Genomic DNA, 144,179 nt, shown 5'->3' with positions numbered 1-144,179 from the left:
CCCCAATTAATTTCTGATTATTCAGAGGACAAGACACCCACAGTTCACCTTCCCAGGGAAAGTAAAAACACTACAACCAAATGGAAGGAAAAGATTTGCCTTGGATGTGGTTTCCAGTTCACCATTCCTCCTTGGCCTCTCCTGTTGCCATCATTCTCTTCCTGAAGACATTGAAGTGGACAATGGTTGCTCTTTTGTCATTGAGTTGGGGAGTAGTTTGCTCAAGCACTACAAAGTTTGAGCATTTCCTTACAGTTCCCACCTTGTTAACAAACATGTAAGGGCTTTCTAGGTCTCAAAACTCTCCATTTTCATCATGTATGACTCAATATCACAGCCTTTTAAAACTGGAGTGATTTAAATCACAGTGAAAAATTATTAAAATTTGACTTTTCTTAAATTGAAATTTTCCTTAAGAAATATGTTGTTTTAAAATGTCATACCACCAACATAGAAGACATAAATCATATAATACTTAATATCATCTTATAAGCATCAGTATCAACTAGATATGAAATATGCACTTTTATCTGCTTTGATGTGTTTCTTTCTTCATGTGACTCTTTCCTCCATGTGTATGATACATGCTTATGTGGGATATTACTACACAATAAACCAGTTACAGTGTTTTATTTAATTAAAAAGTCATATAATATTATAAAATTTGAGTAGCAACATTTTAAGGGTTGAAATAAAAGCTACTAAATAGCAGATAAATAAGTTATCAAGGGGCTGGAGATATGGCTCAATAGTTACAAGCACTTGCTGCTCTTGGAGAAGGCCAGCATTTAGTTATCAGTATTCACATGGCACACATACATACACACAAACAATAGTAAAGATATATTGAGAGGTATGTATATTGAAAGAATCTATCACATATTTTACTTTTAAGGGAATATCATAAATTATAACATAAAAGCAATTAAGAGCCAATATAAATCCTAAGTGAACCACAGCAATTACTAATAATTAAGGTTAATTTGACCAAAAAAAATTCTTAAATAATATAACTTCTCTTATTGTAAAAATTTTGAAAATTACAATTCTTATGATTTTTAAACACAGTTCTTTCAAAATTTTATTATAGAGATGCAATTTATGCTGGAAACTGTATTAGGACTTTAAAATATGCTGATATTTTATGAATATTTCTCTTTTAAATCACTATGTTTTCGAAGTCTGGACATGTTTCTACTTTGGCTTTTTATGGAAAATTAGGAAGAAATCAGGAGCTGCCAGTTCTGTTCCAGTTCTCACATGCTCTCCTCTAAACAAATGCTGTGAGTCTTTGAAGAACCCGTGCGGCTGCACACGGAAGATCTTCAGTGTTTTGTGTGGCCGGCAGAGCTGTGCTTTTGGAAAGCTGGAAGATCGACCCATTTTCAGGTTTAATATTTTAAGACTTTCTCTAGTGCCCTTCAAACTAATTCAAAAATATTTACTTTATTAATTCAAGGCAAATGTGCTATCATTGCACCTGGGTTCACAACCTCAGGCTGTACTCATTTTTCTTCAATAAAGCCTTCATCTTACAGTCAAAGCCATTTCCAAATGGGGCAACGTAGGTTTGAGAATAGTTATTGAGCATTTTCTTAAATTAGCACTAATTCGGTGATCTATTTTAGTTTTGAGGAAACTTTTGAAACGCCATGCAGCAAGACTTCACTGCAAACTCTGTCGATTTAAAAAGACATGCTCTAGCTTTTCTTTAGATCATATGAATCTATTTCAAAAGCTACTTCAAAGATGATGCTTTATTTGACAGCTGTATGAAACAAGGACTATTCTTGGGGTTGCAATGACCCTTCTTCCTTAGCCTCCAAGTGCTGGGATTGCATGATGAACACCACACCCAGTTGTATTCACAGTTCCCAAAATATCTATTTTTCCTCAATCATATATTTGTAAAAACAAAATACCTCACTCCAGTCAGAAAATGGCCATCATACAGAAAGCTGACAACAAATTTTAAGAGGAGTTGGACAAAGAGAAATTTTATGTGCTGCTGGGTGAACTGTGAAGAGAGCAGCTTTGGGAAAACAATTTGGAGATTCCATCAAAATAAAAAAAAACTAAAATTATAATTACATTATGAGCTAACTACTTCATACCTGAAGAGTCCTCAAAAAACTAAAATTATAATTACATTATGCCCTAGCTGTTTCAATCTTGCACATACACCCGTAGAACTCCACACCCTACCACAGAGTTACCTGGAATCCCACAGTGACTGCTGCCTTGTTCATTACACCAAGAAATAAAAACAACCAAGATATCCATCAATAGACAAGTGGATAATGGAAATCTGGCACCCATATAAAATGGAATACGATTCAGCTCTATATATAAATGAAATCACAAAATTTGCAGGAAAATGGACAGAGTTGGGAGGTATAATATTAAGTGAGGTCACACAAATTCAAAAAGAAAAAAAAAACAGCATGCTCTCCTTCATATGGAATCCTATTATATTGTGGAGTGGGGGAGGGAGTGTATAAATAAATACACCCGTGGTTACAATATGATATTAAGGAACAGAGAAGGAAGTAAATTTAGGTGACGAGGTAGGATAGATTTAGGTAATAGTTATGTGGATCATGAAAGAGGAGATAGCCAAACATTTTTATGTTTGAATGCTATCATGGGTTTTTTGCGTGGTGGATAAGTGCATAAAATATATCTGAAAAGCAGAAGTGTAAAATCCAGTCTGAAACTCTACAGAACTATCATGCCCACTCTAACTTTAGAGAAGACTGTATCATGAATTCTAATTGTTCCTAATAATAAAAACCCGGAGTCAGATATGGGGTAAATGCTGAAGGGTCAGAGAATTAAATGAGCCAGACACTAGAGAGACCTTTTATCTTTACTGAGTCCTCAGACCAAAAGGGGCAAGATCCTGTCTCCAAGAAACCTCAGACTGAATGGGTTGAGCTCCTGTCTTCTCCCACCTTATATCCTTCTCTCTGCCCAGCCAAATCCCTTCCTGTCTTCACCTCCCAAGTACTGGGATTAAAGGTGTGAGCCACCACCGCCTGGGTCTCTTTCTCTTTTAGACTGGTTTATTCTCCTGTAGCCCGGGGTGACCTCAAACTCAACAGAGATCCATCTGCTTCCCGAGTTCTGGCATTAAAGGTGCATGCACCACTGCCTGGCTTCTATGGCTAACTAGTGGATAGCTCCACATTCTAATCTTCAGGCAAGCTTTATCAAATAGATCACATACAAAATATAACCATAGAAGTTCATTGAGTTTTTATAGATTTGGGGTGTGGCTAATCTTGCTGCATAAAGATTTTTAATTTGCAATTTCTTCAAAATAAAGTTTAATCATAATAATATGATATATATATATATATATATATATATATATATATATATATATCCTAGCAGTAGAGAAAGAAAAAAGTCAATGCATATGTATTTTTACTAGGTAATTGTACTTGTCTGGAGGCAGCTATTTCTGTTGTCCAGGTTTTTTGTTTTTTAAAGAGTATTGTAGTCATGCACAAATCATTTCAGAGAAAGTATGTCCAAGATTTTAATGGCTCTCCTCTCCTTACTGGATTCTCTTACAGAAAGTCTCAATGATTATTTTTTTTACAACTACCTCCAAATAAACTCACCAATTGTATTTACAGATTTCTCTATACTTTAAAAAAGACTCCATGTTAGTAAAATATCAGGTTACATTACCTGGTGAACTCCTTATTTTCTCAAAATCCTTGCTGGTTACTATCTACTCTTAAGTCATAACCTTAACATTGGTCTCTGATAGAAAGGGTTCATTTTCTGCACAGTATTGTGAAAACTTCTGATTTTTCTTTCTGACTTCCTAGTTCATGGCCCATTGTAGAAACACATTGGTTCATTAATGACAGATACAGACTGTGTCCATTTGCTATCCATCTTTAGCTCTAAAGACAGAGGCGTAAAGATACTTGAAACACTAGACTTGCAAAATCAGATGCAATTTAGCAAGCAGCTCGAGGAAAAAGTCATTTGATCCATGACTACATTTTTCTATATTCTTGATCTTATATTACACGCAAAATAAGGACAACACTGTTCTAAATATAAATTTTAATTTGAAGTCTGCACTTCTTGTTCTACTTCGTGTCATCTAAAAATAATAAAAAATATTATGAACCAATTATTTTGCACATACGGTTTATTTCACGCCTTGCCTTGATAAACATGAACCAGGCATTTTCTGGACTTTGTTTTAGTATATTAGTTCTTTGCACAAGAATAGATCAAGGATTTCTGAACTGAATGTGGCTAAATACACAAGGAACAATGCTTTGAAACTTCATCAGACACAGGATTCTAGAAGGAAAAAACATTATTTTTAAGCACAGAAGCTATGGTCATATTTATGATTGAAATTCTGAGGGTTTTTTTTGGGGGGGTCATCCCTAGTCAGACTACACTATGACAATCCCCTCCCCGCCACGAATACCGTAAAGATATATGGAAAGCTTCAAAAGCAAAGGAGGTATTTCCATGGCAAATGTTAACGACAGAGATAAATCATCAGTTAATAAGATGAATGGGCCCAAACCCTTCAGGAAACATGCATGAATACTTGAAATAAATACTTCCATGAAGACTGCATAGGAAACAAATTATTTCTATATAATTTTAGTAAGAATAATGGTCATGTTTTGAATAAATTTCTGATGGTAATAATAAATACACTATTCTTTCATGGATGCAGAAAAAATTAATTTTAGACTTTTATACATTTCTTCAAGGAGGTATGTACAAGAATTTATAGGTTTATAGGTTCATGTGTTTACCTGTGTGTTGTATGCGGCATTTTGATTCAAAATGGATTAAAAATTATTCTTTTATCCAATATTTCCATTTCAAAAGTATTTGAAGATCATATTTGGTCTTATATTATTTTGTCATTTTCTAGAATGGCATAGTTTGTTTTCTTGTTTTCTAATGTTCTTCTAGTCTCAAATTTTTATGAAGTAGTAATAAGAAATTAAACTCCTTAAAATATATAAAGTCTTAGTCTTGTAAGTTTTATAGTTGATTACACAAAATCCATTTGCACCATATTTAATTTTCCCTTCAATTGTTCCCTGAAAATTGATTCTGTTTTTACTTATGTGATATTTTATAAGTCAAATTTCATTTATATTCCTATACCACACCCCACAGGCTATTGTGTAAATATCAGAATGATTTATGATATGATTCACTTAAGGAACTACCGAAACACCTAGGTTTGTTTTTTCCATCAAAAAATATCTGAAATTTCTTTTGTGGATGCCAGAAATACAGGAAAGAAGGAAAGATAGAATTACATGACCTGAGCAAACCTCCTACCATTGAATAAGAAGAGAATGTAAACGGAGTGTTGTTTCTCTACAGTCTAGATGGTTGAGACACATTGATTGAGTCGATGTCAGCCTTCTGTTAATGAAGACACTAAGTTCATGAGAGTGATATAATAGCGTCAAAGCCTCTGGGATATCCAGAACATTTGCCACTCATTTACTTAAGGTAAGTGTGGAAAGGTCAGACGTAGAACTGTATTCTCATGGAAGACTGAAGAGCATCCACATTATATTTTGCTATAGCATGCATCTCCTTGCATCTCCTCTGTACTTAGAAGAGAATCTGTCATACAACAAATAGTTACCAACATCTACTGAAAATAAAATTTTAAAAAAAAGAGAAAAAAATAGTTTCTTTAGGAAATACTTGTCAAGACATTCTGAAAACAGTACTGCCTGTTCAGTCTTTAAGACATTTATCTGATTCTAGGACTTTAAAAAAAAATTCAAAATCAGGATCAACAAGATGGTGTAGGGAGTAGAGGGACCTGCTGCTAAGCCTGAGGACCTGAGTTTGATCCCCAGGACCCATGTGGTGGAAGAAGAGAACTGAATCCTGCAAGTTGTCCTCTTACATGGGCACTCCATCAAATGAACACCCTCCACTCCAACACATGCAGAGCTTCTAAACCATTCAGGCTCCCTCTATATCTTCCTCTTTAGAGTATGTCCTTTTGGAAACAATGAAAAATTAACTACTCACTTCAATGTGTGAGAAAAACGCATTTCAAAGTCTATCAGATTGTCAACATTCTATAATAAAGCCAAACCAATAAGGTATTGTGAAGAATGCATTACATAAATAATAATATCTGCAAATTCAGAATAGATATTTTACATACTCTTGCCTGAGTGAGTTGTTCTATTTTGTTAGTTTGCTTTCCTGTATCCTAGAGAATCTTATTTTAATTCAATGTCAGGAATTAATGCCTGTTTATACACATTTTAATATGCAATGATTTATTAGACTATAAAAATGGAAATCTTATTTGTGGACCAATAACATCCCCTGATTAAAATTAATGAACATTGTGCCAAGGGATTGAAAAAGGGGTTACAATCTGAGCTATAATTTTATGTAAAGAAAGAATGGGTAAACAAACAAGAAGAGGTAGAGAGAGAAACAGAAAATGAAAATAATGTAAAGAGTAAGACAGATATAGAGCAATGTTTTTCATAACTTGGTTTTGTGAAGTAACAAATGTGCATGCCGCTGCAGTATAACATGAAGACAGTCAAACACGGATGCTAAATAGGAGGGCATGAGGGAGGACTAAACGCAGGCAAGATGCAAGTTATGAAAGACAGCATCTAACTTACTATTCTTCTAGCTCTGATTTTGCCACAAGTGTTTGGATTTTGGTTGTAGAAAAGAACATAAAATACATTTGATACTTAACATGCAACATTTTACATGAAGCTCCACAGTCTTCACTCTGAAGGCCAATTCTGTTTATACAGAATTTCTTGACTTGCATAGACTTTGTGTCTGGAATATGTTTATTTATTTACAATGTTTTTTCTTATTGTTATAAAGCTTATATATTTTGAAGTAACTAATGGATATGTAGTAGGTCCTCAGTCAATATTAGTTATTGCTCACTCATTTAAAAAATTATTGTAACTAGATGAAACATCAGAATAAGCACCATTTATGAAAAAAGATACAATGATAGGAAAAGGAAATTTAAGAACATATATATAAATATGTGTGTGTGATAAGTCACACAATCACACACACACACACGCATATGACCAAAAGTACAAAATACATTGTACATTGCAGAGGAAGGCTTTGTGCCTATAGTCCTGGAACTCTGTGATCCAGATGTATCTGGCCTTGTGTCTCCTGCTCCTCTGCCTGCAGTGAACCTTGACAATGGACAGGGTTGTTCAACAGCTGATGCTTCCTGTTTCTGTGATCATGATACTCCACTAAGGTGATTGTGAAGACAAAATAGTTAAACTATTTAAAGCTCATAGACTTTGGAACAAATGGAGTGTGAAGCGATGTCTAAGAACTAACAAACAGTAAATGTTGGTGCCATTAATAACTTTCAAATATAAACCTTTGAAATAAAAGATAAGACAGTTGTCATACAGCCAACAAAGGGACAGATCTATGTCTCTCTTCCTAAACCATGATATTGTTTAATCTCTCTGAAACTAAAGAGCACAAGAAAATGAATCCAGAATTTGAAGTAGACTAACCATATGCTCCTCAATAGATATTTAACTAGTGCAATTAAAAATGCCTCTATTTTCAGTGTGGTCTCTGTATCACAAAGATACTCCTAGAACTGCATGGTGGTATTAAAAGTGGAGTTGGTGACCGCAAGTGTGGTGAGTTGGCTCTTTATGGGAACCTTTGTGTGAGGGCTGAAGTGCCATCTGTCAAGAGTGACTTATAAAAGGAGAGGGTGCCAGATGTCTTCGAAGATCTTGAGCAATTCGGCCCTGTTATGATTTACAAGGTTTCTGATTCTTTAAAATAAAAATTTAGTTACTATCAAACATTGCAAACGACTCCCCAAATAGTGTAAAATAGTCATTTGGTTCAAATCGTAAGTGCATTCGTTGTAAGCAAATGTGTAATGACACAATTTATCTACACCCTTCCTGAGACCTTACCTGCATTGGTAAGAGTCAGCCAACAGGCCGTGCACGGCGAACACGGAAATGAACACAGCAACTGCCTGGAACGCTTTATGTAGACTTAAACTGTTCACTAACCCAGAAACCCCTCCCTCTGTCGAAGGCAATTAAGGTACTATAGAACCATAAAATCATTTTCATGGTGTAGGTACTCAAGGGAAATTCCTCTTACATCAGAGAATCGCTTAATGGTGTTTAGGCTACTTCCAGCAGCCAGCTCCGCTATGCCAGGGCCAAACTATCCCACCTCAGGAGCTGGAAAATGCCAGCATTTAAAATCTACCAGTCAGAAGTGGCTAAGTCGGTGCTGAGAGAGTTTTACCATCTGTTAGCTCTCTTTTTGCCATGAGCCCTATGTACTCACGGAAAGAAAGTTGTGTGTGTGTGTGTGTGTGTGTGTGTGTGTGTGTGTGTGTGTGTGTTCAAAGGCAAACGAGAATGAACTTTCAAATTAAATACCCTCAGAAACAAATTTACCCACTTGAGCATTGCCACTGCCTGGGGCAGCGAAAAACCAAAACAGGATGTTTTTCTGAAAGGAGCGGTCAGTTTTACCTTACTGTCTCATTATAGAGAACCACCACCCACCTGGGAGGTCACTGTCTTGCTCCGGAGGAAGAGCAATTAAGATTCAATTTAGGTCACTTAAATCTCCGAGTTCAAAAGTCCTTCCAGAACGCTAATAGCTCTCAGCGCTCTCTGACAGCTGTATGTACAATTTCTAATTTTTCTCCATGTCCTTCAAAAGTGTCTCCACCCTACAAAGAAAGAGCTCTTTTGTCATCTTGAGAACGGTCTAGAGCTAGCGTTTCATGGGGAGAGATGCTGTGCTGAGGCTTGCAAGGGCTCCTGGTGTGACATTTAACCAACCGGGAGCTTTGAACTAGAAAAGCAGGCTTAAGATCTCTTTGACTCTCTCACCTGGAACACAATCTCTCCCAAAGCCCAGGAAGGACACCTCTGAAGTCCCCTTCCCTGACTAAATCCTTCCAGAAGCCTGCAGTGATCACGAGCCTCCTCTTTAGATGCTCCTCAAATAGTAGCGGTTCCCACAAAAGAGCCTGAAAGTGAAGCCCCACGCCGAATCTCCGGTAACCTTTGTCCCTCCTCGCTGTCTAGTCTTTGGACTCATTCATCCCCACTAAAAATCATTTACTAAAATCGCCTCCAGCCTCTGCCTCCTTTCTGCCCATGAAGAAGGATGTCCACACTTCTCAGTCTCGATGGGTTAATGAGTACCGTGTGTCACCCGTGTGCAGATACTAAACTTTAGTATCTCATCTCCTGTTAGCCTGGCCATTGTCACTGCGTTTCCGAAGACCCAATTAACAACTCATGGGAGAAGAGAGAGAAAACATTTGCTCCAGAGTTCAAAAACCACAACGAGGGCCTTCAGTTCTGTCCAGTGGTTAAATACACCCGCTGCCATGCCTGGCTTGAATTCAACACACCAGACCCTCGAGGTACAGGAAGAGAACGGACATTGGCAAGTTTTCTCCCGATTTCTACAAGTGCACTATGGGATATGCATGCACACATGCGCTCATGAGACAAAACAAGTAGCTAACAACAAATGCAAAAATGCATAAATAAAACATATAAATAAATGCATGAGCAAAAATATTTTAAAACCACGAAAAACAATAAGCAGCCGTATTTGTAAAACCCTTAAAACTTAGGATCTGATTACATTTTGCATAAAAATAGAGAGTATTTAATAGTAATAGTATAGCAATCATTATATTGAAGTAATCAAGATTTTGAACTTTAGGCTATGGTATGGATGGCTTAGTAAAATGTCTGCAAAATATGTTGGGCTAGAACTTTGGTTAATGGGAGCAAGATTCTGGATCTTCCTTGCCTGGAATTCTGCAGTTTGAAAAACTGGTGGTTTTGACATAATACAACCACTAGCAGTAGTAAAAAGTTATTAGAAACATAGATTCAAAGGTAAGGGGAGAATGGAGAGGTGAATTCTATCAAAACATGCCAAAGTGGACTGGAAAAGCCCAAGAGGCCTCAACCTTACATAAAGAACTGAGGAAAGCTGAGAGCAGGAGAGGTGATCTTTTCCAGGAAAAAAACATGCACTCCCTTGATTATCCAGAGTTAAATGTCAGCCCTGAAAACATACATACACATAGCATTATATGGACTGAGCAGGTTATATTTTGGAATATGCATATGTGTATGCAATATATAGGTACATGTATGTCTATAATATATGTGTATATGTAGATGTATGGTATTTATCTGCATGCAAAACAATTAATATAAAAAGAGGCCATGAATCTGAGGGAGAATGAGAAGTGGGATATACGGTAAGGTTTGGAAAAAGGAGAGGGAAGGAAGAAGTTTTGTAATTATACTATAATCTTAAAAATAAAATACGATGAAAACTATTGTTACAAAGAAAGAAAGAAACTGGATGCCAGCATCTTTACCAGCCTGAAGCTGTAGATAACTTAGGGGACAGTAGTGGACTAACCAGAAGTTTATTCAGAGATACTATGAATGGACTACATAAAATTTGACCTAATAAAAAATGATTTAAAAACAAGCAAATAATGAAAACCATGCATTTATGCAAGAAAAGTCACAATAGCCTTTCAGAAAATAAAAGGCAAGACAGTTCACAGCTACCTGAGCAGTGGGTGTTGCTCCGCTGCCCATAGCTCATCAGCACATGGAAAGTCCTATAGAAGAAGCTAGCTGAGCACAGGCCTCACCCCAGTGCTGGGGTTAACCTCTACACACACACACACACACACACACACACACACAGAAAGCAAGAGAGAGAGAGAGAGAGAGAGAGAGAGAGAGAGAGAGAGAGAGAGAGAGAGAGAGAGGAAACTGAGCAAAACATTGCATTTGAATAAACTGTGAGCACACACATCAAGGGAAACCAGATTCTGCTTGCTTGCTCTTGAGTAACACCAAGCAAGCTACTAAAATACCACCAACAAAAGGAAGCGGGTTTTGGGCAGAGGAGGCTCAAACTGTTAATCCCAGCATTTAAGAGGCAGGTAGAGCTTTGTGAGTTCGAGGCCAGCCTGGACTAGAGAATAAGTTCCAGGACAGTTCCAAAGCTACACACAGAAAATGTTTCAAATGCCCACCTCCACCCTACCCCGCCGCTGAAAAAGAGAAGCAGTAATTGGTAGGGCCTACTGATTTGTGTCGAATCCCAATGTCTAAAAAAGACAGGATGATTTGTTAGAGTAAAGGCTCCTTCCTCAGCAAGGTCCTATGTGGTAGCAGTGAAATTTTAAGAGATGGACAGTCCAATGGAAGATTTTAGGTCACTAGGTTTGTGACCATATAGAAATGAAGATTATAGACTTTAAATCCTTCCTTCCTCTCTTTTTTCCTCTCCCTTTGCCCTCTCCTGTGTTCTCCCCATTTCCTTTTTTTTTCTTTGTCTAACCTCAGGCTATAAACCTTAGGGGCAGGGTCTATGTGGAGAGATGGCTCAACAGTTAAGGGTGTTTACTGCTCCTGCAGGAGACTCAGGTTTGGTTCTCAGCATCTAAATGGTGGATCACAATGACCTGAATACCCACTCCCAATGCATCCAGCTCCCTCTTCTGATCCATGTGGGCACCAGGTGCACAAAAATACATACAGGCAAAATACAAAGAAAGAGAGCAACTGAGGAGTACTGAGAGTAGAAGAAACAGTCTCCCCGGGGAAGAGCACACCAACTGTCATCCAGTACCAAAGGATCAGCCCTGAAAAGAGGCATATATAAGTAACACCATACAGACTAAACAGGTTGTATCTAAGAGTATATATATTCATTTAACAACAGTTAATAAAAAAGAAGGCCATGAATTTTTAAAAGAACAAAGGATAGTATATTATATGTGAGGGTTTGGAGGGATAAAAGGGAAGTGGGGGGATGATGTAACTATATTACAACCTCAAAAATAAAAAGTAATAAAAAAGGAAATCCAACTTCAGCAGCAAAGTGAAACCTTATCTCAATAAATAAATAAATGAGCAAAGTATTTCAACCAAAATATTGAAAGATATAAACAAAACAAAAAATGTGAATTACCATATTACTTAGAAATGAAAACCTCTTCCAGCTTTTGGTTGTCTTAGATGTTAAACTTACTAGGCAAAGAATGCGATTGAAATTTTATGAATATAATCACACAAAAATCATAGTAAAAAATTAAGACAACTTAGGTAGCAAGGATTTAAAAGATAGGAGAATTTCAGTAGATGGATAGGATATGTGGAAGTATGATTTGGGGTGACTTTTGTGTAGTTTGGGTTTTCTGAAAAGATCCCTACGTTGAAAACGTGTTCCTGATAAACTGTTGGTATTTGTTGGAACCTTGCAGAGGTGGCGTTTATAGACAATGCTTAGCCCAGTGAGGGTGCCAGCCCTCTGAATTGTGGTGCTCATGAAAGAAGAGTGAGCTATTACAAAAAGAATTACCCTAAGCCCTGGTTATTTTGGCCTTTCTTCTCATCGTGTGATATTTTTGCACTTGTTTTAGTCATTGTGATGTCATCTGCCATGAAGCCCTCAGCAGGAGCCAAAGAGATGAGGCCACCTGTAACCGGACCTTTAGTTTACAGAACGGCTGACAAAATAAGTTTGCTTTCTTTATAAAGCACCCAACATCAAGTATTCTGTTTCGACAACAGAAAATAGACTAGTACATTTAGAAAGGCAACAGTCCACTTGATGGGGTCCAAAAGCACACTTGAAGAAGCAGGAGAAATAAAAAGGATGAAGTCAACGTCAAAAAAAAAAATCATAAACCTACATGGTAGAGAAAAAAAATCACTGAAGAAAATAACAAAGGATTACAAAACACAGAATAGACTCAAACTCACCCATCTAGCCAATGTATTCCTAATGTAAGCTGGGAAAGAGAGGAATATACACAATTAGCAGTTGATTTTTGTCTCAGAAACAATGGATGCTGAAGATCAAATGGTATGTGGGAAAGGATGAGAGAGGAGAACTGTAAAGCATGAGCTCTTTACCCCAAATCCACTATTTTTCATAAAGAAACAATTTCTTTGAATCTGATTAATAGATACAGGTGATAAATATTATTATTTATTCATAGATACTATGAAACTATATAGTTATCCTCCTGGATGTTGGAAGTAGACAAGATTGCTGGGCAAAAATGGGGAACTGGGGGGTGGGGTGGGATGGGGGAAAGGGGAGATGGGGAGAGAAAAGTGAGAAGGGGAGGACGAGGAGAGCGTGGGAAAATGGGATGGTTGAAATAAAGGAAGGGTGGATATGGGAGCAGGGAAGTATATATCTTAATTAAGGGAGCCATTTTAGGGTTGGCAAGACTCTTGACTCTAGAGGGGTTCCCAGGGATTCAGAGAGATGTCCCCAGCTAGGTCCTTGGGCAGCTGAGGAGAGAGAGCCTGAAATGGCCCGATCCTATAGCCATACTAATGAATATCTTGCATATCACCATAGAACCTTCTTCATCTGGCGATGGATGGAGATAGAGACAGAGACCCACATTGGAGCACTGGACTGAGCTCCCAAGGTCCAAATGAGGAGCAGAAGAAGAGAGAACATGAGCAAGGAAGTCAGGACCGCGAGGGGTGCACCCACCCACTGAGATGGTGGAGCTGAGCTCACCAAGGCAAGCTGGACTGGGACTGAAATAGCATGGGATAAAACCGGACTCTCTGAACATGGCGGACAATGAGGACTGCTGAGAAGCCAAGGACAATGGCACTGGGTTTTGATTCTACTGCATGTACTGGCTTTGTGGGAGCCTAGCCTGTTTGGACGCCCACCTTCCTAGTCCTGGATGGAGGGGGGAGGACCTTGGACTTCCCACAGGGCAGGGAACCCTGACTGCTCTTAGGACTGGAGAGGGGAGTGGGGGGAGGGGAAGAGAAAAGGGAGGCGGGGAGGAGGTGGAAATTTTTAATAAAAAAAATAGAAGATAGAATTAGTAATATTGATAACAACCAATGAGTTTGAGGGATTACAGTGACTCAGACACTAGTTAGCCTACAAAACAACTACATGAGGTAGCTGCTCTGTTTTCCCATTTTATAGATGAAAAACATTAATACACAGAAAGACCGGGCAATTTTCCTAAACTTACACAGCTAACAGGTAAGCAATGGTTACAAGATTTTAATAGAGCTGATGGAGACCTGGGTACATAGCCCAGTTACTGTCCTTATTTTGTTAAGTCACTACTAAAGGCTTGTGTATGAGTCAGAGTTCTCTATAGGAACAGACTTTATAAGTCTGTGGAATAGAAACAGACTTATTTGTTCCTACTTTTTCAATATCTAAAACTAGACAGCTGGAGATATAGTTCAATCAAGTCTGCTCCAAATTCCTAAGTACCAGAAATACCACTATACAAGGAATGAATTTTCCTATTGTCAGCTTTTTTTATTATTCGTGCCCTTGGCTGATGAGATCGTGCATACACAGAATGAGGAATGTCATCTCCGTTTCCTAGTCCACCAATTGAGAGGCTGGTTTTTTCCAGAGACCCTCACGGGCACACCCAGAAGCAATAGTTCATCATCTCTCTGGACATCACATACCAGAGCCGTGTTCATATTAAATTGAACCAACCTATAATACAATAGCATTCTAGTCATTGTTGGAAATCTCATAGACCCTAACAGTGTATGAATTAAATCTGGTAGCATCACATACATTTAAATCAGGATAAATATATGTTATAATGTTTGCTCAAAGGCAAACCTACCTAAAGACACAATTCTGAGGATCTCTAATAACTGTGTATGTGTGTGTGTGTGTGTGTGTGTGTATATATATATATATATATATATATATATATATATATGTATGTATAGATCACACACAAGATAAAGGAAATCATATGTAAGAAAAAACAAACCTATCTATATCTTCTATGATATAATAGAAATATTTAAACATGATTACATATAACTTTCAAATTTGGACTATCATATGGAAAAGAAATCAGGACTGTTTGAGCAGTTTCATTGCTAATTTAGGTTATTTTATATAACTTATTTATCATCAATATTACTTTGATAAATTAAAAAAAGAGCATGAGAGTAAAATGAGAGCAACATGAACATTTATCTGATTCTCTGTTTCATTTTATGTTATTTATTTAGTGATACTGTGGTCCAATATAGAGTTTTGCACCTGTTAGGAACGTACTCTACACTTGAGCCACATGGTAGGTCTCCTAATTTTGTTTTAAAGAAGAACAATAATTTTTATTGTGTGCTGAAGGTGCCTTGACTTGGTAATTATTCAAATCTCCATCCTTTATAACTTGATAGATCAAATGACCTTTTAAATTACACTGTCATTTCTGTTGGGGCATTCACTTCAGATTGTCTGGCATATTGATTTATATATCAGTGTGCTTTTTTCTACTGTACAGATTTTAGCACACTTTTTTTTACATTTCATTTGAACTCATAGTTTTGTTTCTTTCCATTGTAACTATGTCTTTTATGCCCCCCAACTACCTGATACCCTTTCTACCAAATACCCGAATCCTTCTAAGATTTCTAGCCTGCACAGTTTGAGTTCTGGTCTTTTTAGGGTAGAAGAAGATACCAAATATTGAGGTCCAGATTCTGTGCATATTAAACAGGAGTTCCACTACTGAGTTTCCAGCCTTAGCCCTCCTTTTCTATCTTTTTGAAATGAAAGGCTCTTCATAAAGTTAAATACACTGAGCAAATGTACAAGCTGAATTAACTGATTAATCCACAGAAACTGTACCAAACCAGCTGAACAGTAAAAATAAATCCAGACATAAGCAGACAAAGTGATTTAATGTTCCTCATCCTGGCCATAATCTTGCTGGCCGTGTTTTTTGTTGTTGCTGCTATGATGATGATTATTATCATTATTGTTGTTGTTATATTTGCTGTGTGTTTGTGTGTGTGCATTTTCACACTCACCATGATACATGTGTGCTGCTCAGGTCAGAGGACAGCATCCAAGAGTCAGTTCTTCCCTTCCATTACGTGAGTTTCAGACACCAGTTCTGGCCTTCTCTCTAATCCAAAAACACCTTTATCCATTGGGCTATCTTGTTGGATGCACCTTTGGCTATTCTTAGTTTGTTTTAACTTTTAGAAATTCATTAGAAGTATACTAGAGTTAATTCTATTTGAAATATGCTTTAAGTGTTCTTTCATAAAGTCAGTTTTGTGTGATAGGTCCTCTTTTATTTTCTAGTTGACTGTCCATTCAAAGTATTTAGCTGATAACTGAAATATGTCATATAGTTTCATAAATACGTACATGTATCTAATTGAAAAATTTCTTAAATAAATAAAGAATAAAAGTTTATTAGTAAAATGTATCCTACTGAAATAACTGTTAAAGAGTATACTTCAACATGAAAAATAATCTCACCCAAAATAAATTTCAAGAAATAATAATGAGCAAAGGAATTAGGACAATAAAATGATAAATATCAGAAAGGCATGTCTTATTTCACAGTGTGTTTCCAAAACCCAGAATTTGAGTTAGAAGTCTAGGTCTTATGCATATTTCTCTTGTAGCACATATAGATCATATGGATAAAGTAGAAAAATGACCATTTTAACTCCTACTCCAGAAAACTACCTTAGAGGAAAAAAAATCAAATTAGAGGACAACAACATTATGTTTTGTGTGGTCCCCATTGCCAGTAAATGCAGAAGCTGTGGGAGGCCCCATAAAGCCAGGAAAAGGAATGCATGGTCAGCTGCATGGGAGCTTCAAGCAAGACATCCAGAATCTCAGGTTGAAATAGCACTGTTAGCTTTGACTATCTGCTAGATAAGGAAAGTACAAAGCCAGGCTGCTGCGGAAGAACTGCTCCACCCTTCTTCCCCTTTCCCACTGACCTCCACCACTCAGTTTTGTCAGGATAAGCCAATAATCAGCAGGGATCTTAAAAAAATAATAAAAAGAATACTTACTTGTAAGAATAATGCTTTTACAAAAACAGATGTAATGTGAGATATAAGGAACCACCAAGAATGTACGGCGATCATAAACTTTTAGGCAGTTCACAAAAAGACGTTGAAATGGATCATTTAAATTTATTATTATCCCAAAGGCTATTTAAAAAAATAAACAACTCTGATAAATGGTTTTAAGATTTCCAGATACAACATAAGTTAAAAGGTAATAAATTTAAAATAGTGCAATCAGTACAAAATAAAATTTGTGAGATACATATAAATATTCCTTCAAATGCTTGTGGGATTAAATCAATATATTTGGGGAATGGAAAACAATGACATGACATTCAACTCTGAATCTAGAGCAGTTAGACTGAGTGAACTCACAAGTAATAAGAAGAGAGCAAAAGTGGAAATTCATAAGGGAGAGTACAAAGTAATAAGAGTTTATTTTGTATGCTTGACCTTTTAAAAGACTAAAGACATTTTTGAAAGTGTTGATTAAAGATAAATTAATGAAAGCCAATAGACATGGTACATGATAAAGAGAATTTGATTACTGATAAAAAGTATGAGTGAATTTTACAACTAACTTCAAGTCAATCATTTTGAATATGTACATGGAAAATAGAAAGGGTGGTTCAATTTGTTTCTGAGAGTACTCAACTATTTCAGTGAGAAATAGTATTCAAGAGAGAATTAAATGTTAACTTTGGTGTGAAAATTCTACACAAAATAGTGCTATATAAAATTTAGATGTATTTCAAGAAAATATCATGACCAAGTGAGCTTCCCAAATAATGCAAATATGATTTTAATTTAGAGTAGCCATTAGTGTAAGATCCATGGACAGAATAAGATGGAAAAATCCTACAACCTTGTAAAAGTGTGCTATCTAGCATTCAATAAAAGTACTCGTTTGTGATTAAAAAAATTTTTTTAACCAAGAACAGAAAAACTTAAAGTAAACAGTGCTTTTAATAGTGAAACTTTAGAAGTGCTCCCAATAAAGTTAGGAAGGATTCTTTGAGGTACTAATTAGACCAGAAAAAAAAATAAGAAAGAAAGAAAGAAAAAAAAAGTTAAGAAAACTGGATTTAACCATGAAATAAAGAGGCACTTCCTTCTCTCAGTGGCTCTATGAATGGTCTTCCACACTCAGTCCATACAAGGACTTTCTATTGAAGGGAATGGATTAGTGTGAGGTTTAAGTACAAAACAAGCAATTGAGATCTATGCTTTGTTCGAAGGATTTCCTATGCCTGGCACTGAAGAGGGGAAAGGGCCCTGTTTGTCATCCTGTTTGAGAGCCAGCTCTTCTTGTTAAAAAACCTTATGAACTCTTTGGGTGATCAAACTCTTTGCAGTAAGAAGTTGGGGAGGGGAACGTAAGTCTCAAACATAAAAGTTCTTCAGTTTTGAAAGATTTCTTATGGTCATTAAATGTTTCAGACAAACACTCGTTATGAACTAATTGGTAGCAAATGTTAATTTGAAGACTTAAGCTGGCTTTGAATTATAGTGGTTTGGTCTCAAGGCTTAAAAACCAAAATAATGAGAAGTTGTGTGAGCATCTTACAAGGCTTCAAAATTCCAATCACCGAACCTTATTGCTCCTCAGATGCAAGCAAGCTCAGAATGGAGAGAACCTTGGAAATCCAGCATTAGGGAAGCTGCATTCAATTCCTTATATCATGAAGATCATTTCTTTTGATCTGGCTCCTGTCTTTCTTCCAGGGTCATTCTCTAGATCTGTCGAGATGTGTTGGTAAAATTCTCCTAATGTTTTGGAATCCTGAGGATTAAAAGCAGGCATTTTCTATAGAGATGATGAGCCATTCTTAGGATTCCTTTACCTTTTCCTGTTGTTCTATGGAAACAAAATTTATGGAGCATGTGGGATGGACTAGGCAAAGTATCTCAGCAATTTTCTTCTTATCTAGAAACTCAGATTCCTCAGGCAGCATGATATTTTTCTTCGACAAACTGTTAGCTAATAATAGTCTCACCTTTTATCAGTCTTGGGGAAGAAAGCAAGCAGGGAGGTCTACCAGGAAGGGCTATGATGGGCTGATGACTCACGTGGGTCTTTACACACATAAAACATCATCGGGATCTTTTATGTTTTCCCCTGAGCCTTTCGTCTGCTACTCTGTCTTCTGTGCTTACTTTCTCCCAGCTCAGGGCTAAAACTCCCTGTCTTCAAAAAGCCATCCTTAAAACAAAGCAAAACAAAACAAATAAGCAAACAAAAACTGAGAGTATTACATTCGTTAAAATTTTCAATTTAAGATTAAAATGGTAGATTGAGATTTTTGAAGAAATGTCATAAATATATTATAAATACATTATGGTGCAATTAGAAAAATTCCATGTTAAATTCTGTCTATAAAACTAAAAATGATTAATTAAGTACAAAAATATCTTATATCTGAAATACAACCAGACCCAAAAATTTGAAATAAGTAATGGGCAATAACTTCCTCTAGATTTTTGCACTGATATCATCAATTTAGACTATGCATTGTCCTTTACAGATCGAACTGGATATGTGAGTTGTAGATGATAATTTCTGTTTCTGTGTGCAAGTCCCATCAAGCCCTTTTTGTGTTTTATCCTTTATTTCTTCCTTATTCCTTCCTTTATTTCAAACTTATCTAAGAGCTAAAAATTACATTCAGAGATGAGTGACCAATTTGAAAAGTACAGAAACATGGAAATATTTATGTAATGCTAAAAAGTCCAGTGACTGAAATGACGGGTACCGCTGGTGGTCCTTAGGCTCACCTAGTGAGTGTTAGTCTTTAGTGTCAGATCCCAAGAGAAGGGGCTACTGCAGCTGCCTTCCCGTTATTTTGCGTTTCATGAACTCTGCCATGTGCTAATTTATAGTTGCAACTGCAATCAAAAATAATCTATTTGTGGGTTTGTTTTTTGTTTTTTATTTTGTTTTTGTTTTTGTTTTTTCTTTTAGCACAATTCTACCTAAAGGCAAAGAAGAGTAAAACTGGTATGGACAATAAATCAGTCTAAATGTAGCACCTGCCACTCACACACACACACACAATTACTGATGTTGATTGAACGGAGTCAGAAAGTGTCAATACCATCATCATCCTTGTCTGTGTTTACTTAGGTTGTACCTTCCCTGGTCCCCAAAGGCCCATGGGTCTCATGTTTGCCAAGGATGGCTGGATTGGAAGTTGACAGAAACCCTTAAGAAAGCCTTAGGCCATTAGGGGAGCTGCCCTTGAGAAGGATCAAAAGCCTTCAGCCCTAGACATTTTTCTTCTTATCCCAGAGAAGGTGAGCGGCTTTCTGCTTAGTTCTTGACATGACATACTACCTGCACAAACCAAACCAAAGAACCAGTTTGCTCATGGACAAAACCTCCCAAATTAGAGTCAAAATGCACTTTCTCTTCATTAGTTGATTGCCTTGGGTATCAGTTATATCTGAATAATACTTCAATTACAGTGCTTGGAGATAAAGGAAGTATGTTTATATTTCTGTCATAGTGGTTTGAGATATCATATCCCTCTTGTTATCGCATAAACACATAACTTTAATTGCTTCCTTAATGAAGAAGCGTATCTTTTAGCTCCTCCCTCTTCTGTATGTTCAGAAATCCGTGGCCTTTTCTACTTTCCCCATTCACAAAGCCTCAGGAAGAGCTTAACATCAACCTAACTATCCAGGACTGTGTGAGCGTATTTGTAGGGACACTGAACACAAGCAGAAGAACAGGAAGGATGCGGTTTGAGGTACAGCTGTGTTTGTGTTTGCTGCCTTGGTAAGTCCCAAGCTGAAGGAAAGGTATTATTTGGGGAAACTGAAAACCCTGTAACTCTTCTTTCCATAGCTTCTTTCTCTTCATCAGTACAAATTCTCTCCCCAAGGAATCCTCTCTTCTCTTAACCATTGTGCCAGTGTGTGTGTGTGTGCGTGTGTGTGTGTGTGTGTATGTGTATGTGTGTATGTGTGTGTGTGTGTGTGTGTGTATTGATATCTCCTTGGGAACAAGAAGAAAACTAATAGGAGCAATCATTTCATTTGGAAATTCTGTAAATCAGTGTAAAACGCCTCCTCCATTTTTGTCATAAACTAGGAACCCACAAATAATTTATTAGAATGTTACCAAACCCCAGTATAGCTTCTCTTTTCCATTTATTCTACAAATATTTCATCCATTCTTTCAACAAGTGTACTTGAAAAGCAGTTGCTTTCATAGAATTGACCACAAAGGGCATTCGCTAGTCCACGTTATTTGCTCAGAACCCTGGGAAACCCGGTAATGCCCGCAACCGTAGATAATGCCGAGCCCTAAGTCATGTTGCTCAGTCTGGGGTGTTTAGACCTGGGACAAAGCTTTGCTCACCAACTGGTACAGTAGGAGATCAGCAACGGCCAACAACAGCAAAGCAGAACAAGTACACAATATGTAGTTATAATGAGTAGTTACAACTCCTTAGTTGTTTACTTCTGGAATTTTCCATCAAGTATTTGCGACTCAAACCAAAAAAAGCAAAACTGGGGAAAGGTACAAACTTTGAAGGCTTGTGCAGGAAGGGTACAAGCCATTAGGAAACATTTGGCATATGTAAAGTATCTAATTTTCTTCTGGTTATATTTTTCCATGGTACTCGTCTGTGTTGAATTTAGCTGCTATTGTGTTCATCAATGATTACTTTTTATAGTCCTCTGGGATTTCTTTCTCTTTACCCTTTGTTAGACTAAATAGTTTGTCATCAACAAGTTCTTCCCCTTCACTACTCTCATGTTTTTAATATATTCAGCTTATTTGATCCCAATTGTCCCCATAGGAACAGCATTATAACATTTTTCCATACTCAGAATTAGTCATTCGCTCTCTCACTCTTCACTCCTTATTTAATAATAAGTATAAAAATGTATAATATGACCTCCATTTTTTACTCTTTTGGCTACCAACCACCATTCAGATTTTTCTTTTAAGGAAATTAATATAAAGCTCACTTTCAACATTACAATACGTTCCCCTCATGAATATTCAGTAGTTTCTATTGTTTTTCCCTTTTAGTGAATCCACCATTGGGGAATCAAGAGGGCAAAGCAGACTCCTTTGCGAACCTGCTGTCCATGTTCTCCTTCTGGGATTAGGCGATCCCTGAGTGATTAACTGCCCTACGCTTTTGATGGGAAACAAAGCAAGCGATCCATTGAGTTCTAGTTGCTAGAGTCTGGAAGGGTGTGGCTCTGAAGAATACTGCCTGCTCTGCTGTCGGGCGGCTCTTTCTGTGCTGTCCTGATTTCAGAATACAGGGTAGGGGAGACACGACAGACACTGTGATAGACACCTCTGGGCGCCCTGTAGTTCAGGATTGTTCTGGACAACTCCATTCTCCTCCTGTAAACAATAGAGTCAGGAGTAAGGGGAAGAGAACTTACTTCGGTAATAATAGTTCTTTTGCTTGTTTTGTGGCATTTACACCCCCCTCCCCCCAGTTTTACTGCTGTTTTGTATTTTTATTCTCGTTGTTCCAAATTGTTTGGTGATGTGTCTCCAACACCAGTAAAGATGCTCTAAGCATCACCATTTGTAAATTAAATGGGTTATAAATGTATACAGTAATTAAGACTTTAAGTTCACACACAAAGCAAAGACCTCAGCAAGGGGATTTGTTATAAATCTGTGTACGAACCTTCACTGAAGGCTGCTCTGCTGTGTTTGTGTAAAGCCAGCTCATCTACTAACTAATCCCGGACGGCAGTATTTGCTTCATGTTGCTTTTAGTTTTCTTGTTTGGTTGAACATCTAGTCAGTCAGCAATTACGCTGAGAGGCCTACATCAGTAGTTACCAAACTCAGGGGGTGGGGCGGGTCATAACGTGTGCCCAAGGCAGGTTTGGCCATAGGCCCTCAACCAGGTAAAAGGAGGCATCCACCTATTCATGGGTATTATGTATTGCAGTGTAAACTGGGTGTACACAGATACGAGACACACTTGGATGGTATGTTCCACAGTTAGCATCAAGATACCATAAATGAAGGTTGTAAATTTTTGAGCATTTAAGCAATCTTGTGTAAATAAAAATATTATGATCAAAAAAAAAAGTGAAACACAGAAAGGAGATTTCCTCAATATGGGAAGGAGGACAAGAGATCCAGGGAACCTCTCAAGTCCACCTTCCTGGCCCTGAAAGCATGTTAACGTTTAAAGGGCTAAGAGTGCGAGACTAAACAGCCCCAGTTCTGCCCACCACTGGCCCAGCATCCTCTAAGCTACAATCTCATCCTGTAAAGTGGCCTGATAGGTTAGAACTGTGTGAAATCTCCCGAGGAGAAAAGTCCCTCCTGTGGCTGGCTGGCACTTTTTCCTTCTCCCAGCAGGAGATTCCTCGGGAAATCCCCATTTCTTTGGAGTCTATTCTTTCAAGGGCCCTGATAGTCAGACTGAGAGGTAAAGGTGTCTCCTTAGAATATCTTCATTTTTGCCAGACCTGTTGCATAGAGGTGGACCAAAGAATGCCATATTCTGCAATGCTAGAATTAGAAAGCATGCCAAGATTCTCAGCTTACAGAACTACTGTAGAATCAAACTGATTGGAAAATGATGAAATCCTGAACCCTCGTGATGTTTATTGCTAGACATAAGAACAGAGTCTCAGTGAGTGGAATGTCTTGCAGAATGGGCCACACCATTTAAATCGTTGTTATTGTTACCATTACTATTTTGTCTGAGTACATACTACTAAATGTATTATGTTAGATGAATATATATATGCTATATATTATATATACATTGTTATATATATATATAAGATACATTGTATCTTACATTGCAAAACTGCCCATGCTGCAACCACTAATGATTTCCAAGGGTATTTTTCAGTTACTGGGACTCACTGCAAGAGCTTTCCGTAGAGGCCACTTCTTTCTTTTACCAACAGTGCTTTTTCTTCCTTTAAAGATGCCTTCTTTTCTGATTGACAAAAGACTCTGGGTTTAGCTACCTAGTTTATAATGACCCTCTTTTGCTTGGAGTGATTCTTAAGCGTCACTGTTTCCTTGATATTTCCCGGACATCTGTCTGTCTCCTCACAGTGCCACTTCCCATCTTGATTGCCACACTTTTTAAACATCACCTCCAACCCGAGCTTTGTACTCCCATAATGTATTGTCTATGTGCTGCATTTAAACACTAAGCTTACACTCTTTGCTTAAACTGTCTCTCCTAGTCTTTTTTCTCTATTTTCAAGCCACTGTCTTTTTATCATTATTATTATTATCTATTTCAACTTCTTTTCTTTTTCCCTTCTAGTGTAGCATAAGCTGTGACTGTGATGGCTGATTTTTGTGATTGAGCCAAACCTACGCTTATCTAAGAAGGGGGACTCTTGATTAAGGCATTATATCTTGAATTGAATGTTGAGAAGTTGAATCTGAAAGGAATATTACTGATTGCTGTCATAGAGACCAGCCCACTGTGTGAGGTGCCACCCCCAGACAGGAAGCATAAGAAGGTAGGTGAACAAGACGGGAAGCAAACCAGTAAGCATTCTTCACTTTTGCCTCCAGGTTCTTGTCTTGAGATCCTGCCCTGACTTCCTTCTGTGATGAACTACAGAGTTCTAACTGAAGGAAATCCTTACCCCTCCAGTTGCTTTGGTTGTAGTGTTTATTTCATCAACAAAAAGCAAACTAGAAAACTACTCAATTCTTCTCTTGAATATCTAAAAATCTGTTCCCTTCTTTGCTCAAGAAAAGCATGTGTCCTTCTTAGAGAACACAAAAACATTCCTCACTGGTCATCTTGATATCAGTTTATTCTCTGTATGTCACTTGCAAAAAAAAATAGCATATGGATAACCATCAAAAACATTCAATATGATAATGTACAAGTAAATAGTTCTTCATCAAAATTTCCAAGATATGTAGTTACTTGGAAGTGTAGTTCCCACAGGTGTAATTTAGTGTGTCATGCGTATATCACAGCAAAGCACCTCTTCTGGCCCCGTGTGGTTGATGTTCAGCTGTATAAGAGCAATTTCTAGAGGGGCCGACACCACTTATAGTAAGTGCATGTAAACAGGAAGTCAAAGGAGGATGTATATATGCATCTATAGACAGACAGCACCCAGAACTGAAGCTGGGGGACAGGTATGGAACAGACGACTCCTTATAATCTTCAAAAGACACTAAGCCTGAACCTATCCTGAGCTTGTTTAACGTACCCAGTTTATGGCCCTTTGTTATAACAGCTTTACAAACTAAAAAAAAAAAAATGATATTTTTTAAAATCCAATTGCCCCCATTTTCTATGGTATCAGATACACATTTCTTACTATGAAGTACAAAACTTTAGTATGGTCTTGGGCCTATATAGCCGCCTCCTTTTTTTACCTGTTCATCTCTTTAACACTTCATTTTCTTATATTTTCATACACGATGGCCTTCTGTATCATTAGTCACTGAGGAGCGTCAATCTGTCCATCCTGATATGTGAATAGCATCTCAATGTCTGTGAATTACTACAAGGCCAGATTAAACCCCCATCTCCCTGTACCATTGCAGTTTCCCACTCCAACCTCTTCGCCATGCTTGTCATTTCACGTTTCAGCCTTCATTGGCCCTCCCTCCCCATTGATGCATCCTTCAAGCACAAAATTCTTTCAGGGGAGAGATTTTAGACTTGTTTATCTGACACTGCTGAGAACTGAATATTCTGGATAGATAAATGAGGCCAGAGAGACTCTTTATTTCTTAGGTTTTTTTTTTTTTTTATTTCTCTCTCTATCCCTTAGGAGGTTTTCTTTTTCAGCAGTTTGCTTAAATACTATATGGATTGCTTTAAAAAATTATTTTTTGGAATTAAAATAATGACATCATTCTGCCCTCTACAGCTCCTTTTCCTTCTTCCAACCCTTCCCATGTACCCTCTTGCTTTTTCTCAAATTCATGGCCTCTATTTTTTAAATTGTTGCTCTATATGTTCTTAAATATATAAATACACATACTCAGTCCATATGTTACTGGTATGTGCATGTTTTCAAAGCTGTCCTCTTGGTCTTAAATAGACATGACTTTTAATTTTCCTACTTTACGTCAAATGGTTACACGTTTGTTATCACTTTGTTTTGCTCAGACATGTTTCTTCAGTTGATATTTATTTACAAGGCTGGAAAAAGAACATGTTATAACATATTTTTAAAGTCCTGTTGGCCACAATTTGCAAACTTCAGAACATTTAATACAGAAAAATCATTAACCAAGGAAATAAAATAAAATAGTTTTACCCTATCAAATGTCTTTCCAACTCAGACCTTCGTTTCAAAGCATAAAACCAAATGTCCTTCACAGCAGTGGACAGTACATGAAGTTTTAAGCGAAATTCAATAACCACAAAATGTTCTTGGCTACACATACATTTCTGTAGAAGACAAGATTGTCTAAGGAAATAGGGGAAAAGAGACAGATTATCACATACAACATTGTATTTCATTGTGTTCAACAAATACTTAGTAAATATATATGAAAATGAATACATACAATTCTGAACATAGATGATGTAATTTTCTTTCAACACAAATTAGATTTATTCATGTCAAAAAAAGTGAACCCCATTTTCTGAAAAAAATAATTGGATCTTCACTGAGTATTGGATTTCAGTGCTTTATAAAGAGTCTAGTCAGGAACATACAGCTTTAAAACAGAAAGTATAGCATGGGTTACCTAACTAAAATCTGATTTTTAAAAATTAGATGCAAGCATCCAGAGGTTCACTAACCAGTCTGAGTTCATTATCTGTGTGCCTGTGTATGAAGTGTTCTTTCTGCTACAGGAGAAATCAGGGTTCCCTCTTGGGGTTCTCAAGCTTATTAATGAAAGAATTAAAATGGACTCAAATGGAAGCCCAAAGACATTTTATTTGAGTTTAAAAGATACCCTTACCCCAGCAAAGGCAGACTGTAAAACCTTAAGAGTTGCCTGGAGGAGCCAAGTAGACCGAAGCTGGCATGGTGTATAGTCATGTGGTAGACAAGCAGCCACATGGTTGGGCGGAGAGCTTTGGAGAAAGACCAAGGAAGGCCAGAGCTGAGGAGATCAAGGGTGGGAAGGAAAGAATGCTTAGGAAAGAGATAAAAGTTAGAGGCAGTAGGACATTTCCTCTTGCAGAGGACCCAGGTTTGGTTCCCAGCCTCCATAAGGTAGTTTCCCAGTCATTCATTGCTCCAGTCTCAATGGATCTGACATACATGATACAGGTAGATACACGGAGGCAAAACATTCATACACCATACACAGAAAAGAAGGCAAATAAATCAAAAACAAAATTAAGTTAAAATATATTTTGAAAGAAAGTTAAGAGTAAAGGAGAAGTTACATTTTTTCTTTGGAATAATACAGAAAAGTGGGCAGACTTGTGAATCTAGATATTTATGCCCTGAAGAGCTACTTCACTAGGGGAGGGGCCCTGGAAGGAAAAGTGCAGTGTCTCATTAATGGAAAATTATCCCACCTTTCTCTTTGTTGTCACTTAGAATGAGTCCACCTTCCTGTGGGTGATTTCTTGGCCAAGTAATTGACCTGGCACAAATGGAGTGTTAGATTTCCTCCCAGACTAGAATTTTTACTCCCTTGACCAGAGGAACTTCGTTTTCTATTCTATCCTTTCTATCCCATCTCCTCGTGCTGAAAGAAAACAAACAACAACAAAGCTAATTATATTCACACTACCTTGTATCATACCAATGACAAGTGTCGTACAAATCTTCTACCTTGCAGGAAATGTCAATCCAAGGTCATGGACTTCGTAAGTCTAAGATTATATTAGCCATAATAAACAGGGAACACATTTTGGTTGGCTCATGTCTCTATAAATATTTATACTTGTTTGAATCACAGCATTTTCCTCTCAATTAATATCTACGTAGAAAGTAGAGGCTGACAAAACATTTAATTGATCCACTTTCCAAAAAATGACCACTGTAGAATCCAAACACAGGAAGATATCACTAAAATTTTGGTAACCTAAACAAATAATACATGCCAATTATTTTATTTAGGGAAAAAGTCTAAATATGCAAAGATTTACCATGCTATAAAAATCTAAATTATATTATTATTGTGTTTCTTTATTAATTTCATGTGTCAGGTATTAATTTCTTTATTTCCTTTATTTTCCTGAGGACACAAACATTTCTATCTCTCACAGGTCATAATAGTACTTCACATGATACATGCTCAATCCATACTTGGATGGTTAGAAAGAATAATGCGAATTGTTAATTAGAACTATTTCTTAACCTAGTCTTATTGTAACTTGACATGCCATGTTTGGTTGATATCCTTGGGAGGCCTGCTTTCTTCTGAAAAGAAACAGAGGAGGAGTAGATAGATCTAGGGGATAAGAGGCCAGGGGAGGGGCTTGGGAAGGGGGGGCAAAAGGAGGGACGGGAAACTACAGTCCGGATGCAATACATGAGAGAAAAATAAAACAAATAAACAAAAATGTTTCTTAGACCTTGTACCCCCAAACAAAATTTGTATATGCTCTTGTTCTAGAGAACCAGTGTATATACACAGTAGCAGAAAGGTCCTTAGGAACTACCGAATGTTTTTATTTCAAAATGCTTTAATAATTTATTTCTTGTATAAAAAAATAAAACATTCACACTAGTTACCCATCTATGCTCTTCATGAGTGACTCTATCCTTCAGGTTTTGCTAGATACAGTAGTTACAACAAACAAGCCCATATCATAGTAGTGTACAAAACAACACTTTTTATCTATCTTACATTTTTTTATTGGTCAGCACTTTATATTGAGAGTTACGTGTTTTATATTCTGTAGGCAGAACAAATCATATAGAGATGTTTAGAGTCAACTATAATAAAAATAAAATGGAATATGATTCCCCCATATAAAGGAAAAGAAGTATCTCTAGTGAAGCTATTCTCAATGATCCCGTACCCTTGACATTACTTTTTCTAGCCCCTAATTTGTGACAAAGATACTGTCACACCGACAAGTCATGGAGAATTGTCAACATGGCTCCAACCTGCCTTCATTTACCTACATCTACTTACTCCCAATATTTTTCACAGCATACATGTGCCTGGAAGTGTACGAAGACCACATTAAAGAAAGAAAAACTTTACTATTCTATAACCATAAACAATCCTCCTTTTATTATTAAGAATGGCGTCAACGTGATTCACAGCGTTAAAATTAGCAATGTGAGCAAGAACAAGATACCTATTGTATGTTTTTTTGAATGTAAGACATCATGTCTTTATCTCAAGTACGTTATTATCATGGCCTGCTTTGGTGCACCATGGAACAAATCAGGAAGTTTCTGATGCTTCACAAACCTCCTATCAAAGAATGGACTTCCAGCGTTGCTCCTTCTGAAGAAAGCTTCACTTTCTCTGATGAATTCTATTGAACCCTCCTTTGTCTAAGCAGAACAACCATGGCTTCTTTTGGTAAAAGGCAAAGACAGTGAGATGCTCTTCTACTCTCAGCTAAACAGGAAATACATGATACACATAAGCTCCTTCTCCAGGGGACTCTCAGCTGTAGCTTATACAGCCAGGGAGTCAGCATGAGGATGATGGTAGAACAACCCGGCTGACATTTTTTTGTCTAAACCCTGGCAGTGGTACTGGCCTCTCCCGAGAATTTATCAGCAAATGAAGGAGATTCTAACCTACATTGAACAACTCTCTGTATTCACATACAACATAGGCATGCCGATATTTCTTTTATATAAGCACAGACAAATTAATCTATCTACAGCGCACTCTGCTTTCTCAAATGGAAAGACAATGCTACACTAGTCAGATACCATTAAAACCACTGGTAGCAGCACACACCTTTAATCCCAGCACCCGGAAGGCAGCAACAGGACGAGCTCACTGAGTTTGAGGCTGGTCTAGTCTACAGAGGTAGTTTGAACAGGAGTTGGGAGAGGTACTTTGGTCTTTGACCTATTTGCATTACAAGAAATCAAAGGCAGACTTGGCGCTTCTTTTTTAAAGTATAATCACATTTTAAACACTAGACTTCTGCCTTCTCTTTAGGATGGCGTTGGTGACTAAATGGACAACACCTCCTGCCATACTGATCAAACATGTAGGTCCCCATTTAGGACAATTTTAAAGCCCTTCCAATTTTGTGAAACCATGGGACTTACACTTTAGAATTTTCCATCCCTAACTACTTCTTGCGCGTCATAGGAAATCTATTCCATTTAAAATAAAGAAAAGATTTTAAATTAAGTCACAAAAGATCCAGAGGACTCTAAATTCAGTCCAGTTCTTCTTTGAAACCACAACTGATGAAAACAGAGGCCTTTGTTAATTTCAGTTTGTGTTACATTCTTAATTTCATTTACATGTAGGTATTTTGTAATTTCCGTTTTCTTTCATGTAAAAAAAAAGAGCTGTATTGCGGATTATGGACATAAAGTTTCACAAATTACACGTATCCGGTATGAACCAGTTTGGACATAGCACCCCCTTTATAAGCAAACAACGTAAGTGTACCTGACGTGATACGGACAGTCCCGAGCTGTCTTCTGTCATCAGCCTCCGTGTATTTCTACACAGTAACTTTTTTCACTGATTCTTTTCTCCTCACAAAAGCTATTTAAAAAAGAAAGGAATAATTACTTCCCACTGGAAATTTAGGTACAATACTTTACTTCTAAAGCCTACTTGTAAGTATTTTAGGTTTGGTTAGTGATCATTTTCTAATTTTGAAACAAAACATTTTCCTGATTTGAAATCACTGAACAAACAAAATATTACTGTATTCTCAATGTAAAATCATTAAACATTTACTGATTTTGATCATGACCCATGTCACCTACTGTACTATGTGGAATTCTTTTTTAAATATCAGAAGGCTTGATTAGGAGTATGTAAAGTTTAACCTCAGAGTTGCTTTATTTATTGGTAAGCAGACACTATATACTTGAGTGTTGACTGATGTTTCTGTCCCACCAGGTCCCACAGCCATTTAGTCCCAAACAAACACACAGAGGTCTACATTAATTATAAACTCATTGGCCTATTAGTTCAGGCTTCTTAATAACACTTATAACTTATATTAGCCCATAATACTTGTCTGTGTTAGCCATGTGGCTTGATACTTTTTTTTTGGCAAGGCAGTCACATCTTGTTTGATCTGTATCTGGTTTTCTCTGTGTCTGGGTGATGAGTACAGACTGAAACTTCCCAGGATTCTCATTGCCCTGCCTCTACTTCCTGTCTGATGGCCCAGCCTATACTTCCTGCCTGGCTACTGGCCCATCAGCGTTTACTTAAAATATAAGTGACAGGGTACAGACCATTTTCCCATAGCATTTGAGAGCTGGAAGATATTTTTATGTTAGGTAAATATTTATTTACACACTAGGTACCTCAAACTGTAAAGAGTTTGGATGCTGAAGTAACACTTGCCTCTTTTTGATTATGTCTAATGTGTGACTCCAGGGCTTGAAAGTCTAAACACTATGGTATCAGTGCTAGGGAGAGAGCAAATGCTGAGAAGGAAAAAAAAATGGAAAAAACCCAAACCTTTTGCAATCTAAAAATTACTCATGTAGATTTCTGAAGGAGACAGGAAAAGTTGCTCTGATACCAGGTCCTCTGATCACACATTGACTTAGTAGCTATAAGGCAACAGATGCCTCAGGAAACACCAAAAGAGCAGAATCACAGGTTTTTATCCCTTGCTTTACTAAAGAAGAAAAACAATCTCTTTGATAACATAGGAAAGCAGCCTAGGCAAGTGTGGGACTGTGAAAGGCATTGAGATGACACAGGGAAGTTGAAGCATGCCACAAAGAAAGAAAATGGGAGGGACAAAATCTGACCCTTTGTTTAAAAAAATAAAACAAACAAAAACATTTTTTTTTTAAATAAAGCATGTAAGTAAGTTACTCTAGCCAGACCTGGTGATGTAGGCTTTTAATCTCAATTATCAGAAAGCTGAGGTTGGAAGATAACACATTCAAGACTTGTTGGGATCTTGTGGCAAGTGCCAGGCCACTCTGGACTAATGAGTGGAATGTCTCCAAACTCTTTTTAAAATAGAATAGAAAGGACTGGGAATGTAGCTTCCTGATAGAGTGCCTGCTTGGTTTCTTTCCTAAGACACACTTTCAGAGTTAGGAAATAGTGAACACCAATTACTGTAACTGCAAAGAAGAAAAACACCTATGTATAGGTTTTAACTGGCCTAATAAATACTTCTTTTCTCGCCAAGTGGACAACTTGGTACTGATGGAGAGTTAACTGGGACCAACCAAATCATTGCCTTGGTACTCTATCTAAAACTAAGTAGCCAGAAAATAAAGGTAGTTTGAGAAGGAAAAAATCAATAATTCCTCTGGTTTATTATCACTCAACAGATGGAATGTGCACTAAGGATATAAACACAAAAAACTTGGTAAACAACTCTAAGAAACTGTAAGTCCTAAGCAAGAAATAAGTTTGTTATAAAGTAGTGTTATTCGTGTTCCTATTTCAGAGTTAGAGCTTTTGTAGATCGAGGATTAGTAAAAGAATGGTCTGCTGAATAAATAGAAGTACAGGACAATGTCTGGTTGCTGCTCCAGGATCTTCCTGCAAGATTGATGAACACCTGGAGTATACAGCACAGAATGACCTGGAAGTCTGCCAGATTTATGCTATAAAGTCCCAATCTTAGGGAGAGAAAGAACATTGTCAGATAAAACTATAAAACTGGATGTAATGAAAGACATCAGCCATTACCATCGACCATGCTATGCAAGCAGTACAGGAAAAAGAGAATTTATAGTTAAAAAAAGAGTAAAGGAGGACTCCGAATTGTGTAATCAGAGCCGAGATCATCAGCAACTTTTGGAGGATAACTCAAGATAGTAAAACACTAAGATTTGTTGCTTGAAACACATGATCATAGCAATGAAAACTTGCACTTTCTTCTAGTAGGAGCTTGAAAGAGTAAATAGATTCTACATGTCATGAAGATATAAGTTTATGTGGAACTCATCAATTCCGCTTTTGATAGCATGAAAGAAAATATCCCAGTGGAGATAAAACGAAGAGAGAGAACAGGGCGAAACAGCAGAGAAAATGTTCTGTAGCTTGCTTATTGAAAGAAGGCCTTGTTCCTGCTCTTAGAACTAACATTAAGCTTGGATCCTGGAATTGTGGCTGGAGATGGCTCTAACATAGGCGGCCAGAGCAAGGTCATCTTGGGAACATTGTTTACCTAAGGAGTTAGAGGCCTTGTGGCTGGAGAAAGAACCTAGATCTTAGTTGAAAGGAAAAGTGCTGAACGGCAGATTTAAAGATCAAGACAAGGCAGGAAACAGGAGCAGTCAGCAACTGGAAGGATTAAGAGGGAGCTAGGAGGTTGTGGAAAAGTTTGCGACAAAGGATTCATGATTAAAGCAGTGGGCAGAGAGCGGCAGAGTGTTTGGATTACCCTTGGAAGCAATGTTTAGTGCACACGAGGTGGCCGTGGGTGGGAAAACTGACAGGTGGCACTGTCAGCAGCTTAGAGGACACCGAGATCCCAAACCTGCAAAGGAAAATAAATACAATGTTGTTGGGAATATTTTGTTGCTTCCCTGTAGTCTGTTAAGGGTCTCATCTGGAACAGGGCTGAACAGTTTAACAAAATCAGGTAAAGCACAGATTTTAGAACAAGATAATTTTACAGGAAGACTGATTCTACAGGATTCTGCTGTGTGAGCCTGAACAAGAGATGAAGCTCTCTATAATTGTTTCGGAACTCTTGTGTGTGAGTATCTCCCAGTGCTGCTCTCACTGTGAGATGAGTAAGAATGAACACGACAACACATTCACCCACTTGAGCCTTGTGCGTTGTAGTTTCTATGGCAATGTTGGTTTCCTTTTAGTCTGAATACATGAACAAAAGCAATTGTAAGTTCTGGATCTGCCTGATAGAAAGTTTTGCTTACCATCAAAATGAGTGTATGAGAATACTCTACTGCGGGTCGAAATAGCTTTTAAAGAAAGGCATCTTATTCTCTCATCTGAAAATGGGAGTTCTCTAGCTCAACACACTTTTAACGTACCTGATTGAGCTAGCCTAGATATAGTTTTGTAACGGGGGCTTAGTAAGCAGAGGCTGAATAAATGAATAAATAGTGAACGAATTGCCAAGTAGTAAAGCTAGAACATGAAGGTTAGGTCATGAAAATCACGTCAGGTTTTTGTAAAAAGAAAGGTGTTTTTCTCTCTCCGTATTTTGACAGTTTCATACATGTGTATAACTCATCTGGATTTCAAATTTAGCTGCCCATCTGGTATTCTATCTAGAAACTCTAAAACTCAGTAAAGAAAAAACGCCGGATTGAAAACTTAAGTGAAATTTATGAGTATTTATCACTATTTACTAGGAATAAGGAAGAAATTCATTTTCTTCCAATTTTATATTTATGGATGTAGGGAAATCACAGTGTGGCTGTTCAACAAAACATAATTCAAAAATTATCTCTCTGAAGGGATAAAGACAAAAGACAGTTGGGTTTTTAAATATTATGCTAGATACAAAGGCATTATAACCTACCTCTGCATGTGTGTACGTGGGTGTATTTTGGGATAAATTTTCAAGCAGCTTTTAAGTGTTTTCTATAATTTGTCCTTCTCACGTTGGAGGTCACAGGGTGTGTGTTTTTGCAACTAGTTTAGGCATGACCTTACACTTTGGATTTCACAGCAGAGTCTGACAGGAACTATTACATATAAGTAATACATTCATACAAAGATAGTCAAATACTATCTTTTCAGAACGTCCAGCAGAATGGCTTCACTTCCTGACACTGAAGACCAGTTAGTTGAGAATTGCTCATACTAAGCCATCCTTGTAAGCAGTTGTCGCTCATATTCGAGATCCAATTTATCAATTAGCAAGAAATATGTTGATATTTATGAAATTGTAAATATCTTTAATGAAACATCAGCTCTTGGGCTACTATTTAGACCATCCATCTTAGTATATAGTAACTCTTCAATTATTTGTGGGATAATTAAATTTTAGCTCAAGTGAAACACAAATAAGGCTATCACTGTTTTTTTCCATCTTTCATATTTTTTACTTCTCATTGGTGTAGATTTCCAGTCTCTCCTACCTTCTCAGTAAGTATTCAACTAGTAGCTTAATGGAAGCCTGGTGCCTGGACTCCTTAACCTGTGGGCATAAAAATGTACCTAAGCTATAGTGCTCTCATGAAGATTAGCTTTATGTGGAGAAGTTCCTTGAAGTGAGAAGTGGTAATCATTCCTTTGGTCATCACCAGAAGCAACATTCATCGTGGGTGACATTTTCACAGTGAAAGTTTCAGGCTGTCATTGTCTCGTTTCTCTGGTTATTCCTTTCGTCAAAGGTCCAGCCTTGAGCTGAAAGAACTACTTTTCACTGTTTTAAAAACAAAATCACCACCCTTTCTGGACTCTAAAACATCTTCTCAAAAAGTAAAGCCTACAACGCTCATTCTTGGTTCTTTGACTTCCTCTCCTCTGGCTTTCTGACAAGCTTCTCCTAAATGTAATTGGTAATACCTTGTTTAACTCTTGGACCCCCAGTTTTTTCCCTGTTTATTCTAAAAGTCCATTGTGATATCATTGTCACAACTGTTTTTAATCAAATTCTGTCCATTGAAAATGGAGAATTACTCTGTATACTGATGTTTACAAGACAAGACAGGACTAGACAACACAGAATACCACGCTTTGTAATATATTCACTATTTAACAGTTATATTAGAATTCCCTATCATTTGTTGCTTAAATAGATTTAACTGGCAGACACACCTGATATGTTTAGCACATAGCTATTTCTTTGAATACTCAATGTAATAAGTAATGTAATACATTTACAGTATCTCTCAGTTCTCTTAGGCCAGAAATGTGTTAATAATAGTTGGCATAAGATTCTGTGATACTGTCTTGTTCTTAATATTTCCAAAATTACCATCCTGAACTATCTTCTATACTTGTTTTGTTTTTATTTTCTATCATGTGTATTTGTGTGTGTGCTCTAGTCTAGTATATAGGGCACAGAAATGCAAAAGTCTGTATATGAAGCTCACAGGACAACCTCGTCTTAGTTCTTGCCATCCTTTTGCTACTGCATGTGCCAATCTAGCCCATCTAGCCGGCCCAATTGCAGAGATTCTCCTATATCCATCTTCTGTCTTACCACAGGAGTGCTTGAATTATAGATCCTGCCTATAAGGGAAAGAAGAAAAGATGGTAGAGGAGAAGGAAAAAATAAAGAAAAAGTAAAAGACAGAAAATGTTAGGTTATTGGGGGAAAAAAGAAAAACCTGTAACTGAATGTCTCTTTTGCCTCTTTTTAATTATTCATGCCCTATGCATTTTGAACCGGTAGTTCTTAACCTTGGTGCTGCAGCATTTTAGAAACATGGACTGGGCTGTCCCAATTCACTCTCCAAAAAAGGAATAGAACATTTTATGATTGGAAACTTGAACTTATGTTTTAAATAAGGTTTGTAAGATATTCTGATGGTCACGTGTGAGATTTGTCCCATTTTTTTCTAATGAAAGCAATTCACAAATCTATTAATGTACTTTTACTTTTTTTTAGCTTCAAAATCCTGAAATGAATTTACACACACAGTAAAGGCCACAGTCACTATCCAGACACCAACACAGGCCAATCTTACTTCTTTATGTTCCAGCAGATCACTTTGTAACTGGAAAGGTGTCCTAGGAAATCCTTGTTCTCTGCTGAAGAACACTGTCGTCATGCTAGGAATCCACCTGTGGTACATTGTACCCTCTGCCTTAGAGTGCCGTACCTGCCAAATGTTTGCTTGTTTTCCTATGAATTCTGCTTGGTGAAAAGAGACAGCCAATATATATGAACCCACTATGTAAATGAGCTTAGTTATTAGTAATGACTTACAATTGTGATGAAAAGGTGTATTCATTTGGATTGTAATAGTCAGTGTTTATTCATATTCTTTAAAAATAACTTACAGCTTAAGGAAATTAGTATATATAATTGTACTTTAGAAATGTTTTCTTAATTCCAAACAGATTGAATATATTTTAAATAATGCTAGACAGAAGACACTCTATTATAGCCTTCAATTATCCATTTTAATATTAATAAAACTAAAAAATGCTAATCTATGTGCATCATGATTAAATAGATAAAGCCTGACATAGTTTGGAGCCAAACGTTCAGAAGAACCTTAGCGGGGGAGCATGCTTTCATATATAAGTTGTACCTCCATCTCTAATAGCTGTGACTGAGTCATATCTTATACATTAAAATATACAGCATAATGATACACTACAATGGAATGTCATCTACTTATTCCTAATATATATTCAAACATATGTAAATAACTAAATTCTGCATGGATCTATTTGCCAGTTTATTAATTATGTATTTTTCTGTTTTGTTTTGAAAGGGTATAATCGCTGTGGAGGCCAAGAGACTGGTGAAGTTCCAGGACCTGATGATAGTACTTAAAGAGACACTTAACCATGAAAGGAAGGCACTGGTTACAAAACAAAGCAGCGTGCAATTAATGACGAGCCAAACAAAATGCCTCAGAATTTCAATGACTTATTCTATATGTATTATCAAACAACAGCAGAAAACGATCCCTTAAGGAATTCCAATGTGCTTTTAGTTTGGAATGAAACACAGTAGATACCACTTTAGCTAACAATAGATCTAGGACCCAGCCCAATATAAAGAACTGTAGCTACAACCATTAGCAACACAAAACAAAGCTCTGTCTGCTATTGTTTGAGCTCAGATGCCCAGCTCTCCAAATTCCTGGACAATTTCAAACTTTCCAAACAAGTTTTCTGTTTGGCCCTTCTCTTTGCACTGAGGTATATGCCTCAGGTGTAAAAGAATTAACATAGTATAACATGGATTACTTGAAGTTACCATCAAAATATGTTTCTGAAAGTTGATAAATACTTCTAATGCCATCACAAACAAGGATGGGCCTTTGAGAATAACGACCACTATCATCAACACCTGAGCGATATAGCAATAATAGTTGGTAGTAACAAGTTACAAGCTTTTCTGTGTTACAACCTTGTATCAACTGTCTAGGGGCATCCTGCTCTTGCAGAGGACCCAAGTTCTGTTCACAGCAGCCAGGACAGAGGGCTCACACCTGCCCATAGCTCCAGCTGTAGGGGATCAAGTACTCGTTGAGGGCTGGAAGGTTTTTTTTTTTTTTTTTCATAGAGTTAACTGCTAAATGACAACAAATGCTCAAATGAAGAAACCATGAGCTTTTTAACTACCCAGGATTTTATATTTTTCACATTAAGTCATTTTATCAATATTCCTCAGTTGCATTAAACTTTAATAAGAAAGGCTTATAATCATATATGCCTAAAAAGTGTATTTTTGCTTAGACAATAGAATTAACAAAAGCAAGTTTGTTTAAGCACAGCTCTGTTAAACTTAATTTACATAATGGACTGGGGATAAACGAGTAACAGACCCAGTCTTTTTTTGGAACACTCAATACTCCTTCCTTCATCATAGAACCATGACTTTTATTGTATTCATTTGAACATTTATTTAATTTGAGGAGGGGATATATATGATCAAAATACATTGTATACACGTATTAAATTCTCAAAGAATAATAAATGAAACAAAGTAGAACACCACTGAAAATGCTTGCCCTGGATAAGCTTAAATTATGTTTAATCTCATATTTTAATTAGGTTCACTTGAAATACTTACATGCAAGATAATGATGTTTTAAATCATAGACTTCCCCCCCCCCCAGTGAAAATATAGTTTCATGGAAATGGATGGCTCATGAGATAGAAGGACGAACTAAAAAATAATAATAAAATGAAATACGTCACTAAGTTGCAATCCACAACCAATTTTATTGCTTCAGTCAACTTAAGCCTAGAAAAGAAAATCTGTGACAATTGTTCAAGGAGCAGAGATGCCCACACAGCACTTAAATTTCAAGGCCTTACTTGAAATTAAGTGTAGTAATTCTTTGGAAGTTGGGGGACTGAAATTGGAGATGGGTTTTGCATGTTTTCAACTTCCGTTATCTCAACAAAATGCAAGAGTTGAACTTAAGTTATTCCTTAAATCTTAAACAATAAAGTATAAATGACATCGTTATTCAAATCAGATAATTATGTAAGTTCTCTGGACATTGCTCCTGGAGAACATTTAAAAAGATATTATGACTACAAAGTCAAAACTATTCTTTCTCATTAAATTTCAAAAATGGTGAACATAGATAGATTGGATGTGTAAATAACTTAGAAACATCAAATAAAAAACTACGATACTATAAACTATAACAGTACATACATATTTGGTAGAAATATTCTTTCAACATATACATTTGAACACAGTTAAACCATTACAATATCCTCTGTCTCCTCTTCTAACCCTCAAGAAGAAGAAAAAAACAAAACAATGAAATTTTTTAATATTCTTCTGAGATCCTTAGAATTGGTGTTTCCTAAATGCTATGCAGATTGGGATGTACTAAGCCTGAACTGGCAAATGCGTTCTCCAACGTTCGCATCTTTACCCTTATCCTCTCTACCCAGAGTCATAGCACGTGTTTGATGGCAGTATTTCACCATCTAGAATTCAGAGATCATTATCTCAAGAGACAGAGAAGAGAATGCTAATTTGTAAAAGGCAGCAGATCAAGAACAGAACGGAACAAGTACTATGGTAAAATCACAAGTAGATACTAGCCCTGACCATGCCAGTCAAATTACTGAAACCAAAACTGCAGTACTAAACCAACATGATGTGTTAGCAGTTAAGCCAGCTGCACTCAGTTCAGTGGCTGCCACATTACCACTCGGCGTCTCCATCACTGTTTCCTACCACTGGTTACACAGTAGATTGACCGCATAAATAAAAGCAAATTGTGCCCCTGAGAGTCCTCCCCCAGAATGTAGATCTGGGGTTGTACTCATGGAATGAATATTTTTTTAACTAGTTCTTTGGGTAATATTACTGTCAAAGTTGAAAATCTCTGATATAAAGAAATAGATGGGAGTATGTCACACGCAAACCCTTTGTTTTCCCTATTAAAGGCTAATTGCTCATGGTAAGGAACAGGCTACTCTTTGGGAGACATATCAAAGGCAATTCCCTCAGCTGTTTTTCAAGTGTTTACACTACTCTGGATCATGCATTTAATTGTGAGAAAATGTTGGGGATACAAGTTCATTTTAGAAGATAACATTTACAATTATATGTCTTAGAGATTTAAAAGAGACAATAGCAGAATCAACACTGTGTGTGTGTGTGTGTGTGTGTGTGTGTGTGTGTGTGTGTGTGTGTGTGTGTGTATCTATTCAGAGAGGGAGATTGGTGACAGCAAGAGCTGGCAAGTTCAAATGCTTCAAGGTAGACCAGCAGGCTGGAGACCTAGGCAAAGAAGTGACATTTTAGATTGAGTCTAATGTCTGTCTGGAGGCAAAATTTCCTCCTTCCCAAGAGACTTTCTTCTTCCTTTTCTTAAATACTTTAGCCAATTGGATTATTGTCAATTACATTAGTAAGAGTTTAATGAGTGTCTATTGATTTAAAGTTTAATCTCACCTTAAAGATACAGAAATATGGGGAAGAATGCCTATTTATTTGTTTCATGTTCTTTGGGTAGTCCAGATGAACAGAAGACACCTAAGGTAGGGATGCTGAGCATTTCCTAGGGTGCTCAGAGCTATTATTCCTGTACTTCATGTAGCAAGTTATATGAAGACTACAGCTACCATAAAGAAGAGGGATTTACAAGGTGAATCTCCTGATCCTCAACTATAGAATGGAGAAGCCCATTACAAAAGTGAAAACATCCAGGCTTATTAAAAAAAAAAAACTACAGGAAACAACTCCCTGTGACCTTTGGGGATGCCATTGACATAAAGGACAATGATTTTGTAAGCAATTCTTATTGATCAACTCACTGAACCTCATCCTTGATGGATCAATCACTACTAACCAGACAATACCTAGAAATAGCATCTTAATGGTTATTCGATGTATCATGTTTATAGAGGGAAGCTATGTTTCTGTAGAAAACATGTAAGAATACCTGAACATAATGGGAACATAGGATGGTAAGGAACACTTCATCTGTGGGGCATCCAGGGAGTTCCCCACTAGAAATTTGGCACAGCAAAATTACCTGAAGTATCATTGGGCTCCTAAAAGTCATCCTCCAGGCTGTGAATTCTTGTAGAGTCCAAGATCTTACTCTGGAACCAACAAGATGAAAGCTCTTGGATTTTTGGTCAAGGTCCTAAGGAAGGATCTGATTTCTTTCTCGCTCTTCTGTGTTGAGGTTCTCAAAAATAAGGAAGACAGAAGCCTGGGTCAGAAGGGTGGCACGAGTTGGTATTGTATTGACAGCAGAGCATGGAGCAACAACTTCTCCTACGCAGAAGACCTCTATTAGAATCCATCTCATCGTCTTAAAAGGGCAGTAAAAATTCTAAGTACCAAAGAATCAAGGTTATGCTGGAAGAACATGGCTTAGGACAGCTTGGTGTTCTGGCTCTAGACGGTGCTAGGCTGGTTCATCATTTTCCTTTTAGGAAATTTCTCCAATACTGGTCTTTGGAATTGAAGTTGTATTACCTTCACAATGTAGGTTTACATTACTGAAATGCTTTCACTTTTTTTTTCTGTCTTATCAGGATTTGAGAAAATATCAGGGGAGTATTCAAGGGGTTAATTTTTGGGTTCCTTTAGTCTTATGAATTAAATCAAACCCCTCTCCTTGAGGCTCAATAATGGACATGGAAGAGCAGTGGGGAAAGATTGTAAGAGCATGAGGTTATGGACGACTCCAGGGAAACAGTGTCTTCCAGACTCGACAGGATCAGTGTACGCGAGAACCCATGGAGAGTGTGAGAAGATGTGCATGGCCTGCTCACGTTCAAGCCAGACAGAATCCAGGCACTGCAAACGGGAAGTGAAAACAAAGTTCTAATCCTAACCAGGAAGCTTTTTGCAATTGATATCTCCTTGGAGGCAGAAAAACAGTTTCTCCAGTGGTGTGTCCCTGAGTATGTCAACCACACTCAAGGGTGGGCCCCATGCCCAGAAATAGGTGGCCAATACAAATTGAACTCTTTCTTTTTTTTAAGAGGGGGCTTTTAGTTACATTTTGGTTGGATTTTTGTTTGTTTGTTTGTTTGTTTGTTTTTATTGTTTTAGATTTTCATTTTCGTTTTGGGGATTTATGTGGGAGAAATGAGAGAGAAGAAGGAGAGAAAAAGAAGTTGAGTAGGTAAGGAGGTGGGAGAGGAAGAAACATGATCAAAATATATTGCATGGAAAAAATAATAATAAAAGATTTTGACTACAAGAAAGAATCCAGTGTTCATAAAACTTGTCTTCAAAACACTTGGTAAGTAATAACATTTGAGACAGTCAGTTAGCAGCAACTCTCCAATCCTCTGCTGAAGGAAAGCTGGAGAATCTGGCCTCAATGGCTGGAGTTTTAAGGCTAAGGCACAAGGTAGAAATACTTCTTGCTTGCATCTATAATGCACGGTGCCAGAGTTTAAATCCCAAGCTGTGTTCCAAAGGGAGATGCCAAAGGTCAGTTTGCAGAAATGTGTCCAAATGTGCTGTCAAATCAAAAAGGCCTGAAAACCAAAGCCAAGACAGCCCTAATCCAGGAAAGCACACAGAGAAACAATGGGTCAGAACTTGGAACTGGGAGGCAGGGAGCAGGATGTCACTCCTTGGGCTGCCATTGTTCTAGGTGAACTAAAAGATAAAACAAGCCAAGATATTTAAAGACCCAGGACAAGGTAGATAGCAAACAAATTGGCTTTTAAAACTGAGGTTGGGTAGAAATTAATTCTGCCAGGGAATTTTTCTAGGAATATAAAATCAGCAATAGCAAATGCAACTTGAGCAGAAAAAGGTGATGGATCTTGGCTCATCTGAACTATATCCTTAATAATTCAGTTTCTAAATACAGCTGAATTTTAGCCGATAATATATTTCCTATAGATTAATAAATTATTGTCAAATTTATATACAATATTATGATTTTAATAAGATACCAATTCAGTAATTTCTTTTTTAAAATAGCCTCATTGTTTGCTACTCAGAAACCTCCCTCCAAAATGGAAACCAGAGTGAAGGTTTAGAAATAAAGTAACAGTATATTTTTCACACATATATACATATATGACATGTATTAAGTCAAGTCAATGGATCAGAACTAGGAGGTAGTGAGCAGCATGTTATCCCTTGGATTGTCATTGTTCTAGGTGAAGCAGAAGATGAAACAAGCTAGGATATTTAAAATAACATTCTTAGATTGGTTTTTCCTGGAATAAACTCAAATATAAGAATCACCGTGCACATGATTTCCAAGAAAAATGTTCCCAGGAAAACACAACAGGGATCCAGAAGCAAGGAAGGAGGGGAATGAACCAAATAAGATGAAATTCAAGACCCTTACTCTGAAACTTGGATACAACATGACTTTGTTAGAGTTCTCTCGAGTACGCACCATACCATAGGGTTGTCCTGCCCTAGCACAGGAGAGATAACTTTCATATTATTGCATTATACTAACCCATCTTTAAAAGCTACCTACAGCAGACCTTCTGACTTTCCTCACAGGCAGGTAAAAGCAGTCCTTTTTGCGTAGAGTCATAAATACAGGTTGATGGAAGCAAAGATGCAACAAATCTTGGATGAGGTCTCTGTGAATCACAAAAGTGTATTATTAAATACCCGGCGAGAAGGCTAATAGTTTGTGGTATATTTTGGGATAATATTATATAATCAAAATCCATTTGGGCATTCATAGGAAAATAATATAGAATGGGTAATTTCTAAACAATGAGGATATATTGATAACACTTCTAGAATCTGGAAGCCCAAGATTGAGTCATCAGTAAGATCAACAAATTTACCTGATTCCTAGATGGTCTCTTGTGGCTGCATGCTTGCAAGAAAAAATGGGCAGTTTCCCTGAGCCTTGTAAGGGCTCTAATCTCATCCATGAGAGTAGAACCTTCATGGTTTGCTTATTCGCATAAAATACATTTAATACTATAATAGTGGGTTTTAGAAACCAACATGGAAACTTTGGAAAGACGCTAACTTCAGTATATGTGATCAAAGAGTCTTTTGTAAGATAACAATGCTGAAGAAAAAAATCTATTATGGGGTCTTGGAGAGATGGTTCAGTGGGTAAGTGTACTGTTGCTCTTGCAAAAGACCTGGATTAAATTCCCAGCACCCACATGACAGCTCACAATTGTCTGTAACTCCAGTCCCAGGGGATCTGACACCTTCTTCTGACAGGCACAAGACACACCTATGATGTACATACATATAAGCATGAGTCTATCACAACAAAAATTAGAAAGAAGATATTTTGTTTCTTAATTGTAAAGAAAACTATCATCCACCTACAACTATAAATGAAAGGGAAGTGCAACAATACATACCAACGATCTCTGATGGCCATTGAGTGTCCTTACAGTTTAAGACCGTAGGAGATGAAAAGAATGCACAGACTCACTGATCCCCACTGGGAAATAGTGACATGAAGTAGATTAAAATAATAATTAAAAAAATTGACACGTATAGTGATAAAGCACATTATTATAAAATGGCACATTAATGAAAAAATCATAAAAACTGTTGACAATTTAAAGCATGGTGTAAAACCTGGAAGACTTTAAAGGGGTATTTCATAGACATAACCTATACAGTGCAATTACGTTTACCAGCATCTATAACCGAATAGATACTTAATGGCTTCTATAACTAAAAGAATTTAAGTAGAAATACAATGAGATCAGGAAATGCTGCTAAATATAATGGCAGATGTATACATAAGATCTAAATACAGAGAATATTTAGGCAAGGGCATTAAAAATAACTTTTCTTCAGGTGAGTATTCAAAAGCAATATGCATTTCTTTTCATAACTAAAACAATGTATGATAAAAGAAAATTATTCCTGCCATGAATCTCGTTCTCTTCTATACTTTCTAATAAATAATTTAAAATTCCTAGTTTTTATTTTAGTATCTCTACCCATATTTTATAAACATTTTTACATAAATAATATATTAAATTTTACTAATTGATATTAAACTATATACCTATGCCCTTATATTTCAGTGTTGGTTTTTTTTAATTGCTAAGCTCTTTCACCCACTGTTAGGACAGAAATATTTCAGTGTTTCATTTCTTCCTTCTCTTAGTACATTTTTCAAAGGAGGGAGAGTTTCATGTATAGCACAAATTGTCCTGAAACCTATGGCCATCTTCCTGTCTTAGCCTTCTACGTGCCAGGAAGGCAGGTATAAACAACCACCCCTGAATGTCAGTGTTTTCTTTCTAAAGGACAAATTCCTAGAAGTTGAGCTTTCTGGAGTAAATGTATAAATTTTTAAATTTAAAATGGTAAAAAGAAAGTTAGACAATAGCCCAGTTTTCTATTTCATTGGAAAAACAGGAGCAACCAGAATCAAGTTATAAAGTTTCCATAAACAAAAATCACCATGCATTTTCCAGAATCCATAAGCACAGGCTCTTGCCCATTGTAATTATCTTTTCTCCCAATCCAATATCTCCACATCTCTAATATACCTCAATATCTGATATACTCAGGAACATTTCAACTTCAGCTTTTTCCTATTCTTGCTAAGTTAGTTCAGTTTTTACATTTCTCCAAGACAAAGCCCAGTGCTGTTCCACCCCTGATTCTTGTACACATACCGCTCATCAGCACACAGTGTCTTGGTATTTTTATGTGTGTCAAGGACACGGACACTCGCCAACACTTTTAATGCTGTCATCCCGCCATTCCTCTTGAATGTGGCTCAATTTGGAAAATACGATCTCTCTGTTATCATGTTTTATTCCCTTCAAGTCTGCCTTTCAATACAATAGCCACGATGATTCCATTTACCTTAAAATGGAGGCTGTCACTTCTGCGAAAAAAATCCCATTAGATTTGCTGACAGGAGACACCGCATGTAATTCACCTTTCCCTGATGTGTGATGATGCCGAAAACATTTTCATGCATTTATTACTCTTTAATACTTTTAATCTTTTCCACAACCATTTAATAATTTGAATCGCTTTGTCTTTTGCTCATTAATACATGGAGCTCTTTTCACACTCAGAGGCAACGATTTTTTCCCCAGATGAATTGCCTAGGTATTCTTGCTCCACATCCGTGGCCAGCTTCTTCATCTCTGTCTCTAGCGTCTTTATCAGCCTCAAATTTTAGTTTGGGAAAAACTAGAAATGATCACTTTTTATAGCTATTATTTATGAACCTAAGAAATAGTTCTTCTTCTGAGCATCATGAGAAAGTCCTTCCATGCTTATTTTACAAAAACATTCCATGATTTGAGCTTTTACATTTTAATCTATGATTCATTGTGAGCTACTTTGTGTGGTCAGAGGTAAGAGTTAAATTTGTGTACAGTCAGTTGAAATATGGTTCTTTGTGCACTACCTACTGGCAACATTTGTAAAGAACTATCATGATCTTTGTCTGATAATACTTAAAACAACTAACTATTGAGGACATTGGGCTTGAACTTTTCTTTGAAGGTAAATATTATCCATTAAATACAGTTCCTTTAATATGAGGACTTCCAAATTTCCTACGAGGGGTAGCATTTCTTTATTTTAATAAATTTTCTCATTATGCCTAAGTTGTAAAACATTTATGTTTATACATAACATATTTATACAAGTTATACTATTGCTAGTTTTTAATGTACAAATCCCCTTTGTTCATTCATAAATTTCACTTTTAGATTCATGCTAAAACTGAAGAGAAAACTGAGTTCCCACACATATCCTATCTCCTCCACATACACCTTTGCCCACTATCATCATCCCACACCAGATAGCTACACCTATAGTCACCAGGCAACCTGTATGGCTGTCTCATCACCCATTCCCAATATCCATATAATGGCTACTTTCAGTGTTTTCTATTCTGTGGGTGTTTACAGATGAATGATGACATGTGATGACCATTGTACTTTTATATACACTAGTTCACAGCCATAAAACTCATCTTCACTCTGCCTATTTAACACCTACATCACTTGCCAAGCCTGGAATACACCGCTCTTTAATGTCTCCATGGTTGTGCCTTGTCTGGAATGTCATATACATGGAATCATGCATGGCCTCCTCCTTTCTGATTGGTTTCATTCAATTACTCATATTCAGTATGTCGTTCTCATGCTCACCACGGTTTATTAGCTCGTTCTGTTTTAACATTGCATTCCAATGGTGCATGTAACAGTATATTTATCCGCTCACCTACTGAAGGACATATTAGTTACTTCCAAGTTTAGGTAATTATGAATAAAGTTGCTATAAATATTTGTGTGGAACTTTTTGAGGGAGCCTCACTTTACTGTTGATTTGGGGAGCTTCCAAGGAGTGATTGCAGGATTATATCCTGGGAGTATTGTTTTCCTTTGTAAGAAACTGTCAACATCTTCCAAGGTGTCTTATTTTCTATTCCTACCAGTGAGCAAAAGACTATCTTTTTTCCCCCACAATGATTGTTCCTCTTGAAAGTAGAGTTATAAAAAGTAATGTGAGTCTACTTCTGAATTATTTATTCTATTATATTGATGTATTTGTCAGCTCTTTACCAATACCATCTCTTTTAATTATAAAATTAGAGGAAATTTAATTTTTTTACTTTACTTGTTGGTTTTGCATCTCTATTAATCACCTTCCTAGACCAGGATGGAGTGGGGAGGACGTTGGACTTTCCACAGAGCAGGGAACCCTGACTGCTCTTCAGACTGGAGAGGGAGGGGGAGAGAAGTGGGGGGAGGGGGAGAGGAGTGGGAGGAGGGGGAAGGAAATGGGAGGCTGGGAGGAGGCAGAAATTTTTTTTCAATAAAAAAAATAAAAAAATAAAGTGGCAAAAAAACAAACTATAGAATGAATCTGAGAATATCTAAAGAACTATTTTACTTATTTATTTATTTATTTGGGTTTTTGAGACAGGGTTTCTCCGTAGCTTTTTGGTTCCTGTCCTGGAACTAGCTCTTGTAGACCAGGCCTGTCTCTGCCTCCCAAGTGCTGGGATTAAAGGCGTGTGCCACCACCGCCCGGCTTTAAAGAACTATTTTAAGGGAGATTTTGATTGGATTGCTTTGAAAATATAGATGAGGGTGACAAGATAATTCAGTCTTCACAACTTTGACTTTTGAATGTTCTCCAACTTAAGTCTGCTTTGCTATTTTTCATTAGAATTTGTAGCTTGAGCTTTCATTGAGTAGATCTCGAATGAGATTTGCACCCAAAATTTTCATTTCTATGGGTAATAATCTAAAGAGAATTGCAGTTTTACTTTCAAATTCTGCTTGTCTATTGTTCCCAGGCAGGGATTTGATGAATTTTGTAGGTTAACATTGTAGCCTACAATTGCAGTCGCCTGTTAGTACATTTGTAAGTTCCTTCATATCTACATAGATGATCATATCATCTGCAAATACAATTTTACTACTTCAATGTCTCTCTCTCTTTTTGTGTGTGTGTGTGTGTAAAATTTTGTTTTACTTTTATCTGAATTCAGACTTCCAGTACAGTGTTTGAAAGCAAAGGTGAAAGAAGACACAAATACCTTTCTAGCCATGCTGGCAAAATTTCAAATTTTTCTAAAGTATGTCACCTGTAGTTGTGTGCAAGACTGATTTTCTCAAGCCCACAGTTCATCTCTATTCCTTGTCTCATTAGAGTGTTTATTTATCACGAGAGGGTTAGGAACTGAGACCAGTGCTGTGTCTGTATCTATTGGTTTGATCATATGTTTTTTTTTTTCTCCATGGCTTTTTTATATGGTTATTATGCTTATCAGTTTAAAATGTTAATTAGCCTTGAAAGTATGGGATTGGTCTTATTTGGTCATTTTGCACAAATTTATTTGTGCATTATTAGGTTCAATTTGAAAACATGAGGATATTTATATCTATGTTAATAAGATATACTGGTCAATAGCTTTCATTGCTTTTAATATCATTACCTGGATTTGTTACGCGATTAGTGATGATATCTAGAATAAGTTATGAAATACCCCTAAATCCATCTTTTGAAGGAGACTGTAGACTACTAGTATGTTATTATTATACTATTATTATTATTATTATTATTAAAGGCTTAATAGATTCAACCATTGAACAAATCTAATCCTGTATTTTAGTTTTGAGATGTTAATAAATAACTATTTATTTAATTTCTTTAATAGATATAGGCCAATTCATATTGTTCTATTTACTTTTGCATGAGTGTGTCACTCTAAGAATTGACTTATTTAATACAGGTTATCAAATTTATGAGGGAAGAATTCTTTTAATGTTCTTTTGTTATTCTTGTGATATTCGTAAGATCTTTAATGATTCTTTTTTGTTTCTGCTGTTAATAGTTTTTCTTCCTTAGCCTTTTAAATGCTTATCAATTTCTTTAGATTTTTCTTTGTTATTATCTTCAGATTTTATTGTTTTCTTTATTGAATTCCTGACTTTGATTTCAACTGTTCTTTTCTGTACTCACTCCGAATCCAACTCTCTTGAGATAGATGACTTTAGATCTTTTTTCTAGTGTGTACACTCAACACTTACAAATATTGTTTTCATTTTTATTATGCACAAGCTATAAAAATGTTATCTCTTTGTGTTATCAGACTTAAAAAATAGCATGACATGAAGGATGAGAATCGAGCTGAAGTCTCCTCTACACATACATGTTTCAGTGGCTAGCCACATAACAGCCTAGAACTTATGGGTGGAAACTGGAATTACCATTATCTGACTCTCTTTTCTGAGAGGATTTTTCATTTCCCAGAAGTCACAGAAGTTGCTGTGTTGTTTTGTTCTTGGAACCCAGAAGTTATGGTTTTTGCATTATAAACTTATCATGCTGCCTGGCCTCTAACTGCCTTTTCCTCAGGCAGTGGGAGAACAAAGGCTTCACCTATGGGAGGCCCTGAGTGTGATTCTCAGACAAGAAAGGCAAAGGGAGAGAAAAATAAGGGCATGGGGGACAGAAGAAAAGAGGAATAAAAGGAGAAAGAGAGAGGGGAATAAGAAAAAATGCAACAATAATTCTGGGATACAATATGCTTAGTCACATTTAATAGATTTAATGTGATTTTTTTAAATATAGCATTTTGGCTACTTAGGGTAATTCTTCTAAGTTATTTTGTTCTCAGAAAAGATATTGGTCTTTAATATTTTGTGTTTAATATTTTAATATTGGTATTTAACATTTTTGCAATGTCTTTTTCACGCTTTGTCTTCATTTCAGGACATAAGTTGGAAAATTCTAACTTCTTCGTCATCATTAGAGGTCATCAGTTACACCAATGGGGACTACGGTTTTCTTCCAGTGAAGTTTTTTATAGCAATTTTCATTTAGTTCATAGATTCAGAACTGTTATTTATACATGTTAAGAAGTTGTTACGCTCATATATGTCAGTCAGTTCTAACTGTGGCCTTTTCTTCTTGCTCTTGCCACAGACTGGCTGGCGTGTTTTTGTCTTTTGGGTATAATGAGTTACGCTATTAAGCCACAGGTTTGAAAGTTGCTTTTTATTATCAAAGCCTTGTTCCCTCTATTTTTAATATGAACAATTACCACTGAGGTAAGTTCAGTTTATAGACCCTTTCCTTTGAGAGCTTCATTCTATTAAGTAACTATTTTAGAAAGCTGTATATTGATTGATTGATTGATTGGTTGGTTGGTTGATTGATTGATTGATTTTAGTGTTCTTCTGCCTTCCTTTCGGGTAGTTGCATCCCTGTGTGAACTCATTTTCCTTTACCTTAATATATCTCAATGATTGCAGCTCCTTTAAGTCTTTCTACGCTCACTAGGATAATGGGGCTACGCTGCTGCTGGTATTTGCTGACTACCCTGTTCTTGAGAAAGGGTCACACATTTTTCCTCTCATTTCTATGTTGGGAGACTTGCAGCCACATTCTGGACATTGTAAGTGGCATGTTGTTTATTCTACTGTAGTCCTCCAGCTTATTAATTGGCTGAGCTCCCACCATCAGCTTTGGATTAGTTCAAATCTCAGCTCGGTCTTTTCTTCTGCAGCCGAGCTCTCCTTCCACACACACACACACACACACACACACACATCTCAGATAACTGTCTGGTGTGTATGGGGAGATACTGGAGAGCTCACGCCCTGGCTGTCTTCTTGCAGGATAGCCCCATACTTCAAGTGTTCTGTATTGTCATTCTGTCATTTTGTGTTATAGAGCAGAAAGCTGTGGTATTTCCTCATAGATTTGCCATGCCACGTGGCCACTAATTGTAGCCCGCCCTCAGGCTTCTCACTTTATAGCCACAAACTCTGCCCAGCTCCTTGGACCACGTCTGCCTATGACAAAGGCTGGCATAAGAAAACAGACATGTCTCTTTATTTATCAGTGGGGTTGCCAGAACCCTTCCCTTATGCCAGACCTGTTGTCATATGTCCACCCTGAGACCAGTCACCAGCAGTGACAAACAATGGTGTGTTATGTTTGGCGTAGTGAGTTCTAGGCATGAGAAGGGAAGTGGGCTTTCCAAATCAGACAGTGACAAGGGAAAAAGCTAGTAATGGGTCTGAGATAGACAGCCAGTGGTATCTGCTGCAGAAACTTCTGCATTGCAGAATTCCAGGAGATGCTTTTCACACAGACTACTACAAGAATTGTGGGCCCCACAATTGCGCGATGTGGTGCTGCTAAAATTAATTAGTAGATAATTTTATGAAAGTTGAGAAATTTCTGAAGTTGATAATTCAGTTTTAATCCCATATAACGATGGAACCACTGACAGAGGGGGCATGAACAGTGTGCTGAGAAATTCTGAAAGTATGTGGCTAAGGATGGAGCTCAGTTGGTGGAGAGCTTGCCAGAACCACATTAACCAGGCATGATGGCACAGTCCTGCAACTCCAGCACCCAGAAGGTAGAAGGAGGAGGATAAGAAGTTCAAGGTCATTCATTCTTGGCTGTTGGTTAGTTCAAGGGCAGCCTGGAATACTTGATACCCTGTCTTTAAAAAAAAAAACCATATTCAATTCTCGAAGAATGTGGATATATGTATACATATATCTGCGATGGTTTGAATGACAATGTCTCCAACAGGCTGGTTATTTGAATATTTAGTCCCCAGTTGGTGGAAAGATTTTGAAAAATTAGAGAGACATAGTTTTGTTGCAAGAAGTGTTTCTGGGCTTGAACTTTGTAGTATCAAAAGCCCGTGCCATTCTCCTTAATATATGTAGCATATATTAATACGGAGTAGTATAAAAGTAAGTTGTCTAAATCTTGAGCTTTTGTGTGTGTGTGTGTGTGTGTGTGTGTGTGTGTGTGTGCATGCGTGTGTTTGTGTATGTACACTGACGGTTGAAACAGGGCATTGTTCATGCTAGATAAGTGTTCTGTTTTTGACCTATACCTTCAGCCCTTATTTTTCCACCAACTCCAATTGATATCTAAGTCTGGTTTCTATCTGTTGGATTGTCTGCTGTTTGCTTTTTGCAGTAGCAGATGTTGAATCTAGGGTCTTGTACATACTATGCATGTACTCTGCCACTGAATATATTTATCCATTTATGTATATGATGATACAAATATATCTGTTTATATAATATGCACACATATAATATGTATTATATATATACATATATTTGATACAGGATCTTGTTAATTTGCACAGCTGACTTTGTTTGTTCTGAAGGTCACATAAGCCTTGAGCTTGTAATGCTCTTGCCATAGTCTATTCCTATTAACTGGAATTACAGAGCAAGGCTACCAGACCCCGATTTAAATTTCACATACTTACAGGACTCAAAGCAGGACTAAATATCTAACTAGATGTCGTTTAAAGATTGCATATGTGTGGGTGTCTCTGTGTGTGTGCATTAGTTTATTGATACTTGGAATAAGAGACATTCCCACAATAAGGTTTTAATGTGAAAAAATAGGAATAAAATAGATCTCATGCTTTTCTTTCTAGCCCATGGCAAGTACAGTTGAAGTAGGAAAGGAAATAAAGAGGCTAAGAAAATTCTGCAATAATCAATTTATAATAGGCTTGATTTCATTGGTTAAAGGCAAGAGTGCCTCTTTCTCGTAAAATTAGCCAAAGGAACTAAGGCCATATTCCCTCTACCAAGAGAAATCTAGTATTATGTCCCAAACCCCACTAACTGCAATGGGAACGTAGAAGGCAGAGTTTATAAAATATTTACTCTCAGACCACCCGTGACTCCACTAACTACAGCGGGAATGTAAGGTAAAGATTTGTATCTGGTAGTGAAGGCAACAGGGAATCACTGAGAAGATTCTTCAGCAGAAATGGGTTGTAAAACTCACAGCTTTGAATTGCTAGATTTAGTTGGGATTTAAGGAACTCATCAAGAACCTTTCAATTTAGAGATGGTTTTCGTACATTCCTGTCACAAAGCATGGTCTTCTAAAGGCATGATTTTCCAAACTAGGAGCAATAAACCCTGAGAAATGTCTAATCCTCACAGGCTCAAGACCCTAATTCTGAAGCGTACCTTTCCTTCCCGCTCAATTTAGAGCCTGGAAAGAGCCTCTGCTCTCCAGGAAGTGGATCCTGTCCTTGGTATGTGGAAAGCTGAAACCCTTTTCTGTTGTCTGCTGTCTGTTAATACACGAAGAAGATTATCACCAACCTGATTGTCTGAGACAATACACTCACCTTTCCCAGACCCACCTTTCTTCAACCTGTAAAGTAGGGGCTGGAGGACAACAGGAAGTCCAGTCTTTACAAACTGGCAGGGTGCAGGCTGCACCTTTGCCTAGGACTGTAAAGTGAAAACGAGCAAAGAGCATGGTCTCCTCTGGGTGGTATCAGTTTCAAAGGAAGTCAATGATTTGTGGAATTCCTAGAAGGACAATGGCCAGCAGCAATTATCTACTCGTGTATTGTATTCTTTGAGATTTTTTCCATGTGGAACACCTTTATGTTTAGATATGACGATTTCTCCATCTTAAAATAGTTGTCTTTAGTGAAAAACAAGATATTCAAACAATAATCCTAAGTGTCCCAGACAAAAGGACATAATTAATTCCAACCCTTATTTTCTATAATAAGCTATAACTATTTGTTATTAAAATACTTTAATTGCAAATATAATTATTTTAAATATTTGTTAAGATTCAAGCTAAGAAAGATTTAGCATTTACATAGTTAACTGGAAAGGGAACTAGTTTTTAATTTTTCTATTCTTTGACATACAGGTATAGGCTAAGTTTTAATTCTTTTCACCCCTATTACCATAGAAAAAAATAATTTTTAATGTGAAGTTTTTAACCACAGTTTTCTGCACAGAAATGCATTTTGTTTACGGATGTAATTTCAACTTTACTAAGCTTCTTTCATTTATATGAAAGTATTTTATCAAACCTGTAACAATCAAATAATAGATTCTTTGAACCTGAAAATTCATTAGCTAAATAAAAAGCTTGGTAGTCCTCAATCTAAATGTGACTCCATACTATTTATTTCAGTAGGGGAAATGTCACGTATCATTACCTTTTTCTACAAAGAATTCAGCACATCCCCAAGCAAACACTAGCTGTTTTACAATGGGCTTTGTGTCAAATTGAACTTCCTTATAATCTCGTATAAAAAAACAAAAACACATTATCCCAGACTGATTACTTGCTGTGGAAGATGTGTATTCCAGTCTTCCTGTTCTGTCTGTTCTGTCCCAACAAAGACAAAAGTGAACTCAGACAACTCACAGGAAGAGACTTTTAAACCGAGCTTAGTTTACTCACAGAGGTGTAGCACAATTGAAGGAGCGACAAGGGGTGATGCTGGCAAGCCAGAAACAAAGAATAAAGCAACTCCTTGAGCTTAAATAACAAGAGAAGAAAATATTATCCTAAGGACTCCATGAAGAGCTAGAGACTTGGAGGAAGGGTTCTTTGAAGAGAAGTGTAAATCTGGAAGGATGCACCTCCGGTGGAAATCCGGACACTGAAACAAAATGGAATATAGGAAGAAATACCATGAGATTTCACGCAGTTGCTTATCTACCAACTGACAAAACCATATGCAAGTCACCTGTCAAAGGAACACTGGAGAAGTACGACTGTCAGTCTAGAGGTAGCTAGAGAAGGGAAGAGAATGGATTCCCAGAGATAATACAAGAAAGCTTAGCACAACAAAGATCGCATTTACTACAACACAACAACTTTTTGGTTATCACTAATTCACAGAATGCACATTATCTGTGTCTAATTCTATGGAATAAGGGAACAACTTGTCAAATTTATAACGGGTGCTAGGGTGTTGGTCAAATTGAATTTGATATGCTGTATGTTTTAATAGTAAGCTCATGGGGCTGGGGAGACGGCTCAGTAGTTTGTAACACCTATTGCTTTTACAGAGGATTTGGGTCAGTTTCCAGAACTCTGATGGCTGCTCACAACTGCCTGTAACTCCATTTCCAGGGCATACACTCTTGGCCTTCATTGCAGCACATGTATACTCAAAGCAGGCACTCTCTCATGCAATACACATCAATAAAGAGTGATAAATAAATCTGACCAAAAATTAGAAAGTACAGAAGACGGTTTAGGGAATTTTTTTTTATCAGAAAACGGTTAACTTAATCATTTAGAACACATATACTATCCATCCACGATTCTGGAAAAAGAAACCAAGGTGAGAACATCAGGGTTAGCTGGTAGAGGTTTTATTCACATCCTAAGCCTGTAGGGGAAATCTAGAGCAAAGCGTTGAGCCATAACCACAGAGGAGATGGTCAAACCTGAATCCTTCATGGAGCCAGTGAGTAGAAGCCACCGTTTTTCTTGGTTCTTTTGTAAAGAAGGACAACATAACTAATTGTCAGGATCCAAATCTCTTCAAATGCTTTCTAGGTCATTTTAGCTTTCCTATTTTCCTATCCCTGATGACAAAGGCAAAAAATACAGGTTCATGCCTATGTACATACGTGCAAACTCTTTAAGAGTTGAATTGCCCTATCTTCTTTGTTAGAGCCAAAACACTAACAATGGACTACTAGCACGTAGTTGGTACTCAGTAAATATCACTTGAGTTTAAAAAACTCAGAAAATGTATGAAAAAAAATGGCTGTAAATTAGTCCGTGTTGATCAATTGAAATTATAAGGAAAATACTGTAATTTCCAAACAAAACATCGACAAGTGTCACACAACTAAGCAATCTAGAGAGCTTGGCTTGGCAAGAGACACAGATCTGCACTGGGACAGCTGGAAGCTCCAAACCCAGCTCTTGGGAGACTTCACAACATCGTCAAGGGAGGCTCTGTCTGCCAGTGGGGTGCAGGGACAAACAGCAGCTCTGTGGAAATATGTTCACTGTGTTTGCTTTCAAGTTGCAGAGTTCGGCTTTCTGGAATTGTGCTGACTTATTGTGAGAATACTTCAAACATGCCAATATAGATATTTCTCTTTCGAAAGATCCTTCAGATTTCAATCTTATCCTTACACATTTTCAGTAGGAGATCATTGGATATTCAAAAATAAGCTAACAGAAAATTCATCTAACTTTCAAACATTAGAAAAAAAGTTTATATGAATGTCTATGCCCTAAAATAGCATACCGTTTCAGGAAAATTTAACAGGATGGCATAAAGAACTTAATAGATTACTTTTCTAAATGATATCAGTTGCTTGGGGGAAGCAACTTAAAAATACTTATTAAATTCCAAATACCTTGTGAATATCCTGAAAATGTGTAGTGTAAGTCACATTTAAATGTGTTCATTGCATTTAAGAGTCTGCTTTACCCAAACCACAAAAACACTTATTTTATTTTGTCTAATCAACTGATAGTTAATAATTCAACACTGGGCTATTTTATTGCTTTTCTCTGGCTAATCAATGGCATCAAAGATATGCTGGTTTTCCATAACTAAAGCCTTCTAAGCTTTCTTATCTCTTCCATTCTGACAACTCAGACATATTAGGGTATGTAGGGTTGATAAGGAGAAAAACAGAGAAAGGAGGAAGGGAAAGAAAACAGGTAGAAGGTGTGGCGAAACCTAGGGTCTCAGGTGAGGTCTGTCGCTGGCACTCCTATCCTACTGCTGAGCGGCTTCGATCATTTTATAATGCAAGAGTCCTCAAAAACCAAAAGTTCGAACAGGAATTTCAATCATACAAACTTTGTGAAGGTCACCATGATACCACAAAAAGAAAATTCCACATCTGACCTCCAAATCAATGTTGCAATCAAAGCAGACACACAATTAAAATAATAAATAAATAAAGTGGTCTGTGTATTCTTGTGTATGAATATGTGAATGGGTGTGTGCCCGTAGTATAGAGTGAGCTGTGCACAGGTCAGGGGAGTTTGTGCTGTTATACCATGCGCTATCTCCCTTATTCCCTTGGCCAGCAAGCACCAGAGCAATACCTATCTTTTCTTGTGTGTACAGGCGCCAAGCTTCCAAACTCTGGTCCTCATGCTTACATGTCAAGTGCTGTTATCCACTGAGCCACCGCCACAATTCCCTAGGATAGCAAATGAACTTTCCTTTAGCACATCTCGATGAAGCATGCTTGAAACAGGAATTTCACTACTGGACTTACATTCAGCCTGTAAGTTACCACTCAGTATATATGCAAATGTGAAAAACCATTCAGCAAATCTGAATCCCAAAGGCCTTCCACCCTTGTTCATTTCAATGAGGCATGCTCAGCGCCCCCTGCCATGCTTCCTGCTGACTGCTGACATTGAAGTGTTGCGCTCCTACCCTGTAAGGTAAGCATGCTTTTTCCTTCCACCTTGAAATCAACAGTTATAAACTATCACTCTGTTCTAACATCACTGTTGTGGCCATCATTTCTAGCTGTAACTTTGGAGGGAAAAAAAAAGCAAGAAAAATAAAAGCCTTCCTTCCAGCATTTTCTATATGTAAATAAGAAAACAGGCTCGTGCTCCTATTGGCTGCATGATGGGCTTTTAAAAAAAAATGAGGCCTGCACATGTTGTAATTGTCAAACAGCCTGGCTGACTTTTGACCTGATTTAGAATTATTTGAAGCAGCTTACTGACACTGCCAATAACATCTCACACAATAGAGCACACATCTTGTAACTGAACCACAGACACTGCGCAGCAACATAAAGAATACAGGAAATACATGTTTCAAATGTAAACTGCTCCAAGAAACTTGCTACTGAAGGGTCTGGAAGAAGCGCCCTCACAGAGCCTCCTTACACGGCCGTGTCACAGTTTCGAAGTCTTTAATGCTTTCTTCTCACGAACTTGCTTCTTTAAAGTCTATAATTTTTCAAGTCATCCCATGTAACAAAAGTTTGCCTACCTTTCTATCAATAAAGATTTAGTCGAATATCACTGGATATGCTTAAGCCATAGAAACAGAGCTTGCCTTCCAAAGGTTGGATGAAAGAGACAGACAGCCTTTTAGAATAGCGAGTACCACTCTAATCTGAAGCTTGTACTGTCCTTTCAATCTGGACAGAGAAACAATTAATAAAGGGACCCATTAAGACCTGATTATTGCAGCTAGAAAAGGAAGGTAGAATTTCAGCCCTTTGAAGTAACTAAGAATGATTCAGGCCTCATTACCGAGATATAATCTACATTCATACATTTATGTTAGTGATTCAAATCTATTGGGAGAGATTGGATTCCGTTAAATAGTGCATCTCTCCTGTGGAACTTTTCTCAGGCTTTCTGGGGCTACCCTGAGAGGTGACTTTACAATACAAAGTGGTGGGGGATTTAGGGATTGGACTGTGCTGGGAAAGAAAGGCAGCACAGAAAGGAAAAAGAAGACGGAGATATAATCTAAAAAGCCATGTCAGCTTCTCCATTGGGCAGTTTGGTAAATGCCCTCCCTGTCATCAACACTGTACAGAGGAGAGGCGAGAGGACCTCAGACTGCTCAGACACCGCACCTGCTGTGGCCAGTTTTAATATGGAAGCTTCGAGAATGGCTCTTTCCTCATTTTAGATAGAATTAAAGTAAAACTTTTAGCTAGAGGATCTGAATAAGCTTCTCTGGAACAAAAAGGTAGTGTGTGTGTGTGTGTGTGTGTGTGTGTGTGTGTAGGAGACACACACACACACACACACACAGAGAGAGAGAGAGAGAGAGAGAGAGAGAGAGAGAGAGAGAGAGGTGTTGGACTGAATGTGTGTCTGGTGTGAATTAAAAAAAGAAAAACCACTCAAGTTGGCATCAGTAGTGTTGGTGCCCAGTGTAAAGAAACCCCAAACTAATTACTTCCTGTGTTTCATAATTTTTCACAAAAGAATCTTCATTGTATGTTTCCATCAAACATATTTTTAAATATAGTTTCAATTAGTTGTCAATTCAAACATTTGAATTCTTCTTTCTATGAGGATGCAACTTAAATTCCCTAAGAAATTGTCTGCTCTCTCTGTCATTTGTCTGTTCAGGTATAAAACTGTGAAATAGGAAATTGAAATTAGCACTGTGGCCTCATTTTTCAATATCCATACTTTAATTAAAGAAGCAAGACTTCTTTGACGCATGCTCTTTATTTGCTTAACTTTTCAATTAATAGCTACAGAAATCTGCTAATTATATTAAAGTTAGAAATCTGCTGTGATGTTCGTCACATTGTTGAAATCTTTTGAATAAGCATTGCAATGAGTTATAAATAATGCAATTAAAATCCCGATTCTGCTACTAAATAGTTCTATTTCAAAGGCGCTGAACACACAGAAAAATATAAGAATATGCATTCAAAGCCATTCTTGAAGTCCCTAAAATGTATTTGGGCAATCATTAACAATGCCTATCTCTAGAACTCTTAAATTTTAATTTTCTTTCTCCAGTTCTCCAGGAAGACTGAAACCGAATGCTCATGACAAGGTTTCTAGCTGGTGTGTGCAAGTTCCTTTTGTAATTTTTTTTCCTGAATCATTGTTGCGGTTGTCTGTCCAGTTCACCTTGAAATGTCTGCATCTTATGCCGCCTCTTAGGTTGAGCTATGTGAAATTGCCACTTTCCTAAATGGAAAGCTCTAAGATATTGACAATTTGTTTGGCTTAGACAGAACACAGATGGCTAACTGCCTCTCACAACAGAGTAATCTATGTTCTCCGGCCACTGGTTCCCTAGTTTAGATATTTTCCTGAAGAAGTGATCCTCTGGGAGTCAGAACTGTATCACACTCAGGTAGGAATGGGTTAGCACAGTATTTCCTTCTCTGTGTGTGTGCCTTTTGATTCTGGGCAATGGCTTCCTGGGCGGCTCCTGACTTCTGTCTGCATCTGGGTTAAGAGCTGGTTTGTGCTAGCTGTGGTAGAGTTACGGGTTGGCGTGTGCATGGGGTGTGAGTGGAAGGTTTGTAGGTAGTGAGGCTGCATTGTAAAATACAGCCCTTCAAACATTACTTTTCCTCCTCTTTAGACGGTAAAATGCAAAGGAAATTACATAGGGAAGAAAACAGGCAGCAGGGGATTTGGTCAAATTGTGTGATAACATCTGCGATTGCAGGAAAGTGCTTAGACTTTGAAGTCCATGCGTGATTCTGTAAAGGACTCATGTTAGCAATTAGAAATCAGTAACTCGGGTCCCTGATTTCATTTACGCCAAGAGAGAGGCAATGTTTAAGGGTGACGATAAATCTCCCTGAGCTTAAAAAGTCAGAGAGGGCCAAAGTGTGAACTTTTTACTTCTGCAACGGAAGCGAGAAATCAATGATTCATTAAAACCCGAGACCTCCTTGGAAGCTGGCAGGAAAGGAGGAAACGAAGCAGCTCGTTAGGTCTCCCTTTCCGACTCTAGCTCCTATCAGTTTATAATCTGCTAATCTTGGGGAGAGTTTGCCCTGAGCATCCCCGCCCCCCCCCCTCCCTTGTGCTCTCTCCCCAGCCTTCTTCCCTTCTTCTGGAACCTGGAGGGGAGAAACGCACAAAAGTCAGGCTCCAAATTCTATTTTCACGGCCAATGGGGGGGGGGGGGGGGAAGAAAGAAAAAGAAAAAAAAACTACACTGGAAAACAAGTGAGCAAGGGGCTCCCAGGAGGGGAGTGGTTCCCGCCGGAGGGCAGCAAAATTCGGAAAGCACGCGGACAGCTCGCGCTGGTGGCCAGCGCAGCTAGCACAGGACGCTGGAGCAGCAATTAGCTGGAGCTGCAGGCTGCGGAGCGGCTGCGCCCACGGAGGCTGTGAGGAACGGACCCGCAGCCCCCAGCTCAGAGCAAAGACATCGCGCACTCCTCTCGCCAGGCTCCCCCCCCCCACCCGGCCCCTTCTCCACCCCCTCCCTTTTCCCTGGCGTTCCCAGCAGCTTAGGGTTTCAGATGTCCCACCGCCGTTTGACCCCCTCCCCCGCCTTCTCCACCCCTGCAAATGAGGTTTGACCAGCAGAGTTAGAGCCCACCTCTGGCTGAAAAGCACTGACATTTAGACTGCAGGCTTCAACCTGTTTACAAGCGGCTTTCCAAGGGCCTTGGAGGTGGAGGGTAGGGCCAAACAAAACACCAGCCGCCAGCCGCCCCCCAAACTAGAAGTGGCTTTCGGGAGACTTCACATCAACAGGCACCACCAAAAAGAGAAAGGAAGGAGAAGAAAACAACAGCGCCTGGGCAGCAGCCTCCAGTTCTGACAACTCCAGAGACACACTTTTTAAGTTGGCCAGCAGGCTGGGACTCTGCAGGGAAGGACCAGAAGGTGCCAACCGCAGAGGGGCGCAGATGTCTTCCTGCACCCCCACCCCACCCACTTTGGGTTTTGTTCACCGTGCTGTCATCTGTTTTTCAGACCTCTTTTGCATCTAACATGGTGAAGAAAGGAGTGAAGAAGAGAACAAAGTAACCCCTGAGTGGGGAGCGGAGAGCGCTGGTGACCGACACCACCAGTTCCTACTGCTGCGGCCACCCACGTCCACTGTTCACCCGGAGACTGGAGAGATACAAGCAGCGGATCTGAGAACGGAGCGAGGACAGGCAGCCGGCCCTTCTGAGGAGTTATGGATGTTGGTGTATTCGCTTCTGGCCAGATCCGTACCCGGAGGGAGCTAACCAGTAGCCACCACCTCCAGCTGTCTCTTTGCCTCGCACCAGGTCTTACCCTTCCAGTATGTTCCTTCTGATGAGACAATTTTCAGTGCCGAGAGTTTCAGTACAATGTGGAAATGGATACTGACACATTGTGCCTCAGCCTTTCCCCACCTGCCGAGCTGCTGTTGCTGCTTCTTGTTGCTCTTCTTGGTGTCTTCCGTCCCTGTCACCTGCCAAGCTCCTGGTCAGGACATGGTGTCACCGGAGGCCACCAACTCCTCTTCCTCCTCCTCCTCTTCCTCCTCCTCCTCGTCCTCCTCCTTGTCCTCTCCTTCCAGTGCGGGGAGGCATGTGCGGAGCTACAATCACCTCCAAGGAGATGTCCGCTGGAGAAAGCTGTTCTCCTTCACCAAGTACTTTCTCAAGATTGAGAAGAACGGAAAGGTCAGCGGTACCAAGAAGGAAAACTGTCCGTACAGTAAGTTACAAATGCGTGCTCCTCTCTTTCCAATTATCCACCCCCACCCCACGCGGGGGGGGGGCCGAATCTGTTCCAGATGTGGCCAGCTAAATATTTATGTCCCCAACCCCTGTAAAATGATGAAGTGGAATACTTTCACACTAAATCAACCCCCTCCCGAGTATACATTGTGCCGCAGGATTCCCTCCACCACACAAGCCTCCTCTACCTATTGCCACCCTATTCTGTGTCTCTCTAGCTTGTCACTCACAGGGCCACTCCCGGTACCCTAGAGTTGTTGCTGCTAGGAGATTCCCCATTCTGTCTCCAACCCCCCCCCCTCCCCGCCCCAATCTCATCCAAAGGTCTCCTTTCCCTCTTTCCTGGAAATGGCTCAAGTAAACACATTTTGTTTCTTTTCGCTGGCAACCTTAAGAGTTTTGGGACAGACTCCTAAAGCTGAAAATAATTATCCACTGTCAATTATAAGGGCTTTATATGATCTTTACGGAAGAAGAGTCACTTCCACAGTCTACCGGCCCCCATCTTTTGCCCCACCACTTCTAGATAGAAGCCAAAAGGGTTTTTTCCCCTAGTTTTGAACTCCCCCCCCCATTTTGGGTCCCTCATTCTGGTTTGAGTGCTTGCAGTCCGTGAAGTTAGCGTTTCGGGCAGCACCACGGCTGTTTGTCTCTTGCCTGCCTTCTCTCTTGGTAACATGATGCTCATGTCTGCATTGTCAATAGCATATGCGCTGCTTTGTGGAGTCTTGTTGTACTGTTTCTTCTGAACCCTCTCATATTGCAGAGGCATAGTACTACAGCATTGTAAACATCTGGGACTGGATTCACACAGACCTCACACAAATTTCATTGTCATTCTTTTATTTTCAAAGCAAAAGCCTAAGTCTGTTTCCAAGGCTGTATCCCATAGGGCGAGGTTTGTCTCCCCAGCACACATTCGGCAGGGGATCCTTGGATCTCTTTCTCTCTTTCTTCCTGTCTCTCTGGCCTTTCTTTCCCTGGTCTGTCTTGCGTTGGGGGAGGGGAGAGCCTGAAAAAGGGGAGGAAAAATGAGAAGGGAAGGGGTGGATACCAAGTCTCTTCTTGAACCAACCCAGGCAAGCCAAATTATGCTGTTGGCTTCCTTTTCTGGTTGCTTTCATGTGCTGAGACTTATTCATATTCTATTGATAGTTCTTTGAAAGGATTCCCAAGGCTATGTAATGGCACACTGAAGACAGTAGACAATGACATTTAAACATCTTTAATGACCACTTGGCTTTATCTCTGCAGTAAATTCCAAGTCACCTTTCAAAGGGAACATTTTGTGTCAGTTCTTTGGGAATTCCAAACATATACTGGCCAGCACGCTGAAATAAGTGAGTAGCCAATTTCAGAATTTTTTTTGACTCGGTCGTCATAAAAATGACAAGTGACCAGAATTCAGTATTTATTTTTCAATAAAGACTAAATGAATTGAGACTTCAATTGTTTTCTTCTTGTGGGACTCACAAAGATCCAACATTCTTTTGTTCCTTTTCAGTTGCTTTCATCTTAGTTGCTCATTAAAATTAGCAATATCTTTTTAAGTATTTGAGTAATCTATATAAGGTTTAGTATTGAAAATATTAGATACCTTATTATTATATATGCAAATATATTTCATTCTGATGCTAAGAAAGTAGCTGAAATAGTATCCTTAATGATAATTTCTCTTCCTTGAAAGTCTCTTGTCACCTGAGTGTGACAGATACTATCCTATAAACAGTCTTTATGGTCTGCTGATCCGAATCTAATAGCTATACCTACTTCTAAAATAAAATCCAGTAGTGATGCTCAGTTAAAGGAAGAAGCCGCCTCCAAACTGGGCTGCGCTGTTTTCTCTTTTATAATTCCCATGGCCCGAATTTCTTTTGTTCATATGGAAAACATGAAGATACTGAGCAAAATGTCCAAGTTTTAACTTTGAGCTTACTTTCCTCTTCTTAACATTTTGATAATAGCTAGGTCTTGCTGTTACAGTGTTAAGTGTTTTTTAAAATGTGATGTAATGATCAACCTGAAGATATTTAGTTTATGATACTCAGATGACTATTTTGTAAAATAATGATCCCTGTGCCATGAACTACTTAGTAAAATGACTCCCAGGGAACACATTGAGTTTTATTTTTACAATATGAACTATCCCAAATGAGAAAATTATGCAACTTTTATTGCACAAACAAGTACAGCAAATTTCCAACCTAACATTAAAAAAATAGACATTATCTCTTTTGTGGAATAAAATATGGTAATTACTAATAGTCCGTTTTGAAATTAAAAGCTAAATATACAATATAAAAAGACTGTTCTAATTAACGGTTTAAAGGAGAAGGATGGTGGTTATATTGCTAAATATTGTCAAACCATAACTAATTTAAGCTTTCCAAGAACATGTGTATCAAAACATAGCAAGTGAAAAGCACAGATTGAAAAGGCCTTAATTTCACATGTGGCCCAGTCATCAGAATGGGGCTATCATTTCCAGCTGGACTGATTCAGCTAAAATACATGGTATCATTTAGATATTGTTTAAATGTTGCATAATTGCACATAAGAAACATTTGCCACACCCACAGGGTAGCCAACCAGTCAGTCCACCAAATAGTAGCCTGTTAACTAGTAAACTATCTAACCTCTGAAGAGTGTCAAAAAAGCCATATTTTGGGACCATTGTCCTAAACAAGATATTACTTAGTATCAATGCACAAAGATGTTATTTTGAGATTTGCGTATTTGAAGACTACTTTTCTTTGTTACTTTTGACCCTGGTATCATTGCTGTTAGAATACCATCACCGTTTACCTAAGAGGTGATATATTTTTGATGCCTTGGATAATTAATCAGTGTTTCACTGGCTCATTGCCAGCAGAATGCTAACAAAAGGGAAGAGTGGAACTCATTCATAAGTATTGCAAAATGATGCTTTTTTAAAACTTCATCCTCCAAAGTTAGCACCTTGTTTGAATAGATCTGAAAGGCTGACATGTGCTAAAGAAATTCTTCTCAAATTAAGTGATCACTAAAGCTTTTTTCTTTAGAAGGGGAGAGCTGGGATGTAGCGGTGTGTGTGTGTGTGTGTGTGTGTGTGTGTGTGTGTGTGTGTGTGTGTGTTGCTCTTTGCTGTTATCTGGAAGTAGAATAAAGAGAGTAGGGGTGAATTATGAAGACTGAGGAAGCTTGAATAATTGAGACTGGCTATAGCATATCTGTCACTAGATATGCACAGGCTCATTTAGGGTTTGTTTTATCATTCCTTACATCTAGAGCTTTGCCCTTGAAACATTACCACTCAGCTCTGCTTCTGACCTCCTAGAAAGGCTGGATACAGCTGTTAGGTCCCCCTGCAAATGGGACTGGTTGACTTATTTCTAGACATGAGGAAAACAGCTGTGAGCTTCTCCCATGGCTGTCACTTGAAGAAAAAGAATAATCTAGTGAAAGGAAAACGTATCCCCAAACGAGAGACAACTGAATGGATGTTCCCAATACAGCATCCCAGAGCTTATGGGCCTTTCTGAGAAAAGATTATGAAACACAGGGAGTATAGAGCACACAAGCCATCTCTTGAAATATGTGTCCCAATTAGTACTCATCATAGTAACATAGCTTTGATTAACTATGAGCATTTTAAAATGTTTAAATTAAGGTGGAAAGATGTAAAGTTTCCAAACACTCAACTGGCAAGTGACAGAAACACATTGCAAATCTAACCCTATCTGGTTATCTCTCCTTGTAGGCTGTAGTGCTCTGCTAAACTGAACAAGAATCCAAGTTTATTAGACCAAGACACTCCCAACCTCCTAAGAACGAATCATTTAAAACTCGTGTTGCCTTTTGCTGTGAACGCTAATAGATTTCAGTCTTAATTGGAAGAGAAGTAAAATGGCTGTGGGAAGAAGATAAAATGTTAGAGATAATCAGTGCAGGTGGTCACATGGTACCAGACAATGGCGGTGTATCATCCAGGTCAAGCCTCTCTCTTGATATTATGTTTGGGAATATAATTGCTTGTGGACACACAGAAAGTACACACACATCAATCTCACTTATGTGAGCAGAGGTCATTAGGAATACATGACTATTTAGGAAAATCCATGAATGTCATTGTATATAGTAATTGTTTACAGCTGAGGGCCAAGTGCTTAATTGTTCCCACGTGCAATAAAATAATTTGATTGGAAATACCTGTGGGAGCTTAGGCTGTTGCAGGAACTTCTAACAGGTGACCCTACAAAGAATGACAGTATAGAGACCTAAAGCTTTGCAGACAGTAATGCTTGCAAAGTGAATCCATAAATCAAAAACATATTTTGCCACATAAAAATGATAGATTGTAATGCTAGACATAGAACTAAAGATTGGCATTATTGTTTTTAATCAAAATTCAGTTTATTATTGAAAAAAAGCTAAAATAAATAGTTGTTGAGGAGTACTGTCTCATAATAAATACTCAAGAGTGTTCTGTAGTGTGAGGGAATTCTATGGCAATTTATGGCTTCCGCTGGTGTCTTATTTACAATTGTGGTTCTTTCTAGAATTTGCTTGCAAAATTTATAACCAGAAGCATTTAATCATCAGCGTCGAGGATTTATGAAGGTGGAAGGCACTGTATTTAATGTTTACATGACACTGTCCTATTACCTTTACTGCATTTCTTCCATGTGGACCCTCCACTTTGATGGCTTTATCATAAATCCATTAAAATGCACAATTTGAGAGTTTCCTCTTCATAAACCTGATTTATAACCACCTACTAGAAGAACCCAACAAACCAGTTGGCAGGAATCGCATGCTGGTAGTGGAGGAGGAGAATTCAGACACCAAACTCTAGGTCTTGGGAATGTCAGTAACCTGGTACCTGAAGGTACAGACCATTCCTTAAAAGCATGTGTTTCCAAAATAATATTTAAACTTACAATTTTTGAAAAAGAAGGGTCCTATTAAATCAAAGTCCATTGTCTGCACATTTTCTTCTACATTGTCGCTAACAGCTTATAACATAAACTCTTACTCTAGTGTGTTTCCTTAGAAATTAAATAACTTGCAATGAACATGAATAGATACTTTAAATTCCTATACAATTACTTTAATGTTCAGAGGCAAACCCCATTTATTATCCAAATGTCTACCTTTCCACAAACTAAAATCCTGGGAAAAGGGCTGACAGCTCATTTAAGATGGAACTAATGTTCCTCACATTTATGAGCTGCCTTATGGATATCTTTCTACATCTTTCCCAAGCCTTAATGTCCATATGCTTATCAAAAATTATAGTGCAAATGATATTTATTATCCTTCCAAAGGAAGAGAATACATGTGGATTCAAAGTGATTTTAATCTACTTTAACATTAATTCTCTGAACTTTGCAATGAATAGTTATCCAGATGACAGTTTTACTGTGACTGGTCCAACATTTGTCAACATTAATAGTTGATGTTTGCTTAATTTAAGTAAAATATTAGCATTTCCCCTGAAGAAGTTGAAATCCTCTTGTAGCTTTGCAGTGAAACCGAATATAGATCTCTGTGCATGCAATTTTCAAACAGTTTTCCAATAAGGTAGGGCTATAAAAAAATCTTAATTTTGTTTCAAGAGTTTTATACAAATGTATCTTAACCCTACAAGGTATATCACAATTACCCAGAATCTTTTATATTTACCACTTGACAACTTTTTCAATTTGCCTTTTTTTTCAGATGTAAGATATTGATGCTTTCTTATCAGCATATTTTTTCCCAATATTACTTTTACCTGTAACCTGTAAGTGGGTGCACCAAAGAACAGCATAAAGGTGCCTCCCAAGTTAGAGGAGAGAAATAGAGCTGAAGCCTAGGATCCACCAGGTACACCTGATACTGGATTGATTGATACAAAATTTTGATGTTATTATCTAGGATATTTTTAAAGTAAGACCTTAATCGTAACATATTTTTTTTATTAATAGAAACATTCACAATATCTACCAGGTCACCCACAAAATAATGGTCGTCAAGGCTCCTTGCCTTTAAATCAGGCTGCTAGTGTTCTTTCTTTGAACGCTGTGTTCTAATTAGAACAATAAATCAAAGAAGACACTCGGAGTAGATTCCCATGTAAGGTGGATAACTGGACAGTGACTTTATGCTGCTGTGAACACGTGCATCCAATTACCCTTTGAGAGATTCATAGTTCTGGCAGTATAGCATTACCTCATTGTATAGTTCACCTAATAATTCTTCTGCAGCAGTCTGGCCACCTTTACCTAGGCCTAACCTGTCAGTATGTGTATTACCAATAATGAGGGACTTTCAGATGCTTGGCATGCTTCCTGCAATGAATGCTGTGATGAATATGTTAATTTACTACCCGACTAAGCCTAATAGAAGGGAATGTCTTGATTAAACTCATTTACCCAAAACTCTAAATAATTAAATTAACTAGACAAACCTAATAATTCCACTATAACTGTGACGTAATTCTGCAGTTTGGGTTAACAGAAAGCTGAAGGACTCATTTAACAGCCATATTATCCCTCAGATAAGTTATTAGTCTCTTTCAGGTACCTTTTAGAATACTCACTGTCTTGATAAGAATAATAGTTGTTTTATTCTTAATCTTTCTTAAAGTCTCCCTCTCATGTTGAGAATAACTTGCCATCTGTAGTACTGCAACTCAAGTCAAGGCTCAATTACATTCTGGTAGTTCTGTTTTGAGACGCCCTACGGCAACTCTATTTTAGAAACATTGTGAACCCTAATTGGTTTATCACCTCTCCTATTATTTTTCTCTTCTATTTTTGTTTGTTTTTAATTTATTTTTTCCAAATGTTTAAAACTACTTCATATCCCTGAAGCCAAATAAATCATCACTTAGCACCCTGGGGCTTCATATGTAAGGCCAGAAGTGCAGACAGACAGTTTGGGATGTTCAACACACAAGAACCTCATCCTTTTAAATTGGACGCACTTTACCGGGACCCCACCACACTGAATCAAAAGCTAATCCTTTTGTACCCCACCCTCCAGGCCAGGTTTTTTAAGCTCTGCCTATACCAAAAGGAGCAAAGCCCTAGAAGGACGTAATTCTATATTTGATTTTCATCTTAAACTCTGAACCCATACCCATTTCTGCTGTTTTGTTCTATGATTTTTTAACTCTGTGTGCATTTGTATAACTCCCTAACTGCTTTGATACCTTTCGTGCCTTCATTTCTTCTCCTAAACTTGTATAAGATAAAACAATGATAATTTAAGAATACATATTTTCCACCTATATTATAAGAGAGGATAAATACTGATTTAGAGCTAATTGATGATCCCAACTTTCAGAATGTTACTAAGATTATCATACTTCATTGTATAGCTTTGGCAAGTATATTTAGCTTTTAAAACAAAATCCATGCCTTTTTAAATTCTGATTATTGGGAAGGGGAATACACACACACACACACACACAATTTGTATTTCTGCTTAACCAAATAAAGACATGTAGATCTCTATTAGCAATATTTTGAAACACAGACAGTAGTTAAGATCTCCAGAAATATGTAATACTACTCATATTCTTTTTCCAAGAAAGCACCTTTGGGGACTACCTGCTAAATTAGAGTTATACGTTTTATAAACAGAATCTGGCTACTTATTTGTATTAAATTTATCTCTTACTATAACAATAACTAAAAATTGAGCTTCTTTTTAATTGTTTCCAAATTTGAAGCTGTGACTTTATCAGTGTAATGAAAGGAACAGTTAATAATCTATAATACGGCCAATGTGGTGACACATGACCTATTTACATCTAAAGGGAGAGCTTTTGTAGCAATATTAGTAACAATACTTATTAGATTTCATGGGTATTTTTAGACGTATCTCTGGAATGATATAATTGCATAGACGTGGAGGGAGTGAGGAAGAAGATAACCAGATTACAATGTAAGAGCCTGTTGAACAAAACTACAGGAGAGCTTTAAATTTATAAAGCAGTCATCCAACTTTTGCCAGAAAGTGCAAAATGTGTAAGGAAAATTCTAGAAACTGAAAGAAAAGAAGAGGAAAAGAGGACTCAGAGCGTGAGGAGGGAGTAGGGAGATTCACGAGAGTGATGAGGACAAGCGCTTTAACTCCCGGGATAGAGCTCAGGCAAATGATCAGCACTGCCCCGCAAAAGGGCTGACCTGACAAGAAAATACAACCCGACTCCTGCCATCAACTGTATGTTTAATTAACTGTAAGGAAAACCTGTGACCTAAGAGGAAGCCCACAGAGGTCATCAACAGTCTGTTTATCAGCAGAAAGAAAACGTAGACCCAAGTCTTGCTAAAGCAACTATATCTTGATGACGGAATGAGAAAAGCATGGTCTTTATTTCAAAGCAATTAAATATGGATATAGGGTGAAAGTGGACTCAGCAGTCACAGGTTTGGGTCCAAAGTGCAAGACAAGAGTGTGCAGCTCTGTGCAAGGTGTCATCAGTAAAGTAAGGTATTAATTGTCCTTTTTTCCTACCTGATGAAGATGAAAGTAGAGAATCCCCTCATTATTTAACTCACTTCATAGAAATATGAACTAATTATTTTGTGTCTGATATTGTGTCAAGTTCTGACAAGGTTCCATGTTTGAAAACGTCGAGTAATGGTTCTGCTCTCATGGAGCTAAAAACGTACTGACAGTGTCAAGCAGACAACTAAGTCAAGACATTGAGAATGCTACAGTGAGCACTAAAAGAGATAAGTAGGTACCAGAACAGAAACCAGGGAAACTCTTCTGATCCTAGTGGTGAGAAAGGGACCTGGAGAGGTGGGCTAAGGGAAGTGCAGGAGACTAGGAGAAGGGACACTGAGACTGGGCTTGACCAAAGGCCACAGAAATGGGAGTTGATACATGGACACAGCATGCTATTCTATGGCATGTATTAAGTCTTCATCAAGCAGATATAGTATTTAAAAAAATGAGTATGATGCTTCCATCTTCTTCAGGGGAAAAAACGAATTATTATTTGTTATAGTAGAAATTAACAATCCTAACATTGAAGAAAGATAATTGAGGCACCATAAGAACTTCCTAAAATTTGATTTGAACTTTGACGTTCATAGTGTTCTGAAGTCTGAGGAAAGAGTAGAGGCTTTCAAAAGACTGTTAACAGTTATTTGAACATAAAAGATGGGTTTAGGATGAGAACGAAGAATGGGGGTTAGAGAATACTAGTCTTCAAGGACTCAAGCTATCGCAAATTTTACAAAAGAAGAAAAACTATTGGCACAAAACAGGTAGCGTGGGGCAATGAAGAGAGATTAGAGGATGGAAGGCAGAAAGAGAAAAGTAACAGGTTCTTCTGGAATTACACATTTTCAGCCACATTGTATGTCACTGTGATGCAGTTTTGTGTACGATTGTCACAGATACTGTGTTGTGGCTTTCACTTGTTGTCCCTCTACTTCAACCTGCTGGGCTCTTCCCTTACAAGTTTTCATTCCAGAGACAAGAGCTCATCACAGGGAGCTGCAAGATGAGAGAACACAATTTATTCTCAGAGCAGAGAAGCAGTAAAGAATGACTAGAGTAGCAAATACTAAGTCAAAGAGAGATCCAACAAGTCATGACGGAAGAATAAATAAGAGTAGAGTTCACTAAAAGCCAACGCTGGAGCATGCGCATTCACAACTATAGGGTCTTCAGGAAGTAGCACAGCAACAGAGTGAGTGGTGCACAGACTACGTGAAACAGAAAACATTGGAACTTGCTGGCACGTTGAGAAGCAAGTGTGAAATAACCCGACATTTTAGGGTCTCAGTTTTTCTGACAAAATATCACTTGAACATGGTTTTGGTTTAAAACTAACTTTCTTCATTTTTAACATCGCCCCCAGTTAATTTGATTTGGGTTTTTTTTGTATTTTTTTAAAGATTTATTTATTTATTATGTATGCAACATTCTCTCTTCATGTATGCCCACACACCAGAGGAGGGCACCAGATCTCATTACAGATGGTTGTGAGCCACCATGTGGTTGCTGGGAATTGAACTCAGGACCTTTGGAAGAGCAGCCAGTGTTCTTAACCTCTGAGCCATCTCTCCAGCCCTTAATTTGATTTGTTTAGGTTCATTTGATGTATATGAGTGTCTGGCTTGCATGCATGCATTCACACCTTGTGCTTTCCTGGTGCCCAAAGAGATCAGAGAAAGGCGTTGGACTTCTTAGAACGGAGTTATGATGAGCCACTATATGGGTGCTAGGAACTGAATGAAACCAGGTCCTCTGCAAGATCAACAAGTGCCCTTAACCACTAAGTCATCTCTCCAGCCCTCTCATTGACTTTGCGAAGTAAAGAAAATCATGGAAAGAAAACTGAGAAACACTGGGGAAAAGCCATTATGTAGTATTATAATTGGCATAATTAAAATACAGTTAGTAGCAAAAAAATTCTAGTTGGATTAAAACAAAACTCAGAACAGTATTTTTTTAACTGGAAATATGAAGCAACTCTTGATATATCAGGTGGCCATTAGCTTAAAATTTAAAATATGGGCAGCTTTAAAGATTCTTAATATGTGGAACCCTGAGAAGGGACTGTATACTTCTCAGCAGGTTCCACAATAGAACTACTGTGATATCCCTGTCCACCGCCAGATTGTGCATTTGTTCTTCTCCCAAATACTCTTAGACTTATTTGATCTAAGTCATCAGAGAAAGAAACAAAAGAGGCTACAGCTCATTCTCTGGCAAATTAAATACTTCAGCATTTCTTAAGCAAACAAGGAGAAGAGGTCATTATATATAGTTTACAAAACATTTTAATGTTTTCATCAGTTGATTCTCAAAACAGTAGTATAAAAATAAGGTAGTCTTTGTGACCCTGCACTATTGTTGATGAGAAAAGTTAAGCATAAAAGTTGTGCCCAGCCTGAAGATACAGGAGTTAGCGTGAGTCAATATCAAACTTCGCCTGATCGTGGGTTGAGCAGCCTACATAAAAATTATTGGTTTTCATGAAATAGTCACAATAGCTACCTTTTATTCTGGACTACTTTTCCACAGTACCTCATTCTATTTCAAATTAGTCTATTACAGAAGCCTTCCCATCTTTGTCGGTTTTTGGCTCTGGAAGGTGAACATCCACAAAGTCAGTTGTCTACGAGACATTTTTTTCCAGTGTATTTGCATTTCATGTAGAATGATCTCACTTTTCTCCCCACTCACCACCAGTCCCACTTATTCTTGTGCCCTCATTACAGACATCTCCAGTTGATTTTGATCCTGTAATTCCCAGTCTCTGTGTTCCCACTTTAAGACCGCATAGATGCCCTTGGAGTGGAGTCCTTGCCCTCATTCCCAGCTCCCCCTCCTTCCAGATTTCATCCAGGTGCCATCTCGAGGATGCCTTTTTGATCATTCCAAGGCCTACAGAACCCTACTCCACCATTACAGAGTTTCCATCTGATTGTTCACTGCTTACCCGTAGCTTCATTCTGATGAGAAAGTCGCTCTGCGTGCACACTATATCTCATTGACCTTTGATATCAACTCTTTTTTTTTGATTTTTCGAGACAGGGTTTCTCCATAGCTTTTGGTTCTTGTCCTGGAACTAGCTCTTGTAGACCAGGCTGGCCTCGAACTCACAGAGATCCACCTGCTTCTGCCTCCCTAGTGCTGGGATTAAAGGCGTGCGCCACCACCGCCCGTCTCTGATATCAACTCTTAATTCAGTACCTGGCGTATATAATCAGTTTTCTCCACATTTGTTATTAAGCAAATCAATCATTCCAACTTTATAGCCTTAGTCAAGGCATTGAGACTTTTTGGGGGTCGGTCATATGTTATGGAAAGTATGATTTATATTCTCTGTACTTTGTACTCTGCAGAGAAGGGAGTGATGTAAAGTGACCTCATACCCTTCCATTCAGCTCTTATTTTCCAATTCTGAGAAATAGAAAAATTGTTACTTTTTGACTCTGAAAAACTTAAGTTCATCCAAATCTCTGAATTACAATTGTATTAGTATGAAATTAATCATTTTTCATATATCCTCAGTTTTATAAAATCTTTTGATTATAGTCTATGGATATTACTAATGAATCTCCTCCCCTTTAAAATTCTTGCTGCTACTGAGAGTTGTTTCTGATTTCAAGTTATTTATTTTTATTCTTGGATCATATGGGTGACTATGAAGAGATGAGAAATTCTCAGTAATTCCTTTGGAAGAAAAGAAGAATGTTCTACGAACAGCAGAGTAAAGGGATGGGGCATGTGGTCTTGGTTGTCTGAAAACATTTACCGTGAGATCTTAAACTGGTCATTCTCTTTATCTTGACCTCAGAGACTTATCTATAAAATGAGTGCCACCGAATTGAACTAAATCATCATTAAGCTATTTCAGCTGGGTACACTCATCTCATGGATTAAGGAGCAAATTTCAGAAGCTTACCTGTATCGGAGAATACTAGATAAACATGTTAAATGGTGGCCGTTCATAGACATCAGGTCCTAGTCCTCAAACCCTGTGGATTCAACTTTATACAGTAATGTTTCAGTAGAAATTTTACAAAAAAGATGGGGCATTGCCTCTTTTTTAGCCATGTGGACCCTATACGCTGTCACCAACATTCTAATGAGGAACTGCAGAGGATCCTGTAACTAAACTGGGGACGAGCAGACTTCCCTTCCAGAAGCCACAAAAGAGCTTGATCCCTCTGATCCCTTGATGCAGATCCTCTGAAACTGAAACTGATATCAGACATCTGCTCTCCAGGGCAGTGAAATAATACATTTGCACTGGAATAACCATCTCTGTGGTCTTTTGTTACGGAAACCATAGGTTTTTGATAGGTAAAATAGAAGGCTGCTACAAGAAATGCCTAAAAATGTAAAAGTGACTTGGAATTGAACGCTGAGCATAAAATGGAAGAATCTTCAGACGTGTATTAAAAATGTCTAGATTTTTTTTGAAACAGATGCCTGGTAGAAAATTGGGCATTAAAGATATTCTGTTTGAAATGTGGAAGACAAGCACACAGCCAGCCTAAATCACCTGGGAATACCCATCTCTTAGTAAACTTTTATTAGTGAAAATAGGAGTGTTATCAATGCCTCTGGTGACAGCCTGGAAAAACCAATGGAAAGTCTGTTAGTGAAACTGGAGGATGGGTAGTTCAGTTTGTAAGTGGTCAGCTCGATTATCTGGGGCATCCCCAAGGCTAATGCTGAAGGACAGCCTGCTTTCCTGTGGCTATAGGAAAATTCAAGACAAAGAGGATAAAGTGAAGAGAAATTTGCTAAGGAGAGAAAGCACAATCTCAATTTATTTGGCTGTAAAATATTTTAAGCTAGGAGACCCTTAGAAAGAGCAGGTCCAAGGAGCTGCTGAACAATCTTAGGATATGCTTAGAGGTGACATTGATATCAATTCAATAGCAGCTAGGAATAATAATGAGATTGACCAAGTTCTGTTAACGAGGATTCTCCACCACTCATGTAAAATTCCCGCCATGATTTTGAGGATGTTAAATCGTCAGAGACTGCCTCTTTGGATTAAGATGGGATTAAAAGAAAAAAAGGCAAGATGAAGTAAGATTATCAAGTGCCCCACAGATTTTATGGACAGGAAGGGGCATAAACTGCATAAAACTTTTTCACATGCTATCTTAAAAACAAGAGGAAAGGTCACTGTAATCACAGAGCCTTGGGAACAAATTCAGCTGTTTGAGTACACAGGTTTAAAAAATCTTCCCACTATGGAGCCAGAAGCTGAACCTGCAAGCCAAAGAGAATTGTTTCCAAACTAAACAAACAAACAAAAATAATTCCTCTGCTGGGTCTGAAATTGCTTGGGACAGTAAAGGACACCTTGTTCCTGCATTGCCCTCTTTGGGGAACTGTACTTTCTATAACTGTTGTTCTGTGCCCTTTTTATCATTGCATTTGAGAACGAATTACTTATATTCTAGTTTTGTAGAAACATTGATAGAGAATAATTTCATCTAGGGATGGATCGTGTTATGTAAAGTATGGAACTGGAGGTATTTGAACTGTTAGTATTTGAGTTTGAAGACATTAGGCTATAATTGATTTGAAACTCTGGAGGGGTGACTACATCAGATGGGCCAGGGGGGAAAAATAATTGTGGATCGAGAAGCTGAAAGAGACATTGAGTAGAACCTTCTCTGGAGGGCTTGGAGCAGGGGTGTAGCCTGCCAACGCCTTCATTTCAATCCAGGGAAATTTATACTCTGATACCAGATTTACAGTCCCCCAAACTGTGAGATAACTAGTTGCTGCTGTTTTAAGCTGCCAAATATATGGTCATTTGTTACAGTCAACTACGGCAGCCTTATCTGGACCAAATTAAGAACAAACAAAAACAAAGCTGCTTCTTATGGTATACAGAACTAAGCATGGAGTCAAATGTATATACATTATAGCAGTACTACTTCTTAACTGGATGAAAGAGATACTGGGATATTTCTGCTTCCTCAGCCCTTCTATAGAGATTCAATGAAATAATATATGCAAAAAAATCTAGCAAAGCACAGGGCTCAGAATGGCACCTCAGATCTGCCTACATATAAGAGGATAAGTTTAAATGATTACATGTTCCTAAGACATTGTTTAAGATACTGCTTTTTGTTTGTTTCTTTTTGTTTGCATGTTTATGTTATGTGGCCTTTATGTTACTACAGTTTTAAAAAGCTTTGTTTGCTCAGTGCAGAATTTGACTACCCAGGTGGTCTGTTTCTGCAACCAGATAAACTCAGGTTGACTGGTTTGAAGGGTTTCCCTTGAATGCTTCCAAGATCAGTTCTCTTGAGTTGCTTGCTGACTCCATGGAAACACTTCATATTGAAAAAGTCCCCTTGAATAACCGCACACACTTTTACTAATTATTAAAGCTTGCCTGATAGCATGGGCTTGTTTTTTGCTAGCTTTTGTAACTTGACACATTTCTGTTTATTTGCTTTCTGCCTCATCATTTTATTATGTTTGCTCTGTACTGTCCAAGCTGCTTTCTTGCTTCTTCCATGACTGACTGGTGACTCTCTGCATCTCCACCCTATTTCTTCCCAGACTCTTCTCCACCCTGAAAATCCTGCCTTGCTATTGGCTGTTCAGCTTTTTATTAAACCATTCTGAGTGACAAACCTTCACGGTGTACAAAAAGATTATTCCACAACAGGAGGTGACTGAAGACTAAATTATAAAAAAATATAGGTAACTGGGACTGGAGAAATGACTTAGTGCTTAAGAACCCTTGTTTCTCTCCTAAAGAAGCTGGGTTTGGTACCCAGCACTCACATGATGGCACACAACCATTTGTTCACTCCAGTTCCAGAGGACTGATGCTGCCTTACAGCCTCCTATGTACCAGGTATGTATGAGGTACCTAGATATACAGGCAGACAAAGCACTCATTCACATAAATTTTTTTAAAAAAGTTTTAAAGTACACAATTAATGTAATTAAAACGCCAGTAAGTAGTACTTTTTGGAGAATATCCTCCATGTTAAAAACAGTTAGCTACTATGCATTTGTTCTTTTTAAAATCAGTTATATCATCTCTATCTCTCATATGCCAAAATGCATAAAACTCAAATGATAGACTCTATTCAAACCTGTCTTCTCTCAAGAGGCTTTCATACAGTTCTTCTGAGGCTCATACATGTTCCTATTGTTTGAACTTTCAGGGTTTCGAACAGCCGTATGATTCTACAACATTCCCTTTTTTTTAAAAAAATAGAAATTGGTTTCTCTCATTATGGTAGAAATTATAGAGTTCCCAGACAGACGGCAATCATTTTGTTATCCAGCCTAAAACGACAGAACTTTCACGAAGATGAGACTGGCTGCCACATCTCCTACTTTTCCTCTTTAACACTCCCTATTAAATAGGCTTTCCTGTAGGAACTTGAGAAAAGAGATAGTGGCAGAGAGAGTTGGAAGGGTGGCTCCAGTTTACAAACAACACTGTGGTACAAATGAACTAGGTGAGAAATGCAACCCGCAATTGCTTCTAACACAGCATTTCAATTTTAGGCTCTAAAACCAGTCATATAGCAGGAGGTAGTTCAAGTCTCTAGGACATTCCCTAAATTTTCTCAGCGGTAAAATGGCTACTAGGGTCAGTTGGGTGTTCTCATTGAGATCTAGAACTTACTCATTACTCTTAAAAATATATACAATTCCTTCTAATAAGCTTTTTACAAAAGAGTATTAAAGTAAGAGAAGGAAGCCAGATTGGAACTAAGTTGTAATAATAATGGGTAATAATTGGCATTTATCAAAGTTAGGTTTATAAAGTAGACCACATGAGCAGAATGAAATAGTATGAGTATTCAGATGCAAATTATAAATCTTAATCTAGAGATCATTTTTTTTCTAGGTGGGGTGGAGGACAAAGCAGATTCACACACAGTAAATCTGAACTGTGACAAACAGCTTCACTTGATTTTATTATGCCAGTCAGCCTTTAAGAAAGGGAATACCAGGAGTGGCTAAGTTGTTTTGAGTTTAGGACAACCTGAAAAATTGGCAGAAAAATCTCCATGCACATGTCCCATGTTGGCAACCTTTTCATTTTTACGTATATTCTAGAGAGAAAGTGCCAGTATGTTCTCTAAAAGGGAGGTAATTCTAAACGTAAGTTGAAACAGATGCTCGCCTTCTGCCGCTCCTTGCTTACTGAAAGGTTTTCTGATAGACCTGAGATTAGGTCAGCTTTCAGTTCCCTCTAGTCTGAGTGCCTGCGTGCTAGAGCTGGGAGGAGGAGAGGCAAATGTGATCCTCTTCTCTAACCGTATCCTCGCCATGTCAGCTTGCTCCGCCACTGCCCTTTATGAGTGAGAACTGGAGTCACTGCAGCAGATGACACTGTGTAAACAAACGTTAGAGGTTTGGGGCTTTTCCCTACTTCAGCTTTGAAGCCACAGGAATTTCTGAGCTTGTGCCTCTGACCCTGAGACTTCTTCCAGCACCTTAGCTCTTCAAGTGACCGCTGGAGATTGAAGTGCAACTTCCAAAGCTAGAAGTATTAAGAAAGGCTAGCAGCCAGAGGCTGCAGCTTCTCTGTGTGCTGTCTTTTAAATTCAGTCATTCCTTAGCCTTGTAGACTGTTTGGAGAATGTTTTTGTGATGTGAGGAATTCCTTTCACTGTGAGAATTGAACTTTTCTTCCTGTATACATTTTTTTCCTCAAATAAATAGGATTGACACTGTGGTTTAAAAAAAAAAAAAGGTTACTCTGCTCATCTGCCCACCTTGGGTGTTTCAAGAGTATACACATGGTAACTTCACTTCTAATATATATGGCAATTTTTATACTGACAAAGTCGACTTCATACAAGACTAAGACCCTGTGTTCCTCATAGGCATACTTAGGTAAAGTCACAAAGAATATGAATCCAAGAGTGCTAATAAAGAATTGGCTACAGGGGAGCTGGAGAGATGGCTCAGTGGTTTAGAGCACTGTCTGCTCTTCCAGAGGTCATGAGTTCAATTCCCAGCAACCACATGGTGGCTCACAACCATCTGTAATGAGATCTGGTGCCCTCCTCTGGCGTGTGGGCATACATGGAGGCAGAATGTTGTATACATAATAAATAAATAAATCTTAAAAAAAGAAATAACTACATGTAGCATACCTCTGATATAATCTCTTTGTTTTCCTTTATGTATTTGCAAACATTTTTTCTCTGTACTATAGGCCATAAAGTAATATAATAAGGATAACTGGAATTTATTCACCTGAGCTATATAGCTACTGACATTGACCATTGACCATAATTCCTTAGTCTCACAAACCTAAAGGAGAAAGCTTAGACTTTTCACAACCCCCACAGACTGGGGGATTCATTATTTGCTAGCTTATTGTGCTGTCTTAAAAGATGCTTGGCCAAAAGTGTTGGGATTACAAGTATATATTACCAAGATGAATGTATATAGTATTAGGGATCAAACCCAGAGCTTCATGTATGTTAGAAAACTGCTGTAACAGTTGAACTAAATCCTCAAGAGTAATATTGATGCTTTGGCTGAAGACATGCCTCAACATATAAAAACTATGTTTATATTTATATGCTTCAACATATAAAAGTATTCAAGCCGGGGATTCCTGGTCGAAAGGAAAAAAATCTACCTCCGAAAGTTATCTTCTATTTTCTGACCTCCACGGATGTACACGCACTCTCACACAAGCTTGCACGATAATAATAACATTAAATTAATGAAGTTAAATTTGCGGAGGGGCAGCCAGTAAGATGGCTCATCAAGTAAAGACAGAAGAGTACCAACTCCACAAACTTATCCTCTGACCTACACACATGTTTCATGGCACTTATACCCTTCCCATCACTTACACACTTGAACACACACAATAATAAATAAATAACTTTCTTTTTTGAGACAGGGTACCACTGTGTATCCCTGGCCGTTCTAGAACCCACTCTGTAGACCAGGCTGGCCTCAAACTCACAGAGATCTGCCTGCCTCTACCTCCCTAGTGGTGGGGAAAATAATGACCATTTTAATGAAGTAGAATAAGAGATCAATCAGATTTTGGACTAGATTACTAAATTCTTATTTTGCAGTCAAAACAAATGAAGAACTCAGTAGCATATCTATGTTTACTTTGAGTTGACAGAAAATTACGGTTTCCTTAAGTCTGTAGAGAAACAATGTGCAGGCTCTAATCGTTACCTCAATATTAATCAGCAGATGGATTCTTCATATGTCATTGTAACTTTTCGTTTTATCGTGGATATTTGCAGTATCAATTTGTTAAGCAGGTCAATTTTAAGAGTTTATGTGGATATGATTTTTCTTAGGTAGCACTAAATGGATGCAAACTGGCCGGAGGATTTTGAGTATTGATACTTATCTATCCCCCAGTTTTAAATATTCCTTCAGCTGTTAATAGACTTGGATAAAACAGAAATAATAAGTATTTGGTATTTGATACATAGTTCCATATATTTTGCACTTGTACTCATTTCATCTTTTAAAGAACAACTAAATGGTGTAGATACCAGGAAATCCCACCTTATAGATGGGAACATTCATGACCACTGATTAACATCACTGAAGTCAATAGTTGATCAGTGGGATCAAAGTAAGATTTGAGCCCAGTTGGCATAGTTTTGTTCCTATCCACTTAATCACTATGCTATCCTCAATGAGATACAACTAATACATTAAAAAAAAAACACTTTATTCATACGTTAGATAAGTCTCCAATGATACATCTGTAAATTAAATGCTATAGCTAATGAAACTTTGGCTGTACTTGATTTTTCTGATTAAATCATTCCTATATGGAGACCCCAGAATATCTCTTTTTGTTGTCTAGATAATTTTACTTGCAGCTACAAAAATCTGGCTCCTGTTTTTAATCTTTATAGTATTAAAAAAAGAAACAGAATAGAAAAAAAATCTATGCATTTCTCTCATATACCCTTTTCAAGGCATGATAAATATGGTATTTTAAAAGATGGTTAATAGTGTCATTTTTCCCGGTATCAGTCCTGTCAGCTAGAAATTTTTTATGTCATCCCTCTAATATAAAAGTTTGTTTTGATATTCACTGATAGGGTAAATATTTATTTTGTTAATTTTACTTTAAGACATTTTTATCTTGATAATAGACTGCCTGCTTGAAGACATATTCTTTAAAAGCAAAATTTTATGACCAGAAGTAGTAGCCCACACCTTTAATCTAAGCACTTGAGAGATAGAGGCAGACAGATCTCTGTGTGTGTGAGGCCAACCTGGTCTAGAGTGAGTTCCAGCACAGCAGCCAGAGCTGCACAGTGAGCCCCAATGTCAGAAAAGAAGAAAAGAAAAGAACTTTGAAGAAGTCCTTTCCTCTAACTTAAGTCTTCCGTAGTTCTCTACTTCAATACCTCAACCGTTCTTTTTATAAAAATAATTTATCCTTACTTAATCCCACATCTACATGTAACCATTCCTAAATCCAAAGGATAATTGAAAAATTATCAGATCACTGGATCAAATGAGAGATTTATTCCCCTATTTTAGGAAATGGATTTTCTAATGAATTTCAACCAAACTAACCCAAAATCAGCTTTTGGCAAACTTCATGCTAATGATTGATTTGCTTTTTGCTTTTGAAGGAGAATTGATATTCACAAATCATATGTCACAAGCCACTAAAAGTGTCAGACTCCCACAGCAGGCCCTTGGTGGCTTGTTAATCTCCCCTGTTTAAAGGAAACAGACTAATTCACTTACATATAATGAAAGCCATGCCTTTCCAGGCCAGCCCCTCCAAAAGCACCAGCCCGTGCAAGTCCTGCCTTCTCTCTTCACCTCCTCCTTCCTGGCTCTGACAATTAAACACGGAATTAAGACACAACAATCTCCTTAACGTTGTCATGCCTGAGTCCTTTCAGATGTCACATATGTTAAAAGAAAAAAAAAAGAATGTTTCATGTTTTTCTAGCGTCAAAAGGGAACAGCGGGGTCCCCTGCCCACCTTTCCCCATTGTTCTCTGCAAAGCATAAAGGATAAACCAGGATGTTAAATACCAGGGCCAGATGTATATATAACCTTTTGCCCTCATTATTCTAATTGGTTTCCATCAGACAGAGGGCGGGAAAAATAAAATTCCACAAAATAGGAATTAATTAATGCAAAGCTGAGATAGTAAACTTAGTTTAGCTTAGCTAAAATCCAGGACTTTAGAAACAACAATGATAAGAGGTTACAAGAGATTAAATGATAATATGCATAATCCTAAAAGGAGGAAGGGAAACGACTTATCTTTATTGTTGGCACTCAGATATTATCTAACTTCCATGTATTGTGCGCAGGCTGTATTATTTTGAATGCTTCTCCTATTTACATTTACTTTTGTACTTTGAAAGACAAGTCAAATGTTCTAACACTTGTGGCTAACTATGTCTGTAGTTGGATCTGTGCTTTCTGACTTTGTGTGGTTTTCCTTTTCAGAAGTAGTAGTAGCTATTTGTGACAACTAAACATAGTTGAGTCAATCACCCTCACAAGTGTCTTAATGACAGAAGGACAAACCTGGAACTGGGATGAAAACAGACTTGTGCTTTCGATGTATGTCTTAATCAAAGCGTAGAGTCACAAGAGTGAATATCTGGAGTTAGGACATTTAGGAGGGAAATTTTTTCATTGCAAGCATACTGTACATGTTAGTCATGGCTCAGAGTGGAGATTTTATGGAGTAAGAAGGGGGAGGTGCAAGAAGGTTTTGAATTTCCTTCCAAATGTATTTTTTAAATAACATTACAGAATCAGGATCTAGGAAGAAGGGAACAATAAAAGAGAAAGATTTTGTTGTTGTTGTTGTTGACAAATGATTTGAGGATGGAGTTGACTATTGGGAATGGGGTATGAAGAGACCTGAAGAAACATTGATTAAAGAATTTTAGAATGTGTCAATGCTGGAATCCTATAAGATACCCCCTAAAGTGTGTTGACAGCTAATTTTGGAGTATAAAGTCAGAATGGAGGTTCTGAGGTATGGGAGGAGCATCCAGAGGTCATTTAGGTCACTCCAGTCTTTCTGCAAACCATACCCATCATTCTAGACATCTTTCCCCCACTCTTAACAATAATAATCACAATTGGAGATTCTCTTGTGTTCTTTAATAGCCATGTCTAGCATGGTTAAATATTTGGATATGCACAGATACATATTAATGAATATATTCATCACACATACATATTGCACTACCTATTTTCAATTTTCAACTTGCATGCCCATTTTGCCTTCTTGGGGTACATAAGGAAGTTCATGTCAAATCACACACACACACACAAACACATGATGAGTCTCAGTAAGAAATTGTTTCTTTCCTAATGTACTTTGAGGAGACTGGGATAATGGCTCAATTTGTAAAGTGACCGAAGAGCTTGTCTGCCACAAGCATGCAGACTGGACCTGAACTCAGATTTCCAGCACCCACACTAAAAAGGATAGGTATGGAGTGGGCAGGGTGGAGGCAGACAGATCTTCTGAACTCACTGACCACCCATTCCAGCAGAATTGGAGAGTTCCAGGTTCAGTGATAGACATTATCTCAAAATCCAAAGTGGAAAGTAATCAATGAGGACAACCAATGTCAGACACTGATCTTCAGAGCACAGGCACACCTTTGTAAAACCATAGACGCGCACATACATGATCTCGTATATATGCCTCACCAATTTGCACACAAATTAAATTGCAAAAGAAAATATATAATTTAGATGATTTTGAGAGTCCCTTAGCCACTAAGCCTCAGTCTGTAGCTAGGATCTGAATTCAAAAGTTTTACTATACTGTCTGGAACTTACGGAAATACATTTTGAATTACATGATACACATTAAATGTAAAACCTCATGCTATTATAGACTTTAGTTTGATGCTTTACTACATAGGTAATCTTATTTGCATAGTTGATGTTATATAAGAGATAAAGTCTAAAGAAAAAATGTGTCTTGGGTAAATAATAGCTTGAGAAAAGAAAGGTTGAAGATTTCCATAGACTGAAAATGTATATAAAATTATAAATGGCCGGGTGGTAGTGGCAGATGTCTTTAATCCCAGCACTTGAGAGGAGGAGACAGGTGGATCTCTGTGAGTTTGAGGTCAGCCTGGTCTGCAAGAGCTAGTTCCAGGACAGTCACGGTTGTTACACAGAGAAGCCCTGTCTTGAAAAACTGAAAACAAAACAAAACAAAGTATAAATGATTTCAAGAACAGAATATGGTCAGTGGTAGTCCACTAATTTAAACATAAGTTTCCTAACGACACAATACAAATATGAGATTGCTAAGAACATTTTGCTTACATGGTAAAGAAAATCTTTCAATGGAGAAAAATGCTGTCAATGACCTAAATGAAGAATCCAACTAAAAGTGGTTGAATATTTCATTCTTTGATTCTGCTTTTTAACATGCATTGACAACATTCAACGTCTATCTTATTTCCTTAGGGTTAGTAAGGTAAACTCACTTGAAATCACAAACTGTGACACTTTTTTGATTCAAAAAAAAATTCACAGAAATCTTACAACATTCAAACATCATGAGAATGTTGTAATTTTTCTCTTTTAAATTGCTGTTGCCTTCAAGACTATCCAACAGCTCAGTCTTGCTGATTGCATGCCAGTATGATCATATTTTTATGAGGCTTTCAAATGTCCAATTCTTTACTGTTTATCAAAATGCTCAGGTGATATTCACAGATGGTCATTAAGAGAGGATCACTTGAGATTCACCAGTTCCTGACCTGCTAATTTTCTCTGATAGTGTTGTTTTGTTTTGGTTTTTGTTTGTTTTTTGAACTGAAAGTTGAAAACTATATTGATAGTGTATTTAATAATGGAATTTTAGAGATCTTATGTAAGGACACATTTTTAAATGACATATAATTAAGGTCAATTAGACTCTTCTGTTGTTTATGCCAAATTAAACTAGCAATAAAAATCATGTGAAATATTGGAAAAGTCACAGTGCCTCTCATTCAGAAGTGTATTCATCATTTGGCAAATACACACTAATTACTTGCTATGCTCCATCCTTTGTGAAGTAGTTTGGTAAAATAAAATCAATCATTGTTATCTCTTATATGCTGCTTATAACTTGGAAGCAGAAAAAAGCATATGTATTCACACAGGAGAGTAATCGTCTGAATAACAGACAAGCCAAGAACAAAGAAGAGTAAAATGCAACTCCAATAAGGTCTAAATATTTAGGTTAAAAACTGTTTGAGATGAATGATACCAGTTTCTCCAAGAAGGACTTCTTTTTGTCAGGGAATAAAAGATATATAAACTATCTTCAAGGCATTAGGGAGATTGTGAATACATAATAATGGTACATATTATAGCAAAAATAATTAAAACGATTTGTCATGGTAGGGCAACATAAATCTAAATGTTTGTAATTTAACAAATAATATCTACTTATACTATCTGAGGGTTGAATTATCGGGGGTAGAAAAATGCCAGGCTAACTACAAGATAAACCAATTATATTTTTCTCTATTATAAAGGGCAAATTCATGAAATGAGAAGTCCAATTTCAACTGTGTATTGAGGGAACCACAGAAAGAGAGAGAGAACTCTGGGCCACCTGGAGTTTTTCTCCAGGTACCCCAAAAGTCACGCCCTAACCTGGTCCCGCCTCTTAAAGATCATTGGCTGAGATCTCTGTATATGGTAGGCTTCCAAATTACATCTATGAACTCATAGCATGAAGCACTGTGAGGAATATTAGTTCTGTCAAATGAGGGGAAAGATAAAGAGATCTGTGTGCTATATGCTGGATTATAGAATCTGTCTATAGGCCCTAATCAATTCAGTCAAAAATACTATGTAGAGAGGAATGGTATTTCCAATTTTCAGGAAAACTAAAGCTAATCTAAACTAGTTGGCAAGTACAATGATTAGCAGAACAATGGTCCCAAGTTGGGTCTACCAGAATCTAATCATTACATAATAGCATCTCATTTCTATGAGTTTGGTATGGCTTTTTAGAGTTCATGGACTTTTAAAAAGACCTACAGGGTTGAAGCAGAAAGAAGAAATGTGGCGAATGCAGTTTGGCAAAATAACTAAGATGTCTTTCTAGGAAAAGTAGCAATGGGGAGAGAGGAGAATGGCTTTATGTCGGTGTTTGTTTAAGAGACTTCACAAATGCAGACAAAAGGGCAAAGTAATGACATATAGGGACTGTGAAAATGGTGACTATAAAAGTGCTGATCAGACAAAATAAAATTAGTAAAAAAAATCTCAAGGCAACCTATATACAATATCAAATACAGATTTATTAAGTGCAATGTAATAATGATTTGTAAGGCACAATAAGTCTGTAGAAGTCCAATGTGTCTAAGACTAGCCAAGACTATGCAAGGCAATTTCTCTTGCCTCCCTGGCTCAGCTCCTAAACAGAGCTTTTATCTGGAGAGATAATTCCAGATGTTCTGACCCCTTCCAAATTCTTACTTGATGATCAGTCATCTGGAGTGGAACTCTCACTCCCCATTGAGTTTTCAGAGTGACACACTGAGGCTTGCACTACTAATTAACACATTGGGTCATCCCATGTGCTTAGGAGTTCTTACAGATCAAAACATCAGATTCTCAAATCAATGGCATTGTCGCTGGGGAAAAGACATGACTACCCCTTATGTGGTGGCCTTCACGTGTCTCTGCAGAGAAGGCTCCCATGAGTGTCTGAAAAATCTCAGCTGTTAGTTGTCCAACTTAATTTGTTTTATGTTTTATCCCAGAAAGCAATAAACTACCAGCTAAGAAGACTCAGGGTGCTTCTGTGGAGCAGCAGAAGCTGCTTTCAGCAGAACTAGCAAGCCCTCTGATTGTCACCATTCCAGTCAAGATTTCAACACAGAAGAGTGATCTTGACATAGAGTTGCTTCTGCAACACAGAAGAATGATCTTGACATAGAGTTGCTTCTGCAAATGAATTAAAATTTATTATTGCTTCTAAGGATCCAAAGTAGCATTTAATGTAGATATTGCTGGACACTTCTGTTTATATTCTATATTATATTAAAAATATAGTTAAAATAACATTCATTCACAAATGTTAAAAGTTTAAATTAGGAAAATATGAGGAAATCATCTCGGATTTTTAGCCACATCAGCCTTCTTAAAAGAGTCAAATCTTGAAATACCATTGAGATAGAATATATTATTGACAACATAATGACATTAATATTGTTAACAATAATTCAGTTGTCAATTGTATTGCTAAAACCATCTTGCTTCTTTTAATAGAGCAATAATAATGGCTTTTATCATATTATACAGATATTCATTGAGAACCTATTGGGTGCCTTGTGGCAGTTCCTGTAACTCCAATAATTAATTTAAGATGCTGAGGTAAGGGGATAATGAGTTTCAGACTAATTTAACCTACATATAAAAACCTTGTCTCAAAAATAACAATATTAATAATAACAAGAAAACAGAAGACGCTAGCCCTACTTCAAACTCCTACAACCATCTAATTTAGAATTTAAGGAAGTTAATATAATGGAATCTATAAATACCTATAATTTCTGAGTGCAAATGAAGTAATCAGTACAGTGGTGGGTATGATAAAGTCTTGGAGGTGGAAACACAAGAGATGTTCTTTGAAGGAAGCATACATTCTAAAGGAGAGACTGAAGGGAATTCAAAGTAATAGCTTTGTCCTAATTTGAAAGGTAGTTTGTACATGGATTAAGCATTCAAAGCATAGGACTGAAGAAATAACGAAACTAGGGAAGACAGTGCTTGAGATAGTTGGTAAACTCATATTTTGATAGACATATGAAAGGCTCTCATAAGATTGCAAACATAGGAAAAATAGGAGAGTTCAGTTGGCACATTGTCTTGCTTTTAAAAATGATTTTTTTTGATGGACTAGATTTTAAGCAATTAAATACTATCTGTTTTATTTAAAGATCTCTGCTATTGGATTGGATCTCATTTGGCTTTCAAAATTATCCAAATGAATCTTGGCAAAAGTCACGCATGAAGTCATGATATGTCACAATGCATGAAAGTATTAAAGGGATACTTGTCAATTGGCCAATTTGCTTTGCACTTTTTTTTTTTCAGGACAGTGATGACTGCATTCATGCGAAGGGCAGTTCTAAGGATCACAAAAAAACTATAGATCCTGTAGGAAAATTCAGTCAAGGAAAGGAATAAATATGTTCTCAACAAGCATAATGAAGTCCCTCATCACATTTTTTAGTAGGGAATTGAACTCTCTAGACCAAATTACACAAACCACCTAGTCAGCACAAAGCTACCTATTGGGGAAAGTAAGGATCTCTCGTATGCAGATGATTTATTAATACTATTGTATGTATTCCTACAATAAACCAGCCAGGGGAAAGAGTGTCATTATCACTACTTTGCAGTCAGAAAATCTATGACCTTAAGATGCTCCATTAGTTTGCTGCAGTCTTCAAACTAATAAATGTAAGCCGATAGCCCAGTCTCTTTGAAAACTCCAAAATGTAATGCTGTCTCTCTGACTCAATCTGAAGGATTGACTTGAGAAGGATGCAGGTATCTCAGGCATCTCCCAGGTAATATGGATGGTTTTAGGATACACTAATTCCCTCTTTAAAAACCTCACAGCGACAACAGGCCGGTAGAGAAATTAGCAACTGTATTTTCGGAGAGAGACTTCTATCTTTATCTATCATTAACTTTCTCATACTGTATCCAGCCAGTGTGTATTAGCATCATTTTTTTTTCTTACAAACCTCCTGTATACCAAAAGGTGAGGGTTCAGAACATACCTAAGAACAAGAAGAAAACTCTTAAGCTTTCATTATCATTATTTAGGCCTCTGCAACGGTGCTATGAATGGTTTAAAAACAAGTGCAAAATGGTGCCCTGCCCTACAGGACTTACAGTCTTGCTAGGAAGCTCTCAGAGAGATACAAGACTGTACATTATCTACTACTGACTGGCTTGAGTCTTTGTATTTATGAGGATGTGTGTGTGTGTGTGTGTGTGTGTGTGTGTGTGTTGCATCATACAGGGAATGAACACAACACAGACACAGAAACAGATCTGGTCCTACAAACTGTCATCCTGTGACTTTTATTTTGGGAGGCTAATCCTATTAATTATATGATTTTCATTTTTTTTTCTTGGCTTCTAAAATAGAAATCTCAACTTAAGATACAACACGCTGACTTTTAGTGTTGTCATGGGGAGAGCATGTACCATTAAAACTGATGTGTGGAGATAATCCACACCACATGGTTCCTTACTGTCTATATGTCTGGATTTAATCACAGATTCTTCATGAAATGTCGCAATCCGAGGGCGAGTTAGCTGTTAGATTCTTCTGTGTTTGAGCTGGGCTGCGTATTATAGGTGAAACAGCATTACAAGGCTACTGAGGTTAATTATGTCTGAAAGTTTCCAGTACAATCTACATCAGTTGACACTCTGTGCATACTACATAAACAGTCTGCAGGGAGACCTTTATTAGCAGAGCAAGAGAGCAGCTAGCTGTCTGGGCTCTATAATGTCCTTTTGTTTTTCAGAATCCTGACTCCAATAGTCATTCTGTTTCATTTAATGTATAGTTAATCAAATGGATGCTTATAAAACCAAATAATTAATAGCAAATAAGATCAAATCTTGAATTTCAACAATCCAAATGTAGAAACAGTTCTTAGTTTGAGATGGTATGTGCCAGAAGAGCCCCCCATTGCACCTCAAAAAAATGGCATCTTTTACCCCAAATTTCAAACTAAACATGGTATGACATTGGAAAACAGCCTAATCTGCAAAAAGTACATAAAGAAATTACCCAATAAGCTTAGATTAAAGACCTAGTCTCTTGAATGTCTATTATATTTTCTGCCATATAAAATCTTGCGTATTTTCCACAAAGTATACTCTCCTTACCTGTAGTACTCTTTCTGTCTTAAACAATAAAAGACAAAGACTGAAGCAAGACAATCTAGGATGGTCTGGGAGGACCTTTTCTTCCATCAAGCCTCTGAATACGGTGTCATTAATACCAGGGTTATACAAGGTCTAGCTTTCCTCATGGATGTTCTGTTTCACTGGCTTCAATACGGTTCATGTTAGGGAGGCTAGGCAGATATAATCCCTGCAGGTATCCTATGACTTCCAGGGCAAAAACACTCAGGGAGATTTAGGGTTCCAATATCTTTGCAATAAGGAACTTACTAATCATATAGAAAAAGAAAAAACTATATTCACTGAAATGTTGAAGAGAAAACAAAACACGGGAGAATCTTGGCATAAATTGGCATATGGGTTAGAACACTAGAACCTAAGGAGTCCAGAGCTGATGATGAACTTTCACCTTCAATGATGAAGTAAGTAGCTAAATATCACATGCCTGCCACCCCGGAGTGAAACGGAAATTCCCCGTAGAACCCTGCTCAGGGTTCCACAGTGACTGGATAAGGGGCACCTGGCCCTTATCCATCAGTATTAAACAACATCCCAACTGAGAATTCTCAGTTCCACTCAATTCTCTAACAACAACTCCACAGTTAGTCTACGTATGCTAAACACATTTTGAAATTATTCCAGAACCAACAAGCAGTGGCTTTGCACAATTCCCTGAACTTTGTGGGTTCAAGTCTCCTCCGTTGTAAAATGAGATGGGCGATTACTTGCGTGGCGTCTTGTGGGTATAACATCCAATTTCTTCAGCTTTAGGGCTTTTTGTGGCTATGCCAAAATAACTTGTTGTGATTCCAGATTTTTTTTTTTTTTACAATCCCAGGAAACTTAGGTAGTATCAGTGACCTAACAGGCATCTGCTACCTACACGGACATATATTTTTGTGTAACAACCTCTTTTTTACTAACAGTTTTTGGCAGTTGAAACAGGAAGAAGTGAAACATTAGATTTTTTTTTCTTAGAGCAAAATATATTGGTAGGAAAAGGGATACAAGGTCACCCGGTTAGACTGAAGTATATAATTCTTTTCTCTCTCACCTCATTCCTGTTCCTCCAGAAGGGCCATTGGGTAATACTGCATCAATTTGATAAGGCTGCCTTGCCCCTCCCAACAACTAAAACCATCCTAGACACCTTTTCATGGACACTCCCTCCATTAAAGCTTCAGAGAACTTTAGGACTGCTTTTAAAAATAGCAGATAAATGGATGGCTTTCTTGCATAACACTTCTCATAGAAAATGTCTCACTGCAGCAAAGAGTTGATAGTGCAGTATAAGATCCGTGCCTTGACTACAGACATGAAGTCTTTCCTGCCTCCAGAAACATACTCACGAAAGAGCCTGGGACGTCGACATTAGGAAGAAACAGACACAAAGTCCATTGCATTTGGCTGCCGGTACAGAGTTCATTTTGTTTACATTATTGCTCTCCAAAGCAGACAAGATGAGATTGTCATTATCCAAATGTTGTCCAGGGTTTTCCAAGTTCGTTCCCGAGCTCAAGTAACAGATTGCCAAAAAGCATGTTTACGACATTGAATTCATTGTGTAATAAAGTGTTAGGTAGATCAGCTAATAAAATTACTTATTTTGGACTTCAATCTAAGTTGAATTTAGGTTTAATTCACCATCAGGGACAAAGAGAGTTGATTTTGTGATAAACTGAAACATACCCAACATTTTGTTGTTAATAAGGAGTGTGCTCTTTTATCTAGATTCTGCCCAGGGGAACCACTCCCTTTCGGTGGAAGAAGTTGGCCAATATCAACTGTATTGCTAATGGTCACTTAATTGATCTTGATTCCCAAATTTGTTAAAGCATAATTGGCACACACAAAAGAAAGAAAGAAAGAAAGAAAAAAAGAAAGAAAGGAAGGAAGGAAGGAAGGAAGGAAGGAAGGAAGGAAGAAAGAAAGGAAGAGAAAAAGAAAAAATAGCCCCCTTGTATTGTCCCTTTTGGCTGACAGTGGGCTCATGAGCTGCGATGGAGTTGGTTGAAGTTTAGAAACGGAGCTAATAATATTAAATCTTTCTATTCCCATCATTGATCTCCTAGGGGAAATGTTTTAGCAAGTTCTCCTCTCTCCCTTTCCTGACATGGGGAGTTTTATGCTCAGCGGTCTATGAGTCGATACTCATGGGAAAGGCAGGGATGTGCTTCAAATATTTGGCCCAAAGTACCACTTAAGATAATTTATCTCTTTTTATGCTACTTATCAAATACAAAATAGGAGAAGTGAATCATGATGCTTGAAGTAAAAGTATGCATCTTATCCAACAGTCAGATAGCGGAACTTTCTATTCTGTGGTGTGCTTTTGTTGTTATGATTTAGTTTTGCAAAAGTATTGTGAAAAATATGGGCCATTCATTCTGTTTTCCTTGTTTTTTTACTCATGTACACTAACACCTGATTGGTCTGCCTTTATTTTAATTAAGAAATCTGAGGTGATTGATTTTTCATTCTCTGTCTTCTTAGTTAACACTATCACACTAAAGATAAGTTGCATATATATAATGAATATATGTATATTGTCTTTGAGTCTTCATGTCAGAAGTTGATAAGTCATTTTCTCTTTTGGTTTTAGCTATCACTTATCATGTCTACAAAAAGCACATTATGCCATGGAAGAAAGATAATGTACTTGGATTTCGCACAGCCTCTGTAATGTTAGATGGGGCCACATGTCTCAAAGGGCTTTGGTCAGATGGAGCTTTTACACATTCTGTGTAGGCCAGGAGATAATGGCCTTGCTCCATGAATTGTTTGTTTGTTTGTTTTCCTACTCCGTTTTTCTAACTATAGATGCAAGTAAACTAAAGATTCTTTCACGTTCTCCTCCTCATTGATTGCCATTCTGATCCCAGATCTAATTGTATGGACATATCATTTAGAGACTGGTTTCACGCAAAGAGCACGGACAGGACTGATTTGCCAAGGCCTGAGCATGCATCAGCACCTCTCTGTCGGGTAGCAAGCCTAACGAGCTGAAAAGAAACTGGTGTGAGAATGGCAGTGAATCATGCGAGCTAATAAAACCAACATCCCACCAAGGCAGCATCTGGGCGTGAGGTTTTAAGGAGCAGGCAGGAATGCGCACTAATTATCGGACTGTTAATATGTTGCATATGTTCTGGAGAGAGATAGTGTGACTCAGGGCAGGCGGTAGCTGAACTGGTAGCCCTGGGTTTTATCCATCACAGATTTAGTATTGAAACTCCAGCTGCATTACAGCTTTCGAATGGACCGAATTCCTACACATGACCTGCGACTACAGCCTAACACTACGGCCCATTCAGACTTTTAACTCGTGTGTGAGGACTGATGCCTATGTGACATTGTCTGTCATAGGATGGAAATTTGAACATATCCATAAAGATAACATTTGTAACTGTGCTGTAGCCATAAACAGAACTTTAAAGTTTCAAGGTCTTCACAAGCAGCTATTTTTTTTATTATTTTTCTATTTCTTTAAATTGTAATATTATAACACCATCTCCCTTTCCTTTTCTACCTCAACCCCTCCCATATATGCCCTCTCCTTGTTTTCTTTCAATTCATGGTCTCTATTTTAGTAAATTATTGTTACATGCATATATGTATATGCACATATATTTCTAAATATAACCTGTTTAGTCAGTATCAGGTTGCCTGTAAGCATGTCTTCAGGGCTGACCATGTAGTATTGGATAACCAATTGTTGTGCTTTGTCCTGAGGAAGACTGTTTCTCCCACTCTCCACATCTGAGTTGCCTGTAGTTCTTTGTGTAAGGTTGAGGCCTCATGAGCTCCTTTTCACATTAGTCCTTGTTCAGACCTAGTTTGGGCAGCCATGTGACTTCATGAGTATAGCTTCTCTAACATTTATAGGAAACTCCCTGTTCCGTTGTCTCTTACAGTCTTTGGAACTCCTATTCCCAAATGATGCTTAGGTCTTAGGTGCAGGGATTGTGTTACACATGTATCAGTTGGGACTGGGCTCTACATCAACTCTGCATGCATTTAACATTAAGATTTAATTATTTGTCTTAAAAATGCATTAAATTTTCCTTTGTTACGCAGTAGCTGGGGTCAGGGAAGATGCAAGGTAATATTAAATAATTCTGTGTGGGTTATTTCACATTTTATGACTTGAAAAACCACTTGCAGTTGTAAGTATACTTTCTCCCACCTTGCATGAAAGACAATATTATTTATAATGCCCAAAGTGTCCCTCTTTTGTGAACTATGCTCCTAATCAGCCATTGGATCAGTTTGGTCTGAGATGGAATTACCAGTAACAGAATGGCTGATTTATTCTATGATTCTATTCCTTAGTAACTTTTACTAATATATTCAACTTAAACATTTCCCAGTTGGTAAAAGAAATGTAGACTTTAAAATAGAAATTCCAATCATAAATACAAATATTTAGTTCTAGATTGTGTGTGTGTGTGTGTGCATTTAACTTGAAGCAAGGAACATCTATGATGCACGTCTCATAAACCAAATTATAACCATAACTCACATGATTGACTATATTTCTTCAACTTTATTGTGCAAAAATGGAAATTTCTATGACTTGTTATAGTGCTTCCAGATGTCAAACCAGCAACAGAGTAAGCAGAAAAAGAAATGTTAGCTCAGAAATTAGTGATAGATAACCTGGGAGTCTTCCTCCCTTGCAGAATTGAAATGCTGATGCTGAAGCTGCCCTACTGAGGACAAGTTCCTCCTGTAGATGCCTCTTTATTTGAACAAAGCAAACAGTGTTTGTGAGCAGTCATTTATTTCATTTTACATTCAGTTTTATTTTATGTTCACTGGTGTTTTGCCTGTGTGTATGAATGTGTGAGGGTATCAGAAGCCCTGCAACTCGAGTTACAGACAGGTGTGAGCTGCCATGGGGGTGCTGAGAATTGTACCTAGGTCCTCAGGGAGAGCAACCAGTGCTCGTAACTGCTTAGCCATTTCTCCAGCCCCGGAGAGAAGTCATTGGAATAAAGTTTCATGTATAGTTCTGAAATCCTCAGGAATTTTTCGGATAAAATGAAGTTAGAGCCTTTCCTAAAGCACACATCAGAAAACGTGGCCTGGTGTGTAGCAACTAGGAAACATCTTAGGATAAGATCTTTAGGAAGATTCTAAGAAAGATCTTTGACACATTTAAGAATTACTTGTCTATCATGGAATGATAAAGGCCTTCTTTTCTGTGACAAAATGTGCAGGACCCTCATATTATGGAACCGTATTTAATGGAGCTAATTATGTCCTTTGAGTGAGAGAAATACAAATTTTTATCTGTGTGATCATCTTCTACCTTGAAAAGTAGAAAAGCATTTTTTTAGAACTATGAAAACCAAGTTTCAGTGTTGGCTGAATTGAATAAGTTAATCTTGTTCACTTAACACTTACAGAATGAGCAAATTGACTTAGAGGGTTAATTTTAGGTACTCTTTAAACTTTTTAGACATGATTATAATAACAGTGAAATGGTTTTCGTTAAGACATATTTACTAAGGTAGCAAAATAATGTAAATAAAAATGTGGGGTTTTTTTCAACTTGGAAACTCAACCTAAAGTTATTAAAAATCATATTTTAAAACACAAAACAAACCCAGGCTGTGGTGCTATGAAAATACACAAGCCAATAATGAACCACAGTAATTTGATAAAGGTGTTGCTGACATCAAATAATGATTTTTTTTTCATGAAATAAACTGTAGATAAAATAAAAACTCATTTCCAAAAGTGCCTATGGAACTTTAAAACTGGATACATTTCTTATCTTACATTTTACATATGAATTACATATTCTACATAACTGAAGAGCATATAGTACACACATTTATAGATAGGTGGTGTAGATGCCATTTGCATGCCTATGTACATGCATATAAGTGTTATTTTCATGTTAATGACTTTAATTCATGTCCTTTATTGCAAGTGTGTAAGATAAAAGAGGAGCTGCAACAATAATTAGTCATAATTCTGCTACACAGAGATGTCAGCTTTTGCATTTTGCTGAATTTCCCTCTACTTTATTCTCCGTGTCTATGATTATGTAATTAATAGTTTTTATTTATCATATATTCATTGCACAAAATTAAAAGCTTCAGAGTGGTATTTTATTCAAATATATCATGTACTTTGATCATATTAAACCCTCACAGAAATCTAATTCCCCATCCCCTGCACCCTCTAGTCTCCTTACTTTCCCCAAACACTCACTTGACTACATGCCATATGTAGTACATGTATATTATAGAAGTGTGTGTGTGTGTGTGTGTGTGTGTGTGTGTGTGTGTGTGTGGAGAGAGAGAGAGATTACTGCAATGTTTGCCTGCTTGCATTTCTGGGTTTGACTTATTTTTATTTAATACAATAATCTTCTATTTCCTCTACTCCCTTTATGACTGAACACATCTTCCTTGTGTGTATGTATAACCCATTCATCTGTTGACAGACACCTAAACTGATTCCATAACTTGGCTATCATGACAGCTACAATAAACATGGATGAGCCTGATCCCTGTAGAATGCTGCCTTTGATCTCTTTGGGCATATTCCCAGGAATAGCCCACCTTGACTATATAGTAGTTCCACTCCCAGTCTTTGAGTTATTTTCTTCCTGATTCCCACAGTGATCAAATCCCATTGATATGTTAGAATTCTCCTTTCCCTGTGTCCTCAACAGCCCTTGTTCTTGTTTCCTTACTGATGGCCTTTCTTATTAGAGATGGAATCTCAATGTATCTTCCACTTACATGTGATCATGTAATTACATAATAAGTGGATACAGTGAGTAATATTAAGCTGTACACAGTCCATTGAACAGTAGTTATAATTACTCTTCTTTACGGATAACTTTCCTTATCATAAAAATGTCCGTGGATTAGTTTGACTCCCTTAAAAACTCTGACCAGTATTTAGTTTACCCAGCCATTCAAGTGAACAATGAAAAATTTACTGATCATAAAAACAGGAGGAACAATGAGCAGAACCGAAGCATCGTGTGGGGGAGGGGGAGTGACCTTTTATTATTTATTACTTTTATTATTTACATTGGCATAACATATGTGCCTATCCCTACTCACAGAAGTTTGCCTAAGTCAGCTCCGTACACAAGTGTCCTGAAGGAGTTTGTAGGAAACTCTACAGAAAATAAGGCCTGCTTGACAAAGCAGCTGACACATTGTGTAAGGAATGAAATAAATATGAAAACCGAGAGTGACATTTTACTGGAAAGGATACAGTGACGAATGGCCTGCCGGTACCTTTCCCACACAAATTACCAGATTTCTGTCAGTTACCACCTTTCCTTTAAGAAATGTTCCATTCCAAGAGTTGGGTTAAACAACAATGGACTTTTCCTGTAAATAGACTTGCACATAACATCACATGGAATACCCCATCCACTAAGTAAAAATTCCTAGGATGTTTACGTAAAGTTCAGCCTTAACTGGGTAGTCCACATTTTGTTCACTACACCCAGCAACTTGCTCCTGAGAAGAGATAATGAGAAGGGTCACAGGTTCCACCTTATCTGGAATGGGAGTGGGGGGAAATTGCACTGAACTGTGCTGCAGCTCCAAGGGTGGAGTGAGCACAAGTATCCACAGTTAGTGTCAGGATGATTATGAAATCCAGATCCCATGTCAAGTGCCCTTTCTTCTGTCCCTGGTTCTGCTTCCATTTATGGCAAGACGATTCCATTAGTAAGTTTTATTAGCATTAACTTTGTTTAATACTTATAGATTATTTTATTCTATTATTGTGAGTGGTTTCAAAAATGCGTTTTTAAGAATTCACTGTTAGCCTTCCGTGAAGTGCGTAACTCTTTTTAAAGAAATGCTGCATGCATTGACACCATTATCCACTTCATCTATAGTATAGCTAGAAGACAGACAGAGTCTTTGTGGTGCTTCCTTGGATCAGTTTCGTATTTTTCAAAAATTTTCATTCAAACATTTTCTATCTATATTTATGCTCAAGTATGACATTCTTATGAAAAACATTACACAGCAGAATGATTTCCTGGAATGATCATATATTGTCTTCTAAATTAAATAAAAATGTATCTTTGTTATCCAAACATAAAATTATATTTCCATAACAAAAGTATTTTTCCTATAGTACAAAAATTAGTCATATTGGTTGATGCCTGAAATCATAGTTCTTGAAAGGCTGAGGCAATAAGATGGTTAGGAATTCAAAGTCAGTCTGGACTATGAAATGAGTAGTAGACAAGCCTGTGCTACAATGTGAGAGTCTATCTCAAAAAAAATAAAACAATTATTTTTTTATAGTAATAGAGCAAGCCTTAAGACAGAGTTATGAGGTGACAACCTCTAGTGCTGTGGACTCCTGCTATATGGATGGGAGCCATGTTTAATGGACAGCTACCCATTCAGCATCTACTATGTGCTATATTCAGATGCTTTGATCTGGGCTAAGGTCCTGAAAGAAGTAACTATCTCTGTATTGGATGTAATTTATTCACATAACAATCAATGTGTGTCCAAGGTATGACAAGTCTCTACACACAGAAGCCAAATGATTCTTTTCAAGATACCAAAGGCTCAGCAGAAAGAATATTGTGTAAAGCAGACATCTAAGTTGCTTTATAAAGGATCAGGATAACTCACCCAAACATAAAAGGAAATATTGCTAGTGCCAGCCTAAGCAAGAGTTGAAACTTGCTCTAACATACCACCCAACTCAATAAGCTCTTTAGCTTTCAGTAGTTCATTTATTTGTGTGCGTATGATCACGCGGATTTGGTTTTGGTCAGCATATTTATCACAGCAACACAGAAACAAATACAATACCGTATCAATATCAGGGAAATGATTCTCAGAAGCCTCGAAAAATAAAATCATTGAGTTTAAGAAAAACCGAGAGTAAAAATTGAGACTGATAACTTATAAAAGTAAAAATGAAGTTACGGAGTAGATTATGATTACGTGGTGCATTAAAAACAGCAGGAAGTTAGTGAGGGAATTAATAGAGGTGAAAGAGAAACTAGAAAAGTGGAAGCCTTGTGCAAATGAGAACATGGCCTTAGAGCTAACAGTGGAGCTGTAAGAAAGTAACAGTATCCAGAAACACATCGGAGGTGGAACACATCAGGCTTCAGTTTTACTACAAACGGGAGTGGGAGGTACAGGCATATGAAGGGTGAATTTCTGTTCCTGAGGACATTTGTTCAAAGAACAGCTTCAGGAGGACCACTCAGTTAATTTCAGAGATATTAAGATCATCATTAAAATTTCAAGGGCTGTTAAGTAGAGGTTTATGGACTTACAAAAGATGTCACAGTTCAATCTGACTGTTTGGGCACCATTACCATGTGTTTGGGATTTAAACTCATGAAGCAGATCCCTGTGGAAACAACATAGGGCATCTGGGCCTAAGTCCAAAGTCAACACAGAATTTCCATGATTAGTAGAGAATTGGAAAAGATAGAGAGAGAGAAAGAAGCGCTGCCGAAGAATATTCCAATAGTCAAGGTGTTATCACAGATGACATCAGAGAAAACTGTTTCCATGGAAGGGTTGAGATAAGACCTTTGAAGTAATGGAGGTACTAGTATTGATAGTGATAAGAGCAAGCGAGGACCCAGCAGAGCTGATGAGGAGAAAGGAATGTAAAATGGCGAAGTAATAACCTACAGAAAATCCCATGATTTCCTGAGAAAGGGAACATGAAACAAAAATGAAGAGAAATGCAGAAAACCCTTGGTGGGTCAGAGAAAGGACGTTCTTAACCTGAGAGGGAGACAGATGTGTTGCTGCAACAGCCCCACATACAGACAGATATGAATGGTGGAAATAAGCATTTTCTCAGGTAGAAGTGGTTTAAAGTTGGGTCATAATGGAGACTTTTATTACATTAAAATTATTCTGAACAGATGAATATAAATTTGATGGCATCTAAGACATTTTAACAATAGCATTTTAGTGTTTTAAAGCTTATATTTTCCTTGAGGATTTGCTCAAATCAGATCACCCAATTTTCTCATTCTATCATTCATTATTTTACAATATGAAAATATTATCATTAACCCTCATCTTTTAGCATTGAAAGATCCTTTTTTGAGATAGCGTCAGGCTAGGAACTCGCTAAGAAATGAAGCAAAACTTGAACTCCTGATCTCCGTCTCCACCTCCCAAGTACTGAGACTACAGTCACATGCCACTGGTGTGGGAAGTCTGTCTATGTGTTGCTCTTGTTGATTAATAAATAAAGAAACTGCCTTGGCCTTTGATAGGGCAGAACTTAGGTAGGCGGAGAAAACTGGACTGAATGCTGGGAAAAGGAAGGCAGAGAGAGAGAGATGCCAAGGAGCCACAGCCACAGTCAGACATGCTGAAACTTTGCCGGTAAGCCACTGCTATGTGGCAATACACAGATTAATAGAAATGAGTTAAATTAAGATGTAAGAGTAGCCAATAAGAAGTTAGAGCTAATGGGTCAAGCAGTGATTTAATTAATTCAGTTTCTGTGTGATTATTTTGGGTCTAAGCTAGCCGGGCAGCCAGGGCTTAATAAAGCTATCTTTTAACATGAAGTTATTTTTGACTCTATACTTAGAATTATTAAATTTGAATCATGATGAAAAGTTAGTTTTTGTGCTTTGAAATAGCTTTATTATTTCATGACTAAGAACAACGCATTGGATGAAAAATGGTGCACATACATACAACATGCTTCTTTTGAAGCTAGACAATGTATAGTATAAGTATGAATTAAATTAGCTGAAACTTTTGGCACTCAAAGCCAAAGATCAATGGTCCATGCACAGTAAAAAGAAAACAAAACCTGAAGAAACGCCTGTTATAGTTTGTCTAAACTGGAGATGTTACTAGGAATAGACAAATGAGTTTTATCCAGAGTCAGAGTTATTTTTTCAAATGAAATCCTTTGAAAGTCCAAAAACTTCCTTTCCTTTCCTGACCCATAGAAACCACTGACCCAGTACATACCATAAAATCAGAACAATGTTGAAACACTGTTATTATTAGCATTAGGCCACGGAAAATCCTCTTGAAGCGAACAGCTCTCTCTCCATCTTGAGTACTGGAAACATAAAGTATCTGTTCCTCAAAGCAGAAGTGGGCCAGGCAGCTGGACTGAGGTAGGGGGTGGGGAGACAGAAAAACCTATTTTAAAACTTTTCCTAAATTACAACGCAGTTAGAAACTGGCAATTTTGCTGATTGAAATTTACAAAATATAATTGAGCATTCACGTAATATTTAAAGCATTTGCAAAGCATATTTTGCATGGGTTGGCAGTAACCTACGAAGAAGTACAAGTACATCAGTATTGTCATCCTGATTGCTTGTCTTAAGCAAGCTTGGTTCATCATACTCCTGAATTTACCCCTGCATTACGTTGAGATTCACTATTCCCTAAAACTGAACTATGGTGGTGGGATTCCTTAAACTTGGTTAGGGAATGGAGTGAGCCTCACTGAAGCTGACGTGCGTCACTTTAGCTCAGTTTCAACTGGCTCGCTGTCACTGTGGACACATTTTGTTTACTCTTCTAAGCAGACGTCTAGCTATTCCGCATGGCTTGCCCTCTCCATCTCTGTGTTAGGCTTCATCTCCAACTTCCTCTCTGGCTTGTTAGTAGTGTGACAGTATATAGCAGTCAGTTTTCCATTGCTGGGTTGTTCTGCCACCATTAGCATTGCTTCTTCAACAGCTGTTTCAAATAGTACTGTTACAAAGTTGGCCATGTCTGTTAGACCTCTATCTTAGTACCTACTAAATACTCCCTTTAAATTGATTTGTTGTGTGTACTAACATAATATGTCTTTGAAAAGAAATCATCTTTCCTATCTCTCTCATAAAGGAAGGCTAATTAACTATTGACAGAAACCCAAAGTAATAAATAATATGAAGAAAATTATATATTAAGTCATCCTTATGTGATGTGTTTTGCAGAATAATCTGTTTTGGAGTAATGATTTCACATATCAAATGAGAGATATAAACATGTTTTCAAGAAATCCTAATGATATTGTTACTAAACTGAGATTCTGCTTGACATATCACAAAAACTGAAAAGCTGTGTGTCATTGTATGACTCTGTGCTATTTCATGTCATGTCTTTGTCACCCCAGAAGTACCACATGTTTCCTCAACATGTTATGTGAATGTTAGGCATGTCACACTTTAGTATATTGTGATTAAGTATGGAACTATCAGACAGCTTGTGCTAAACAATAATATAACTAGCTATACTGTTGGCTGATTCATGGTCTTTAACCGCATTTTCTACTTTTGAGGTATAACATTAGTACAAGGCTTGAAAGACATTTAGACTTTGAAATTCAGAGTAAGTTATGACTGTAATGATTCTCCCTGCCCTTGTCAATTGACAAAACTCTTTCTATACAGAATTAATACCTTAAGCTAAATTTAGATATCAAGGAAAGCTTTAAAAGGAAAAGTTCATTGTAAATGAGAGCCATTAAATGAAAAGCAAAATCTTCTAGTAGTGAATAATCATAATATTACATATAATTATTAGATTAGTTTCCCTGTGTAACTGCACCCTTCACTATTTATTTACACATATACATGTGTGCATGCATTAACGCATGTGTGCACACATATACATGAATCTGCATTAATCTTGGAGATATTTTTTCCCTACATACAATTCAGAAACTGACAGAATGATGAGTAGATTGTCATAAGGATGCTGATAAGTAGAAACTCAGTCTTCTCTAGGGATGTGTCTCCTAGTAAGTTATACTATGCCAAATGGTCAGTCCTAAGCACAGGTACATAAGCACAATATTAAATGGGGCCAGTGGCTATGTATGTCCTTGTGCAGGGGGAAGGTGTGTATGAATAATAATCATAAAGGAAGAGGTCCTGAATTTGAGATGCAGTGTAGGAGAAGTTAGTCGTGGTAGGAGGTGTCGAAATGATTTAAATAGAAATGCTCTTGTGTGCAAATCTTTTAAAACACAGATAATAAAACCCAATGGAAATCTTACCAAATTTTGTGATGCAATTGATAAAGAAGGACTATGCTACGAGGCTAGTAGGTAACTCGGTAAAGTCTTGCACTATTACTTCTTCGGTGTTATAGATTCCATCTTGTAATTAAAAGGGAAATTGACATCTGTACATTTATTATTCAACTCCTTTGCTTAAATTACTGAAAAATCCCAAAGCATATAGTTGATGAGTTGTGGTTTCTTTTAATTTTTAAAATTTCACAATTTCATACACATATACAATGTATTCTAGTTGCTCCTATTGCAACTATTTTTTAAATCTCCTAACATACAAAACTCCTTTCTTCCCCTACCAATCCCTTCCAGAGTCATGACTTTTATGTTTTCGTAGTAAGCTTTAGTGTCGCAAATAGCCTGAAGTCAGGTGTGATGGTGAAGTTCTAAAAGACAATCCCTTGAGAGATAGAAATGGGAAGATCAGGAAATCAAGGGTTATCATCAGATACATAGGAGTTCTAGTCTAGCCTGGGCTGTGTGAGACCTGATGGCAACCCCTCACTTACCTACAGGAGTTTCCTGTCTGTTTTCAACTGATTATGGTAAGGATTTCTGCAGGGATTTATTGTAGAGCTTGGTCTATAACTGACAGTCAGTAAATACTTTGAATAATGGATTCTGGTGTTTCCACAGAGCCTTCTATAAACTTCATTATCTAAAATTCCTTTGAACTGCTATTCCAGTTGCTATTTATTCAAGTTATTTGGCAATTCATATTTATATATCTGTGACATCTAAACTGACACTTATTCGTGTTCATATTTGTGATATCTATATTGATGTTTGGATATCTAAGTATGTCGAGCATTTATTACCTTTTGGAAATTGTTTTATCTCTTAACAGAATGTATATGCATAATATTTAGCAATTTTTAATGGTAGAATTAGAGGTAAGGTTTACTTGCTGTTTCCTTGTTTTCTATAGTGAAAAGCACATAAACCTGACATTAGATATTGTTGCCATACAGTTACATCAGCTGTCAGTTCCATAGTTAATGATATGCCTGGATGCTTTAAAATCAAATTTAACATAAAATAGTATAAATGTTAGAGGCAGCAACTAGCTTTTTTAGTATGCAGGAAGAGGCAGATGAAACTGAAAATACACTCAATAACTTTGAGATAAGTTTATGTGCCCAAATATTCACTACAATAAATTATTAAGAGATATACAGCTAATTTTTAAAAAGTTATAAAAACATAACAATACCTTTCAGCCCCTGTCTTCCATGACGCCCAAGTGCAATTCTGGTAACGCCTACTCTATTAGGTGAAATATGAAAATAAGAATATCTGTTTTTAATGCTTTCTGTACATTAACTTGTTCTTCATTTATATTTTATCAGTTGGGGGTCATTCAATATCATTACAGGTATTCAATATCATTAAAGTCAGACCTGGATTCTGTTTTAAAATTCCACCATTATCCCAGAATCAAAGGTTCTTTCTCCGTCTCCTCAGATCATATTCTGTCCTCCTAGTTCATCCTGAGAGCAGTGTTGAGTGGCCATGACAGTCTCCTAGCTGGCACCGGTCTTGCAATAATGGCTGTGAAATCTCCACCATCGTCTCCATGTAAGAGGATGGACCAGATGTGGACAGTTCACACCATCCATTGTTCTTTCCTAAAGAGTGAGTCGTTTTCTATTGGAAGACTTTCAATTTTATGTTATTTTCCCCATAATGGAAAACAGGAACAGAGACGTCTCTGGCCATTTACATGTTCATGTTTTTGTCTATCTGCCCAAGTATATAAAATAATGAAGCATAGTCTCTTAACCCTTCACTGTATTCAGTACATCTCATCGCATGTCCCAGTGAAGTAGAACTGGGTTGTGTCATTTTAAAATTATATTTTTAATTCTTGCTTTTTGCTAAGCCTTTAAACATTAAATTCAAGTATTTTATTAAACTAAATAATGTTTCATATATTAAATGTCCAAGAAGACGTAGTTACTAAGACTGTAAAACATAAATGGTAGAAACAAAATCCTTGACAGACTGCTATGGTAGGGTAGTTACTTGATCAACACACATCTCTAGCTCTTTATTTTTCTTTGCACTCTGATGGAAACTTTTATTTTAGAGCCTAAGATCAGATACACCCAGAGACTTAAAAACACAACAACAAATGAAGACAATAAAATGTTTTTCTGATTAGTTAGACAATATATTTCAAGGCAATGTATAAACCAATTCTTAGAGTACATTTAACATTAATTTTTCAGATGTACATACATAATTTTATATATATTTACTTTCTTCTTTTTTTGACATTATTTTCCTTTTAGGCAAAGAAGAACATATCATTTTTCTTTTCTTCTCTACATTTCTGATTTTATCCCAGGTCACAGATTCTAAATTATAGAAAGAAATCTGTGACAGAAAAATAAAAAATAAAATAAACCTACCCCAATATAACCTAAATTATTTTTCTTTTTATTGAGACTATTTTTTTTATACAAATGTATTCTGATCATGATTTCCCCAACTCATTTCCTTCCAGATCCTACCAATCTCTCCCCACTTCCAACTCCAAGACTTCCTTCTCTCTTTCTTTAGAAAACCAATAGGCAAACAAAAAGACAAAAACGCCAGACTGAAACAAAATTTAACAAGTAAGAACAAAGAAGCAAAGAAATGCATACATACATCTAAAACCTATAAAACCACAAAATCAGAAACCATAATATAAACAAAAGACCAGTACCGTAATAAATACCCAAACAAAGCAATATGAGGGGAAAAAATCCTTCAAAAATACCATTGAGTTTGTGTTGTACTGTAGTCTAAATTCTTTAAAGGCATTTTCCTTTAGAAGTCCACACTAGTGTGCATTGTGTAGTCCAAAGTGAATGATATGAACTAATAGACTAATTGTGTCAACACTAGCAAAATAGTGAAAAGTAGTATTTCACGTAATGACCAAGAAAGCCTGGAACTATACTTTGATCTTGCTGAGCCTTGTTTTAATGTTGAAATACATACATGTTTATATACTCTTCTTAAACTTCCATACTTTCATTATTTTGCATATCTCTTTAGTCAATGTTGAGTGTTTTAAAAAGTTCAAGTAAATCGTCAAAGATCCAAGGGTTGTTGCCTTATGCATACAGAGTAGTTACAAAGGTTTCGATTCTCACCTGAGTTTAAACGCTCACAGTCATTGGGCTTGCTTTTTTTTTTCTTTCTTTTCTTTTTTTTGAGACAAGTCTTACTTTGTAGTCCAGATTGGCTTCGTAATAACTAGGTAACCAAGATGGACTTCTAAGTGACCATATAGCCCAGATTGGCCTTGAATTCATGAATTCTCCTGCCTCATACTGAGAGGTACAGTGATTAAGGCTATGTGCCACCCCACCTGGGTAACTCTTGTATTCTTGGAGACTGGAAAAGAAGCAAGCTCAAGGAACATCATTACTCTTGTTTATTTCCCCTTCCAAATTGTGTTAATTCAAATATTTGCATTTCTGTTCGCACTCACTGTTTTTTTTTTTCCTCACCCAGTCATGTCCTTTTTACAAGTTCCTCTCTTCTTTGGCACCACCCTTTACTGACTTCCGCAACTGTTGATACACAGATATAGAAAATGAAACAATAGTGTGAGAGCAAAAGACACATCTGCATCCCCAAATCCTCCTTCTTGACTTCTTATGCATTCTTACCCTCCCCCTCCACTACTAACCAAAGAGTAGAGAAAGTAATTGAAAGGCAAGAGAAAAGTGCAAGACAGCAGTTCATTTGAAAGCAGTGTGTAAGAAGAGAGACCAAAGTCTTCCTATGTGAGAGACTAGTGTTGATAGGACATAAAAAGAAGGGAGGCAGATGGCCTTAAGTGATGATCCTTTGTTTGAGATAACAAGATCCTGACGGGGGGAGGGGGGAGCTATAACCCAAGGTGGCAAGGTGAGGAGCTGAAGAGCAGAGAGCAGGAAGCCTGACTTTACAGAGAGGGGTCAAATGTCCAGAGGAAACCTGTAAGATAAGGAGACACCATTCAAAGAATCCCCAAGTGGAGAAAGAAGTGAGTGGTTAGTTCTCAGCATGGGTCTAATAGGTTACTGTTCTCACATACAGAGAGCTGGCGGGAGGTTGTCATTGAGGTTCAGATAATTTGCAAACACACAATGAAATTGTCTTCGCATAACAGAACAAAGCTGACTGGCACAAACAGAGAAAATTTCCCTGGTAGACTGACTGCCTTACTATCAAGATTTAATTTGTGTGTGTGTGTGTGTGTGTTTAAATCTTCCTAGTCTTGAAAACTATTCAAATGTAGTATTAAAAAACCAACAACATCATTGTCCACTTAACAGCTAAAATAAATTAAATTATAAAATGGTTAATATCTTTGGGTGGTATATCAATCTTTCATCAATATGTTAAACGCTAATACTGCTTAAAAGTAGTGTTATGAATTCTAAAATAATTTATTCTGATCATTTTGTAACACTGAGAAGCTAAGATATACAAATAAGAATCATTAAATTCATTTTAAAATGTTCTCTGGAGAGATTAAATACTTTGAATGTTTTCCTAGCTTACTTTCTTTAAATCTTATTCTCTGTGTGCTTAGATCACTTTTAGAGTAGAAAAAGACAAGATCTCTTGAGTAAATTGGGAGCATGGGGACCTTGGAAGAGGGTTGAAGGGGAGGGGATAGGCAGGAAGGAGAGCAGAGAAAAATGTAGAGCTCAATAAAAATCAATAAAAAAGAAAAAGAAAAAAGAAAGAAAAATAGTAACAGGAAAGGGTTTCTTTTGTTTTTAAATTGAATAGAGTTCATTCCAAATAAACAGGAAATTAGAGTCATTGTTTTGGCTTTGCGGGAACATCTATCCACATTCTGGCTGACATTTTTAACATGCTTCAGATGCATTAAGTACCTGGTTGAATAACCTTCATGTGGATATTACTTGGTTTCCTAGAAGCAGAAGCCATTAATCTCAACAACCAATAAAAACTGATAGAGTACAGTACTTTAATAATTGGTGAATTTCTAATAAAGTTTTGGAGAAACTTTACATCATAAGTAAAAGCAAGGAAGAGGCTTTTGGTACAGTTGCACCCCTTCATAAGAAAAGTCCCTTTGAACTTGTGTGCCTAGAGGAAGATCAGGAAAAATCTCTGATGATCTTTAAAACACAACAAAGCCCACAGGCCAGAAGGATGCTTTTCTTAGCCTAAAAGGGAGCTTGGAGGCATCTTTCAGTGTAGACAACCATTTATCTCCTATGAATAGTAGAAAAGAGCGCTGCTCACTACAGGGACTCCGAACCAGAAGGTCTACACAGAGCATAGTTTCTCTTTGTTTTGATATTTGTCAACTTAGATGATCAAGTCTTCTTTTCTCAGAATAAATTTTGTATTATGGGGGAAAGCTATGAGTGCCAGCTCTAGAAGATACTGAGTAATTCAAAGAATAAATTAAAGCAGAAATAACATCATCTCTCACAGGAGTCACTATTATTTTGGATCACCTTTCCTCTCTCTAGTATTTCAAAACTACATGTAGCATATAAATTGGATTATATCTTTTATAGAATTATTTATATCTAGTAGTATATTTAAAGTGTACAATATGAGCAATTATGACATCACGGCCATCTACCATACTTCTTACCATTTATGTGACCATGAGTCAAAATGCACTGATCTTATGTTGGGGTAGCAATGTAACCAACACATGACCTTAGTTGGATCCTCAGTCATTACCGTTCATAATGATTTTGACATTATTTAATAAGCAATTCTAGGTTTTAGTCTCCTACCATTTTATCTCCCCAACAATGTTCGGCACCCAGAATAAAACTCTTGGCTTAAAATAACTTGTACTGAACAAAACTCAAGAGCTCTTAATGATTTGAATAGATAGGTTACCTTGGTAACTTGTTGAGGTGATAGGGCCACACAAGCAAAAGTAACCTATCTACTCAAATCATTAAGAGCTCTTGAGTTTTGTTCAGTACAAGTTATTTTAAACAGGAGTTTTATTCTAGGCTATTTGGTTGGGTTGTCCTATTGCCTCATGCTAACAGTAATGTGGCTTCCTCTCCTTAGTCCTGACCCCCCACAATTTTCTTTGCTCTTGCTTTGTTCAGTCCTTTTGTTTAATGTTAAAAAACAAAACCCTCTGTGTCAGCTGATCTGGCTTATCTTATTGTAAACTATGTTGCAACTTTTTAGCCTAAATCTTACATCTTATGATTATCCTCTACAATTCTGTTTAGTTCAATTGACTATCCTTTTATTTAGGATTCAACAATACTATTCTTTGAGTATTAACTTTATTATACTTCAGTATAACAACTATGCAATAATTTTGACGTTGAGATCACTGATAGAGCATAAAATTGACAGTTTTAGAAACTTCAATAATATTTATGAGCCAAACAACTAGATAATTCTATCACTAGTAAAAATTTTAAAAATGCTTTTGCAGTGGCGTGGTCCTAAGGATGGACCTACAGTGTATCTGTGTCAGGCGTTTTTCTTGTTTAAGTGCTTAGGAATGGAATAAGGGAGAAAATCTGGTCACCTTGATTGCTTTCCAAGTGTTCGCACCTGCTTTGCCCTCTTCCCAACAAGCAGGTTGGGAAGCGCCTGTTTTGTTTTGTCCTTGTTTGGTGTTTCTTTGTTTTTGCCCCATATCACTTTTTCTCTCTGGACTTCAGGTTAGATGGGATATAACTCAAAGGGTTTGTCTCCTGGATTAAGTAAAATTGATTAACAACATTTTTGCCACATAAGTATTATTATCATTCCAAAAGGTTTCAAGGTATCTTGTCATTTTATTCTCAGCAGAGTTCTAAATCCTATTATTATCTCAGATAATAGTGGAATGACCCAGGTTTATCAAGATTACACAATCCACACAAAGTTACAAAGACAATAAGTACATGGGGAAAGCAGGATTTAATCCAACTAACTGAAAATTTTCAAAGTTCATAAACATCGTTCAGTTCCATAACTCAGGACATTCTCTACTATCTTTCTCTAGAGGGAGAGGCCCTGGGGAGACAGTGATGTGATGTGATTAACAACAAATGAACGAATCTGGTACTTTGTGTCATTTTTATTTTAATAAGTATTTTAGACTATTTTTCAATATTATTGAATCCAAAGAAATAAAAAATATAAGTTGAGCATGCCTAATGTGAACACCAGAAACATAAAGTACTGCAAAATATGAACCCTCAGATAGTAATATAATACCAGAAGTATTTTGAGTGACAGGATTCTGCAAAATGTAGGGATACTAAGAAGAGTATATAAAATAATCTTTGAACAATGTATTTGAAGTATACTAAAACTAAACATGAGTATGGATTAATACACATAATATACCTACACATATACACGCACATCTGTATATATACACATATTATCCATGTATATATGCATATATACACACATATAAAGAGGCGGTTAAGTGATTAACTACAAATAATAAATAAAAGATATAAGGAACTCAATTCTCAATCACAAGACATAATAACAAGGAGCAACGAGATCCCAGCTTTCCAAGAATGCACATGAAATAAATGCTAAAGAAAGCTGCTTTTTTAAAATGTTGGAAAGCATATGGGAACAGTTAACATGAAAAGATAAGTCTTCCACTATATATCTACTATCCAGAGAAATGATGCCCATTTTTCCATCTTGTTTGCATTTTCTAGTCTGTAAGATATGAAGTCATAGAGTAGTTCTTGTTTTCCAAATCTCTGATAAAGCCATTTTCATAATTAGCAGTCACAAATGACATTCTGATTTTCACATATTCAAGAGTTTGAGTAATTGTAGGGTTATTGCAATGAGTATGCTAATATTAAATATCATAGTCTACCTAGTTAGTTACAGAATAGTTTCTTTCACAATCTGGTGATACATATATATGTATGTATCACCAGGTATATCATATATACCTGATGGGAAAACACAACAAATTAAACACAGAAAAGCAAACATGTACACTATAGATAACTGTAGAATGGAATGACTTGTTTTCCATGATAAGGTTTTTGCAGTAAAAAAATAATAGAAAAATGATTACCCAAATAGATGGAAATTTTTGATCTTCACTAACAATGCTCCAGTCATAAATCAATGAACATTTTAGAATGACATAATTATGGTTGACATAAAGTTTGGTGCTCATGCAATTCCCAGGAAGACTTAAATTTGAATTTTCTTTGATATTCATAAAATATCCATACTAAAAGGACTTTTTTAGAGTGCAGCTCTCATATTAGTCCTAAGTAGGACACTCTGACTTTGAATAGGGCTGGAAACACGGCTAAAGTTGAATCCTAATCTGGTAGAAAAATCTAAAGGGCTTTTCCAGTCTACATGGATTTTGGGGGAGACGGGGGGTAGCCCTTGCTTTTATCATTAAGGCAGGATGTCTGAATGCCTGAGCAACTCTTGGTGAATGATTTTTAAAACACATGGGAGTTTGAGATGCAGAAATTGAGGCTTTATTTCTGATAATCTGTGAAAAAGTTTGAGAGGAACTACCCAACGAAGCTCATGGCTAATCTAGGCAATACATGGTTTCATCCACTAGAGGGCGCTAGGACATATGCACCACCCAGTACTGCCTTTGTTTCCAAAGTAGGGTTAAAAACTCTTCTAAAAAAATCACCTATTGTTGTCAAGGAGTTTAAGCTTAGTTCCTTGAAAATAAAAACAATGAAGTCATACTAGGCTAACATGGAGAAAATCAACAAGGGAGGTTAATGAAACAAGAAGTACCATGGCATTAGCAGTATAAAATCGGGGGTCAAATCCTAAATTGTAACTTTGGCTCTTGTTCATAGAACACAGAACTAAAACGAGAGTATCCTACTTATTTTACAGAGAAGAAGGACCTTGAGAAGTTAATCGGCTTTCCCAAAACTAGAGTTTATGGTTTCATCAGACAAAGCTGAAACTGTTGTCAATCGGGTTCCAATCAAAAGAAAGCGAAGGATGTAACACGTTAAACTCCTCTTTGTTTTGTTCTGTTGGAAAAATGTGGTTCACACCTAGGGTGGACATCTGTTACCGGCCTGACTCCAGTAGCTGTTTCCGAGAAACGTGAAGCTTCAAGACCAATTTGTAATTTCTTTCCTTTTTTTCTTCCTTGAGTTTCTTGTTTTCATCTGCACTACATTCAGAACAGCTTGCATGTCTCCACATCAAGTGAATATCAACCAGTCACTGAGTATTGAGCAACCACACTATGGTACCCTTTTCCATTCTTTTCAGCAAGAACCCTGAATGTGATTCTTGGTGGTCCTTGGTTCTGTGTAGCTTGGCTAGTGACGGCTTCTCATGCTGAGTCCCACATGGTTTTTGCAAGCAAGATGGGATCAATAACATTGTGTCAGGCCCACAGATACAAAAGGTGTTGAAAACTGGGCGAGTAGATATTCATTCATCTGAGAAACTGGCAAGGCTTCACAAAAAAGAAATCCCTAATTGCCCATGCAACACCCCCAGAACAACGTATGTGTCTTCAGAGCGACCTTTTAAAGGAATGTTTTTTAAATGTCAGTGCTATTTAGAAAAAATAAATAAATGAACCAAAAATGGAAATGGCCTGAGAAAGAAACAATCACACTGGATTAAAAGCACATAGAATATCTTCTTCCTCTTGTTTCTTTTCTTTTTTCAATGAATATTTAAATTATATAAAATGTATGAACATAGTCACTTGGGCATTAGTAGAAATTTTAGAAGTTTTAAAAATTTATAAATTTTATAAGTTTCTAAAGATCTAGATTTCTTAGTAAGGTTCTAAACTGAAAACTATAGTAGAGAAAAGTCTCTGCACAGTTGTCCCAGCAACAGATAAACTCTTTAAAGAAATGCCTGAAAATCTGAAGGGCTATCTGGTCTACCTAAATTTCTGCCCTTACAAGGGGACAAGGTCTGCTCAAAAATGCAAATCCAACTCCCAGATAAATCTTTAAATTTAATTTCTTCAAATTAAGCAAACAAACAAACAGTATAAACACCATTTATCTATTTCTCCTTCGTCATGATTCTGGTGTATGAAAGAAGTTGTAACTCTCATAATGTGACCAATAAGCAGTTATGAAATGTGGTTTTGCTCAAGCTCACTTTTAATTATCCACAATAGAAATGTAAAGTCTAATCACTAGGGATGATTGGAGACTGGAGAAAATGACCAAATAAGGATTTTTAAAAACTAATAAAAATACCTTACAGAGAATTAAAACTGTCTGATCAATTGAGTTAATAATTCCTGTTTTTAATTTTATCAGTTTATAAGTTATAATTTAGATATTTTCCCAAGAGCTAGACAAGATTTTATGCCATTATATAAGGCGTGTGCTTTTCTCTTAATAAAAGTACAATAACCTTGACGCCAAACAGCAGTTTTCAATGTATGTTCCTTGCAAAATTCGCAGACATGCATACTTAGATATTTTAGGAGAACAAACCATTTAGGCTGATCCTACAGGTTTCATCTAAGAGTCTCTTTTCTCTGACACTCTTATAATAAAGGAATGTGCTTGCAACCACTACCAGTAATGCTAGTGGCACACTCCTGTTTAGATTTCAAATATGCTTTTCATTTTCTGAAACAGAGGCAAATTCCTGGTGATATCTTAATGTTTTAAGGTAGTTAATGCCAAAAGGCTTGGACCTGTTCTAAAACTGAATATTTCCCAGATGTGCGGTAGGGTTAAAGGTGGAAGAGCTAACAAAAACCAACTTCCTACCCATGTTAAACTTACTTAGATGAATTTTAAGTAAGGATTAATTAGACAGTAGGACCTATGAGCAGCTGAAGCCACACAGATAAAAAGAAGGAGGCTTTCTTAGTTGTAAAATAAACCCGCTGCAGAGAAAGGCAGCCATTGCCCGCCAGTGTCGCCTAATAACTTTGCTTATAATTACTTCTCTAACTAACTTACTTTTGAAACTGCAACACCCTTTAGAGATTCTGAATGGTTGTTTACTGGCACATTAAACAATTTTATAGTTCTGAAACAACTACCAGATGAAGAGAGAAGTAGCCAAATTACATTTAAAAGATTTAGCTCACGGATAAGTTCATTCATATAAAAGACCAGACTATGAATCCCAAGAGGAAACTTCTATCAATGGGACTCATCCTGGACTAGCTGTGCAGTACAGCATCCTCTGGGCATGTGATGATTCTGAAAACTGTGTCCCGGGGAAAGCCAAGCTGTCTACTGTAGGAAGAGAAACTGTGCCAACTCACAGGTTCAGTAGATCTAAAGACGAATTGGAACAATGATCTTCTGTCTAGCCGTTCTTAAGACGTGGGTACTGTTACCTGGCATGCCACTGAGAGCAGCTGTTTTGTATTGGAGACTGGTAAATCTCACTGAAGCACTTAAGACTGATCCATAAATTTTAAAGCAAATGTTTTTGTATTGGAAGTGTGTTCATTTGGTGATATTTTCATTCAGATTGTCCTATGAATAGGGGTTTGGGTTGAGGTAGAAAAACAATGGTGCAAACTTAAAAGGCTAGCATCAAACATGTCAATCAAATTAGAGATAAATCTTCTTTGAAAGATATAATAAAAACCTGAGTGAACAAAGCAAAAAGGAATCAATGTCTTAATTCTTTTTGCTAAGAGATGATCAAAGTCTGCATCTATACATTTTCAAATATGTCAAACATTTATTTTATATAAAAATCTTCTTGGACAATTCTCCTCATGGACATCCTCTTCTTCCTTTTATAAGCATTTTATGTACATAGATAAGGTTGTCAGTATGGGCTAGCCTCTCACCAACAGGAGTATGGTAAGAGCTAAGGGAAATATATAAAATCTGTTTGAGAAGTTAATCATGCTAGAAAATAAATGATCATATTTTTTTGCTCCCATTAATTTGACAGCAGAATTTGCTAGCATGATTTGGTGTCAGTATATCCCTGACTTTCCAGTGTGCTTGCCTTACAGAGTAGTCAGCTAGCAAAGACACTCACTCCCTGTGTAGGCCAGTATTTTTGGAAAAGGTTAGTTGGAGGTGAAAACAAATCTAACAGTAGAGCATCCACAATCATTGAAGAGTGAGTAGGAAGAGCCTAAGGAAATGTCTCCCAAACTCTCTTTCTGCAAATCAAGTTAGTGTAACTGGACAAGACATGTGGCAGAAGCCTGTGCACTTAGATCACAGAACCCAGGACCCCAAATGTAATCATTAGCGGCTGTCTTTGTAGACTTGTGGCAAATTGAAGAAACCATAAAAAGAGGATATGGTGATAATGAAAGAAGAGGGGGTGTTAAATGGCTCTATTTTTTCCTGTGTCTTTTAAGTCCACCTAAAGGAAAGAGTTTGTCATCCTCTTCAGAGTTAAAGTGTTGAATGACTGTAAAGGCAAAGAGGGATGAGGAGGCTGTTTGTCGGCTAGAGGAGGAAAGATAGGATCTGCCAACATGTCAGAAAGCTGTTAAGCACTCAAGATGAAAACACTCATTGGAGTTTTAGAGTCAACAAACAATTGTTTATATTTGGATTTTTGCATCAGACCTCCTTACCTTCACATCTCTGGCTTCTTAGACAAAGACTATCCAGAGTTAGGGCTGGGACACTGGCCTTCTGTGCTTAAGTGGCTTCTTTAAGAGTTTCTTTTTATAAAAGTTCCCATGACTACACACTATGCCACAAAAAAAGAGAGAAGTGGTCATTGGCTCCTGTGAATGAAAGAAGTGGATTTAGCAAGAGAAGCCTAAGTAGAATAATTCTCATTTAGACTTGAGGTTATTATTTTATCCTTTATTTTCCTAGAGCACAGAGTCGACAGTTGCTTTTTTGTTTCCTATGAGGCTCTTAAGCACTAAACATCAAAGTCTGTCAACACAGTTTTCTTAAAGTTGTACTGGGCCATCAGATCTTCAGGGTACCAGCTTGTTGAGTAAAATACACATACATAAAATCATGTGATCAAGGCCAGCCTGGTCTACAAAGTGAGTTCTAGGACAGCCAGGACCGTTGCACAGAGAAACCCTGTCTCGAGAAACAAAACAAAACAAACAAACAAAACCGAAATCATGTGAGGATTTGTTCCATAGGCTAGGGACTGTGTTGAATGTAGAAAACAGACGTGGGTTTTCTGATTTCAGCTTCGTTGAGTACCATGCTTAAAGTTGCCAAAAATTACAGGTGGAAATTCTGGCTTCCTTTTTCACTTAGTGTCACCATGGAACTTCAAAAATGAAAAATGAAGGACAGACACCAAGAGCTCCTACGGCTCTTCTTTCCAAAGAAAACAAGGTTCACAAACAGATCCATTGCCCACAAGAGTTTTTCAGATTGATTAATTTTTCCCATGGCTAATATTTGGGCATCTGCCATGAACCTGCCCTGCTAGTCCAGCATAAAGAAAGGGGGACAAAGGAGACCCAGAAGGAGACAGAAAAGAACTGTTCTCTCAAGAACAAGATAGACCTCATTCTACCCCTCGGTCAAACGCTCTATCTTCTTCCTTCATTACAGCTCTCACCTCTGCTGTGCAGTCAAAGATCAGAGATTTGAAACTAGCTTGAAACCTACATACTAAACATTTCTCCACAACAGTAAATGCCTAAAAGAAAGATGCTTAGTTACAAAATAGCTGTAATCTACCCATACTAGAAATTCCTTAATTGATTGTTCCTTCTATTTCTTTATCAACAGCTTTCTAGAGGGCAGCTCTATTTTGGATCAATTCTGTTTTGGCTATGTCATTGTGTAATTTACTTTGAAGTTGTTTTCTAACTGTTCTTTTGTGTGAGACAGATGTGCATGCATCTATTCCTCAACCTATCTATTCATCCACTGAATGGCAGCAACTGTGGAAATAAAGCCGTGCTGCTGGTGCTCTAATTTTTAGCCTATTTTCTAAAATATAAAAAATTACAGATATATCTCCTTCTGAAATGTAGATTAAGACCCTCACTTTTCATCCATCTAAATATCATTTGTAAGCTCCTTATGTGAAAATTCACTTACGTTGACTCTTATTCAAGAATAATCCTCACTGAGATACGGGAGTGTTGGTACTAAATTGAGAGGGTGCAGATCAGTTTCTATTCTGATCTAGAATTAGAAAGAGAAGAGCGACAATTGAAACAGAACTTGAGCATTATGGAACTGCTGGTGCTTGCTAATTCTTTTCTTTTGCATTTTCAAGATTATAATATAATTACAGTATTTCTCTATTTTCTTTTCTTCCTCCAAATCCTCCCATATATTCCTCCTCATTCTCTTTCCATTTCATGGCCTCTTTAAAAAAAAACAATTATTATTGCATATATACATATATACTCCTAAATCTAATTTGTTCAATCCATATACTATTACTTTATATATTTTCAGTGGCAGTCATATGGCACTTGGAAAAACCCATTCTTTTTTATGGATATTTTCAATAATTAAATCCTAGCCTAAAAAGCCAGGCGCTTTACCTAGAAATGTGTGTTGTCATTTAATTGAATTTGATGAGATTTTAAAACATTTTTGGTCTTCTCAGTTAGTGATGGAACTATTAACCACACATATTACAATAGACTAACGCTTCTCATTGAATTTGTAACTGCCTGAAAAAAACTCATTCAATCAAGACTGAGCAAGTCAACCCAATTTCCTCATTACAATGTACTATGAACAGTAAATAATATTAATAAGTCTTCTAAAGATAAAGACATTAGGAACTTTACAGCTAAATGTAAATTAAAGCATTTTTTCATGTTCTAATATTGAAATTCTTTACATGTATGTCTTTGAGCATGTACATACTGGCAATTGAACCCAGGAGCTTGCACGTGCTAGATGGGTACTCAAGCATGCATCTATAGCTCAAGTCAAAGCTGTAGGTTATTATTAAACACACAGCTGAGTTAGATATACCCAAAAGAAATTAAGAGAATTTTACCCTGTACAATTTTCTAATTGTTTTCAAGTTTGCCATTCTTGAACAAGCTACAAATTGAGTAAAAGCAAGTATTTAAATTTAGCATACAGATGTATATAATGTTTCTCTTTGTTCTGCTAAATTTTAGGATTTGATTTCCTGTTAATCACTTCTGCCCTCTGATTCTTCACCATACTGACACTTTATGTGTGCAAGAACTGAAATAGATTGTAATCCCAAGTGAATGTTCTAAGCACTATTAAATATTGCTTTCAACTCATTTTATTTATAAAGTTGCTCAAACTTCCTACAAGTATAAATCTCTTCTCTCTCTCTCTCTCTCTCTCTCTCTCTCTCTCTCTCTCTCTCTCTCTCTCTCTCTCTCTCTCCTCTCACTGTGTGTTTATGTGTTTGTATATATGCACGCAATATTTCTTTAAATGGCAATATTGTGGACTTTAGTGAGTGTAAGGATACCCAAGGTAGAGATATGATTTACCTCTTTGCATTTTGAAATCCTTCCTAAGCACTCCTACTGATAATTTGTAACATGTCATAAACTCTTCCTCTTATCCTTGGTTCTTATTTGAAATTTTGTATTTTTCTGAAAAAGCAAGTCTGTTTATCAAGAACATACAGTTTTCAACCAGTATCAGCTTCGGTTTTCTGAGGAATTGTGATACTGACATAATTTATTTTCTCTGTCCACATGAGGAGGTCATAAGGTGTCAGGTAGGATTCACTCTTTCTGGGAATTCCTTTACAGATTGTTAACCTAAGATTTAATGACAACAAAAGTGTGTTCAATCGGAACTTTGACACTTTTGCTTGACACTCTATGCCCCATATGTAATTACAGGACTGAATCACAAGTTTGTATTCTGCTACCCCGTCTTCTTGCTGAAGAAGCAGTCTCCCTCTTCCTGTGTGGTTAAAAAAGCAGTGTTTACTCCTAGAACGTTTCCCAGCCCAGTACTACCTGTTTACTTTCTGGACTAGAACATCTGCATCACCATGCTTTAACTTTTGTCTTTACACAATTCAAACTATCGCGCCAAACAAGCACTTTACGTTAACTTACATGAAGTACCCACTCTAGCCCAATTTACTGGCTATATTTGACAATGACCAGAAATAAATCCTTGGTTCTGTTTTCTCTCTTGGGCCAGTTGTGCAAATCCAGAGCATTTTCTGGGACTTTGAGAATATCGCTTCTACCCTTGGTCTGACTTACTCCTGCTGTAATCTAAGGAGCATAATCTAAGTATTAGAAACAATTTCTCATAGTCAATTGCCATGACTTACCAAAATATAGCATTTAATTATAAAGATGAGTAAACATAGTTTGTCAATTTCTAGTTATGATTTGAAAATTTCATGTTAAGAAATTTCACAGTCAAATCAAAATTTACATTTCTAAGTAGTCATGAAAAGAGTTTAATGCTAATTTATTTTATTGTGAGAATTTGTCAGGCTTGCAGGCATATGTGTTTGAGCCATACCTTAAACCTCTAAAACTTGTTCCATATTAAGTATTTTACTACTTAGAGCCATCCATGTTTATCTAATTTATGAACTCTTCAACATATCAAATAATACTTTTTTGTGGACAAAGAACAACAATAACATCAGTGTGTGCTCCAATCACTCATTTTCCTTTTTATTAAGTTGAGAAGAAAAATACTACATTGTAATTAGGTACACTAGAGAAATTTACTTTAAAAATTAATAAATAGAGTAGACATTTTATTGAGCTATATTTAAGATAAATATCTAAAAGAGCGTAATGATAATTTATTGGAATATTTCATGTAGTAATTCATCTAACCTTTTGTGTTAACTTTAATTTTTTTCTTCATTTATAAATAAAAAGCAATGGTTAGAGTCAAATAGACTGAATTGTTTCTGTGTAATGAACAAGACGAATTAGTCTATAAAACATAAAGTCGATATAACGTCTTTGCCTGGCTGCCAACTGTTTATAAATGTTTACGGGAGCCCAGGAAGAATATAGACTTGGGATTTACTTCTTGTCCTGAGTGACCTTTCTACAGGTGCTCGGATAAGCTCTCCAATCTCTCTGAATCCCCTGGTGTCATCTCTTGTAGAAGAGAAGGGATATGAAGCAGACATTCTCTACATTTCTTCAAGCTCTTCTCTGAATTTACAGTGTGCTAAACCATAGCCTTCCTTAAGTTTTAAAATCTCTCCACGTTTCTCACTTTAAAAAAGAAAAAAGCTATTCTTTTTTATCACTCTTATTTAGTGGCGTTTTACTTATTTTGAAGCGCTGAAGTTCATCCCTTCAATTAAACTGATCACAGGCTTTGAATGCATGCAGGTTTATGAAATAATTTATAACTTAATTTTAGGACGTGAAAAATATATGAGAATTGATGTTTGCCAACGCTTTCCTGCAGTAGATCTAACTCAAGGAGTCCTCTGGCCTCAACTAATGCATAACACAGCTATGAGATCATAAATCACTTATTGATTTCTCTGGAAGCAACAATATTATGGTGGTTGCTGGTGAAGAAAGCACTTCCTGTTGAGAATAGCAGACTTTTTCTTTCTTCAATGTTCAGTAAAGACCTGCATTACATATGAAATCACTCAGGCCTTTTTTTTCACAATGTGAAATATAATAATAGGCGGTATAGTCACTTGTGTAATGTATCTAGGATACCCTTTTTTTTAAAAAAAATCAAGATTTCTGATTTTGTAGAATTATTTTAAGAGTCATTTATCTAATAAAATGAGAGAAATAATAGCTGTATTTGACTTTATACAAATATATCTTCTGGTGAAATTCATCTAGGAAAAACATTACTCACCTCCTTGTTCAAAGTTTTGATTGACACCATTTGAATGGGCCCTTTTGGAAGTACCTGTCACTCTAAACACCTGCGTTTTGTGTACCCCACCACACCCCATGTGATCCCGTCTCAAACTGGGACCAGCCATCAATCATCAACAAGCAAGTTCAAGTATGTACTTTACCATCAAATCCTCTCCTGTTTTGTGAGGCAAATTTATATTGGAACAAACTCAGACAGTTATGAAGAGCCCTCGGAAAAACACGATTTATGTCTTACTGGGAATATATGCTAACAGAAAGTAATATAAAAGTAAAGAAAACAGAACACTTACAAAATTGATAAGTTGTGTTTCCTAACATATTCAGATAAGGTTAATTTGTGTTTTGGCTTTATCTTTACTCGAGAGAGACTTAATAAATAATCACCTAGATCATGCTGTCTTACGAACAAGTATATGGGAAATTGTCTTGATTGAGAACTGATGTCTGAAGACCCAGTCCTCTTATGAATGTCGCCATTCCGTAGACGGAGTGTTCTGAACAGGAAGAGAGAAGAGAGAGTGGGATGAGACAGGCAAACATGGATGCATTTTTTTAGGTTCTTTGCTCCTGACTGTGGTGTGCTGTGACAATCTGCTTGAGTCCCTGCCTTGACTTCCCCTAAATCATAGCCTATGGTTTGGAATCAAGTCAAATAAAAACTTTTCCCCAAAGTTGCTTTCTATTAGTACTTTTATCGCAGCCACGGGGAAAAAAAATCAGAACAGTTAGTGAGAAAGAAAAACACCCAGAAAGTATCAAACTCATAACTAAAACACACATTAGATCACTAATTCCAAGTATTTATTGGCTACTGATCAGTATCAAGGACCTGAAGTCACATTTTGTTTGTAATAAAACACAGTAAGAAAGGTCTTAGACAGAATTTAAAAAGTAAATAAAATTTTAGAAAACTGTGTTTGGATCCCATCATAAATTTCTGACATTAGGAAATGTTAGTTCAGTGCCGATAGGTTAACTATTTAAAATAGTGTGTGTGTGTGTGTGTGTGTGTGTGTGTGTGTGTGTGTGTGTGTTTGATGTTGGGTGTGAAACACAAGACATTGTGCATACTAGTTAAGCTCTTTACCACTGAACTATATCCCCTGACCAAACGCTTCACTTGTTCTTTAAATTACCAGTTAGTCTTAAATTTATGATTGTTTTAGACTTGGCTTTAATTCTCATGCATAAGATCAAGCTGATGGCTGAGTTTATCCTATGCCTTAAATTACTAAGTGAGAATGTTAAAGGTCATTTGGTCTTTACCGAATTAAGAAATATATATCTCCTCATGGAATACTGGTAAGGATTTTCTCATTTGGGATTAATTCTAAGTGAATGTCAAGAGTCTCCGAACTAATAGGGAAACTAATTAGCTGTCCTGTATTATGCTGAACAGGAGACCCAGGTCTATAATTGTACCAGATAGCCCAGACGTAGACTAAGCACTAGCCTACTGTGCTGTCCCCTTTTGAAAGATAAGATCATTCTAGGAAAAGCATATTTCTTCAACCTGGGTTGAAAGTCTGGTGATAAAATGAACCCCCATTGCACTGAACCATCATCACAGACATAAGCAAAGCTTTAAGGGCAACATACAGGCCTTTAATCCTGTCTGTAAATACAAATAATCACTTCAGAATGTCAATAAAAGTTGTTAAAGTCTCCCAAGTTTCCGTTAACATTTCTACAGTCTTAGAAGAAAAAAAAAATCTGGTAATATTATGTTTAATAAAATACTTATTTTTATTTTATGTGAATGTGTACTTCATCTGCATGTATGTATGTACACCATGTATGTGTCTGGTGCCCATGGAGACCAAAAGAAGGGATTTGGTCCCTCTGGCCCTCTTCAAGAGCAGTGCATGTTTTAATCACTGAGCTGTTCTCTAGCCTCTTTGATAATAATATTATTTCAAATCTTTAGAAAGCTGAGAAAAGAAATGATATGTATCCAGCACATATATTCCAAATTCATGTTTTGAAAGTTGTGTGAATGTCAAGAATCCCACACCTGCTATGCAGAAGAAAATCCTCTTCTATCCACATCTATCAGAAGCTTTCGCAGGGGACGTTAACTGCTGCCGTCATTTGCGTCTCTTCCTCTTGTGGTTCTGCTTCTCTACACATGTTTTTGCCATGACTTTCATGCATCAAAGCTGCTGCCTGCCTCTGAGTTGTAATGTATAGAGCAGTGGGTGGTCCTTGTGCTAGCAGAGCCAAAACTGACTGAAAATCAAATGCTGGAAAATCTAATTCCAGGGATCCAGCCTAGACCTACAGAGGAAAAAAAAAAAAACCAACAAAAAACAAAAACCCAACCAACCCATATTTCAATGCATCTTCCAGATGGTTGCTAGGCAGGTTTGGGTTTGGGAACCACTGGAGTAGGTTTGTTAACTTGACACCTCTGTGACTCTGTGACTGAGCTGACAGGACACAGATTTAATGGCCCTCTCTCTAAAATGCCACACAACCTAGTGAGCTACGGGCAGTTAGTTCCAATGTACAAATAATACTAAGACTCTGGGATTACCTGCATCGATAACTACCCAGCATCAGAGATGGAAAGCTGACCTCCTCCACTGTTTCACAACTACTACAGATCCACTTCCTCCACACTAAGCACCTTTCCAAATTTCATGACCAAAAACGGGATCCTGAAATTCCCTTTAATCTACATAGTGAGTAGAAAAATTAACTAAGGGAATAAGAAGATAATCAAAAATAAATAAATATAATTAACATTACCAATATTATATTATTCTAGCTATACTGATCATAACAATTACTTAGCCATTCTTTCAAAAGAAGCCAAGCTAAATTGTCAAATTAACCACATGCACTATTTCAGACAGGTCAAAAATGTATTCTCATTGTTATTGTTGGGAGACACATTTTAGAGTGTCCACACCCTAGTATTACAGATATGACTCCAAGACAAATGGTATTTTATTTTCAATACAATCCAGACAGGTTTAAACTGGCTGTACACTCACAGACACTAACATACCTCGCTCCCCTCCTTAAGTAGATCTCCTTTAGTAATTTTTTTGATCTCTTTTTTGGATCAAATATTTATGGAATATTTTGTTGACAAGTAACATCCATGTTTTTGGTAATTTTTTTTACTCTATAGTCTCTGAGGCCTTTTAATATTATGTGATTATCAAAGGGAAAATAAAAACAAGTAGAAAGAAAGCAACACTGGATACGGACTTCAGATGTTCTGACTGTCACAGTAAGGAAAGAAGCAAACTGAGCTCAAATCTAAGACAAATGCAACTGCATACCATGTGAAGAATACGGGTTTGTTGAACTCACTGTTCCAGATGAGCAAAAGTTCATCATCAAGTTCTGGACATCTGGTAAACCTTTCTTGTGGCAACAGTATGGCAGACAGCATCACATGATGAGGAAGAATAAGTTAGTTCAGGTTTCTCTGTTTATGTAGCCATGAATGTCAACATACATATATACCTCACTCTTGTGATTCTATCTAAGGCTTTGGTATATTACTAAATAACAGTTTTATTAGTAAAGCCCAACAATATAGAAAGAACAGAGAAACTTTGAATCCAAGCATCAAATCAGTGATACTCAAAATAATAAATGTCCACTAACTTATAATTAGTAATTTCTCCAAGACTATTTTTGTATGTAAAAGACATGTTTAACTCTGATATATCTTGTTAGATTAACTGGAAATTTCCATCATATGTAAAAGTAGATGACACAAGAGGATCCTTTATTACAGCCTTATCTTGCTACATTATTGTTTTTATTAAATTTAAAGGAGCTGGAGAGATGGTTCAGTGAATAAATACAGTTAGATATGTTATTCTGTTATCTTCTGTTGTCTCAAAATCAATATTGCTTAAATCAAGGCTCCTACATTAAAAATAACCTTTCAATATCACTTCAAAACTTCTCTACTTATATTAACCAATAGTTGAAGATTACTTAAAAGCAACAAAAACTTTCACATTTATAATAATTTACCTATAACTGATATCAAATTCATCTTATAATTCATTAACATTTCTTTATTTTGTTTTCCTTACTTTCATATTCATTTTAATGAAAATATTAATGCGTGATTTCACAAGTATAACTGTGATCAAAAACAAACAAAAATTTGAGATTTCAGAAATGCCCAATTTTGCTTTGCACAGTCATTGATTCTTTTTTTTTTTTTGCCGTTCAATGACTACGTATCAAGTGTATATAATAAGCACAACTGTGGTTATTATGATTCCTTAAAGAAGATGAATTATAAAAGATATGAGACCCAAAATAGGAATTCTTAGGAAATGAAGTGCATAGCCATGCAGAGTGTCTCACAATACTGAGTGGGGTTACCTAAGCCCTAATATATATAGTTTAAAAGTGATGGCTACCCAAGATGTTTTCCCATGTTAGCATACAATAGATCAGCTAAGGAATCTACAACTCATGTGGGAAAGGGAGAGATTTAACTTAAAAAGTTTAATTTCTAATACCAATATCCTGACCATGTTATATTTCAACATATTGATTAAAATTATATTACAATTGTCCCCAGACTTGATAGTAGATGTCTTTACCACTGAATCATCACTTTAGCTTTCAAAAGCTTTTTAGCAACATTTAAGTTTTGAGATAATTATAGCATTATATAAGATGCAAGAAATGCAGAGATATGCCATATACTCTTTCCTCATTCTTTAGCATTATGTCTTCCAACTGGCATTGCATTTCATGTCAAAGTGGACACATATAACTATTGATCTAATGAACCACAAAAATATATGGAGTCTCTTTTCAAAAATAATTTGAATAAGAAAACCTGATAATTTTCACCAAATACTAAACACGGCAGAAATTACATGTGAAGAAGCAGGGATGCCCTGCAGGCTTGGTTCCTCACAAAGAAGTATCCACATTCAATGATGTTTGCAATAAATAAGTCCAGCACTTGCCTATGACCTACAAAGCTTCCAAATTTTGATTTAGTAACTGTGGTACAACCAAAGCTTGTTTTTAGAACTCAAAGGGGTATTAAATCACCTAAGTTTTTCCTTTTTCTATTTTTAAAAGTATAGTAGACCTTTTTTGTAGAGATGGACAGACTTATTCTGATACAAACCCTGAGCAATACACATTCATGGTAGAGCATCTTGTGATGACCCTTAAGACATGTGCATTCTAATGCCTCAATTGAAAAATACTTAAAAGTAAATATTATGCATTCTTACTCAAACTAGCTGTAAAGTAAAAAAAAAAAAAAAGATGCTTGATCAATCCTTTAAATACTGAGTTCTCATTTGTGGTAAAACTCAAGGAATTTAAATGTGTCTTGGTAAACCTGTTGCATGCCACAAATTCTCCAAAAGAATTAGGCAAGGATTTGGCGATATTTATATCATGTTGTTTCCTTGTCTTTGTCTCATTGCTACAGCTCCCCCTACTACTTCTCCTTCAGAAATTTTGCTTTATTATTTGTTGAAACATTCTTCCTGCCTTCCTTTTCTATCAATTTCCTGTCTGAGTAGAGATACATGTGGCCGATCTCACAGTTTCCTGATCCTGTACACTCCCTTTCTGCAGGCACAGCAGCTTAAAAACCACCAGAATATCACTTCCTGTCTAGTCGGTATCTTTTTCCTTATCACAAAGTTTATTAACTTTTATCACCCTCTGAAATTCAGAAGTTTTCCCATTGTGGAACACATACATCATTGTGACGATAGCATGTTGTCATTTACTAAGAGTTTCTAAAGAATCATATTGCTAAATGGTTCCTACAGAATCCCCTTCTAGGAAAGGGAAAGATGGAGAAATGAAGATATTCAGAGGTGGGGGAAAGGAAGTGTGAAAGCCGTGGGACTGGATGTCTATAACCATCGTGATGGACCTAAAAATCACCTGTGTGCGAGCTATGTAACTTTATCTTCCATAGTCTAATCTACAGTTGACAATAAGAATGACAATACCTCCTTGGGGAACAGTTACAAAACTTAAACAAACTGCAAGAGAATACTTTTTTAAATAAGCAAATGAATATGTGGGTGCGTGCCCCAAGGGCAGTAACCAGCATAGAGTAAGACATACTGATGACATAAACCTTGCCCCAAACAGACCTCATAGATGTCCTTGGTTTGGGTTTGCAAGCTCAGTGAGATGCTATGTTAGTGAAGATTATGCTGTGTGAAATCAAACATTTCCTTGACACATCGATAGAGGTTTTGCTTCATGTTATCTAGTGGAAGTCTCTTTTTATGTCAGCTTTGCTGTCAGAAACGTTTGGCATTACTACCAGCTTCTGGGCAGACTAAGCTGGGAAAGAATAGGAGAGAAACCATTCATGTCCCTTAGAGGGGACAAAATCTGAGAACACACTTTATATACTTATTGAAGATGGTGTTTGTCATCTTAGGTGATACACAATGCATGGTAATTATGATTTCCTTCCACATCAACTGGCTAAGACAATGGGGAGTTTGTCTGATCTATGGAAAAGTTCCGTAGTCTCTTGAAGAAGTTTAAAAATTCAGGGGAAAAATGCCTCTCATAATAACTAGAGTTTTGACCTTTAGGCAGATACTAATAACTTTGTGCATATAATCTTGTTTGCCTTCACAGCAAGATTCTGAGAGAAATATTGTTATGTTGCCCAATTTTCAAATGACAGGGAGACATAGAATGGTTTAATATCTTCTGGGGTCATTTTCCTACAGATGCTGAGCTGGGAGTCAAGTACATAGATCCTAACTCCCGATACCACATTCTCCTCACTGTGCTATTCATCCAGCCTGAAAAAGCTCTGTTAAAAATAATCAAATGAGTTTTAGTTTGAGGTAATATTAGGTGGAAATGGCTGGGCTTTTTGCATTCTATATCAAATGCCTTTCCCACACCTGCTTACAAACTTTTCTGAGGATATCATCTTTACATAAACCAAACCAAACACCTGTTCCTGGAGGAAATGGTCTTGTTTGTTAATCACTGCTTCCCTCTGCTTTCCTTTCTTTCTCAAAACAGAGAAAAAGCCCTTAATATGGAGCATTGTATCTGCTATGGTAAGGTTGTACAGATGCTGAGGCAAGTTTCCCTGTGCCTCAGCACGTCAACACATTGGTCAAAAATGAATTTATCAGTTAAACACAGCCAAGGGATTTAGTTTATCTAAATGTGCTACAAAAAAAAATAGTTTGCCATTGTTTTTACAGATTGAGGTAAGTCTGACATATCACTGACATATGCTGTGGATTTAATTTAATACCACAGTACAGATGTGGACTCTGATAAGTTTTTGTGAAATCTAGGCTAAGATGAGTAGAGGAGTTTCAATATTTATGGGGTTGAAAATGCAGAGGTTGCAAAGGAAGCATTTTAATTAAAACAACATTTGCCTGTATATGCTCAGAGTGAAAACGAAAAGGAAATTCCCAAAGTCTTACTACTGGCAGTGTTGTCTGAGTTTTCTGTTCTGCCCTGTTCCTGCAGTCATTAAGTCCCAAAGAAATCACACAGAGGTCTACATTAGTTGTAAATTGATTGGCACATTAGCTTAGGCTTCTTATTAACCCTTATAACTTATATTAGCCTATTATTCTAGTATATTTTTCTAGTATATGTTAGCCACATGGCTCAGTACCTTTTTCATCGAGGCTGTCACATCTTGCTTCTTCTGTGCCTGGGCTAGTACTGTGTCTTCTTCCCAGAATTCTCCTGTTCTCATTGACCCACCTCTACTTCCTGTCTGGTTGTCCTGCCTATACTTCCTGCCTGGTTACTGGCCAATCAGCATTTATTTAAAACATAATTGACAAAATACAGACAATTGTCCACACCAACACAGTTTTGGCTCAGTTTGGCTACCCCACTATTTGCCTTTTGCTTTGCGATAATACAAAATGTACCTTTTCATTTGTTTTTGGTTGTTTTACCTTCTCCCACCTAAGCACAGATGACTCTTTAAAGCTTGCCTCTGTAATTATGTGTTTTAGGTATCCTAGAGATAACATCAGTGGAAATCGGAGTTGTTGCCGTCAAAGCCATTAACAGCAACTATTACTTAGCCATGAACAAGAAGGGGAAACTCTATGGCTCAGTAAGTAGCTGGCTTTCGTTTTCAAAACACATTTTACTAAGTTAGCACAAGAGACTTGAATGGTTTCCAGGAGGAGACAATGAATGTCCTTGTGGTCATTCCATCATTACTAACCAGATTCACAGCGAGAGGGGCTGGGTCACCAGCATCTCATGGGCCAGCAAAGCATCTTGTTCACCTCAATAATCCCATAGTTCTTGGTCCATGAGTCTATTACTGGCATTTGTGAACGTGCTGAACTGCAAGTCAATCAGACTTTCACTCAAGTGAACGAAGTAGCGTGGGGACTGGAGACAACTTGGAGAAGAATTACTTAAATCAAAAACCTTGGGTGGAATGGAACCTCATACACTATGAGTGTCTGCCACAGCTGAAGGAAAAACTAGGGCACAGATGTTCCGTGGTTTTGTTAAAATCATAAATGGAAAAACATATCAAGAGACTCATGATTTTTTCCAAGTTATTCAATGAACCCTAGAATTACACTTACCTAGGTAATAGTCACTAATTCTAATTATGCATGAATATTATAGATATTATGTGAAGACTTAATTGCCATTTGAAGGACAGCACCAGAAGGACAGTTGATGATGATGGATTATGTTTGGTAGTTTTAATCCTAAAACTCTACCAAAGAAATACTAAATGATTTTAAATTTTTCTAAATTCCACTCTAGAAGAAAATATGGAATATAGCTATAAAAAATTTTAATTACATTTTTTGAGGATATATATATATATATACATATAATATCAATGGGCCAAGATAAAACATTTGACACAGTTATTTTTAAATAATCTCATGTATTTCTAGCCAGATAGTGTGCACTTTTACATTTTTTCATAGCATTGAAAAGAATTTAACTTTAAATATATAAATAAATTCACTTTTTTGATTAACATAAGTGTTGGTAGTGGTTCTTATACCTAAGTAAGCCTCAAAATCAATGTGAGGCATTGTTAAAAAACATAATAATGTGGCCAAGGCAGGCCTAGACTCTCTGATTCAGAGTCTAAGATAAGGTCCAGGAATTTACACATCCAACGTGGAGCCAAGCGCTGCCCATGCTTCTGGTTCAATTCTGAGAATTGAGAAGCAGAAGTCTAGAAATGGCCTAGTTTGGTCTTTTATTCATATCAGGTCTACTGTTAAGTGACAAGCCAGTCATACCAGAATGAATACGTGAAGTATGAGGTCTACAGGAATTTTAATTCAATTTCTTCATTGCATATTATTCTAAAAGGAACCTAAAAAGCAACAGAACATTTTTAAAAATAGCTCCATTTAGGGCTGTAAATTTGTACCACTTTTGCAAAAATTCTGTTTTTGCTTTTTTCCCCCATTAAACATGTTTGAGGACCTGCCAGAGAGTCCAGCAAATCTGACAACCTGGGCTCAATCTCCAGAACTCAACTGATAGGGGAGAGTTGACTCCCACAAGTTATCTTCTGGCTTCCACATGTGTGACCCAATATGTACATATATACACACATACAGACATTTAAAAAAGAAAGAAAAGGAAACAAAGAAATAAAAAAAAAATCACCATCACCACCACCACCACCACCAAACAAAATTAATCGCTTATAAGTTTTCTTTTAAAAACATTACATCATAGGCAAGGAGAGATGATAGGTCAGCATTTAAGAGAAGTTGCTGCTCTTGCAGAGGACCCAAGTGATGGCTCACAACCTTAGGTAACTCCAGTTTCAGTGAATATAATATTCTGCCTCAGTTCCCAGGCATGCAAAAAGTAGACAGAAAAACACACAGGCTACTTCTTTTAAAATATATTTATTAATTCTTTAAGAATTTCATACAATGTATTTTTAGCATATTCATCATCCGATCCTTCCCCTATCTCCATCAAGATATACTTTTACCTCTTTATCTTTTCCTGTGCACAATTAATAAAAACTCAGAAAGAGAAATGGGGTTCAACCTGAAGATCTGAAAAAGCAAAGCAGACAACTACTGACTCTTACCTTGACCTCAATCCGAAATGGCAATCCTGCCTTCAGGAATCCCAGAATTCTAAAAGGTGTGCCAATCTACCAGTCAAGAGACAGAGATTTAGGAGGTAGTAGGTTCACTCCTGTGGCCTGTAAACTCCACAACCATGAACTGTTGGTCAGATTTATAGCACAGGGCATGTGTTTTCTACTGTGAGATGGGCTTTATATCTAATCAGAAAGTGGTGGTTATTCCCATAATATTTGTACCATGATTGCACCCAAGGGCATTTCTTGTCACACCAGTCATTACTGCAATTCTCAAGGTTCACAGACCTAGGAGACTACTAATAGGGTTTCCTCATCAGCCTGCGTAATACCTTTCAGTGTGAAGGCTAGCCAGCAGGGAGAAATGTTCACATTAGTACAAACTACTTTTCTTAAACATTAGTAGTCATGCTTTGCCTGTATCTCATGAATGTCTAGGCCATCCTTCAGAGATTATAGCTATGGCACATCGTAGTTACATCCCAAGGGTCAAAATATCTGGGATGAAAAAGCTGACTCAGACACACTCATTTAAAAAAAATATTAAGGCACACTTCTTTTTAAAAAAACGTTTTCTTAAAATTCATTATGGCAATAAAAAAAAATAAGCATCTCCAAATGAAATTACCTGAAACAGTCCCAGTCTTCCTTTGAACAGAGTTGTTACATTTGTTTAGTCTCTGTGTGTCTGTGTACATGAGAGGGCAGGTACATACCCCAATACACGTGTAGAGGTCAAAGGACAACTTGAAAGTTGGTTCTCTCTTTCCATCTATGGTTCCTGGGGATGGAACTCAGGTCACTTAGTCTTCAAGGCAAGAGTCTTAAGCAATGAACTGTGTTATTGGCCTTGTCCCTGACTCTTTAAATTGCATACCCTTTTAATAAGTGCAAAAGCATCCATTTGCTTGAAATCCATATTTTTAGACTGATGAATAAGTATAAAAATTAAATAAGTTCATAAAATACTTAATTTTCTAGTGAATGCTTTTTCATTTATTTCAGGAATTATCTTTGATAATTTATTTTTTTCATTTCAATCCTATCACCATGTGAATTTTACATTTAATAGTACTTTACAGATGAGAAACACGTGCTACTACTTAATTCCAGGAAACAGAAAAATAAACAAATAATATCAATGTAAATATGCAATGTTTCATTATTATGTTCTAAATTATTACCTATCCCATTAAAACATGAAAATTTATAAACCAGAATTTAACTTGGGGCCTGGATCAATGGCTCAGTGATAAGACTGCTTCCTGCTTTTGCAGAGGACCAGGGTTCAGTTACCAGCACCCACATGGTGGTTCACAAACCCAAGTTTCAGGAGACCAGATGCCCTCATTTGACCCAAGTGGGTTCCGACTGGAATATAGTATACTCAAACTAATACAGGTTCACATATCTATACATACATTTTAAAGTTAATAAATTCTTCAAAAATTAGAAAACACAAAAATTCCTGAGGTGAAATAAATTACGCAATTGAAGCCTCCATCAAAATGTGCCCACAATACCTTTATGGTACATGAAGGGATTAGAACCCAAAAACTATTTGTTCTTAGTTTCTTTATTACTCTATTTTGTATCAAGAGCACAGGGATATTTCTTTAGATTTTCATGTCTGTTAATAATTTCAGAATAAGACACTGTATTTGGGAAGCAGATGAGAAAAAAATCTTGACCCATTAAAACTCCCTAAAACCACATGGACACTTCCTAGGTACAATGTAAAAATAATGTAGGCATAGATGCATATCCCAGTGAGAGCATCTGAATGCATTTTCAATTACTATGTTCATAATTATGTTGACATGGCAAAACAAGGCATCTCACATAGCTAAGGCTGGCCTGAAACTCATTGTGTAGCTTTGCTTCTGATCCACTTGGCTCTATATGCTTTGTTTGGATTATAGTTATAGGCCACCATGTCTAGTATATAGAGTACTAGCAATAGAACCCAGGGTCTCATGCATTCTGTGTAAGAACTCTGCCAAGCGAGCCACATTCCCAATCCCCAAAGAAAGCATTTTCTATATCTTAGCTTCAAAACATCCTTTGGGTTGACCTTTATAGATAATTTTTAAATGTGATAAACCCAAATCTCTGGAGATTCTGTTTTTCCCATAGGTCCTACATTGAACACTAGCAAAGACAATACTATAATACTGTCCTCATAAATATTGTTGATGTGGTATCTACTTTCTGATAACCATTCTGGGCACTTAAACGATGCTATAGTCAAAGAACATCATTTTATTAAAGGGCCAGAAAATGTGGCTGTGGTTCTGTGGTTATTAATCAAAGATGAGTCATGTGTTTTCAAACACAGAATCTGTTTTGTTGTTAGAAATTTTGACTCTTCTGTTGTTGACATTTTATAAGAAGTGAGCATTATGTAAAAATGGCAGCTATAAACAGGACTATTCTCTGTAACTCATTACATGGTTTATATCCTATGGAGTCAAGTATCAACACTATACCAATAAATAACTCTTTTGTCTTTGCAGAAAGAATTTAACAACGACTGTAAGCTGAAAGAGAGGATAGAGGAAAATGGATACAACACCTATGCATCCTTTAACTGGCAGCACAATGGCAGGCAAATGTATGTAGCATTGAATGGAAAAGGAGCTCCCAGGAGAGGACAAAAAACACGAAGGAAAAACACCTCTGCTCATTTCCTCCCAATGGTGGTCCACTCATAGAAGAAGGCGCCATTGGTGGATGCAGTACAACCAAAGACTCTTTGACCAGGAAGAGTTAGAGTTGGTATCCTCACAGAAGACTGTAGAGTAAAAGGCAAAGGCATATCACAGAGTTCAACCTGCTTAAAGGAAGGAAGGCTTTGGAGTCTTTAGTACTCACTGCTGACATATGAAGTTCTTTTCATTAGCTCTGTGTCATGCCTTACACCCATGGTAGAGGCAAATCAAATGGAATGGAAGTTATCCCCAAGTGAACAACACTGTGGGCTGGGTTTTGTTTGTTTGTTTAAGTTTTTGCTTTTGGACTTCGGAGATAGAACTTAAAGGACATGGAACAATCTGTTGAATGATCTTTGGGAAAGTTATTTATGGAATATGAACACATATCAAAGACTTTCATTGCTCATTCAAGCCTGATGATTCAATGAGCAGAAAGACACGCAAGCATTTACTGGAAAGCACTTGGGTCATATCATATGCACAACCAAAGGAGCTTTGGGTGTGGCACCATGGAAGAATCGGATCAGATTTACAAATATAAGCATATTAGTGTGAAACTGTTCTAACAATACAAATAGTATGGTATGCTTGTGCATTCTGCCTTCATCCTTTACTATTTCTTTCTAAGTTATTTATTTAATAGGATGTTAAATATCTTTTGGGGTTTTAAAGAGTATCCTCAGCGCTGCCCTCTGATTTGCCTTCTCATTTTTTTTTTATTTTGGCACCCTACGCATGATCATGACAAAGTGTTTTAAGAACTTGGTAAACACTTCAGAAATAGGAGATGAGATCAAGGGAGCAGCACAAGGGCCCTATGTGCTATCAGTTGACTTCATTTACACTTCTGCAGTAAGAACCATCAGTGATGATGATAGCAGAGTTCTGCTGTAGCTTGAGGAATAGATATCTGTCATCATTTGCCAACACTTGTCAGTTCTGAGGCTTCCTTACTTAAAAACCAAACAAGGCCAAGCGAATTCTCTTTCATTGCCTTATTTTATCTCCATAAATATACTAAAGCAAAGGAAATGAATTATTAGAGTTTAGCCTAACCTTATTTTTTTTGTTAGTTTGCTTTTTGTTTTCTTTCTTTTTTTTTTTCTGATGATGGTTCACTATAGGTCACAGTCACAAATGATGGAAAGGTTATCTTCATATGCATGAACCCTTTGTAAATCCCACAGAATGCTTCTCCCCAAAAGGAACCAAAAAGGAATTTGGTATGACGTACAACTCTCCCTGGGGCTAAAACTGAGCAAATATATCCTGGTATATGTGTAACCATATACTGAAACCTGTTCAAGCTGTATGATCTAGTCTTTACAAAACCAAATAAAGCTTGTTTTCTGTACATTTAAAGTGTTCTAGAAGATTCCATAATATAACCACATCAAAATTCATTTTCTTAGAGCAGGTATAGAAAGCAGTACGTAAGTGTACGACTCACTGTCACTTAGTATTTCACTAAATAAACACATAAGCCTTATTTGCAGTGTCTGTAATGATTTAAAAATGTAAAAATACATTATTTGTTCTAAATATTTTAAAGGATAATTCTAAGTCTATATTGATGCTGCAGTTTTATCTTCTTATTTCTTGTTTTGGGAAGATTTGTTCATTTTTTATTGTCTGGATACAGTATTTTGGTACAAACAAAAGACTAAGCAAGCATTCTTTTTACTAATAATTTAACCTCTACAATGGCTGGTGATTTGTGGACCTTTTGCCAGTGCAAATCAGTTACTTAAAATATTGAGTTAAAAGCTAATCAGTTATTTAAAAATCCACTTTGTTGAGAATGTTCTAATTCCACAAAAGTCATACTTTGTGATTTCTTTGTAAAGCGTTAGTTCAAGAGAAGTGCACAGAGTCACAGTGCTTATGTTTATGGGTATAGATGCATTTCATGGTATTTTTCATTCAGCTTGTTTTGTGACAAATGGGATTTTAAAATGTATGCTTTTTTGTGGTTGGATTCTGTACGTTAACATTTAATTGGTAACTGGGTCTGAGAGCTCTAATGTAATGCATCCCTAGAAAACTAGGTGTCTCTCTTTTTCTTTTATTTTAAAATAATAATTATACCTGACACATGAACACAGACCACCCACAACCAAAATTAAATGTTTGGGGAGACAAACTATAGTATTCAGTGACCAGAGTAACAGCAAATAGGGCAGACGTTGGATTCTTATTTCACATTGCCATTTAGATTACTAAAGAGACTACGTGTAAACAGTCATCATTATAGTACTCAAGACATTAAACAGCTTTTAGCAAAATGTATCAAAGCTTGCAGAGTCCAAAAATAGAAAACATCTTTCCCCCTTCCCCACGCTACACCATTCTCTGTATACAAGTTAACAGAGTTAAATACAGAAACAATTCAATAAGGAGTGAGGATTTTTCCGCATTAAAAAAATATTGGGTCTTTGTTTGATAATAGTAGTCCCTTTTACAACCTCTGAAAGAAAAGAAGTTCAGTCCTGAATGTTGTGTGTTAAAGAAAAAAAAAAGTATCACGATTTTGGGAGCTGTGCCTCCGTGGGAAGTGTGGGCACTGGTCCACCACTCTAGAGCGTGTCAGTCACAGACACAAGGCCATGTGAGCTGCCAGTGCTGGCACTAAGGTTCCTTGATAGAGAATCACTCCTTCCTTCTACCCACCCCCCAAAAGGCTGAACAGTGTATATTATGTTACATTTAAATAAAGGCAATAAAATGCTGGGAAAAGAAAATAAAAATACTGTCCTTGGTTTTTTTTTTTGTTTTTTTGTTTTTTTTTTCTTTTTATTAACCTCCACTCTACCTGGTAATGAGAGAATCTCCGGGCTTGTGTGCATGGCAGGATGTGGTTAAATGCCCCACAGCTCCAAACAACAACAACAGAAAAAAAAATTACTCAAACATTTGTAAGGTTTCTTTAATGTTTTACATGTGTGAGCCGGCTATCCTTACCCTAATAACAACCAAATGCTTTCAGTTTTCCTAACCATTCAGGTCCACCGAGTTTACACAGTGGATAAAGAAGGATGAATTGAAAACCAGGATGGCTTGTGCAGCAATGAAAGGCTTTTGGAGGAAAGCCAGGAGCTGCAAAATCAGACTTCCAGGGGATGGAATAGACCAATGCATTTGATTTGAAAAGTAGGCAGAAAAAAAAAAACCATAATAATGCAAGTTGATTCCAGGGTCCAAGTGAGTTTGTAGACATATTTCCAGTTTGGAGCAGTAGTTTTGTGTGGCACACTTCTAAGACTTAGAATGCTGCTAATTCTTGGTTTGAGTAGTCAATAATGTAAACGACATGTTTCATATCAGGAAGTTGCTAGCCCTAAGTTTGTTTAAATAAAGATATATGTACAGGAAGTTAGACTATTTAAGAGATAATGGTCTGCACTTTAAAACAACACACATGGATGTAAAGAAATCTGTGTCAAGAGCAGTCGACAGATGACATCTCTGCAGTTCAAACTAAGGTATGAAAACGATTTATCTTGGAAGGGTGCTGGGGACAACATCAGAACTCTTCCAGAACTGGGAAATGAATTCACTTGTTCGCCTCCTTCAGCCTCTCTCAACTGATTGGCGGTAGTTAGCTACGGAGGCTTGCTTCCAAATTGTTTCTTTCCAACTCCAAAACCCCAGATTTTCTCTTCTTAAGACAAAAAATAGAAACAGCCTAGGCATGACTCTGACCACTCTGTTTTGGGAAATTATCAATTCACTTCAGGTGCAGGGGACTAGCATGTCAAGGAATTGAGGCGCTGTGAAGGAGCAATCTTCATTCATGTGACCACAAAGAGAAAGGACAGAGTTATTAGAGGTTCAGAGGCAAGCATGAAAAATTAGCCACAAAACTGAAGAGGAAAAGAGGAAGGACAATAAGAAAAAGTAACCAAATTCAGTGGTAGGCAGGTACAAAGTTAAGGGTGTTTAAAATAAGCTATATTTTTAATCAATTCCAATCATTTGCCATTTGTTTTTCCAAAGGAGAAAGACGTAAAGGTCTTTCTCTTTCGTGCAGTTGTTAAATGAAAGTAATTTGTTTGTTTTGCTGTAAGTCAAGAATAAGGCCCTGACCACAGCCAGGCTATCTGTAGTTTTGCACACCTTAGAGGGTGATCAGTGGAATGACTTACAGGTTGACAGTGAAAAGAAGCTGATTCTCGTAGTAAATACCAACTTGTATCCTAATGATGCTGGAGACACTTCTTTAAATGTCTCCCGTGAACATGTGCTAATGTTTTCGAGAAATCACTGCACAAAAAGAGTTGAATACCCAATATCGTTTATTGTTTTCATTGTAGAATAAAAATGTAAAAAGTGTTGAATCTTTTAATGTTTCATGTATACACTCAACAGGAGACAAAGGAAAACTTTACAACCTGCATTCCTCTTTCCTTTTGTAGATTAGGGGAAAACAGTTTGTAAGTAAACAATCTACTGAAACACATTTATAAACACCATGCATTAGTTAAAATGGAATAATCATGATCAAACTAGCAGGATCAAAGGAGCTGGTCTTATTTCTAAGTGGATAATAACGAACATTTCCATGAGTCTCCATCATGATAGCAGCTAAAGGCAACAATTCCAAACTCTGAAAATAGCCATATGCCAACGCTACATGCATGTGACATGTATTATTTGACACAACTTTATTGCCCTCCACAAAAGAGCCTATGTGCATTTTTTTTTAACGCAGGCAATTGCATCCTCTAGAGATGAGCACAGCAAACGAAGAATCAAAACACCCCATGTTCCTCATTACAACTGTAAATTGAACATATGCCTTTATACCATGTAGGCAGTGACCCCAGCTGCAGAATAACCAACTGCAGTGTGGCCTTAACCCTCCTAAGGTTTGGTTTTAATTACCTTATACACATCTTAAATGCCTAAATCATCTTACAATTTTCTAAATTATTTAGTTATCATTTCTGTGGTCAATTTAAGCTGCTGACAATGCAAATACCCTCAAAGAGGTCTTTCAAGGAGAAGTAAATTAAAACCAGTTTTCCATGAGGTATTATGCATTTTGAAAGGACCGTGTTTTATGGTTATGGGAAGCTTTAGGGTTAGGGGTCAATTATTAATTCAATTCAACATTAAAATATTTTAACATATAGTATTTAAACCCGAATCCTTAACAAATACATTTGTGTGTGTGACACAAATCCATATGTTCAGACGTTAGTGGTTTCCAGGTCAGCATCTATGAGAACTCTATGTATTACTATGAAGTTTTCCAATGACAAACATTGCAGGGTGATCGCACTGGATCCTAAGGAGACGGTTATCTCACCGACTTTTCCAGATATTGGGTTCTGGATGCAAAATGCCTTTCATTTCTCAAGCTTATGCTCATGTAGAAATCAAATGGAACTAAAGGATAGATTCAGACTGATGTCTGCAGTCCTTCCTCCTTGTCTCATCCAGAAAAATCTCTACGTTTCACCCCCTACTTCCCCTAGGAAATTGTTAAGCTCTCCTATTTCCACAGGAATTGTTCATTTCCACAGGAATAGTTCATTTATCTTTCTACTTTTCTCCTGTTTTAATGCAACATAATATTAAATAACCTCCTACCATGTTTTTTCTTATAAGACTCTCAAGAAAATGATGGTTTTTATTGGAACCAATAATCTACCCCACTTTCTTCCAATGAATAGCAGTAACTCTATATTGCTGTAAGTAGAAATTATTAGTGGCAATTAGGATAATAAACTTGAATTTTTTATTTTTCCTTATTGTTAATTTATTTACCTTATTAAAATAATGGTTTTCAATCATCTACATAATTGAGTTTTAACTCAGTACTAATGGTAAAGTAAAACAAATTTTATTTTATTTTATTTTATTTTTTGGTTTTTCGAGACAGGGTTTCTCTGTGGCTTTGGAGCCTGTCCTGGAACTAGCTCTATAGACCAGGCTGGTCTTGAACTCACAGAGATCCATCCGCCTGCCTCTGCCTCCTGAGTGCTGGGATTAAAGGCGTGCGCCACCATCGCCCGGCTTAAAACAAATTTTAAACACAGGGACTATATTATTGGTTAATTTCTTAATCTGCAGTCCCTAGAATGTGTTCCTATATAGAAACAAGGTCAATTCATGGATATGAATTGGAAAAATTTAAGCACAGACATACACACACCAAAACCACCTTTAGTCTCTTTGGGCTGCTATAACAAAACATCACAACCTGTGTGAATTTTATCAATAAGTGAATAGAACACATCTTTTAATCATCATTTTTGCATGCAAAGATTTGGAAGTACATATTCAAAAGAACACGACAATAAACTAGAGTTGCCTAGTAAGGTTTATAAATTCTAGTGAACATTGCCCATTTCAAATACAGCATCAGAAGATTGTGTTTATATTAATAGACTTCATCATAGGAATGCTGTTGGGTAACTGCTTGGAGAGCTATGAAGAAGAAACATCCATTTACCCCGGATAGGAAACTAATGACAAACCAAGAAGCCATTCTATCCAAATCTATGTTGATGAACCATTGAGTGGTTTAGAGTTGTCTATAAAAGATCTGATGTCTCAGATCCTACAGTGACACTGAGAAGCCTACCTCAGCATGAAAGCTAAACCCCAGAGCACCCTATCCAACCTGTAAGCAGTTCTACCAGAGCATCTCCTGTCTCTTAGCAACCACTCACTACTTAGACAACTGTGTGGACCAGCCTTGTAAAGCCTGTAAATTTCAGGTGCTTCCTGAGACTTGTAAATAATCACTTTCCAGAGTCCCATGAACTCCACTTAGAGAGGGGATGTTCTGTTTGAAGGAGGCAATTAAGCAACACATGGTATCAAATTTTCACTCCTCAAAAGTGACTTCATATTATATGCACAGCTATTTGAACCAGGGATAGCACCTTGGTTTTAAATAATTCATCATCATATAACTAATTTCTTCCTCTTTTATACTTACATATTAATAATAATGCTTTGTTTTTTAACGTTTTCTGAATCTGTCTTGAGACAACAGTGTATGAAACAAATACTTGTGGTAATATCCCAAACAGGGGGATCTTCTGTAAAAAACAGTCATATCTGCTTAGCATCTTTGCTAATTTATTCTTAACAACACTTTTATTAATTCTTTGAGAATTTTATATAATTATAGAATTTTGTATAATGAGCATGTTCATCCCCTTCTCAAAGTCCTCCCATAACATCCCTCTATACCCTCTCAGACCTTTCCATGAAACTTTGAGACTTAACTTTTTTTTTGCACCTTTTCCCCATTGAGTTCATTTTTAGTTGCCCAGCTTATCAGGGCAGTGAATCCCACCCTTGTATCTGTTTAGCCTATCGTGGATTGATCATTAAAGATAGCTAACTCATCCTCCCCCAAGAGCCTTCTAATGATAACAGCTTATCAGCTAGTATAGAATTTTGGACTCATTGTATTCCCCATATGCTGGGTATTTTCTGACTGGATTTTACACAGGTCATTTGCATGTTATCATAATCAATTTGAATTTATATGTGCAAGTGGCCTATAGTGTCTGGAAGATACTGTATCCTTGATGTTACCAACAACCCTTGACACTAATGATCTTTTTACTTCTTCCTTGAAGATTCCTGAGCCTTGTAGGAAGGAGTGTGATAGGTATGTCCCATTTAGGACTGAGAACTCCACAGTCTTTTATTCTATGCACATGACCCAGTTGGGAATATCTGTGTTAGTTGCCATCTACTGCAAGAAAAAGCTTCTCTGGTGACAGCTGAGAGATGCTCTTATCTATGGATACAGCAATAAGTCATTAGGAGTCCTTTTAATACTGTGTCCATTTAATAATAGTATTGGGCCATCCCTTAGATCCCATTACCTATTCATCACAGGTTCTTGGCCTCTTTAACAGAGCCATATATGGATTCAATATCATGGAGTGGGCCTTAGATTTACTGGGAAAGTGGTTGGTTACTCCTATAACATTTACACCATAATTGCACCATACCTCTGAAGGCCAGTTGTTGCAGGGTTTTCAATCACGTGAGACTGAGGAGTACCTCCAACAGGGTACATAGCAGCTTCTAGCACCGTGAAAGTTAGGTGATAGAAATAATGCTCCATCTTAATTTCTCCGTGTTTTATGGCTCAAGTGTATGATATATTCAGCAAATGGTTTTGTCATCTACTTCTTAAGGATAGTTATGAATGCTGCCGATAGCGATAATTCCTGGCCTCTATGTGACCTAATTGGCCAACATGCCAGTAAAGTATTCTATAGACGGTGAGGCAGGAGAACTATGAGTTCAGACACCATCCTGAAATTTCTCTTTTATGTTACTGAAAATCTAGTTGCAATGTAAATGTAAAGATGATACCGTAGTTTTAAAACTGTAACTCCTTATTTCACAGACTTTTTTAGTTCACTATCCTCTTTATTAAACACTAAATTATTGAAACCTTGTTTAGAGTTATAGGGCATAAAGAATAAATGTAATATATTGACTAAAAATCTAAACAATCAGAATAAGTATTACTTTTTTCCAAAGTACAACTTTTTCCAAAGGCAATCTTTTTTAGTAGTGACTTTTCTCTGTCGATTACTTTGTTCGGGGAATGCAATTTTAGCCTTTACACTTTCAAAATATTATGCTGGATTGCATTTTGCATTATTCTTTTTGAATGTTAGCAATGTCCCACCAATTGTAATAGAAAAACTGCTTATATGAAAAAGGTTAAGGTTTGTTTTCTATCTCACAATTCACTATTAGATAGTGAAGGTCTCCCAACTCCAAAACCTCTCTCTACTCCTTATATGTGTATTCTATAATAGAAAAAGCACTATGTCTTTTATAACTCTGCTTTCCAATTTTCAGAAGTACAATTTTAATGATAATCAATGTACTCCATTTTAACAACATACAGCATACTTCTTTGTTGGCACTGTTTTGCAAGCAATGACATGTGCTTTTGAATTAAAGAAACGTATATATATATATATATATATATATATATATATATATATATCTTCTGGCTGTTTCTAGCAGTACATTTGGGAAAGGAACTTCACATACATGAATACCTACAAATGCAAAATTTCTAATACTTGGATCAGTAATAGGATGAAATAATATATTTGCTAAGAGTTTTGTATAAAGCTGGCCCACAGTAGATGGCCAGTACATGCTGCAGCTCACCATAGTCTTGGTTTCTTAAGCCAAAGTCCCTGATGAGTGTGATACCACCTTATCTGAAGTAAGAACATTCATGAAAATTTTCTGGACGTGGTAAAGTAATAAAGGAATCCTCCCTTAAATTTTTCCTTAAGTGAAGGCTATGCAGAGCAAGTATGAATGGATCCGGTGAAAACATGTGTGTGTTCCCTTGCCAGAAGGCTGACCATTCACCCAAATCTGCTGAATACATCTTGAATTCACTACAGCAGCCACATCCAATGAAGGCTCCCTCTGAAGTGTGCAAACCTGAGAATAACTCAGCAGGGTTACCAGCTGAGACAGTTCCTGACACTTGATATCATATTATTAGCTTTCCATACTTCTCAGCACACATTCTTAAGGGCACTCCTCACAGGGCTCCTGTATGTGCTGCTCTGTCACGATTAGTTTCCTGTGGAAAAAGCCCTGAGACATCCTATAAGAAACGTTTATTTGTTTTTG

The 144,179-nt window shown here is 37.0% G+C and overlaps 1 protein-coding gene across 1 annotated transcript; it reads left to right on the top strand.

The window, feature by feature from the left end:
- Positions 1–60,903: 60,903 nt before the first annotated feature.
- Fgf10 (fibroblast growth factor 10) lies at positions 60,904–135,879 on the top strand. The gene is made up of 3 exons (XM_075976026.1): positions 60,904–62,503; positions 129,707–129,810; positions 134,328–135,879. Exons 1-3 carry the CDS (start codon positions 62,152–62,154, stop codon positions 134,523–134,525), a joined length of 654 nt encoding a protein of 217 aa, XP_075832141.1. The 5' UTR covers positions 60,904–62,151; the 3' UTR covers positions 134,526–135,879.
- Positions 135,880–144,179: the final 8,300 nt, after the last annotated feature.

This window comes from Microtus pennsylvanicus, chromosome 6, assembly GCF_037038515.1.
Source record: "Microtus pennsylvanicus isolate mMicPen1 chromosome 6, mMicPen1.hap1, whole genome shotgun sequence".
NCBI classification, from domain to species: Eukaryota; Metazoa; Chordata; class Mammalia; order Rodentia; family Cricetidae; genus Microtus; species Microtus pennsylvanicus.
Note: the sequence above shows the minus strand (reverse complement) of the source record. Positions and strands in the feature narration are given on the sequence as shown.

What these genes read in the sequence shown, in the direction of transcription:
- Fgf10 (XM_075976026.1), top strand. Translation starts at nt 62,152, where the DNA reads ATGTGGAAATGGATACTGACACATTGTGCCTCAGCCTTTCCCCACCTG. An exon ending in GAAGGAAAACTGTCCGTACA is followed by an intron (nt 62,504 to 129,706) that starts GTAAGTTACAAA and finishes TATGTGTTTTAG; the next exon opens with GTATCCTAGAGATAACATCA. An exon ending in AGGGGAAACTCTATGGCTCA is followed by an intron (nt 129,811 to 134,327) that starts GTAAGTAGCTGG and finishes TTGTCTTTGCAG; the next exon opens with AAAGAATTTAACAACGACTG.